Raw genomic sequence first — 144,179 nt, forward strand, 5'->3', positions numbered from 1 at the left:
CGGCAACAAAGTTTGATTCGCCGATACCGGAAATCAAAATTGCAGATTGTTTGAATGGAAGTTGCAGCATATTTGCCAAGCGCGCGGTTACAAAATTTATTTGAGAGCCCGAGTCGAGAATAGCACGACATGGAACGAAGTCACCTGAACGATTTTTGACTGAAAGTAAGCTGTAGCAAGCAACACATTACTATTGGCGCCCGATTTTGGGGCTTGAGCGACTGTACTTGAAGTTAACGATGAAATAAGTGTTTGCTGTGAAGGGGCTGTAGCTTCAATTGTTGGTAGGTTTGAAGACGGGGATATAGACAAGGTAAGCGGATTCATATGGAGAAGGGAATTGTGTTTGCCTGGGCAATGACGATAATGTCCAGACTTACACCGTTGTTAACTATGGTCCCTGCGTAGGCAATTTAAGCAAAGTTGCAATCGCTTAGCTTCTTTGTAGCGCAAATTCGGCGACAAATTTAAAAATTTTAAACAGCTATTTATGTAATGTTCTTTCGAATCGCAAAATATGCAAAAGCTAGAGCTACTTAAGGATGCTACCAAAGCGTTTCTAATACCTTTATTTTCATTCGAATGTTTGCCAATCTGATTGCTAAGTGTTTGCGTAGCACTTTCCAAATTTTCCATAATTCGGCACCGCTTCTCCAGAAATGAGGCCATTGAATTCAAAGTTGGCAATGTCTGCGTGGGCAAGTCCTCCTCCCACTTCCCCTGCGTCTTCTGATCGAACTTTCTAGTAACAAGATGTATAACCAAACCATCCGATATTTGTTCTGGTGTTGCCATGGTGTTAAGTGCACGAAGATGGGAACTAAAATTGTCGCACAATTCGCGCAAACTATTGGCTGAACCTTTATCAACACTCTTCAATTGGATAATCGCCCTAATGTGAGCCTGAAAAATAAGTGATTTGTTATCAAATCGATTTTTTAATAAGGCAATAACTTTGTCATAATTCTCCTCAACCGGTTCTAGTGAGCAAATTGTTTCCAAAGCGGCTCCTTGTAGACTAGCGCGTAAATGTTACACGTCCAAAAATTCTGCTCGGCCTACTTCATCTAGTTCGCGTGGAACGACTTCTTCGAGAATAGAATGCACGTGGTCAAAGTGGTCGTGAATGCTTTCGACGTACTCCATGTGGACAGAAAGTTCAGCTTCATCAAGTTCACCAAGACGATGCGATGACAATGTTTTGTTTAACGCAATTAATTGGTGCTTAATCGACGCACTTTTCCTTTTATTAAACGAAATTGAATCGGAGCTGTTGATCGTTACATCGGATGATGTGTTGTCGATACCCTTTTTCGATTTGCTGCCTTTGGGCATTTTGGCAATACAATTAAATGTGTGCAGCAAGATAGATGCGAAAAAATAGAAGTAGCTGTATTATCAGCAGATACCTCCGTTATGCGGTTATGTACTGACGAACGAATTTCATTTATTTACAGTTTCAATAACTGCACTCAAATTTTTGCTTGCACGCAAATGAGCAAAAATTTTGTTTAGTTAAAACTCGAATAGTTATAACGCGAAAAGACTTCTAACCCGATCACGCCGGGGTCACCAATGTTTCGAGGAGGAGCTGTTTTGCACCACCTATGTATGCAATTAATTTCAAATAAAAACTAAGCGCTAAATGATTTACTTTATTGTTTCATGATCGCGGTAGAAGTGAGTTTTTAAGTTGTCACAATATAAATTTATGCTACACTTATGTATGTTGGTACATACTCGTATATATGTACATATATAAGAAGGAAATACGAAGAATTTTAGTTTATTGAGAGAATTACAGTTGTAGTTATGATCACGCCATTTAGTGAAATATCGAAAATACCAATTAGTGCTGCTGCGAACACTTATAGTGGTAAATTTTTGTCTCTTTGTTAAAGTGATTGATGGCTCTGAAAAGGGCCTTTGTTTTGTAATATTATTAAAAAAAATAATAGTCAGCCCTATCATAGAATCCGTCGTAGAAAACCTACGAATACGAATGTCTACTACAAATACGAAAAAATTGTAATCGTGGGTTCCATGTGAACACGAAAAAAGTGCTGCCAAACTCAAATGCAAATTTTAATATTTCGACAACACCGTACCTCAATGTAAACAAGAAAATTTGACAAATAATCTTTAAGTTTTTCGTCAAGTTAGCTGAGTTTTCATATTAAAATATATTCGTTGACATGTGCGGTGGTGTTAATGGAGGAAGAGAGAAGTAAAAGAGTCTCAAAATTGAGCGAAAAATATTCAGAGATGCCAGCTATCCTCTCGATATGGACGAACCATTTTTGTTAAAGAACAAGTTCACTTAAATTCGGTTTAAAATAGGCTAAACAAAAAGGACCGGTTAAATAAAGCTGCATTTACATACGTTTTAAGTTTCATTGAAGACAGCGCAAGCTCAGCAAGGTCGTCGTCCATAACTCCAGTTCTCCGTTTTACAGTTTCTTGCCGTGGGAGGTTATCAGCACGGAGTTGGCAAAGATTGTGTAATGTGCCAATCGGCCAGTCGACATTTATCTATATGCGAAAGGAGGAATTGGCGTCACTACAAACACGATTGTGTCCTCAGTGGATAAATCTCGACATGAGTGACAATGAAAAGCAGCAAAGTAAAATGGAGTTCTATCAAAAATATAGATTTCCTGGCATCATTTTGTGTGTGGATGGGGCACACATAAAAATTATTTCCCCACTAAAGAAAAATCCCTCTACTACAATCGGAAGGGCTACTACAGTATCAATGCCGTGTTTGTAAGTATTGCGAATAAGTTGTACTATAAATTTCTAATTAATTTACATTCAGATCTGTGACAATAAAATGCGAATCCACTACGTGAACACCCAATATCCCGAGAGCAATTACGATTCTCATATATGGAATGTGAGCAATGCGAGATCCTTCCAATTTATCCACACCTGAAATAAAAATATAATATGTTGTGCAAACGGATAATGTACTTATATACAGCCCTTTGTTACCTTTTTCCAGCTTGATACATCTTAGGTTGGTGACCCCATACAGTTAAGCTGCTTCGCAACATTTTGCCAAAACTCAGCTTCCTTTAAGCATTTCGGGCGCCCCTGAGCAATCCCAGGCTTCTCCTTTATTAGTTCCAACAAAGTGGCATACTGCTGCCATGTTGTTATAACTTAACACCTGTGAAAATCAAATAAAAGTGCATATACTTAAAAAAATTATTTTTGATTGTAATTTCGTTAATATAGGACTTACATTTTACAGCTTTTTTATTTGTTTCCTTTTGAATTCATTTCTTATTACTCGTTCTAATTTTTGCCCGTTAGTCTTTCGTTGTAGTAGAAAAATTGTACGAAAGTGTAAGATTTGACCTCACGAGTGTATTCAGTGTACGAATTTCGAATGTACATTCGGGGCTATTCGAATTGTATGATTACAATTTCTTAGTTTCTACGAAAAACATTCTACGACGGATTTTATGATAGGGCTGAATAATTGGCGCGTACACTTCTATTAGGTGTTTGTCCGAGTTCCTCATCATATTTTTGGTGTTGTTGTTCTACAAATGGAGGCACCTACAGTGTTATGCCGACTCCAAACGGCAAATGGTTTTTTATGAGTAGCTTTTTCATCATTTTGCTGTTTCATGCAAATTAGAACCTACGCACCCCCGAATGGTAGTCACGCACCAACCCATTCAGCTACGACATCTTGCCTTAATAAAAGGTTTTCCAATAACAGGTGTTATTTTGAATAGCCCAAGATCATCGAGAGGTGACTAACGATTTTTATGGCCGGAATTGGATGGTATTGATCTGAACAACGTTTATTTTCAACAAAACAACCACAAAACGTGCCACACAAGCAACGAATCTATTGATCTTTCCGTTTCGGACTTTTTTCTTTGGGACCACGTGAAAGAGAAGGTCTACGCCAACAGCCCAGGGTCGATTCAAGACCTCAAAGATGGAATTCGTGAGGCTATGGAGGACATAGAGTAGCCACTTTGCAATTCGGTTATGGAAAATTTCATGAAAAGGATATTGACCTGTAAGCGTGGTTATGGTGGTCATTTGCCTGATGTTATTTTCCACTATTAACGGCATCTCCTTCTTCTTAATTGGTGCGATAACCGCTTTTGCGATTTTGGCCGAGTTTAACAAAGCGCGCCAGTCGTTTCTTTCTCGTGCTAACCAGCGTCAATTGGATACACCAAGTGAAGCCAAGTCCTTCTCCACCTGATCTTTCCAACGCAGAGGAGGCCTTCCACTTCCTCTACTACCACCAGCTGGTACCGCATCGAATACTTTCAAAGCCGGAGCGTTTGTATCCATTCGGACGACATGACCCAACCAACGTAGCCGCTGGATCTTTATTCGCTGCGCTATTTCTATGTCGTCGTAAAGCTCATACAGCTCATCGTTCCATCCTTTGCGATATTCGCCGTTGCCAACGTGCAAAGGTCCAAAAATCTTACGCAGAATCTTTCTCTCGAACACTCCAAGCGTCGCTTCATCGGATGTTGTCATCGTCCAAGCTTCTGCACCATATGTTAGGACGGGCATTATGAGAGTCTTGTAGGGTGGTAGTTTTGTTCTTCGAGAGAGGACTTTACTGCTCAGTTGCCTACTTAGTCCAAAGTAGCACTTGTTGGCAAGAGAGATTCTACATTGGATTTCAAGTCTGACATTGTTATTGGTGTTAATGCTGGTTCCTAAATAAACGAAGTCTTTTACAACCTCGAAATTATAACTGTCAACAGACCCATTCGGTATTTTCAATTAGTTCTGTATAAAATGTTCGTATGTTAAAGAAAATTCTTGCCAAAAAAATAACTTTTCCACGTTACTGTCGCAATGATTATTAGAAGCTCATTCTATGCGTTTTCTTAAAATTATTTGTAATGACCAAGCCATCAAATTGCAAATCCTCGAATTCCGGCCACAGTTCTGGTCGTGAATTTATAGTTTACCGCATTAAACATGTAAAAATAATCAAATATAATTATTAACACAATAGATTTAATTAATTTAAAATATATAAGTTTATATAAGAGGCGGTTGGGTTATTTTCAATATCAAATAAAGCCTAGCCAGTTCGCTTCGTAAAACGCCGAAACAATTCTCTAGCACATCTTGATTGAGACGATATGCCAATATACAGTCACTCACACCTTATTTGATGCATACATGATCTTTTTGTAAAGTATTCAATATTTCATAATATTATCGTATATCTTGCGAAAATGGAAAAGCAGAGTATGCAGATATCTTATTTATTTTGCTATATTTTATTTCTCTCATAAAATACAAAATCGTGTTCCCTCATTCCTATATTATTTAAAAAAAGACACAGAGAATTCACGCCGCAGCTTAAATGACACAGTTAAAAAGTATAAATATTAATCAAATTTTTAACATTTCAAGGTACATATGTTATATAGTGCTTTGTTGGGTACGCTTTATTAACAATTACAGCTTGACGTTCACCTAACACGGAGTAACCCAATTTTTTGGTGTATTCTTTGTTATGGATGCCATATTTTTTTATATACTACATATATGTCTTCAAAATCAACCACAAATTTTCGACAACGTCCAAATCTGGTGATTGTGCAGGAGTTTTAATAATGTGGGGACATTGATACTAGGTATAATATTAACCTTGTTTGTATTATTTGTGAATTGTGCTTAGGTTATCTTGACAAAAGTGAAAGTCATCTTCAATTTGTAATTTTCTAGCGCTTTGAACCCAATTTTCTTGAGAACCTTTAAATAAACATATTTGTTCATTGTTTCTTCGATAAAGGTCAAATTTCCAACCCATATGTACAATCCTAAACCATAACGTGGCCACCACCGTGTTTTATAGTACAACAGCTTGCATATTTTTGGGTTTGAGCTCCGTATTGGCTCGTGCTATAAATAAGGTCTGGTCCGAATAAGCTTATTTTTACCTCGTCTGTAAAAAGTACGGTCCTCAAAAATGCTGGGGCTCTATCTCAATCTCTTCTTACAATTCTTTGCATTTACGAAAGGTTTATTACGGGCTAATCTGCCATTTAAATTTGAACAGTTTCTGGATGGAAAGTCTTACCTAAATCCTTTTTGACCATTTCAGTTAACTTTGGAGCGCTTGTTCCTGGATTTTTCTTCACATGGCGCACTAACCACTGACACCCTTTCTCTGTGAAAGTTTTATTTGCCTCATGATTTTGATGCATACAACTTTCAATAATGTGCTGCACTTAAATATACAATATCAACTATATTACGGTACGGCATTAATTTGAAATGCTTCAAAACTAACTCACGCTTTTCTATCGAAGTACGCGCCCCTAATTAATTCTAGTTGGCAAGCCGCATTATTTGCACTTAACTCCTGCGTTAATTTTGAATTAAGTCGTTAACCCCAATTAACTCTACCATCTGTCTGGGCTATAGGAATACAATTTCGTTTGTTAAAACTTGCGCCGGGTTTTAACTGTAACATTTAAGCAGCGGCGAGAATTATCTGTATGTTTTTGGTTTTTTTGCATTGCAATAAAATGAATGGACACTTTTTTTGTATTATATTTCATGTTGAAATAACGCAAAATAAATAAGATGTATGCATACTCCGTTTTTCAACTTTCTCAATATGAAATAAATAACTATTTACAAAAAAATCGTGTCTGCATCAAATAAGGTGTGAGTGACTGTACTTTGTCCTGCCATAAGTTCTGTTCCAAGTTAAGTCCGTTCTAGGTGTGAAATTATAATACTCTTTTTAATGAAGTTAGTTTTATTTAATCACATAAATATTAAAAAAACTAATTTTAAATTTTTTATTCGAAATGGTCACCATTTGCTTTTACACAAGCTTTCAAACGATTAGGCCCTTCAGTTATTGCAGCACCCACGGTTTCTATGGATATTAACGTCGCTACACGAACCAAAGATTATTTAAGACTCTCTAAATTTCTGTGAGGTCTTCGACAGGCCATGTTCTCCAATTCTGACCACAAACTTTAGTCCATTGAATTCAGATGCATTTCCAGACAGCCAATCTTCTGCAGCTATGAACCAAAGAATATTGTTTTTTAGTCACTGCAGAATGTTTTTTGCATCATGGGCCTTAGCGGAATCTTGCTGGAAGATCCAACGCCCTCAATTGAAGAGAGTAATACTCAACTGATTCACCACGCGCTCTACGACATTCTCCTGGTACACTTTTGCCCCGGTCTTCACATCTTTTTCGCAGAATTGAAGAGATGTAGCGCCTTTACAAGACACTCCGCACCAAACCATTACAGAGGCCATCCAGGCCACGATCAACCCATGGAACAACATTTTTGTCGTCTTTAGAAGTCTTAGCATAGATTTTGTCGTTTTGCTTATTAAAAACTTCTTCAACTGTGAAAATTTTCTCATCTGTGAAAATAATATTTTCATGGTCATTGACCGCGTGCCACCGAAGAGTTGTTTGTATCTGTCGAGTCTAATTTTCTTCAAGCGCGTTGTCAATATATGACAAGTTGAGCGACGGAAGTATTTCGTGTGGAGATCATCTCTAACTAGTCTCGCTATGGATCTGGTCGATACATTGATTTCCCTGGACTGATTTTCTGCTCTCTAAGGCGATTTCTGGGAATTATTTCTCGAACGGCTTTTAACATTCTTTCCTTCCATAGGGTAGGGCATTCAGAGAGATTCATTCACAAATGGAAGATTACTTCCTTTTTCTCCGGTTGTTTACAACTGTGATAGTATGTGTTGTGAAGGATGCCTGTTTTGGCTGCTTGTTCTTCGACAGACCAAAAGCCAGTTATGACTGTCGCTAGTTTCCAGGCGTCCCTTCGTTTCTTGTTTATCAATGTCGACGATTGCTTGAGGTTGTAGGTGGGCCATAACGTTCTGCTAATTTTGCATTTCGTCTGGTCTCTTCATCTAAAATCCGCGATTCGGAGGTATTTTGGTGCAATTGTATTCTTCACTGCACCTATTGGTGTGAATATCGATTCTGTAAGAGCGTTATTCATGGCAGATCCCCTCTTGTCAGCTCATCTGCTTTTTCGTTACCTTGAATATTACGATGTCCCCAGTCCCAGATTAACGTAACATTATGGTTTTCACTTAAGGTGGAGAGGCTATTCCTACTTTGTTCCATCAGTTTAGAGGTTTTGTGGCGGAATCCAGTGCCTTGGCTATCCGAAAAAATAGCGATATTGCCCTTAAAAGAGAAATCTGCGATTAGTAGCCTACAATCTTCCCCAATTGCCAGTACTTCCGCCTGAGGGATACTGCTACTACTACTAGAAGAATATATAGCAGCTCCAATACCACAATCCATTTTACTGCCACGTGTATAGATTGTAGTGTCGAAGTTGTTTAGTGAGAATCCCTTATTCCATTCCCCCTTAGATGGAAAAGCAGAAACACTGTTGGAATGAATTTTTTTATTACAATCTGGTAGATAATTTATGGCATCTATTTTTTGAATATGATATCCAGAATTTGTTCCCCGTGGCTACCACTAAATCACGCTGTATGGCAAGTTGCGTCGCCTTGTTCGAAACGAAAATTCAGTTAGCATGGCTCGATAGCGCCCGACATTCACCGTAATGCCAGCTCGTTCCTCATTTCGAAAGAAATAATGATCGATGATTCCGCCAGCATTTTTCCATTCTCAGCTGGCACACTATAGTAATCACATCGATAGTTCTCATGCAGCTAAAAAAACAACCGATACTTAACATCAAAGCGAGCTTTAACATAATTTTTTAACGCTTTATTTTTTTCAATGATTTCTAAAGATTGTATACATATGTAAATTAATTATAAACTTTTTTCACAGGATTAGAAGTTCCTAGATAAACTGTGTTATTAGTATCAGGACACGCGGTGTTGCGCGTAAAGAGAAGACTTTGTAATTCGTGACCATCGTCGGCGTTTATTTCCAAAATTCAACAAATTTCTAAATTACATTAATTCTTATACGTAAGTTAGCCCTAAACTCTAAAGACGCTGGTCTTGCACTTTACTGCAGGGAATCATATTTTGTCGCGAGGCATAGCTCGCAACATTGTTGTGCGTCGACGTTTTCGCTGCCGCTATGTGGTTTCTGTGGGAACTGTTATTTTACGTTTCTGCTGACGTAACGCGATTTCGCAAACTGTTGGTTTTGCATCTTATCATGCGCTCACTGGATGATGCGCTTGGTTTCTTTTGCTTAGCTGGTCACTCGTGTTAACTCCTCCCTCACTTAAATGGAAGATGTCCTCGAATTTCTTGAAACTATCGATTATAATTTGAAGGTCACGCTGGCGTCTGTTTCTTTGATACCTTTGGTAGAGTTTTGTTACGGCATAGCAGAGGAATAGAAAGATAACGGCCAGTCCAGAAATTATTTGTCTTATTACAAGTCCCACATCTATTTGGGCGATATGTCATAAGTTCTTCATACTTAGCTTTTGTAAATACGGTAAGCTTGGTATCTCTTCGTGGCCCGTTATATTGAGGAGTGTGGATGCTGCGGGTTCTGGAGATTTCCTCACGTAGTTCTTGAGATTTCTGTATAAGGTATCGTTTACTTTTATCTCGTCGTCAAAAGTGATGAGAAATGTCCCGTTAATCGTGTGCTCGTTGATCGTAGCTGTCCCTATCATTAATGATAATGACGCCGTTATCGATGATCATTAAAGGCTCGAGATGGCTGGGTCGAGTTGAACAGTGCAGTGCTTCCTGAGTGTAGTTGTTATGCGCATGTTGTACAGGGCAGCTTTTTGCAGAACGTTGTTGTAAGGGCAGTACTGCAGTTTCCAATCAGCAAAACCTGATTACCACAATCCGCTATTTTTTTGTCTTCAGCGAACAGGGTGTAAGATTACTTTTTTACATACTATGTTAGGCTTAGGATAGTTTATGATAAAATGTAAGAAATTATTAATTAGTAAAACTTTGTTTTGAGCTACTTCCATTAAGTCAGTAATAGTGATATTTATAGAGTGTGCATTGATAATGTTTTTTAAATCATTTGAGTCTAATATGGCGAGATTAACAATTCCAATTTTTGAAAGTGTAACTGATAATATTAGTGCTTCTAATTCTGAAATAATTATTTGGTTTCTTGAAAGTAATGCTTCGTACAATTTTTCTATGTAAATTTGCTTTACTTCCATGTCTTTAACTAAAAAGTTTACTACGCTGGTTAGTTTATTAATTTGTTCCTACATTTTTGTATTAATGGTTAGGCATAGATAGACATCTCCTGATTCTACAAGTTCTTTCTGTGTAAATTTAAGCTTTTCAAAGTCGTTAAAGTCCGGAGTAGCAGTTACAACTTTTAAAGCGGTACCTAACAGGTTAATACTCCTAGCATGTCTGTAGTGAATGTTACTGTATGTACATATTAGAGTTTCTATGTGTCGTATGTCTAAGTCTAGTATCTGTCTCATGTGTGATTCTGGGAATTGGTTTCTTAGTTTTTCTGTATCTTTTATTATTGCAGAGTATAACGTTAAATTAGTAGAATGTTTTAAGTACTGGAAGTCCGTCCAAATAGTTACGTCCCCATCCATGATTGGTATGTAGTTTGCGTTAGTACAGTCTGCACCGATTTTATTTTCGTTGCACAGAGGTGTTAATTTGTTTCCTAAACGTTTATTCGTTTTTACAAGGACTGTGTCACCTACTCGAAACTGTCTGTCATGTCTTGTTTCGTTCACTCTGTTCAGATGAAGTTGTTATGCTTTGTGAACTCTATTTTTTATTTCGACCTCAAGTTCTGGGGGGGATGAGTTTATTATGTTAATTGGTCGTTTGTTCGTCACTGAGTGGATCGAGTTGTTGTATTCGATAGTAGCTTGAAGTATCGTTTCAACGGTATCGGCTACTAAGCATCTCGCAATGTCATTGAGGGTACTATGGAATCTTTCTACCTGTCCATGGGATGTGCTATGAAGTGGTGGAGCACTTACAATTTGGATATCATATTGGTTGTGTAGCAGCGATTTTATTGTTTCTGATTTTATGGATGGCTCGTTATCGCAATATATCGTCTTGGTATGACGGTAGAAATTGATAAGTTGCAGAATAGCTGATTGCATATCAATTATTGTTCTTGAAGCGAATGGTTGGACAATTGCAAATTTAGAAAATTTATCTATAGAAGTAAGGAAATACTTTTATCGGTTGAGTACACATCAATATATAATATAGTACAGCATTTGACCTACATAGGAGGGTATGGGTATCTCTCCAATTATTTGTCTTTGTGGGTGGCGGTTGTACTTGGCTGTTTGACAAATTTAACAATTAGTAGTCTCAGATAGTTTCTGAGGTTTTTTAGGACCCAAACTATAGCGAGTAGCTCTCTTTCGTTTGTGGCGAAGTTAAATTCTCTATCCTTCAATGTCCTTGATATCATGCTGATGGGCTTTCCGTCTTGTGATAAGACTGCTACCAAAGCGAAGCATCTTAGATCGAACGCTTTTTTATATTCAGGATAGAATATCATTACGTTTTCGGACGCAAGAACTTCTTTGAGTTTCTCAAATGCCGTACGTTGACTTTCATCAAACTGAACCAGTATTTTCTTTGACTGTCCAGCGCTTTCTTTGCCATTCTCGCCTTTTAAGATGTCGCTTATAGGTTTTGCTATAGACGCAAAATCTTTAATAAAGCATCTATAGTAGCTTGCCAATCCAAGGAATGATCTGACATTGAATAAAGTATCTAATTGGTTGTTCATAATTTCGAATTTCTTACACTTTATTGGGACATGTTTTTATACCACTGCTTGAGAGAACAAATCCTAGATACTCTACACTTTCTTTAAAAAAAGTGAGACTTTTCGTGCGAAACTCTCATCTTGGCATCATATATGTAGTTTGTCTAAGACCCATGCGATATGCATGACGTGGGTGTATTTTTTAGGCCAAAGGGGAGCCTGCAGAACTCATACTTCCCACTTCCTCACTTTCCGCAAGTAAAATCTGGTGAAATCCGGAAGTGACGTATTTTGCTATACCCAAATTTGATAGTATTGAAGCAATATTTGGAATAGGGTATTTATCGTCTATGGTTTTCAAATTTAATTTCCTGAAATCTATAACCAAACGTTTCTTTCTATTTCCCTGTTCATCGGTACCTTTTTTGTCTACTACCCAAACAGGATTGTTGTATGGTGACTGTGATGGTCGTATTATACCATCTTTTAGCAAGTCCTGGGTTTCTGTAGTTACAAATTCTGATACGATCATTGGGTAAGGATATAATTTTGAATATATGGGGTCTTCGTCCTCTGTTCGAATAGTTCCAATGATGTTAGTGTTTTATGGGAGTGCTTCGTTTGGTTCCGCAAAAACACCCGTCCGGTTTCCTAACAAAAGTTGAAGCTTTTTAGATATAGACTGAGGGACTTGTATTTCTTCAATATTTGTAAATTTGACGGCAGCACATTTAAAAATTGAATTGTTTCGGAACCGCAGTTTGTTATTAAGTTTCTTGTCTATGACGTTATAGCCATGAATTGATTTTACTCGAAAAGGTTCATTTATTGGGGTGATATGCTTTAGTTCTTTTAATGGTTTTACATAGTTTTCTATGTCTATGTCATCTACTTGGTCATCTTATTCAGGTATGTTGTCATCTGTGTCTACATGATTACCTCTTTGTTGTTTCGGTCCTATGAACCATGCACTACTATTGTTTGGTCGTTTATTTGCTTGTCGTTGATTGTTATATTGAGTGTTCTGTTGTTGAACTGGCCACTGGGTTTGTCTCTGAGTCGCGTTGTTTTGTTGGTATTGGGTAGACTGGCTAAAACGGGATGATGTGTATACCAGCATTGGTTGGACTGGTTCTTGTTTCTGTGAGAATTCCTGTTTCTTGTAATGTAAGCTTTTCCCTTGTTGTCTGTATCTCGAGTCTGGTACTATACTATTTTCCCTGCTTTGTTGTCTTTGTTCAGTTTTCTGAACTTTTTCTTCTATGCTATGAGCAAAGTTCGTAGCTAACATGTATCGGTCATGATTAGCATCAACTTCCTGGGCCAGTGCTAAGGCAGAGGGAAGATCGTTTGGTCTTGCCGAGAATAGGACATCACTTAAAGCCTTTCTAGTTCCTGAGATAAATTCTCGTAGAGCGTCTGCTCTGTACTTCTCATTGAATGAAGAAGCTACAATGTTGTTGTAATGTCTTGTTTATAAGTAGAGTCAATTTCTTTTCTACCTCTTCATAGTATTGTAACAATGTCATGTTTCCTTGACGGAGTGTTGACATCTTCTGTTCAATCACGTGTATCGGTCGTTTGTCTGCGTATGTGAAATCTAACCGATTCATGATAGCTTTAAAATTCAGAGGAGTGTCAAAGGAAGAGAGTACCACATCAGCTGAATTCTTAACTTTGTTTCTTAATATTTCTAAAGTTTGATAATGTTTTGAACTACCGTCATATTTTTCGTATACTTTGTATGCGGTATGCGCAACTTTCTTCCATGATACATAGGTTTCATTATTCCCCTCAAAGTCTGGCAAGAATTTCGTAATGTCAAGAGTCTCGTTGCATACGACGCTTATTCTTATTTCAGCATCCTTGTATGTCTCTACTTCGGGAATGGAGATTTTTACACTATATATAGTTTCTTGGACACTCCTTAGTTTTATTTCAAAACTCCGCTCCTGGGCGGCTAGTGCGCTTGTAACTGCACTATAGCTTTTAGTTGTTTACTAGTCATTGTCATTGTTAACTTTTTGTTTTTTCTTAATTTTTCCTGGTGTTCCGTTTTGTTAAGTTTCTGGAATTTAGTCACCAAATCTTGTATTTCACTATCACTCATAACATTCAAGAGAAGACATGAGCATTCTATTTGTAACTACTTATGTATCTTGGTAGCACACAACTATTGGAATTGTATTGTTAGTGTATTTGTAAAAATTTTAATTAATTATTAATATTTTATTTTTTTTATTTTAATTTTGCAATATTTTTGTATTGTTTTTATATATTTATTTTTTAATGAACACTCTACTCACATGCTCTTATAAAATGTGAGTAAACTTCAGCTGCTTGTCGTCTTCGGTTGATGTATTTGGTGTGATTGATGTCTTCGCTTCTGATAAGATTTTCTGCTGTCTTCACTTCTGGTAAGCTTTTCTGTTGTGTGATCGATGTCTTCGCTTCTGATTAGCTTTTTCGTTGTCTTCGGTTGGTGTAGTTGATGTCTTCACTTCTGATAAGCTTCTGTTTTTGCACTTTTATAAGTGGGTAACTTTTTCTTCTAACTGTTTTTAGATTTTTGTTCACTTTATGTCACTTCCTTTTGTGATAAGATTTTTGTTCACTTTATGTAACTTTTTTTTATCTGTTTTTTCCACTTTGTATTTCTTTTACGCGAGAAAAACATGTATCTCGCGGATTCTATTTGGTTGGGCGCCAATTAATTATGAGTGTTTTTCACAGGATTAGGAGTTCCTAGGTAAACAGTGTTATTAGTATTAGGACACGCGGTGTTACGCGTAATGAGAAGACTTTGTAATTCGCGAGGTGACGACCGTCGGTGTTTATTTCCAAAATTCAACTAATTTCTAAACGACTTTAATTTTTAAACGTAAGCTTGCCCTAATCTCTAAAGACGCTGGTCTTACACTTTACGGCAAGGAATCATATTTAGTCGCGAGACATAACTCGCAACATTGTTGCGCATCGACGTTTCCGCTGCCGCCATGTGGTTTCTGTGGGAACTGTTATTTTAGGTTTTTGCTAACGTTACGCGATTTCTATGAGAACTGTTTTGCATCTTATCATGCGCTCACTGGATAATCGGCTAGGTTTTCACTCGTATTAACTTGAATACTAATATAGGAATGTGTTGCGAAAACGTAAGTATTTAATATTTTTGAGGTAAAAATATTTGTATACCTTTTTGGAAAGGTAAATGCTAAATTTTCCCCCCACTTTCATGTTTGTCATTAACCCTTCATTGGACACCTTAACCCAGCCTCGGTTAGGCTCCCGGGACTGGCAATATGTGTTGGAATGCGCCACAATTATAATTCATTTCTAAGGATCGAAGGTATATGTTGTTAATTTCTTACCTTGTTCATTCTACCTACGGAAGAAAAAATAATCTCTGAAAATAGTTTGGTTTGTGAAAAAAGATTTCTTCTTTATTTTGACTAATTTCAAAGAAGGTTGAAAAAAAAGTTGATTACTTTCACTTTTTCAGAGCCGATCAACTTCGCTTTCCCAATGTTTTGTATAATGCACGGTACACATAGATAGCACTAGATTTAGTGCATTCATCTTTTTTCAGTTAATACCAACCTCACAAGGACAGCTGTTAAAATTTCATCATATTCTATTCATTAGTTCGGGAGTTATTGTGCTAAGAGTGACGGTACTTTTGTTATTTTCAGAATCATATGTCAAGAATGGGCGCAGCTTTATCGTTTCTTTGGCGAAATTTACGGTTCCACCGTTATCAAAACGAATATATCGTGTCAAAACTATGAATCGGTGTTGGGGCAGTGCTGCTCGAAACATCATAAGCCCATCCGAACGCCACAAAACTTCCGCCCAAGGAACCAAGGTGGTCGCTTCTTAACACATCAGTGTCAAACACCTCAAGCTTGATTCCTGTGAAGGCCAGGCTGACGCACAGAAAGTGGGCAGCTGTCTCATCCGTGTCTCCACATGCTGGGCAGAGTTCACTGTCTGAGATGCCTACCTTTTCCATGTGCTTCCCCCATAGAAAGTTGCTCGTCATCAATCCAGACTGTCTACAGTCTCTCCTGCTGAATGACAGTAGGATCTGCGACAGTCGGTCGGACATGACAGGTAACATCAGTTTTGTCCATCTGCAGCCTCTCTCAATCTGCCAAACTCACTTGTGGGTTGAAGTAACCCGTTTACTAACCGTGACTTTGATGGCTAGAGAAGGGAGTGGCAAAACGGGCTCTAAGCCAAAGAAGTTCTCCTCAGATCCCATACTAGCTAAAGAGTCAGAAGACTCGTTACCCGCGATAACCAGGACCCATGTTAGCATCAGGGTATTATCTCTACCGGCATAGTTCAGCCTGGATTTACAGGACTTAACTACCCTTGAAGTGAGGGCTGTCTAAGGCCATGAACGCAGCCTTGCTGTCGCTGTAGACACATACAGATCTGCCTCTCTATCTGTTTCCCAAAACAAAATTTATTGCTTCTTGAACAGCACACACCTCCGCTTGAAACACACATGCACACATTCCATGCGCAATGTGTCATGCTGGTTTTCACGTAGACAACCGTGCCTGGTAGTGGAGCTAACCCTGAAAATGCAAAAAGAGTGTTGGCCGGACTCATTTTTAGAGTTTGACCATATTTGAGCCTCTGGCAGCACCACACTCTATCTCTTTTCATGTACGACTCCTGATAGTCAAGGGGCATGAAGAAGATCGTTGGACCAAAGTCCACACCTTCTCTATTGTCCAATGCCGGACAGAGGCCGCACCAATTCCCATTGTGCTTCAGCCTGCAGATCGCCTTCAGGGCTTCTCCTAGGATGAAAACATCAGTAGTGGTAGTCTAACCACAGTGCGTTGTAGTCTCGATAAGGTCCTTCTGACTTCCACGAGAGAGAGAGTCTACTCATCCAGACTACTGATGCATGGGTGGTAATAGGTTATATCCTAGCTGGGTAGATCCATAGGATCTTGCTAGGAGAAGGACCCCACGTTTTTCCCAAAGACACCTCTGCACTGCCAGAAGGCTGTCAGCGATTAGAATGTATTTGTTTAAACGTGTGACTTCCAAAGGAGTTTACATCGAGAATTAAATGTTAACTAACAGGCAACGTCGTCCGCATATGTTTGGGCGTAGACTCCAGCATCATTTAAGGTGGTGAATAGAGGTTCAATCTCGATGCACCAGAGCAATGGAGACAGCACACCGCTCCAGATCTTTCTCTGCTCGTACCGTGACGATTCTCTGGGCTATCATCGAACGAATCGAATTCACTAGCACCCTATCTAAGCCATGCCTCCTAACTGCACTTACTGTCAAAAAAGGCAATATAAAACGCCCCCTCTATGTCCAAAAAGATACCCAAAGCGTAGTTCCTCCTGTGGATAGCTAGCTCTACCCTAGCAATAAGGTTTAGCAGTGCCGAGGATTTTCCACTTTGATAGGAATGCTGAAACGGAGAAAAAGGGTGAACGTTCAGTGCACTAGTCGTTCGAGACTTTTTAGCGTGAAAGAAGTCATATTGATGGGTCTAAAGCCCTTAAAGGGATGAAAGCGATCCTCACCAACCTCCAAGAGCGTGGTATGTATGCCAGTGCCAGGCATGCGGTGAACATTTTCTTCAAGGCTGCATTCATGGACTCTATACCTTCCTTCAGCATGACAAGATATATGTAAGAAAGAAGACAGTCCTTCTTTCTGTTTAAATGAATAATCTTAATTAGTTAAGGACAATGTGTTGTACAACGACGAGGTTTTCGAATTAGGAAACTGAAATTAGTTTTAGTAAAAATTTGCCGAAAATAAATCTCTCACACCACTGTTTAAGACCAACTTCCCTACAACTCTGGCTTATATCCTCGTTACCACCCTCCACATTCGTCATCCTGATTATCATCTGACTCAGATGATTCATCTTCATCGACTTCGTATTGAGCCCAGAGCTTCGTGTTATCTACGCTGGTTGATGTCACCTCTGGACCTCTGAATGTTGACTCTTGCCTCCTCTCTCAACTTAGAAGGATTCTCTTTCAATGCATTAATCAGTTCACATTCCAACACCTTTATAATCCGAGTGTTTGATTCGGTTCTCATTTTTCTTTTTTTGCGGAAGAACTGAAGCAACTGCCTTAAGATGATCATCATTTTGTTGCTCTCTACAAATACGCGCACGTATCTCTGACATAACCAACCTGACTGGAAAACGCCTAATTCCATCTACATGCTTCATTCCAAAGCCTGCACGGTGCTCGATGTTAAAACGGAAATCTTGCAAATATAAGCCATTGGACTTCACGTGGAACTTCTTTCTTGGATGCGGTTTGTTTGAACGGTGCACAGTCGGTAATAAAATTAAATTCTAGGACCATCAAATAGTGACGTAGTCTTTTCGTGGTTAAATACGCTGCTTTTCTTCTTCTTCTTAATTGGCGCTATAACCGCTTACGCGATTTTGGACGAGTTTAACAAAGCGCGCCAGTCGTTTCTTTGTCGTGCTAAACAGCGCCAGTTGGACACACCAAGTGAAGCCAAGTCCTTCTCCACCTGATCTTTCCAACGCAGAGGTGGCCTTCGTCTTCCTCTGCTACCACCAGCTGGTGCCGCATCGAATACTTTCAGATCCGGAGCGTTTGTATCCATTCGGACGACATGACCCAGCCCACGTAGCCGCTGGATCTTTATTCGCTACGCTATGTCTATGTCGTTGTAGAGCTCATACAGCTCATCGTTCCTTCGCCTGCGATATTTGCCGTTGCCAACGTGCAAAGGTCCAAAAATCTTACGCAAAATCTTTCTCTCAAACACTCCAAGCGTCGCTTCATCGGATGTTGTCATCGTTTAAGCTTCTACGCCATACGTTAGGACGGGAATGATGAGAGCCTTGTAGAGTGTTAGTTTTGTTCGTCGAGAAAGGACTTTACTGCTCAGTTGCCTACTTAGTCCAAAGTAACACTTGTTGGCAAGAGAGATTCTGCGTTGTTGGATTTCAAGGCTGACATTGTTATCGGTGTTAATGCTGGTTCCTAAATACACGAAGTCTTTTACAACCTCAAAATTATAACTGTCAATAGTGACGTGGGTGCCGATACGCAAGTGCGCCGACTGTTTGTTTGAAGACAGAAGGTACTTCGTTTTGTCCTCGTTCACCACCAGACCCATTCGCTAAGGCCGATGATGTCAATATCATCGGCATACACCAACAATTGTACGCTCTGTGCCTGAGCTATTAAGTTCTGCGTCTCGTGCGATGCTCTCCAACATCAGGTTAAAGAAGTCGCACGACAGCGAGTCACCCTGTCTGAAACCTCGTTTGGTATCAAACGAATCGGAGAGGTCCTTCCCAATTCTGACAGCGCTACTGGTGTTGAGCAACGTCATCTTGCATAGCCGTATTAGTTTTGCGGGGATACCAAATTCAAACATCGCCGCATACAAGAAACTCCTTTCCGTACTGTCGAATGCAGCTTTAAATCGACGAAAAGATGGTGTGTGTCGATTCTCCTTTCGTGGGTCTTTTCCAAGATTTGGCGTAATGTGAATATTTAGTCGATGGTAGACCTTTCAGGTCAAAAGCCTCACTGATAAGGTGCAATCAGTTGGTTGACGGTGGGCTTCAGCCTTTCCTACAATACGCTCGCGGTAAATGGCACAAATTGCAGGATCGCCTTTCTTATGGATTGGGCAGAGCACACTTAAATTCCAATCGAGAGGCATGCTTTCATCCGACCATATTATGCATAGGAGTTGATTGATGCATGCCCCTTGCGAGACGCTTGATCACCGACGTTGTGAGCTGCTTGAACCATATGCCGAAGAATCGTTCTGGCCACTCCCAAGTGAATGGCGATAAGTAACTTTCCCCACTTGCGTGGACTTCTACATATAGAGCCATCCTCCTACGCTGCGTTTACCTCTAAAAAATTACTGCGGAGCTTTTCCCCTTGAGGTGATGTCCTTTGACTTCAGAAAAACACTTACTATCTTGTTGTTGCATTAAAGTTGCGCCAAACCCAAACTTAGATGCGTCTACATGCAGTTGCGTTTTTTTATTTTGCTTGTTTATTTTCAAAACCGGCCTTTTGGTTAATGCTGCCTTCAACTCTGTTAATTCTTGCAGCTTTTCAACATAAATTTTAAATTTTGCATCTTTTTCTTAATAACCTTGATACTTTAGCAATTGTAGCCGTCGAACCGCAGTTGAAACAAATGTTGCCTGTGTGTGTCGTAATTGAAGTCGTTATGCTTATGAGTATTTCTCTCGTTCTGCTTCTGCTTCTGAGTAGTGCTGCTCTGCTTTATGCTCATCTGTTGTATTAAATCGTATCGCTCTCTCACTTCTTTGTATGTAGTTGCGCTGTACAAGGGGTATTTCAAATCATCGCGCATCCTTAACCCATTGACGATGTAGCGAATCACTGCTTGCTCTTGCACCTAATGCTGCCAGCTTTCGCATTTCGAGTACATATTGGTGAACATTTTCCTCCTCTCTTTTACGCCTTTTAGTAAGCTTTTGATGAACGTCAATGCTGTTGATTTTCTCGTCAAATTCTTCCACTAACACTTTGTGCAAATTTTCGTAGTTTGCAACGCTTATTGTTTTAAGGAATAATTTTGCCGTCCCTCTCATTTTATTTCTCGCGTTTACGTATTTTTGCTTCTCAGTCAATTCGGATGCGTCTGCGTTCTCGTTAAACATTTTTAGCCAGATTCTGATAAGAATTGAAATACTCTGGCACTATTTTGCCGAAATTTTCAATTGCAACAATTTTAATGGAAATTATGTATTTTAGCAATTCACGGTGTTCAAGCGATGAGAAGTTCAACGCGTCGGCACCTGCATTTATTTGATTTTTTCCTTGTGCACTTTCCGGCAATTGCATTTCACCAACTTCAATACATTGGGGTACTTGTTCTGTCCCTTTTTTTCTGATTTCGGCATTTTTACTGCTCAACCTTTGTCTTTAACTTTGCGATCGATTCTTTAAATTCCTCCTACAACTGCCTGACTTTTTCCTTTCAACTTAAAAATCTTTGCTTTTTTCAACCGTTCAACTTTTATCTAACTGTTCTACTTTCTTCCAACTGTTCGACTTGTTGTTAAAATTAGCATGTGTTCGGCAGTTGGATTTTCTTTACATCACGCACACGGTTTCGCTTTTAACATTGACCATATGTTCGGCGGCTGAGCTTCCATGTAAGAAAGAAAATAGTTCTTCTTTCTGTTTGAATTAATAAGCTTTACCAAATACGGAGAATGTGTTCTACAAAAACAAGGTTTTTGAAAAACAAAATTGAAATTAGTTTTCATAAGTCAAGACCGACTTCTCTACAACTCCGCCTAATATCCTTGTTTGCTGGGGCTGCCTTACGAGTAGGGTTACCACCCTTCACATATATGCCATTTAGTCCGGGCGACCTGTAGCCGCCAAAAGATTTTATGGCAAATCGAATGGTGGCCTCATGCACCACAGATCTGGCAACGTATTGCTTCTTGCAATAAGAACTGCTGCCGGCCAACGTTTATCTGATTATTTGGAAAGTGAGATTCCATTAGCAAGCTGAACGTCTCACATTGCCTCTTCGTGAAGGAGCCATCAGATTTCCTAAGTGACCCCAGCTTTGCGGTTGGATCCCTTTTCAGGATCCTAGCCAATTTCACCGTGTCACTCAGAGATTCAATACCGCTGAAGAATTTCCTATATGAGGCTCTTTTCGATTCCCGAAAAAGCTTCTTGTGGTTTTCTGAACATAACGATATCGCTTCCAGTCTCAGCAAGATTAGTCTTGTGGGTCTGGTTTAGAAGTTTTCTCGACTCACGCCTCACTCTCTATTCCACCAAGGAACAGGAGTCCGATCAAGAAGAGGTCGAATTGGACAGCCTGATTCAAAACATTCAGTTAAGGCAGTGTTGAGTTTTTCAGTGCCCATGCCAATGGTGCCGTCTGTTTTTCTGCCAGTCTGTTTTTCTGCGAGAGCCTCGTCCATTGTATTTGCTGCTACCCCAGAGTGTATGCTGGGCATTAGCGTCGCAAAAGAGAAGAAGGCCCAGATTGCGCCGCTGACAGAACCTCACGAGAGTGGTAGCGCTTCCAGGGCATCGTAAGGAAAATAAGCAGATGCTTCAACCATCCGCTTTTACCCTTGTAACACACCTCAGCCGCTCCCAGGCCTTGGAAACAGAATTGCGGTGATTCAATGGGAATATATAATAAGACCGATCATAGGTATACTCGAATTCCGGTCATATAATACCTTAACCCCTTCAACGCGCCAAAGCTACAGAGGCGGCCTCTAAAGACCCAGGGCTTGTGAACTGTTGCTATGTACTTGCCCTATCTGCATATTATTGTGTGTTACACCCATGTCCAAAAGAATACCAATAAATGCATCAAGCTCAGTGCTAGTCAGATCAATCTAAACTCTTTGCTTTGTATCTGGATATGCTTCATTCCATGTTTGAATGGCTTCACTTGCATATCGATTTGTTTCCGATATGATAATGAATGAAATATTGGAACGAAATTTTGATGCCTGGGCCCTGAGCGAAGTCGCATAATATTATGCTGTCGAATACGGATAGCCGCAGATGGCTCATCTTTCTACCACTTTGTCCCATCTCTACCGTGAAAAAACTGGTCGTCAGCACTTGGTTCTGACGCAGCCGTCGACTCATTCAATAAATCCTCCTTAATTTCTTCATTGCTGTCAAGTATTTCATTTGACTATGACAAATAATCACCATCTCGATCATCATTACCACCACAAAATCGTTCCACTTCATCATCGTTATCTTCACTTTTCCTTCCACAACGAATTTCAGTCTCCAGAAAACGACGCAGAATACAGCATACAGTCAGTACATAATAAAGGACAAAGAAATTACACAAAAACCGGTTATACAGGGTCTGATTGAAACGTAATGAGCTTTCCCGCGCGGACCGTCTGCCAAGCGATCAACCGAATCGGCTGGTGGGGGAAAATGATCGTTGGACCTTCAACTTTCACTAGAAACCGGTCCCAGTTCGCTGGCAACAGCGGTGCAGTCAACATCGCTCCGCGCGTGAAAGCTGTTTTAAAAGTGTATTAGGATTTTACAGTGGCGAAAATGCAGCGATCGTTGGAGCAACGTTACTCGATCAAATTTTGCGTAAAGCTAAACAGTTTGTACCTCCAGGAAGCACTGTAAACGCGGCATTTTACAAAGAAGTGCTCCTTCGGCTGAGAAACCGCGTCGCCCGGGTTCGCCCCGACCTTGTCAACAATTGGACCCTTCTTCACGACAATGCACCGGCGCACACCGCCTTCCTCTGCACCTCTGCATTGGCCAAGATGGAGGTTCCGGTGCTTCCCCACCCTCCCTACAGCCCAGACCTGTTCCCTCCGGACTTCTTCTTGTTCCCGGGCCTGAAAAGAAAGCTGAAGGGGAGGCGTTTCGACTCCATCGAGGCGATCCAAAAAACTGTGACAGCCGAATTGAACGCGATTCCGGCGGATGAGTTTAAAAAAGGTTTCCTGCAGTGGAAGGACCGCTACCAGCGGTGTATTTACGCTCAAGGGTTCTATTTTGAAGAATATTAGTTGTATAAGCCAAAAGGTTTAATAAAACTGCTTAAAAAAATAAGGCTCATCACTTTTCAATCAAACCCTGTATATGTGCAAGTAAGCTAAATGGCCGTAAAAGATCTAAATATACATAGATTTACCAAGAAGTGTAGAAAAATGCATCATATTTTCATATATTTGTATAGGCGTTCAGCCAGACCCGAGGTGCCCAACTTTTTAAATCCTTTTTTTCGTCCTGTTCGAGGATCCCTTTTAAAAGGTTATATCCATAAATCGATAGAAAATAAAATTTTTATTATTATTATTGACTGTGCAGCCATGTAGCCTACTCAAACAGATTTAGGCTGTTAATAAATCCTAAACTGCTGTAGGCTTAATTTCTGCCAGGAGGTTTGGATCTATAACCCCATTTCCCAGGTAATTTAGTCTGCGTCCTGCCACTACTGGGCAGTCGCATAGAACATCCTCTACCGTTTCTTCTGCCTCTTTGCAGAGTCTACAAGAATCGTTTTCTATCGCACTTATCTTTTTCATGTGATAATTAAGTTTACAGTGTGTCCTGTTAGTAGTTCAGTGTAAAGTTATATGACCATTCTGCTTAGGTTAAGGATTGCTTCTGCCTTTATCCGTTCGGGATCTATAAGTCTTTTCGCCTGCCGCATGCCCGATTGAGCTCTCAAGTAATCGATTAGGTCTCGTTGTTCCTGCTCACGCAGAAAGGCACTTTTGAAGCTCTTATTTGCCCCGAAGAAAGGTTCAGGACCTATGAAGGGAGTGTTTGCCTCTTTTTCGTTTAAGTGTCCGCAATTTCATTCCCTTGGTGCCCGTCATGTCCCGGAGCACACATCAAGGTAATAAAGGTTCTTGATGCTAGGATGTTGAGAATTTTAAAACATTACCAGACCCACCTTGAATAAGATGCTATCCAGTAATTTTAGAGCTGCTTGACTTTCAGAGAGAATGTTAATATTGGCACCGCGCGTGCCTCTCCGTAGAAATTCTCTGGAACACAGTTCTAAGGCGTGCACCTCAGCCTGGAGTTCGAGTAACTTCGGCTAGAACGTCATCGGGGATTTGACATTTCACACACTCGTCCCATCAGTCATTGTTCAGACGCCAACGAAGTAACATGAGTGAAGGCTGCGTTTATTTGTTTTGCATATCACAACAAACCGTTGTCATATCCCCGGGGTACGTCAGCAAATCAGTTGTTTCTTCAAAAAGCGCTCAGAGTCCGTTAACTGTTTGATGTTGGTCACACCTCTGCATCATGTGTACATAGTGGTTTTATTTAGCAATCCAGTAAGCGAACTCAGCAGAATTATATAGAAACATTGTATTTGAGAAAAACGTAAAACTATGTATGTACTTTATAAGTATATTGAATATAATGAAAATTAAAGTTTTCGCATAATTATTTGGATGAGCTTGGGTACACAAAAAAACTAAAATGAGCTGAACAACGCCCATCGTTACTTTTTGTAGAGAGTGGAAAGGGCACACATTCGGCTAGTTATAGTAGTTATACATTTTGAGAAAACAAAATGAAAATTTGATAACTCTAACGGAAAGCGGAATGAATGAGACATTATTGCGAGAAAAGAAAACACCACAAGTTATTTCCAAGTATTGGCTAACACATATTTAAGCCATCTCGTACCGCTATTCCACTCTCAGTGAATTTTACAGAATCGTTCTGTGTATGACATCACAATTGTGCAATTGTTCGGTTGTTGTTTGTGTAATGTGTTCTTCTTCTTGCATTCTTGTTCGCATTTTCACCTCTCTAACGGGCGCAATCTTGTATCTTGGTAATATTGTCGTTTTTTTAATGTACGGTTTGAAATTTATTTATGTAAGTCACGTCATTCAGTTTCAGTTTCAGCTGTATGGGCTGTATGTTCTAAATGCGCATTTAAGACAGAGCATGAAGGCAGGCATGTGCTTACAGTGTGGTAGAGGAGATGAAAATTGATGTAGTTAAGGAAATAATTTTCATAAAAGTATGTATCGATCTGCTTATAATAGTTTTAATAACCTGTAACGATAAATCCAATACCTACATATAATCACAATAATAAATTAACAAGGAAGACAGTTTTAGGTAAATGAACATTTCTACAAGGTAACATAATAAACTAAACTATTTTGCAGCTCCTTTATAAATTTAGTAATAAAACAGTATTGCATACTTTTGCATGGCTCTTTTTGTAAACAGCCATTTTTTCAGGTTCCGCTGCAGAGCAAGCGGGCAGTGACAATGATTGTAAAAAAACCACATAGTATGTAAGTAAAAGCTCCCTCTTGGAAAAAAATATAAAATATTGAAATTCAATGTTTCTTTGTTCATTTATAATAAATTTAAAAAAAAAAAGATTCAATCTATTTTTCCTGAATGGTCAAAAAAGGGTACAATATATTGTAGAGGTGTCCGCAAGGGTTGCAGTGAACATGGAGATAAAAATCCACTAACCCGAAGTAGAAATCTTGAGTGTTTTTTTTTTGTCGGGACAACGTGCAGCACTCAGATATTAATTAAGTCCATTGTACTACACATGGATTTCCTTTTAATTTTCTTTAAATCTACTCGATCTCCGAAGAAATCTGAGTAGATCTTTTGGTGCCAAGGAGCCAAGAAGGTCGCTTCTTAACACATCAGTGCCAAAGATCTCAAACCTGATTCTAGCGAAGGCGGGGCAGACGCCTCAGGAAGTGCTCCGCCGTCACACCCTCCTCTTCACAAGCTGGTAGAGTACACTGTCTGAGATGCTCAACCTTTCCATGTGCTTCGCCCACAGAAAGTGGCCTGTCATCAGCCCAACCACCCGTCTGCACTCCCCTCTGCTTAATGACAGAAGGGTTTGCAATAGGACATGACGGGTAACATCAGTTTAGTCCATCTGCACCCTCTCTCAGCCTGCTAAGCTTGCTTGTGGGTTGTAGTTACCCATTTGCTAACCGTGGCTTGGATGGCCGCATAAGGGAGTGGCAAAACGGGCTCTGGGCCAAATAAGTTGGCCTCAGAGCCCATCTTAGCTAAGCAGTCGGTTTCGTTACACGGGATATCTACGTGTCCCGGGATCCATGTTAGCATCAGGCTATTATGCCTACCGACATAGTTCAGCCTCGATTTATCTGACTCGACTACCCCTGATGTGGCTGGGGGGCTGTCTAAGGCAATAAGCGCAGTTTGGCTGTCGCTGCAGACACATAGAGATCTGCCTCTCCATCGGTTTTCCACAACAAAGTTCATCGCTTCTTGAACAGCCTACACCTCCGCTTGAAACACAGATGCATGTATTCCAAAAGCCAAGTGCAGTTTTGTCTCCCTTGGTTCCACATAGACCCCAGAGCCGGAGCCATGTTCGGTCCTGGAGCCATCCGTCAAAATGCGAAAACAGTGTTGGCCGGGCTCATTTTCTGAGTTTGACCATAACTGACTCTTTGGCAGCATTACACTGTATCTCTTTTCAAGTACGACTCTTGATGGCATGGAGTTAAGGGTCATGGAGAGAATCCTTGGATCGAAGTCCATGCCTTCTCTTTTTTCCAGTGCCGGACAGGGACCGTACCAATTCCCATTGTGTTTCAGCCTGCAGATGACCTTCAAGGCCTCTCCTTGGATGAAAGCATCGAGGGGTGGTAAACCAATCAGAGCATCTAATGCCGGGCCTGAAGAAGTGGGAAAAACTCCGACGCAACAAATGGCCACAGTGCGATGTAGTCTCGATAAGCTCCTCCTGACCACCACGAGAGAGAGTGTACTTATCCAGACACTGACGCATAGGTGATAATAGGTCTTATCATAGCCAAGTAGATCTATAGGACCTTGCTAAGAGAAAGACCCCACGTTTTCCCAAAGACACCTTTGCACTGCCGGGAAGCTGTCAGTGGTTTGGATGTCTCTGTTTCAACGTGTGATTTCCAGAGAAATTTACTATCGAGGATTACTCCAAGATATTTGAATTCTTTGGTTAGTTGTAATGTGACTCCTTTTAGCTTAAGCAGAACGAGTCCATCAAGCTTCCTCCTTCTAGTGAGGAGGACAATACCAGTCTTGGTGGGATTTGCCGATAGCCCATTCGCACAGCACCAAATGTCCAATCAGATCCAGATCTGCACTTTCCTGCAGATGTTCATAAGCGAAGGGCCTGTTACCAAACAGACAACATCGTCCGCATATGCTTGTGCGTAGACTCCCGAATCATTTAAGGTGGTGAGTAGAGGAGCGACGATTCTTTGGGCCAGCATCGAACGAATACAATTCACTAGCATCTGGTCTACGCCATGCTTGCTACACATACTGTCAAAAAAGGCAATGTCAAACGCCCCTCTATATCTAAAAAGATGCCCATAGCATAGTCGCTACTGTCGATGGCCAGCTCTACTCTAGCAACATGGTTTTACAGTGCCCACTCGCAGGATTTTCCACTTTGATAGGCATGGAAATGGAAACAGAGGGTGAGCCTTCAGCGACTTCTAAAGTATGCGCAATTCCACCAGACGTTCGATTCTTTTCAGCATGAAAGAAGTCATGCTGAGTGGTCTAAAGCTTTTGGGGCTGATGTAGTCATCTCGGCCAACCTTTGGGATGAAGGTGACCCTCACCACCTTCCAAGAGCGTGGTATGTATGCCAGTGCCAGGCATGCAGAGAAGATGTTCTTCAATGCTGCTGTCACGGACTCTGCGCCTTCCTTCAGCATGGCATGATATATTCCATCTGGTCCGGGCGACTTGTAGCCGCCAAAGGATTTTATGGCAAATCGAATGGCGGCCTCAGTCATCACAGATCTGGCAACGTAGCAATCATCCCGAGCAGGTGTAGCAGCTCTGCAACCGCCTCCGACAATAAGGGCTGTTGCAGGCTGACGCTTATCTGATTACCAGGAAAGTGAGATTCCATCAGCAAGCTGAGTGTCTCACTTTGCCGCTCCGTGAAAGAGCCATCAGATTTCCTAAGTGGCCCATGCTTTGCAGTTGGATCCCTTTTCAGGATCTTAACCAATTTTGCCTAGTCACTCAGAGATTCAATACCGCTGCAGAGTTCCCCCTATGAGGCTCTTTTCGATTCCCGAATAAGCCTCTTGTGGTTCTCCTGAACATCACGGTATCGCTCCCACTCCTCAGCAAGATTAGTCGTGAGGGCCCGGTTAAGAAGCTTTCTTGACTCACGCCTAAACATCTGGAGCTCTCGATTCCACCAAAGAACGGGAGTCCGGTTAGGGAGAGTTCGCATTGGAGAGGCTGACTCAAAACATTCAGTTAGGGCAGCGTTGAGTTTCTCAACAGCCGCCTCAATGGCCTGTTCTTTTGGAAGTCTTGGTGGCTTCTCGTCCAGGTCCCGCAACACCCGTCTAAACTTCTGCCAGTCTGTTTTTCTGCGGTTTCTAGAGGGCAATGGCATTTATGCCTCCTCGCCACACTGAAACTCAATGTACCTGTGGTCTGAGCACGAATCTTCGGCTAGGACTTACCAGTTCTTGATGACCACCCAAGTTTTGAGTTTGATAGAGGGAGATCAATCACCTTGTGGCTTCTAGCAGTTAACGATCATTTGCTGTGAGCCCTTGCTATGTACATACGTCTAGGCAAGAGGACGCGATAAATTCGAATAGTCGAGAGTCCCGTCCATTGCACTTATTGTATGCTGGGCATTAGCATCGCAAAATAGAATAAGGCCCAGATTGTGCCGCTCACAGAAGCTCACGAGACTAGTGGCCTTCCCAGGTGGTGGACCTTCTAGAGCATCGTAAGGAAAGTAAGCACATTCAATCACAAACTTCGACCATCCGCGTCTGCCTCTGTAACACACCTCAGTTGCTACCAGGTCTTGGCAACAAAATTGCTCAAGACCCATCACAATGAGATGGGGTAATACTATAGGACCAGTCCTAGGTTTACTTGAACTCCTGTTTTATAATAACGTGGACCTTTTAACGCGCTTAAGCCACAGAGGCGGCCCCTAAAGACCCAGGGCTCTTGTACTGTTGTTATGTGGGCTAATGTGTGCAGCTGGGTAAGACATCTACTGAGGAGTGCGGTAGCGGCTTTGCAATGCTGCAAGTTAATCTGGGTCACCGTCAAGGGACGGTAGCTACAGGAACCGTTCGTGCCAATCATTTGGAAAAGACGTGAAAACTGACCGTCCCAAAGAAGAGACTCAGACGGTTCCCGTACCGTAAGTCAATGACATTAACAGTGGCCTCATCCACTCGCACCACAAGAGCAGCCCCTTCCTTTTCGTCCCGGTTTTTGCACTTGGTGTGGAATTCTGGGCACGTAGACAGGATAAAACAGCCGCCGCAGACAGGTCTGGATTCGGAATCCAGCAGATGGACTTCCTGAGGGGTACGCTCTCTTCGCTGCAGACTACGAAACGAGTGGTCCCCATGGGGGCACGTTTTTGACCACGGTCCTGATCCACTCGAAGTTGGCCAGAGACGCGCATGTCACCCTTATGGTGCCGTCCTTTGTCTCATACCCCTTCGCGTTGGCTTCAGGACCGGAGGCAATAACCTGACGCATAAGCCGACTTTTGCACTATTTGATTTCTGCATTCGTCAGCTGATGGATAGGCCCCAAGTTACCAATCACAGCCACAGGTCGTGGGCCAGCAGCTTTCTCGCTCTAGGATGGCTTGGCCGCATCCTTGGATGTGCTTGGGCGAATGTCCAGATCACCATCCTCCACTGTGCTGGACTTTTTGCCGTACCTTGGGGGGTCGTGGCTCGGCTATTAGCAGCACTGCAGGGCAGGGAGAGTTACTGCTTTCAGCCACCGGCCTTCTCCGCTTACCTCGAGAGCGAGATAGCTTGGGAACGCCCGTCCCAACCGAGGATTCAGTATCTTCCGTGGATGTTATTTTCACTGACGGAGGTCTTTTGGAAGACGCAAAAGGGCCGGCAGAGTCCCATGAGGAGTCCCTTACCACGCTCTTCGATTTCCCAGTTTCTTTGGGAGGTCGTGCCGCCACCGAAGAGACTTCACAACTCAAGCCCTCCGAAAAAGGGAAACGTTTTTCATTCTCTGAAGAAGAGGAGATTGCGATAGCAACTCCCGCCTCCTCCAGGATGCGCTCATGCTCATAGAGCTGAGCGACTTGGGTAATGGTTGGGCCCACCAGAATCCATGCCCCTGCCGCCGAAGAGGGTGTATTGCCACTTTTGTGAATTCCACCTGGAGTAATATCCTCTGTGTTGTTCATTACCAAGGATAGTTTTTATTCGGAACTCCTCCCTAGCCAGTTTGGTTAGGGGAGTGCGATAATAACCTATGCATCGCTCGTGAAAAAAATTGTTTCTCGTCTTTTCACAATGTGAAAATGTGGTTTTCAATGGAAACACAATAAATGTGTTATTATTATTACTATCCCACGCCACTCTCCCCCCGCATACCGCGTGAGGCGGCGTCTACTTTCACCGAACAGTTGTGTCAGTTTCAGGCTGCAAGTGTCGGCACTATTGTTTTTTGTGTTATTTAATTGATATTTATGTCAGTGTTTTCCTAACAATGTAGCATGTTTTTAAAATTGCTGATTTTTGTATCGTGTGATGAATAATTGGTTCGATGTTGAGTTCCTTTAAGCAAATGGGATTGTTTTTACAATATTTTACTTCCATATTCGTCTTATTGCTTGCTACATTCTTTAATTTTTTCAAGATATTTTCAGTGTATATTGGTATCATTTGGGGTGCTGATTTCCATAAAATATGTAGTTTTGTTTATTTTATTTATTAAAGTAATATCCGTTCTATTGCTCATTATAGTTTTATCGGGGAATGTTCTTCACTGTCTAAGATGTTTGAAGGTGTATATTTATAATTTGGATCATTGTTTTCTGTTAAATGTTGTTTATTGACTATTTCTTGATGTATTATTTTTGCAAGTATGTTGTGTCTATGTGTAAACTCTGCGCGTGCTGTGTCTGGCTATATTTGGCATCTTCAACATTTGTAGTTAGTAATAATCGGGTTTTTTATTATTGATTTTGAACGGCGATTATAAATCCTTCCGTTTCAGGAGGAAGCTCTCCTCTATGAAGCCAGGCATAACTGTTCATTTTGTCAATATTTGGATCTTCCATAATGTGTAGGTGTTTACCATGTAGTTGTTTCTTTTCTGCAACTGTTGTTAGGGTGATTGTTATTTTGTTTTTGAGCGTAGTGCTTATCTGCAAGGACTATTGCTTTGTGTAGATCGGATGTGTGGGTGTGGAAAAGTTGTCTTAATTTTGAAATTTGGTTATTGAGAAGGTTTTGGATATCAATTAATCCTCTTTCTCCTTCTAGTCTTGGTATTGACTTGTCTACTCTTTTTGTGTTTGACTTGGGGTGAATTTTTCTATATTTGGTAAGTTGTCTTCTTGTTGTTCTTTCCAGGTTGTCAATATCAGTTTTGGTCATGTTCTTCCATGTTTTCAAGTCAGTGCATCAGTCAATTTTTCTTTCTCTATGTATAGCACATTCCATTTGTTGATGCCAAAGCTGATGAAAGTGATTTTTAAAAGTTATTTCAAGTGTGTTTGTGTGGATGCGTATTGTTTAATGTCGTCCATGTGAAGCAGTATTTTATTTTGTGTTTTGTTTAATTTTTCGACTTTTATATTGCATCCATATATGTATTGTTTTGTCGAGTGCGTTGTATTTGTGTTTTCCATTTATTCATTGGGTGTAGAAAGTTTATAATTCTGGGTGTATTTTGTATATCGAAACCCTTTTATAAGTCAGCTATGTGGCACAGAAACGAAGGCTTTTTGGTAGTCTATCTAGCTTCTATGTAGGTTTCGTTGCTTTAACGTCTTTTGTTTAGTAATTTTTGTGTTAATTATAAGTTGCTCCTTGCAGCCCTGTTTTTTTACATCCTTTTTGTTCATAAGTTATAACGTTCTGCTGTGTTAGATGCGGTTCTATTTTTGAGGAAATTGTGGAGATGATTATTTTATACAGTGTAGCTAGGCATGATATTGGTCTACAGTTCGAAGGGTTGGTAGTTTCATTATTTTTTGTTTGATGTATGTTTTGACTATTGTAAAAAATTATAGTAGGGTTTGTGGTTGATCTATTAATTTGTTAACTGCTACTGATAGAAGATGATGTATTGAAGTAAATTTTTTGGTACCAGAAATTTTGTATGCTGTCTATAAGTTTTTCTTTATAGGTGTCCATTATTTCGTCCTATGGTGTCCAATACTGTCGTTTACTCCGGTGGACGAGCGTCTCGCAATAATCCGCATCAAAGCGCGATTTTTCAACATCTCGCTAATTTGCGTCCACACCCCGACGGAAGAGAAGGGTAATGCGACCAAATAATCCTTCTATGAGCGCCTGGAACATCCCTATGAGCGCTGCTCCCGCCACGGCATAAAAGTCGTGCTTGGCGACTTCAACGCCGTGGTGGACAAGGAGGGAATTTCTTGTCCCACAGTCCGAAAATTCAGCCTCCACAACGAAACATCCGGTAACGGACAGAGGTTGATTGACTTCGCGGGTGCCCGAAACATGGTAGCCTGCCGCACCAGATTCCAACATAAGAACATACACCAAGCTATATACTTGGTTGTTTCCTGATAAAAAAAACGCGAGACCAGATCGATCATGTTGTAATTGAAGACATGTGAAGACATACTTCTTGTGTTTTAGATGCAAGTACGACGCTACCTACGAAACGAATGTTTGACATCGAAAAGATGAAATCACAACAGACAGCCAGAAGATTTGCTACTCGACTCTCACACTTGCTCTTAGAGAGTACTACCCAACAATCCGGCATGCAAGAGCAATGGAGCAACATTTCTCGTTCTCTCCCGAAGAAGAAATCGGATTCCGGCGAGCCCGAAGAAACAGTTGGTACGACGAGGAATATCATGCTATGTGGGATCGCTATCGAGAGCTAAGAGAGGAAAAGATACGTGTTATCAGAAAGAAAAAAAACAAGAGGTCGAAATACGTGAGTGCGAGGAGCTTTAGGTGCTGGCCAGCAGCGAAAACACCCGGAAATTCTAACCGAGAGTTCGGTGGCTTACAGAAGGTTTTAAGACCGGGGTGCTTTCCTGTAGGAAATCTGGTGACTGAAATCCAGAGCATACTTAAATTATAGAGGGAACACTTCTCGAACCTGTTAAATAGTAAACAAAGACGGAAATCTCGTGACTGACATCCAGAGCATACTTAAATTATGGAAAGAACACTTCTAAAACCTGCGCATGTCACAGAGAATGTCAATATCCCGATACCCCAATCGTTGACGACGGAATTGTCCTTCCGCTACCCGAACGGGAAGGGATGAGAACTGCGATAACGCGACTAAAGAAGAACAAAGCCGTGGGCGCTGACGAACTGCCGGCTGAGCTATTCAAACGTGGCGGCGAGGAGCTGGTAAGGCGCGTGCATCAGCTTTTATGCATAATATGGTCAGATGAATGCATGAATGCCTATTGGAATTTAAGTGTGTTCTGCCCAATCCATAAGAAGGGTGATACTGCAATCTGTGCCAACTATCGCGGGATAAGTCTTCTAAATATCGCCTTTATAGGTTCTACCGAGCGTATTATGTGAAAGGATGAAGCCCATCATTAACCAACTGGTTGGACCTTATCAGTGTGGCTTTAGACCTGAAAAGTCCACCATCGACCAGATATTCACAATACGCCAAGTCTTGCAAAGAAACCCGCGAAAGAATTATCGACATACACCACTTTTTCGGTGACTTCAAACTGCATTCGACAGTACGAAAAGATTTATCTGTGTGCCACAATGTCTGAATTTGGTATCCCCGCAAAACTAATACGGCTATGCAAGATGGCGTTGGCCGATATTTTGTTCCACACGTAATTGAGCCATACCAATATTATCATAATAAAGAGAAATGACAATAATTTCCTAAAAAAATTGTATTTTATTCAAAATCAACACCGGCCCTTGGAACTTAACCACCCTTTATCTGGTCTGTTGCAAATTATTGTCTTATCAATGTATATGGTTCTGTCCCAGTATAGTATATTTTCGTTCTTTGTATAGTTTCGGTTATATATTGATAATACGAAGTTGTGTTATTTGTTAAATTGAGAATTGTGGCTTTTTCTTTGTGAATAATTTTGGTTAATGTATCGTGTCTGTGCGTCTGTGCGTGTATTTTATCACCGCGAGCATTGGGCATCCTGATCTTATGTGATCTATTGTTTCTGTGTGAATGTTGTATTTACGGCATCTGTCGGGTGTGATGGTCAAATCCTTTATTATGTGTTTTCTGGTTTCCTGTTGCTATAATTTGGTCATGTATGCCAATAATGAGTCCTTCTGTTTTCGCTTGTAGATCCTCTTAGCCACGTGTATGTGTTTTGCTGGTCTATGCTGACATTGTTAACTGCAATATATGTGGGTGTTTCCGTGTATTTGTTTTAGTTGCCATGCTGCTAGGGTTTCTTCTATTGTGTATATTGGTAGGGTTACGTTTTGGTTGTGGAGATTAAGGGGCGTTAGTTTTTTGTCTGCTAGTATTATTGCTTAATGAAGTGCTGCGTTCTGCTTGTAGAAGTATGTTCTTAAATTATTTATTTGGTTGTTGTGTAGATTATGGATATCAATAAGTCCCCTTCATCCCTTTTTTCTGGGGTTTGTAATATATCAATTTATTTCAAAGAAATATATTATTGCTATGTGCTCATGGTGTTAAAAATGATTTTCGAGTGTAGGTAGCTTTTCAAGATATTTAATACGTGATACATACGCAGCGGTTAATTATTTTTTATTGTTGTATGATCTATTTTATATTTTGTTTAAAACCTAAGCATTTATAAAACTCTTCTTCTTTCATGTTTAGGAGTGTTTCGCGGTTTAGTGTTCTATTGTGCTTCTGTCAGTTCGTTGTCCGCGTTCAATATGATGGGTTTTGCTTTTATCTACAATATTCCGAAATCCATTTTTACGTCTGTAGTAAATTTTTCAAGTATATTTATTTATCTTTGTAATTATTGTAAATTTTTCGCCTACAACTTTACGTCCTCCATATATAATAAGTGATTTATTTTACGAATGCTTTCTTTTTGATTTTTCATATTAAATCCATATTCTGTTTTATTGAGTATATTTGAGAGTGGATTCAGACCTATGCAGAACCACAACGCACTTAATGCATTTCCTTGGAATATTGCGGTTTTTATTTTTAGTTGTATCTGTTCTTATAATTGTGGATGGGGATTGTAAAAGTATTTTTGTTGTCCAGTTTTTCATATTTATTTTAAGGAAATGTATGTATTTCGGGTGTATTTTATTTAACTATATCACTTTTACAGTTATGTGGTATTTTGTCGAACGCATTTTTGTAGTCAATATAACACGTATATAGGAGTATGCAGATTCCGTTGCTCTTTAATGGCTTATTGTGTGATCGTTTGGTCTATTATTACATGTTCTTTACAGCTTTGACTTTGTTTTATACATCCTTTTTGTTCATTTGTTAAAATACTGTTGCCTATGAGGTGAGTGTGTATTTTTTGTTACATTAATGATGTGATAATTTGCGCCCACGCTAATTTGCGCCCACGCCCCGACGGAAGAGAAGGACGATGCGACCAAAGATTCCTTCTATGAGCGCTTGGAGCGTTCGTATGAGCACTGCCCCCGCCACGACATAAAAATCGTGATTGGCGACTTCAACGCCAGGGTGGGCAAGGAAGGAATTTTTGGTCCCACAGCCGGAAAATTCAGCCTGCACAACGAAACATCCGGTAACGGACAGAGGCTGATCGACTTCGCCGGGGCCCGAAACATGGTAGTCTGCAGCACCAGATTCCAGCATAAAAAGATACACCAAGCTACCTGGCTGTCTCCTGATCGAAAAACGCGAAACCAGATCGATCATGTTGTGATAGATGGAAGACACGCTTCTAGTGTATTAGATGTACGTACGATCCGAGGACCCAACATTGACTCGGATCATTACCTTGTTGCAGCCAAACTGCGCACACGCCTCTGTGCAGCAAAAAACGTACATCTACCTACGCAAAGAATGTTCGACGTCGAAAAGCTGCAATCACAACAGACAGCCAGAAGATTCGCCACTCGACTCTCACTCCTGCTCTCAGAGAGCACTTACCAACAAACCGGCATGCACGAGCAATGGAGCAACATTTCTCGTTCCCTACGTACCGCCGCCGAAGAAGAAATCGGATTCCGGCGAGCCCGAAAAAACAATTGGTACGACGAGGAATGTCATGCTGCCGCAGAAAGAAAGGATGCCGCCTATAGAGCTACGCTGCGATCGGGCGCAACGCGAGCCATGTGGGATCGCTACAGAGAGCTGAAAAAGGAAGAGAGACGTATTATCCGACAGAAGAAACGAGAGGCCGAAATACGTGAGTGCGAAGAGCTTGAGATGCTGGCCAACAGGAACAACGCCCGAAAATTCTACCAGAAAGTTCGGCGGCTTACAGAAGGTTTTAAGACCGGGGCGTTTTCCTGTAAGAACAAAGACGGCGATCTGGTGACTGACGTACAGAGCAATCTTAAATTATGGAGGGAACACTTCTCGAACCTGTTAAACAGTGACAGCTGCGCATGTCATAGAGAATGTGAAGATCCCGATACCCCAATCGATGACGACGGAATTGTAGTTCCGTTACCCGACCATGACGAGGTGAGAATAGCAATATCACGGCTAAAGAACAACAAAGCCGCGGGCGCCGACGGACTGCCGGCTGAGCTATTCAAACATGGCGGCGAGGAGCTGGTAAGGTGCATGCATCAGCTCCTATGCAAAATATGGTCGGATGAAAGCATGCCTGCCGATTGGAATTTAAGTGTGCTCTGCCCAATCCATAAGAAGGGCGATCCTGCAATTTGTGCCAATTACCGCGGGATAAGTCTTCTAAATATCGCCTATAAGGTTCTAGCGAGCGTATTGTGTGAAAGGCTGAAGCCCACCGTCAACCAACTGATTGGACCTTATCAGTGTGGCTTCAGACCTGGAAAGTCTACCATCGACCAAATATTCTCAATACGCCAAATCTTGGAAAAGACCCATGAAAGGAGAATCGACACACACCACCTTTTCGTCGACTTCAAAGCTGCATTCGACAGTACGGAAAGGAGTTACCTGTATGCCGCTATGTCTGAATTTGGTATCCCCGCAAAACTAATACGGCTATGTAAGATGACGTTGCTCAACACCAGCAGCGCCGTCAGAATTGGGAAGGACCTCTCCGAGCCGTTTGATACCAAACGAGGTTTCAGACAGGGTGACTCGCTGTCGTGTGACTTCTTTAACCTGATGTTGGAGAGCATCGTACGAGCCGCAGAACTTAATCGCTCAGGCACAATTTTTTATAAGAGCGTACAATTGTTGGCGTATGCCGATGATATTGACATCATCGGCCTTAACAACCGCGCTGTTAGTTCTGCCTTCTCCAAACTGGATAAAGAGGCAAAGCGAATGGGTTTGGTGGTGAACGAGGACAAAACGAAGTACCTCCTGTCTTCAAACAAACAGTCGGCGCACTCGCGTATCGGCTCCCACGTCACTGTAGACAGTTATAATTTCGAGGTTGTAAAAGACTTCGTTTATTTAGGAACCAGCATTAACACCGATAACAATGTCAGCCTTGAAATCCAACGTAGAATCTCTCTTGCCAACAAGTGCTACTTCGGACTAAGTAGGCAACTGAGCAGTAAAGTCCTCTCTCGACGAACAAAACTAACACTCTACAAGACTCTCATCATGCCCGTCCTGACGTATGGCGCAGAAGCTTGGACGATGACAACATCCGATGAAGCGACGCTTGGAGTGTTCGAGAGAAAGATTCTGCGTAAGATTTTTGGACCTTTGCACGTTGGCAACGGCGAATATCGCAGACGATGGAACGATGAGCTGTATGAGCTTTACGACGACATAGACATAGCGCAGCGAATAAAGATCCAGCGGCTACGTTGGCTGGGTCATGTCGTCCGAATGGATACAAACGCTCCGGCTTTGAAAGTATTCGATGCGGTACCAGCTGGTGGTAGTAGAGGAAGAGGAAGGCCTCCTCTGCGTTGGAAAGATCAGGTGGAGAAGGACTTGGCTTCACTTGGTGTGTCCAATTGGCGCCGGTTAGCACGAGAAAGAAACGACTGGCGCGCTTTGTTAAACTCGGCCAAAATCGCGTAAGCGGTTATCGCGCCAATTAAGAAGAAGAATGATGTGATAATCTTGTAAAGAGTGGGTAAGCATGTGATAGGCAGGGGAAATAGTTCCAAAGTCACTGACCCTTCTACTCTTAAATTATTATATACGTCTTGCGTGCGATCGAATTTGAAATATGATACTTTCATTTGGAGACCGAGTCATACAATCCACATAAACAGATTTGAACGGATCCAAAAATTTTTTCTAAAGTATGCTCTACGGTCACTGAGCTTTTTTGAACCAATTCCTACCTATCAATCTCGCTTGTAGTAAGAAGATCGGTCCTCTGGTCTTCATTCGTTTATAACATCATCAATGGCAGTTTTAACTGCTCACTTCTTTCGCAAATAATTAATTTTAATATACCACTGAATAATCTTCGTAGCTCTTTACCTTTCTAAATATAAAACGGAGTGTTCGTGTAATGCTGCTCTTGTTCAAGCTTTAAGTGAATTTAATTCGATCTCGGGTTCGTTCGAGCTAGATTTTCCGCAAAGTGTATTTTGAATTACTGTATTTTCTATTTTTTAGGTATTTAAACTATGTGCGATAGTTATCGTTTTAAATAGTCATTAGCTTGTGTTCATAGACAAAATAAGTAAATTTATCGTCTGCATAGATTGACGTTATTAGACGAGAGCCCTATTGAGGATGATTCTCCTTATCCTGCTTCAAATATAGGTCATAATGTTTATAAATACGCTATAATAGGTTCAAATATAACTAAATTATCTTCTTATTCGAGCTTAATTCCCAATTCGTAATTAAAAAGCGAGATTACGAAATCCGAGATTATAAAATAGTCTCAGATTATAAAGATACATATTTTACAAATAAAGATACAGATATTTTTGTACAACCCTGTGTTTTCCTTGTAATCGATAATTATTATTACTAATGTAAGGTAATAACTAAATAGAATGGAAGCCGGTAAAGAAAAGAGATTTGTAGACATAATTTTAGATTTTTGTTCGATATAATTATTTATGCACTCATATCACAGAAAAACGTTTTGGCATTTTATTGCTTATTATAAAATGTAATATCGAATTTCGCATGCGTATTGCGGCCATAATTTTTTGCAACCTCAGTGGGCTTCGTGTACGAATTTTCTCCAAATTAAATTAACTAACTAAAGCTAACTTCTCTTTGCCTTTCTTCATATCGTTAATAATAATTATACAGACCAAAAACACTAACATATTCCACCAAACCAATTTTTATGAAGAAAAACCTTTCAAAACAGTCTTGACAGCTGATTGTGCAATGCAAAATTTTGCAGCTAATGTGCCATATGTGAACAGGTTTATTTATTGGGGGATTCTGCTGTTTCCGTGGCGCCGCAATCTTATGGCGGATTCTTATAGAACTCGACAAAAGAAAACGAAATGAACGAGTAAAATTTTTTGATATCTCGTTTAGTTTTCGAGATATTGAATAAAAAAGGCCTTCAAAATGCCCTTGCGAACTTCACTATAATTTGCCACATTACACTATATATTTTTTAACACTTCACTAAAATTCACGAAATATACACTCACACGCGTGTTTTTACTTATTTTTATCCTTATATTCGAATTACTTTTATTTAAATAAAATGCAAATGCATTTCTCCATACAGTCACTTTCCAATTTAAACGCGAATAAGAAGAAGATTGGAATGACAACAGTATGGTGTTGCCGGATGCCTGCAAATAGAACAAAAATATGAACAAAAATTAAGTATTTAAGTTTAGTGTTAATGTTGGGGATGGGGGTTATTGCGCCTCCTTACTACATACACGCATATGATGTTTCAATTTTGGGTTCAATGGTTTTAACACGGAAAGAAGTTCTACGCAAAAATACTGTGGATTGCGTAGCCGGAGTTGGACTGATGAGGGTTATTTTTTTGAAGCGCGGCCGAAGGCCGCCCACGCGAAAAGAAGTTCTACCCAAAAATACTGTGGATTGCGTAGCCGGAGTTGGACTGATGAGGGTTATTTTTTTGAAGCGCGGCCGAAGGCTGCCCACGCGAAAAGAAGTTCTACACAAAAATACTGTGGATTGCGTAGCCGGAGTTGGACTGATGAGGGTTATTTTTTTGAAGCGCGGCCGAAGGCTGCCCACGCGAAAAGGAGTTCTACGCAAAAATACTGTGGATTGCGTAGCCGGAGTTGGACTGATGAGGGTTATTTTTTTGAAGCGCGGCCGAAGGGTGCCCACGCGAAAAGGAGTTCTACGCAAAAATACTGTGGATTGCGTAGCCGAAGTTGGACTGATGAGGGTTATTTTTTTGAAGCGCGGCCGAAGGGTGCCCACGCGAAAAGAAGTTCTACCCAAAAATACTGTGGATTGCGTAGCCGACGTTGGACTGATGAGGGTTATTTTTTTGAAGCGCGGCCAAAGGCCGTCCACGCGATAAGGAGTTCTACGCAAAAATACTGTGTTAATTAATTTAGTTTTAATTACTTTATTATTTTTTGAGATACGCTTAACACATTGTGGTAGGGCGTTTTGTGCCAGTGCATTACGGCTGGAGCGGGTAATTTATTGAAAAATGTGCGCGAATTTTATTGTTATTAAAAATCAGTATAAATTTAAAAAGGCTCTGATTTCTTTTTTTAACTTTTATTTTCTTATCTTAGAATGTATTCTCTATCGTTATTATAATAAATAAAGCTACTTTCTGTATACTGTGAATTACGCCACTTAACTAAAACTGAAATAAGAGTTGTTTTGAAATTAATTGCTTTTAAATTTGCTCGTATGCTGTTTACTGTTAAACACAATTTACCGTTATTATTTTGATTTGTATATGTTTGTACATCGTAATACTAGGTATGAGAAAGGGTAACAACAAACATTAATAACCCGTATATCTTTATTTCCCTTATTCTACCACCCATCTATAAAAAGGTATAACTACGTGACCCGCGCTCTACCCACAGTTTGCGAAAAACGTATTTTTACGTGTCCCGCACACAATGTGTTAATATCATTGTTTTTAAGTTTGAATGAGTTGTATGTTTTTATTTTCAAAATTATTTCTCAACTTAAAATTACAGCAAAAAATATTGCAGTTTTACAATGAACCTTCTTCTGAACATCTCTGCATACGAACTTCGTTTTTATTTCAGGTGTATGGTAACACCAACTTTTCGCTAAATTAGAGAACTTTAACATTAAATTACTTAAAAACTAAGCGAGATATCAAAAAATTTTACTCCTTCATTTCGTTTTCTTTTGTCGAGTTCTATAAGAATCCGCCATTAAATTGCGGCGCCACGGAAACAGCAGTATTGCCATTTATTGCTAATCACTGCATATGTGAACGTACTTTTAGATAATCGTTCATTTTGATTGATTTTTGGTTTGGTGGCAATAAATTGCTGCGATCACTAGTTAGTCCGGGACATAATTTTAGACACATATGAAAATATAATAATGATGGTCAGCTGCGTTTATAGCGGTGGAAAGACCGTCAGCCGAAGCATTGCAAATTCCGCGCGCCGCCGAGATGTGTGAACGTAATGAATTTGTTGTCAGCAAGTTGAATATGGTGCTCATTTGTTCGACTAGAGTTTTCATTATGGATTTTAGTTTGGCTACTTCGTTTTTCTGCTCGTCCGAAGAGATATTTTTTGCAGTTGATTGTGGAGGTTGTAGAGTAGGTAAAGTACCTATATTGTTTTTAAGAACACTTGCTTAGGACAGCTGGATTACAAGGAGTACGGTTCGCGGCATATTATAGACAGCAGTACTTGTCTGTTTTTTGCTCAATGTTCTATAAAATTTCTGTTGTAGTGTTTTATATTCCATGACCCCTTTGTAGTTGGCAAGATAATTGTCTTCGCATAAAACACATTTGACATTTTTCTAAGTGTTTATAAGTAGGCAATCTCCTGCTAAACGGCTACCAGCGTATTTTACGCATCGTCGGCTGCGATTACAAAGTGCTTTGTGTGTCCACATCGTTGGCTCCTGGTACATTGTGAGATTTCACGTTTTTTCCTTTGGGCTTCAAATTTTTTGTCGGTGAATAGGAAAGTTTTGCACCTATTTCTTTATTATTGCTGACTGTTTTAAAGATTATGTGGAACATTGGCACTGCTTTTCTTCTGAATCTGTGTATTATATAGAAAACTTGACCACTTTGTGGCCTAGATCTTCAATTGCTGTGTGAACGTCATCCATGGATGTTGCTGGATCCATGCCCTTAAGCACAACACTAAGTCGTCTATGATGCTTTCATTTATAGGAATGAAACTCGGTCTTCCTTTCAATTATATTGAAGCACTTTTCGGACGTCATTTTCATTCCCAATTTTTAGTTCAAAGCTTCCTTGAACTAACTCAAAGAGTAGCGCTTTGAGTAATTGAATGTTAATCAGTCCAGACATAAAGGTTGGCAGAGGTTTTGGCTCTTTGCGAGTTTGCGGTGTTTCAATAGGAATTTCCTCTGCATCAAATAATTTAGAGTGATTGGAATTATTTGTAGACGGCCTAGCAAGCCGGTAACCAGTAGAGAAGTGATTGCTTTGTTTTGTAAATTGAAATATTTCCGGGACTATTTTTACCTCGTTTTCATGACATTGCGATTATATTTGAACTTGTTGTGTTCCCTGCATTCTACAATGTGGATGATGGACCGATTCCAAATGGTGTTATGTATTGATTGCTCCACAATAAATTGCTGAATCTGGGTATTTACTTTTTTTGGGGCAATGCTGGTTTTGCGGGGACACAAACTTCAGACGCCGCGGCGTATAGGCAACTTCTTTTGTGGGTATTTTCGAAAACTTAGCGTTTTGTGAATATCTGGTCGGTTGTGGATTTTCCGGGTCTAAAGCCACACTGATAAGGTACCATCAGTTGGTTGACGGTGGGCTTCAGCCTTTCACACAATACGCTTGCTAGAACCATATAGGCGATATCTAGAAGACTATTTCCGCGGTAATTGGCCCAGATTGCAGGATCCCCCTTATGGATTGTGCAAAGCATACTTAAATTCCAATCGGCAGACATGCTTTCATCCGACCATTTTTTGCATCAAAGCTGATGCATGCTCCTCGTTGTCGTGTTTGAATACCTTAGCCAGCTCCCGTAGTTTTGTTATTCCTTAGCTGGGTTATCGCTATTCTCACCTCGTCATAGTCGTGTTGCGGAAAAACAGTCCCGCCGTCAGCGATGTGGGTATCGGGATCTTCACCCTCCGTAATTCAAGAATGCTCTGGATGTCAGTCCCCAGACCTCTGTCTTTGTTCTTGCAGGAAAACGCCCCAATCTTGAAACCTTCTGTAAGCCGCCGAACTTTCTGGTAGAATTTTCGGGCGTTTTCGCTGCTGGCCAGCATCTTAAGTTCGTCGCCCTCATATAGTTCGGCCTCTCGGCCTTTCTCATAACACGCCGCTCTTCTTGTTTCAGCTCCCGCTAGCTGTCACACATTGCACGCGTTGCGACCGATCGCAGTGTAGCACTATAAGCAGCATCATTTCTTTGTGTGGCAGCATAACATTCACCGTCGTACAATGTTACTTCATTGCTCTTGCATGCCGGTTTGATGGGCAGTACACTCAGATAGCAGGAGTAAGAGTCGAGTGGAAATCTTCTGCTTGTCTGTTGCGATTGTAGATTTCCTATGTTGAGCATTCTTCGTGTAGTTAGATGTACGTTTTTTGCTGCACAGAAGCGTGTGCGTATTTTGGCTGTAATAAGTTAATAATCCATGTCGATATTGGACCCTCAGATAGTACGTACATCCAAAACACTAGAAGCATGTCATCCATTTATCGCAAAATGATCTGGCCTCGCGTTTTTCGATCAAAAGACAAGCAGGTAGCTTTTATGCTTTTTTATGCTAGAATATGGTGCTGCAGACTACAATGTTTTGTTGTGCAAGGTGAGCTTACCAATTGTGGGATAAAAAACTCCCTCGTTGTCCAACATGGCATCAAAGTCCCCAAGCATGTGTTTTATGTCGTGACGGGGGCAGCGCTCATAGGTACGTTCCAGGCGCTTATAGAAGGATTCGTTGCTCGCATCGTCCTTCTCTTCCGTTGGAGCGTGGGAGCAAATGAGCGAGATGTTAAAAACTATCGCTTTGATGCGGGTTATTACGAGACGCTCGTCCACCGGAATGACCGACTTCGAATTTGCGATCCTTTGCATGGCAACCTTGCGCCGTCTATCGCATCTTTTGAAAGGCAGGGATGCCAGCCTTTGCTCTTACGAGGACATCAACCAGCCGGGCAGATGCATCTTCCCCATTAAGGGACTGGACATTCCAGGTGCATTCTCTCAAATCGTAATTTTTAGTTCGTTTGCAGGGATCGTAATCAGAGAAAGCAATTCTCATCCGAAACTTTGTTATGTTTTTTTGTGTGCGAATTTTTGCGCGTCCCAAATCCATCGCTCATCCAGATATACTGTGTTTCTTCACCTTCTCACATTAGCTCGCTGCCAAATGGATATTCGGGAGCTAGCTAGAGGTTACTTGGGCGAAGCCCATAAGTTGTGAACTGTTTGGACCGTATTCAGAACAATCGTCCTTACCCCTCCCAAGTGAGTGGCATTCAGTGGCTTTCCCTACTCATTATCCCAGGTGAGTAAAACGATATCTCAATCTACAATGCCCTCTAAGATTTCTTGCAATGATTCTAAAATTATTCTTATTTAATTCCATACAATTTTTAAAGCGGTTTTGGTTAAAGTTATCTATGGTCCCAATACTATATTCTTTGTCTTTCCTCTACTAGCTGAATAAGAGCGAGAAGCTACATACGCTTTCCTTGGCCACAAGATGGTTTTTTGGCTTATAGATGGGGAGGCTGCTCCTTCCCTGCTAATTTGTAAGCTATTTCTTCCAGTAATTTCCATGTACCTTGGAACCCATAGGACTACCTTAGCAAAGCATGCCAGCATAAGTTTTGATGCTTGAGCTTTGATTGCTACTGGTTATCAGTAAGGATAGCTTTGCTTCTGTTGTTATATGTAATTGCATTTTAAATTAAAGTGAGCGCATCTTTGTATTAAAAGTCATATGAATGAAGTTAAAATATATCGTATTTAAAATGTAAACTGGAAATAAATTTTTGTAGTGAAGTATTGATTTATTTAATTTTCAATAATGTACATACATAAATTATTTTTGCACATTACAAAAACACACTTTAGTAATTATGCATTTAATTATGCTTAAATAAAATTACAAAATTCTCCAAAAGCCGTTTCACCCGATCTATTTTTAATCAAATTTACTTGTTCCCAATAACGGTCTATATTGGTACAGTTTTGGAAGATATTTAATGTAGGAAATTGTTGCCTTAGTCATCAAATCAATTTTAATTTTCATTTAGTGTAAGAGGTCTACGTAAAAACTTCATAAAGCACATTTATTCCGTTTCCGATCACTATTGGATCAATTTATTTATTTATTTATTTATTTATTTATTTATTTAATTATACAAACGCCAAACGGCAATATACTACATAGATTTAATTTATTCAAAAAAGGGAATAATTTATACTAATATAATAATATAGAGGGGGTATTTATTAGTTTGAGATAACAGTAAGACTAATATGTTAATAAATTGAACAAACAAATTATGTTAGGTGCCGTTTAACAGCTGCAACAAATGCACCAATGGATCCGCCATAGAATTCCACGTCATTATTGAGTGTATTGACTAGATTCGCAATACGATTATGTGGGCCACCAATTACGTAATTTTTGCTTGACTTGACAGTTTTTAATAGGCGACGACGCCTCAGATGTAGGTTAGCCGGCGCAAATTCAAAGCAGGCTGCTGCGTCTGGAGCATCTATCAGGCCATTGAGTACTTTGTAAAAGAAAACTAAGTCTGTCACCTGTCGACGTCTTTGCAGTTCCTCGATTCCGTAATGAATGTAGATGTCATCAGTTGAGGTGCAGCCTTGAGGCTTATACCGGTGTGCTAAAGTCCTGCAGAACTTCCTTTGGACTGACTCGATGCGTTTGATCTGGTAATCTGTATATGGAGACCATATGACAGATCCGTATTCCAGGATCGGTCGTACGAGAGTGTTGAAGAGAGATATCAGCGTGTGCGGATTGGTGAAATCTTTGCTGGTCCTTGTTATGAAACCCAGAACTTTATTGGCTTGAAGCGTGATCTTATCTATGTGTTTACTAAAAGATAGCTTGCTATCCACAATGATGCCTAGGTCCTTGATATCCTCGGTTTCATGGATGTCATCATCATTTAACGTATACTTTGCGGCTTCACGGGTGTGTGACCTTGAATACGAGACCACAGCTGCTAATATCGACATCATTTAAATAAACAACGCTTAAAATATTCGCATACAATTAGTAAGGTTAAATGGGAAGTTACCTTCCAAAACTGAATAGACATATGGAAGTCACACAATTAAAGGAGCCCCAATAGATAAAATTGGCGAAACTGTTGCATGAAGTGAAGGGGTGATAATAATCTAACCAAAGACTTTTGAAATGGACAATTTTAAAAAGAATTGGGCCAATAGACCAAACGAAAGAAAATGCACGAAATTCGTTTCAATTGGACCTAAACGATAAGCGTGTATACATGCACGCCACAGTGGAGAGAATATAGGAGTATAACATTTATGCTCAATTTATTGTGGTATGGTTTTTATGGGCCAGACCCACTCGCATCCAAGGTTGATAGAATACAAGATTGTGCCTTCCCAATTCACCGTAATATAGGCACTGCAGTTATGCAAACAAAATGAAGAGGAATTACTTCTTTGTGAAGAGGAAGAGTAAGCGAAAGCAATGGAAACTGTCAGACACAAGAAATTATACACACATTCACACTTTCTTTCAAGGCGTCGGGAAAAAAACTGTTATAAATCCTGCTTTCACAATTTAACACGCGACACTTTATTTTTTTCACTTTTTGAAGTGAAAACTTCTTTAGAATCGTTGGGACTGATTTGAGACTCGATGAAACGAAAAAGCGACACTACGAAGCGTTATATGTTGATATACGTATATGTGTGTGGCTGCGTAGTGCTGAGCCACGCTAGAATAGTGAGTATTGTAGTATATATACTACACTGCCTATTATTTGCTTTAGTGTTTAGTTTAAGCGTCATACGTATGTATGTTTGTATGTATGCTAGTACGTATGTGTGCGCGCCTGCGTATTACGGAGCCACGGTGAGCGAGAAGACATTATGTATACCTATACTACACTACCTAATACTTGCTTAGACCAAGCGTCCTACGAATGTTTGTGTGTATGTTAGTACGTCTGTGTAATATACGCGTTACGATGCTCATAATAGCAACCGCTTGTGCTGTATTGTGTCCGTATTTTTATATTCGTAAATATTTTCATTTTTAAATATTTACCGCAATTGCAGGCGGTGTTGCAATATTCCACAATCAAAATGACGGTGCTCGTATTGTAACTCCACAGATAGATCTGAATGCACAGCAACTAGAATCACTGTCTGTTCAGCTCTCTAAAGTGGGAGAAATATGTGTATGCGAAACCAGATTGAGCAATGGAAAAACAGTTTTAATTGTGGCAATTTATATTTCACCGAATCAATCAATAAATAGCATCACGGAATTCATTCACGAAAATTTAATAAAGTATACACCAGAAGTATCGCGGATACTTAGAAAAGATTACGATAAAGTTCCAATGATTTTAAGTGGCGATTTTAACGTAAATTTTGCTTTGGACACAGCGGTTCCTTTAATTGACTTTCTCAATACAACATTCTATTTAAAAATGTGTAACAATCGCACTGAATCGACAACACGATCAAAAACAACAATTGACGCGGTATTTCAAAGATATATTGACAACATCGAAACCAAAGCATTTCTATCATATTTTAGCTATCATAAGCCACTCGTATCATTTGTTGAAATTGAAAACATTGAGGATGAATAATAATAAAATGAAGAAAATAAAATATGAACTTTATAGCAATATTATAATGAACCTATAATTGTCCCGCTTCTAATGCTGTTTTCGTCTCATTCTCTCTCAGTTTGTTTTACGGAAGGTTTCACTTCTATCGCGTCTAACCGTTAGACTGGTATTTTTAATTTAAAAACCACAGGTCTTAAAATCACAATTTTATCAAGCCATTTACTGAATATTTACAAATATTTTATTTATTTTATTAAATTTATATAACAAAACTAATTTTATTACATAAATATCAAAACGCAGCACTGGCTACGAGGCCTTCAGCCGCCACTTTAATTAAAGTTACATATGAGTAAAAACTAATTGCTAAGGGTTAGTGCAAGTGTCAGTATCTTAAATATATTTTAACAAGTCATTGTTTTTCAAGAAGTTGTATATTGTCATAATATTTTCATCCGAGGGTGTTTTAAGCAGTTTTATGATATCAACGTTGTCATAGCTCACAGATGAATTGTGCAGGATCGGGCAGAGAGTAAGCAAATGTTTGATAGTGACGGTGTGGTTACAAAGAGGACATTTGGAAGGACTATCACCTGACAGTAAGTGGGCATGAGTTATGATAGTGTGTCCAATTCTTAATCTGGTAAATGCCCTCATGGCACTTGTGGGTAAAGATGATGTATAAGTAATTCGCTTTTTGTCTTCATTAATTTCTGTGTAATGGTGTTTGTATGTCTTCCAATCGCTTGCATCTTCTTGGTACCTTATATGTTTGACTAGGTTGAGAATGACGGATTTGGTTAGAATGTCGTAGACTAAAGTAGGTGTCCTTATAACATTTTTTGCAGCTGCGTCTGCATAGTAGTTTCCTTTTATTCCAGCGTGACCCGGAATCCAAGTAAGTTTAATTTTTCGAGGAGCACCGATGACCATGTCTCTAATTGATTCAATTATTGGATTGTGGTTGGACGGAGACGTTATTGCTGACATACATGATTTACTATCCGTGCATATTAGAAATTTTCCTTTAGTTTTCCTAGCGAAGTGGACTGCATTTAGAATTGCAGACGCTTCAGCGGTAAAGATAGAACACATTGTAGGAAGAAGCCAGTTACAGATTAATTCGTCAGTGTCAGTAACAACTGCAAACGAGGTAGATTCTGCAGACTTGGAGCCATCCGTGAACAGTAACTTTCAGCCATTACTTAGCTATTTGGAGTTTAGTTCAATAAAGGTTTGTTGAAAAACTTCGTTTGGTGTGTTTTGTTTAGATAACATCAACAGTTTGTTGGGAGGAAGTATGTCATTGATCTTCAAAAGTGGATGGCTTTTTAAAGTCTGTGTTTCACATTTGATGTTAGTGTTGTTATGTGTTAGAGTTATCCCAGTGCATTTGTGTTTCCTACAAATATGAAGCACATGGGTTTTTTTCTAAAGAAAGTGAGGCACCAGACTCCAGCGACCATGTATAATATCGGCAAGAATATTTGAAAATAGAGATTGAGCTAAAGGAACGTCGGAAACATTAGAGTACATTAAAACATCATCTGCATAGATCTGGTGCTCAATTCCTTTATATTTTTCTATTATTCGACTGATATCATCAAAGGCGATAATAAACAAAAGGGCGGAGAAAGGTGAGCCTTGCGGCGTACCATTATATAGTGGAAGTGTTGGTGAAAGAAAGCCGTTTACGTTAACTTTGAGTTTGCGATTTGTGAGAAAGTTTGTGACGAAACGTAGCACTTTTGGACCTATTTTCCATTTCATAAGCTGCCGTACTATAATATGAGCTCCTATTCTGTCGAAAGCTCTGTGAAAATCAAGGGATAGTACGGATATGTGATTTTTGCTCGATAGAGCGTTGCATATAAAATCATCGAGATTAATTAAAGCGTCTGATGTACTTTGTCCTTTTTTATAGGCAACTTGGTTCGATGATATGTATTTGTTTCTCTGAGCGTACCACATTAGACGATTGGCAATAATCTTTTCCAATATTTTGCCCATGCATGGAAGAAGCGAAATCGGTCTATAGTTAGCAACTCCATCGGATGATTTGTTTGGTTTAAGAAGAGGTATGACCAAAGAAGTTTTCCAAAATTGGGGGTAGACACCTGTATCGAATATTTTGTTATACAGATTAACCAATCGTAGCTTGAGACTTTTGGGCATATGTCTGATCATTGGGTAAGAAATTTTGTCTAGACCCGCTGATTTTCCTTTAAAAGTGGACGCAACAAAGTTCAGTGTAGGATATACATGATTCTATTTGTTTAGCACAAGAAGTAAGATAATGAGAAGGATGGTCGTGGTTGGACAAGATTTGGGTTTTAGCAGTTTGCAATTGGAAACTAAAGGAATCGTCTGAACTGGTTACAGACTAGTATCTTGCGAATAACTCAGCAATTTCTTTTGGATCGATAATGGAACCTGTTGCCCCCTTCATACAACGGATGGTTTAGTTTCTAGGTGTTCCAGAAAGTTTATTCAAAGCATTCCAAATTATTTTTGGACTAGAGGATGGATTGATATTGCTTGTGAAATCCTCAAAGCACTTACGTTTTGACTGTTTTGTACTTCGTCGGAAGAGAGCATTTGCTTTTTTGAAGGAGATAAGGTTGGCTAGTGACCGTGATCGTTTGTATTGATACCAGGCTACTTGTTTTCTTTCCCGAAGCTTAGCAATTTCTTTATTCCACCAGGGAACAATCTTTGTGTTTCTTACTGGCTTTGTTTTTTGTATGCTCGCTTTAGCTGAAGTTCGAATAATTTTTGTTAATCGTGCACTTTCTTGGTTTGGGTTGTCAGCGATTGCGCTACATTTATTATTTGTTTCGCATAGAGACTGAAACTTCTGCCAATCGGCATGATCGGTTATGAATTTCATATTAAATTTAACATTTTTGGAAATTGTACCTAAAGACAGTTTTAAAATAATTGGAAAATGATCACTGCCATGAAGATGGTTGAGTACATTCCATTCGCATTTTGTAGCAAGTGAATCAGTACACATTGTGAGGTCTATATGTGAAAAGGAGGAATGTGTTGAGAAGTGTGTTTCGGCACCATTATTTAAACATATTAAGTTTGAAGATAGTAAAGCATCTTCGATATTTTTTCCCCTAGCGTTGGGGAGCCCCAGAGTGGGCTCCATGCATTAAAGTCGCCGGCAAAAATTATTGGAGGATGGACTTGGTGAATAATATGCAATATATCTGAGCTAGTGAATTGTTGATCAGGTGAAATGTACGTGCAAATAATATTGATTTTTCCTACTAGGTTAATTTCAATAGAGAGAATCGGTAAGCTGGATTGAATGGAGTTTATTTTGTAAGGAATGCCTCTTCTTATGAGTATCCCGATACCTTTTTTGCTTGTATTTATGTGTGGTAGATTGTGAAAAAGAAAAGTGTATTGTTTTGGAGTCAAAACCGAAGCATTGAAAGGGAGATGAGTTTCATTGAGAAGTATTATAGTTGGTGTGTGTTCGTGTATTAATAGTTGGAGCGCACTGTAGTTATTAGAGTAACCGTTTCGATTCCATTGCAAAATTGAGATCATATGAAATAAGATTGAAAGAAAGAAAACTGGAGAGAAAATGGAGAGATAGAAAGCTAGAGAATCAACATGTGTGAGCAGTCATATAAGCAGAGTGTCACCAGTTGAGAACTATGTTAAAGGAGAATGAGAGTAAGCTATGGTTTTAGAAGAAAGTTGATTGGGCGTCAATTTCGTTAAGCTTAGTAGAATTATATGCGATATTAGAGCTTGGGGAGAAAGAAGGGAACTTGCATTCATTAGTATTTATTGCTGAGGGAAAATTTATGAGTGGGGAGGGATTTGTTGTTGGGGAGTTTGCAAAGTTAGTACGATCAGTAACAGAGGAAATGTTAGAAGAGTTATTGGAATTTTCAGTTGTTTTTGCTAAGTTATTAGATGTGTTGTATGTAGTGTCTTTGTTATTGTTATTTTGAGTTAGAGTGAAGGCAGCATTATTGCCGTTATTTGAAGCCGTTGATATTGTATTTTTATTGCTTTCATTTGAATTGAAAGCTATGGCAGCGTATGAGATATTAGGAGAATTTGTAATGGTTTGCTGTTGTTTATGAAGTTTGATGGCTTCGCGCATTGAACATTTATTTATAGTTATAATTTTTAATATTTCTTTAGCCTGTAAGAATTTAGTACATTCCTTGGAGGAAGAGGGATGTTCTTGGGAGCATTTAGCACAAAAAATTCGGCTACAATCAGATGGTGAATGGGGGGGAAGGGCGCAATTATTCCAAAGGGGAGTACGATTACAATGTTTCGTTGTGTGCCCTAAAAGTTGGCATGATTTGCAGCGCATGGGAAGTGGAATATATTGCCGGACTAACACTTTGCACCCAGCAATGTTAATTTTACTGGGCAAGTTATATAGATTGAAAGTTAGCAATAGAAGTCCGGAGGGCCGAAAATTTTCGTCTATTTTTTTGGAATTTATAGGCTGCTACAACTCCTTGAGAGCTAAGTTCACTTACAATTTCGTCCTCCGGGACGTTATTTATTATAGAAATGGAGCGAATATTGTGCCTTTCACGTGGTTGAGTGATTCGTGTAGGGTTGCTGATATGGCACATATATTCCCTAGTTGCTTTACATTTCTAAATTTTGTCGGCGAATAAACTATTCTTTACAAGCAGGAGTAATTTTCCATCTCGTACAGAGAATGTGGAGTGAACTTGGCTGCTAATTTGCTGAATAGCACGATGTATGGCAAAACATGAAAAGGAAGAAAGGGGTTTAGATGAATCTGTGAAATCAATAACCACAAATTTTAGATCATCCACTTTGGTTTCGGGAAGAAAAGGGAAATCTGTTAACGGCAGACTTATAGAAGGTTTACGTCTCTTTTTCTTTCTGGGTCCGGTATCGAGTAGTGCAAAGCGGTTAGCCTCGATGTTTACTGGCCTCGGGGTCATAGTTCACGTTTGCGAATACTAAAATTATCAAGCGAAACTCCGTATGCAAAAAAGAAACGTCTTATCGGCGCGAGAATTAGTCGATAACTGTATTTACAAATAAGTAACTTTTTTTCCTTTTTTTTTTAAAGTGAAACTTCTTAGGCGTCGATGGACGAGCGAATAGAATAGGATAGATAGTACTGTGCATGCTCGTGCCTTGTCTATGCACGTTATAGTGTTAGACGCTATATGTGCGCACGGCTATAACGCCACGCTAATACATCGGAGCGAGAGAGAGCAACGTATAGTTAGAATGCGACAGATCATATTGTGCGTGCTGTGGCAGTACGCGTTGGCGACAGAAGCCATTTATACCATAGATGACTAGATGTGAAACTCTCTTTCTCGTGAGAGCGCTGAAAAATGTGCATTTTTTATAACATTTTCCAATATTGCCACACCGGTAGAAACATGAATTGGGTATTTTTTTAAACAAAAATTGGGAATTTTTAGTTTCCACACCACCATTGAGGTTAGTATTTAGTGTGCGGTTGCCCAAAAGTATATTACTCGTAAACACCTACATATACTAAAAATAAGCACAATCCGTATGAAATATGTACATAAATAAGCAACAAATTTAAAAATTTATATGTAAATGAAATTATTTAAAACTGAAATACAAAAGTAATTTAATAATAATAAAGTAATGAACGCGAAAAACATAAGTTATAATTAAAAACATGACATATTGCGATTTTTTAATATAACACAGAAAGTGGGTAACAAAAAAAAATCTCAAACTACGAACAGAATAAGTTAAAGCAGATTACCTTTAATTTTTGTAAAATATCTCAAACTAAAATTCAATTCCCATACCTACTGTTTTCAACCATAGAATATTTACGTATATACAAATTTACATAAACCAACAGACAGTTTTCAGTAAAATTACATTATGTACATGAGACTAATTAAAAGTAGAAGCCGAAAAGGATATAACGAGCTTTGGATTCTACAAACTCACTTCAATTATTACATTTCAATTGAATTAATTTTAAGACAAATAATTATAAACATTTCAACGCGTCATTTCTCCATTAAGCAAAAAGGAACTGTTTTCGTCAGTTATTTTTGGCGCGTTTCTTCTGGCAGCCTGCCATTTCGCCTATCAGCTGCTCAAAATCCCATAATGTGTGAGTGCTGCCAAGTTTTGAAACGTCCTCATGGGCGCGCTCTCTCTCAAAATGAAAGAGTTTCACATCTAGTCATCTATGATATATACGCAGTTGATACACCACGTGCATTATTTTTGTAAATTTTGTCTATATGTATTCTTTGCAATGTTGTGAATTTATTTAGATACATATTCTTTCCCTCTCTCTCTCTCTCTCATTCTCTCTCGGGTTTCTCCCTCTTTCTTTGTCTGCCTTGAAAGTTTCACTTCTGTTATGTGTACTATCCTACATGCCCTTTTTTTATTTGCAGCGCTGGAGGACATCGGTTGTCAAATCGCGAAAAATTAAGTAGCAGATTTCGGAAGACTCTGCCTTCCATATTCTGTACACCGTGCTCTCACCGATGTCGTAATATTGTAATACATGATAGTAGAAATACATTGAGGGCGGCAAGGACATAGAAAACAGCTTGTTCATAGTGATATTTTTGGTGTAACAAAATGTCATGCTGTTGTTAAAATAATTGCTTTCATAAGAAGGTGTATAGTTTAATATTAGACAGATGATACTTCGCGCCGTCATCAATGGCTTATACTATAAAGCTCCAAGATCCAGTTTTTCAGTACTAGTTTAATGAGGTTGAATTAGCTAAGAAATCTTGCAAATTTGGGTGTTTAAACATAAATTAGCTGAAAAGCAAAGTTAGACAAAAACTGAAACACTGACCTTAAAATTATATGACAACATATTTTGTAAACGAGTTACGCTATGTACTTATTACTGTATTTTCCTGTCAGAATGTTTTTAACACACCCTAAACCATTGCTAAGCATTTCAATGGTATATTTCCTTCATTCTTATTATTCTGCTTGTACGAGTATACTGCAACCAGAGAACGTTAATGTATAGAGAAGTTTCACGAGCTACGAATAGTGTGAATTGTCACAAATGAAGTGAAACCACGAATGAAACCAAATTGCCTAAGTTGAATTGCATCTTTAATAAATATAATGTTGCACACATATGTATGCACTGAAGCTACCATGAGGTCTTATCATATTTACATACAATAATTAAATACTAAAGACCCGAATGATCGAATTCCTGCCTAACAAATGCTAAAACAATTCTCTTTTGCATATGCATGTACATATTTGTATGTGCGTATGCACACTTTGTGCCCTAGCATTTTTTTTTATGGAGTCTGAGACTTGCTTTTCGGCTCACCCACTAAAAACCCACCCCAGCTCCGTTTCCCTCCCGCGGGACAACCGTTAAGTACTACTTCAGGGAAGGGGGAGCGGCCTATTGGCTCTTCATGAAGATCTGCGCTGTTCAGCGCGACGCAGTTTGGAGATTACTATTTTTGCCATATTACATACAGCGGACTAATGTTCTTCTGACTCTAATATAATATCCACTAGGTTATCAGCCGAAATTGGCTTCCCCACCTAGGGTAATTCCTCCCTTTCGAATACAAATCGCTGACAGACAAAGAAAACATGTTCTGCGTCTTCTACAGCTGGTGCACAATGAGAACAGTACGGGTCGTCCTCGTGCTTAAACCTATATAAGTAGGATTTAAAGCACCCATGTCCCGTCAGTATTTAGGTCATATAGTAATCTAACTGTCCATGTTCACGGTTAACCCATTTGAAAATTGTGTGAATCAAACGGTACGTCCAGCGTCCGTTGGGGGACAAGCTCCATTTCTCCTGCCATGAACGCAGGCTACGCTCTCTTACCATCTTGCGTATTGTCACCCGTCTGAAGTAGCTTTCTTTTTGTATATTTCAGCATACTCTGTTGCCATCAGGTTGATTGGGAGTAGTTCTGCTATAACCATAATGGAGTCTTCCGATACCGTTCGAAACGCGCAGCACGCTCTGAGGGCACTTAATCGGTACACTGATTTCATGCACTTCACATATGAGGTGCAATTAGTGGCTTCCGCTGGAGCTGCATACAGCATAATCGATGAGACAACAGAGTTGAGTAGTTTCCTACAGTTTTGCCTAGGGCCTCTGATGTTCATCATTATTCGCGTTAGCGCAGTTACTGCTTCTGCTGCCCTGCTGCTCGCGTACGCCAGGTGCTCTTTGAAATTAAGCCTACGGTCGATTATTACTCCCAGATACTTAATAAATGTCTTCGATCCTATGCCATGATCGCCCACCATTATGTTGGCCGACTCCACAATCTTCCTGCTGCTAATTAGTACTACTTCGGTTTTATGGTCCGCAAGAGTTAGACCACTGTTGCACAACCATTCCTTTACCATGCCAACAGCTTGGGTGCATGCTTCTTCGGCTTGATGGAGTGATTTAGCCACGACCACAACAGCTATGTCGTCAGCAAATCCTACAATTTGTGACCCTAGAGGTAGATTGAGACGCAGAACTCCATCGTACATAACGTTCCATAACAAAGGGCCGAGGACTGAGCCTTGTGGAACTCCGCCAGTTATTTTGTACTCTTTTACACCAGTATCGGTTTTATAACGCAGGGTTCTGTCAGAAAGGTAACTGGCGACAATCCTACGAATGTACATTGGAATGTGGAAACTATCCAGCGCGATTAGAATTTTTCTCCAATTCGCCGTATTGAAGGCGTTCTTAACGTCCAGCGTCGCAATTAGGCAGTACTCCTTGCTACCGTATAGCCATCGAGTACCTTCAATCGCCTTCTGTGCAATGGCTTTGACTGCAGATACATCATCTGTGGTTGAACGGGCTTTCCGGAATCCGAATTGTCGGGGTGATAGACCGCCTACATCCTCTATAGCAGCCTCCAGACGATTTGCGATCAGGCTTTCCAGGATTTTCCCTGTGGTGCCGAGAATGCACAGGGAGCGGTAGCCTGAAGGATCTTCCGCAGGCTTAGATCCTTTTGGAATTAAAACCAGTTTCTGCAGCTTCCACTGGGTTGGAAATGTACCTTCCTTTAGAAATGTATTGTAGAGATCTACAAAAATGTCGGTACGACTTTGGATTGCTACTTTTAAGGCCTCGTTGGGGATTCCATCCGGGCCTGGAGCTTTATTATTTTTTATCCGTTTTATGCTCATCAGGAGTTCTTCTTTGTTTGTTAACTGCACATTTTGGTCGTCTTCACCGAGTCTTACCAATTCGTAGTCTCGTAAAGTGTCTTTCACGGGGAACAGTGTTTCTACTACATTACGTAGAGTAGCTGGGCATGTTGTTGGAAGTGGCTTAAACACTTTAAGTTTTTTCATAACAAGCTGGAGGAAACACCGGCGTTTACTGTTTTTAATTGCCTTTTTTAGCGCTTTTCTTCCCCTTGATCTTTGGTAGGCTCGTCTGGCTCTTTTACATTCCCTGCGCAATTCTGCACTGTCTGCTGTCCACCAGTAGACAGGTTTGCTGTTGTGCCTGTTGGGCCTAGTTTTGGACATGGCTGCATCGCATGCTTCCGTTAAGTGTTTCATGGTTTGCGTAGTCTTCTCAGATGCATCCCCCTTAAGAGTTACATCTGCGAGCGTGATTTCAATAACCTCAGCCTCCATTGTTTTGACTTTGTACCTCGTCTCGTAGTTATTTCACAGATTATTGCGAGGTGATCGCTCCGGGTGTAAGGCTGGCTGAGGAACCATTTCGTGTAGCGAACAAGACTAGAACTCACGAACGTAAGGTCGATTATAGATCCCGTTCCCGCTTTTTGGTACGTCTGTTGATTTCCTGTATTCATTAAGGCTATATCTAGCATGAAAAACGCTTCTAGAAGGGCTTGACCTCTAGGGTTTGTCCGTGAGCATCCCCAGCTAACAGCCCAAGCGTTGAAATCACCAGCTACGATGACAGGTCTATGCTCCTTTACATCCCTTAACCATTTGCCATTTTTCTGTGCTTGGTTGCTCATTCGTTGTAACCGGCGTATTCCTCAAGACTTCAACCCGGCTAGTTTTACTTCTCTTGGCTGAGCTTGCGGCGGCGTTAACAATTGCCTTCTTTGGCGTGCAATCCGTGGTGCGCTTGATCAGAGGTGATGTTTGGGTATCTTTGTCTTGGACAGCAGGTTTCCGCCTCATTCGTCCCTCTTGGTGCCTTGTTCATCGGGGTAAAGACAGATCTTCCTAGTTTTTTATGGAGATCCGTTATACTCGCTATCAGATCCCTCATTGGCTGATTGATGTTTCGCTTCGGAAGCTCCATCATTTCCGCTAACTTCTTTACTTTATCGCCGATTGTTTGGTTTCAGCCGTCATCGCCTTTACGAAACCGAAGTGCTGCATACACGGTGACGCCGATCTAGTCCTTCCGGTGTCTGGTGGCGAGTGGGTCAGCCTTGAACTCCTTTGGAAAGGGTTTTTAAGGAGATTCCCGCAGCCATTATTGCCATCTGCAATAGCTGTTGCGATTTTTGCTGTTACTTCAGCCTCTTCTGTAGTTTGTAGTTTTGTGTTATTTGAATTCATTTTGTATGGGCCCCAAACTTCTAAGTCGTTATCCATATTCCGATGCGTAGTCACCATTGACGATTCCATGGTTATCTTTGCATGCAGGGAGGCCATGCTAGCGTTGACAAAGGCTCCTTATGGGAGCTTAACTTCAGAGCCGAATCAGTGTTAACTAGGAATATTACATCTAGACCTACGCCGACACTTAATGGCGAAGGAATATGGAGCGTTCCTAGAGATTTGCCATCATTTTATCGGGGCGATGGCAACTGCACCATTAGCCTGAATGCCGTTTCTGCTGGATACCACTCCGCATACTAAGGAAACAGAATAGTGCAGTCGTCAGCTCAAGATTTTACATATATCCAATCATTTTCCAGTATGCCATAATTAAGACCTTACTGGGTTCAGTCTTAATGTCATTGTTGATGGTTTGACAGCCGCACCTAACATGGTGAACAGACGCTGACCAGGAAGCCGTCCATTATGGAGCCGTCGCGCCTGGTTTTTTGTATTACTCATCATGCCTACACATGATGAGGTGTACACCTATATCTACCGCCTTCTCGCCACTGTCACAAGAACTTCATCACATTTATGCTGGCTTTTATACCGCATCTTCCGCTCCTGATCGCTCAATCGTCGGGGGTTGCTTATTCGTTTAAACTTATTTCGCAACTGGCCTGCTACTACAGGCTTTCCGGCTATCCGCAACCTGCCGACCCCCACGGTAGCTTAGAGCCCAGCTTAGCAGTCCGATCCCTAGGGAGCGTGGACCTACGTGCCCTAGCATATGTACGCATTTATTTGTATTTTGAACTCATAGCAAAACCATGCTTATTAATACCTATACATATGTGCATTTACATATAACCCTACACACAGGCACTCACTTTAATCCTCTAAATGCGTATGGCGTCCAAAGCTAAATTTCTATGCCTAGCGACTATAAGAACAATATGCATTCATAGGTGCAGCCGTACCGGCCACCATTCTAGTTGACATGGCTCTGAACAGCTTCAAATATTGTACAGCACAACAAAAACCAATTAATTAATAAGTCAAGCTTATATTTCTATAAGCTAAGTACTTTCATTCATAAAACGAGCCACCATATGCCAAATTTTCTCAACGATGACAAAAATTTACTTCTGAGATTGAACATATCAAATCAAAATAGTCAATACTGGAATATTTCTTTCAGAAACATTTGACAATACTTGTCGAATCATGAATTTTTGGACTGTCGAATGGTCGCGGCCCCGTATATATGTTTGCAATCACATAGTTACGTAAATATGTCTTCTAAATGCTCGACAATCGGAGCTGCAGTGCGTCAGGTGCGTGCATGAGCGTACCGTAAGATGTAGAAGGCAGCAAACAGTAGCTTATAAAAAATTTGTGTCTCGGACATTTCGATACTAGCAGAAAATTTCGAAACAAGTATTTAATGTTCTCTGATAGTGGGTAAATAGTTAATTAGTATGTTACTTTACGTATGTAGTTCTCTCTAATTGATAATAAGTGCACAAAAACATATGTATGTATTATATATATCTGCAAAGTTAGAAACTTACTTTGAAATCAAAATGCGGCTTATTTGGAGGTTACTGTACATACATATATTCAGCTTTCGGATGAAGCCCAACGTGCCAAATATATTGGAGCTTCTGTAAGCTGTGCAGGACTCCGTAGGACCAAAGCCGCAAAGTGTTGAACTAAGTTTTTCAGTCAAAATGCATTTTTTATTTCTTAAATTTTATACATACAGGTACTTTTCCTCTTGAACATTAAAATTCACATATCGAATAATAATGTACTAGTCATAGTAAAGACCTAAAAAATGGTTTAAATACCTTAAAAGTTGTAAATTATGAAAAAATTTTGTTGACGCTTCTTAATTCATAATTTTTGGCCCAATGCTGTGCCTATTAATGTGCGCTGGCTTTCTTGAGAAGTTTTATCGTAATATTTTTTACTGTGGCAAGTGCACGCAGTATATACGAGGTGTGTTCAAAAAGTATCGCGAATTTTTTGTTTTTTTTCAAAAATTATTTATTTATTCATTAATATCTATTTTGTCCCCTTCAAAGTAGTCCCCATGAGATATTATGCACTAGTACCAACGTTTCGAAGCACTTTTTTGTCTTGTTCACCTCCTCTTTAGATGCCGTCTTTATCTCGCCAATCGTAGTGTAGCGTCGTCCTTTCATGGCCTCTTCAGTTTTGGGAGCAAGAAGAAGTCACAGGGGACCAGATCTGGGGAATACGGTGGCTGTGGCATCATTAGTGTGTTGTTTTCGGCCAAAAAGTCGATGTGTGAGCAGGGGCGTTATCGTGATGCAAGACCCAATTTTTCTTCTTCCACAAATCCGGGCGTTTCTGGTGGATTGCCGGTCTTGGTTCATGCGGCAGCTTCCATTGAGATGATCGAGCTTTGGTTTACACGTCAAAACCATAAACCCACGATTCGTCACCAGTTATGACCCTCTGGAGCAAATTTAGGTCGTCGTGGACAGAGTGCAACATCTCATTAGCAATGTTCATGCGATGCTGCTTTCGATCGAAATTGAGCAGTTTTGGTACGAATTTTGCGGCGACCCGTCTCATACCCAAATCATTGAAAAAAAATCGAATGGCACGAGCCAATCGATATGTCTCAGCAACTTCTCAAACGGTAATTCGACGAATGGCTAATACCATTTTCTTCACTTCATCAATTTTTTCGTCTGTTGTTGAAGTACTCGGGCGTCCGGCACGCTTTTCGTCGTTCACATCTTCTCGGCCTTCTGAGAACATTTTGTACCACCGATAAACGTTGCTTTGGTCCAAAATAGCTTCTCCGTATGACACAGTCAACATTCGTAATGCATCCGCGCACATAATTTCTTTTTTCACACAAAATTTGATACAGGTTCTTTGATCCATCTATTGAATAGGTAAAAATCGAAGACGAGCCGAAACACGTGCAAGCAAAGCAGCTGTCAACAATAAACTGAACATTCAAAATGGCCCAACTCGTCGGCATGAGTGAGAGACATGATTACCAACATATCGCCACAAAAAATCGATATTCGAATATACGTAACCTGCGAAAATTCAAAATACGCGATACTTTTTGAACACACCCCATACACATACATACATAACATACACACAGCATATATATGTATATGCGGATATGTATTTATACCATATAAATTCACATATTTAAATTTGCTTATGCCATTGTTGTTGTTTGTTGTTTTAACAGCATAGTTAGCCCTGTCAGTGTAAGTATATCATCGTCTTCGTCTAGCTCATCTAAGGGTAGCCCCAGAAAACATGCTGTTTCGACAGGTTGGGTCCAGAGGGAGAGGGGGGTTAGATGAGTCGGTTTGAGGGGGCATGTGAAGAGGTGGTTAGTGTCGTGCGGGGTACCTTCACATGAAGGTGCCACATGAATTGTGCCAATGTTACACGAGTTTCACGGGGAAGCTGGAGCTCTGCATCTGCGATAGGTGGTGGTTGGACTCCGATTACGGCATTCACAGGACGGGACTTCATGAATGTGGTAACGGTCTCCCGGTGAATGTCGTTTATTGACTGTCTAAATTCTGTCCGGTCCAGTAGGTTTCGGTCAGTTTTGTCCTGGAGTTCGTCAGCGTAATCTAGGAGGTGTCTCCTGACGTGCCTGGGAGGCGGCTCAGGCTCAAGCAGGTGTCTGCAGGGGTGAAACCTGCGGTAACACCCCAGCAGGAACTGCTTGTTGAGCAGTTTGTTATGCTCCGCTACTGGGAGCATTTGTGCCTCGTTGTGAAGATGTTGGATGGGTGACATCAGGAGGCAACCGGTCGCTGTCCGAATGGCGGTATTTTGGCATGTTTGTAGCTTTCTCCACTGCGTGGCACTAGTGCCAGGCGACCAGACAGGCGCAGCATAGTTTAGAATGGGCCGGCCAATTGCCTTAAATGTCGAAAGCAACAGTTCTTTGTCTTTGCCCCAAGTGCTGCCGGCAAGCGATTTGAGGACCTCGTTGCGATTTTGGACTTTTGTGGCAATTGCGGTTGTATGCGCAGAGAAGGAGAGCAAGCTGTCAAAGGTTACACCCAAAATTTTCCGGTTATTTACAGTCGGAATTAGTGTGTCGTCGACTTTTACCTTAAGGGACAGGTGAGGTAGTTGTTCACTTTGGAACACAAGCCATCGATGTCATTGCCCGACGCCATCATCGTGCAATCGTCAGCGTATGAGATCAGGGAAACTCCCGCTGGTGGTTGGGGGAGCTTTGAGATGTAGAAGTTAAAAAGCAAGGGTGAAAGGACACCACCCTGCGGTACGCCTTGCTTGACCTTCCTCTGCTTTGATATTTGATCTCGAAAAATAACTGACGAGTGACGACCGCTCAGGTAGTTCGCGGACCACCTCTTCAGCCCTGGCGGGAGTGTCGACTGATAAATATCATCTAGTAGCGTAGAATGGCTGACTGTATCGAAAGCCTTCTTTAGGTTCAACGCTACTAGGACAGTCCTCTCACAGGGGCGGTTTTGGTTAAGCCCGCGATTTATCTGGGCGTTTATGGCGGTGAGTGCAGTGGTGGTGCTGTGCACTCGTCGAAATCCGTGCTGATGTGGAGCTGGGGCCAGGTGTGTCATGTAGAGTGGGAGTAGGAGGGCTTCAAGTGTCTTCACTACTGGGGAAAGGAGAGTTATCGGCAGATAAGACTCCCCTTGGTTGGCGGGTTTCCCAGGTTTCAGTAGTGGGACCACTCTCCCTGCTTTCGACTTGTCAGGGATGATGAGAGTGGCCAAAAACAGATTGGAGACCCTTGTGAGAAATCCTACTCCCAATGGTCCCAGGTGCTTCTGCATCAGAGCGTTTAGTCCGTCAGGGCCAATGGCTTTTGATGTTTTTGATTTGTTGATGGCCCCCTGAACCTCATCACCGAAGAAAGTAAGTGGCGCACTGTCGTTCGTCAGTTTGTGCAGCCTTCTGGTAACACGACGTTTGGTTCTGTCGCCCGGAGGATGCAGTATAAAAAGCCGGCTAAAATAGCTCGCGCATCTCTTCGGGTCCGACGAAGTGAAGTACAACCGTTGAAGGTGATAGCCACCTTGTCGTTGTGCTTCGTCGGGTTCGACAGGGACCTAACGGTGGACCAGAGGTTACTCACCCCGGAGGTGAGGTTACAGGTCTTCAGGTGCTCAACCCATTTAGTCCGCTTATGTTGATTTACCAGTTGCCGAATCTCCAAATTGAGATCCCTTATGCGGGGATCCCCGGGATCGGCCTGGCGTAGGTGGTCACGCTCATTTGCTAAACTGGCTGCTTCGGCTGGGAAATGAGGACGGATGTCCTTATAACTTCCAGCTGGAATGAAGCGAGCCGCAGCAGCTGTGAGCACCTTGCGGAATGCGCGTTCGCCCACGTGCACATCAGTGGGGATGGGAAGAGCGGCGAAGGTGTCCTCGGTGAATTCCGCGAAGCCGGCCCAATTAGCTTTTTTAAAGTTAAAATAGGACCGGTGATTCGCGGAAACGAAGTCGGCAGGTCTCTCAATCGAGACGATAATGGGCAAGTGGTCTGATGCAAACGATAGCATAGGTCGCCAGGTTATACTATTTATCAGACCCGCGACAGCTATTGTTAGGTCAGGCGAGCTGCTACAATTGCCCACTACCCTGGTGGGGGCGTCGTCGTTCACAGTGCTGAATGTCGAGTCGTCTATCTGCTCTGCCAATTGCTGTCCCCTACGATCATTTGGCAGGCTTGAATGCCAAAGATCGCGATGCGCATTAAAGCCACCTACAACCAATCGGTTTTCACCTCTGATGAGCGCACCTATATCAGGGTGATATCCTGTTGGGCAGCAGGTGACAGGGGGTATATATACGTTAAATATTTCGAGCTCGGAATCGGCTGACCGGACAGATATGCCTTGACATTCTAAGGTGCTGTCCCTGCGGTCGATTCCTTCATCGATGAGACGATACAGCACTGTGTGGTGGACTATAAACGCTAGGCCACCACCATTGTCTCGCTCGCGATCGTGTCTGTGCACGTCATAGCCATCCCTGGTGATCAGAGGTGACCTAGCGTGCAACTTTGTTTCTTGGACCGCAGCTATTTTAATACTGTGCCGGCTCATAAAGTCAACTATCTCGTCGACCTTACTCGTAAGTCCGTTACAGTTAAACTGGAGAAGCTTGAAGCTTCTCGGTGAGGTCTGTGTAATACGGGGGGTAAGGGACGCGTGGGGTTGTCTACGTTGGACCTGCTGCGCAATCCACTGTGGTTGTTGCGGCCTGATGGTGGTGGGCGGCCGCGCTTCCGGGAGCGGTAGTGGGTGCAGAGCTCTCCAGCAGGGGGCAACGTAGGCAGTTGTCCACTCACGGGTGGTGCGCAGGCCGGAACATCTCCGAAAATGGCACCAGCCGTGGCAGGAATTGCATTGGACTGATACCACATTCCGAGGTATTACGGTCTGACACACGGAACAGACTGTACGGGGGACCAGGAGCTGCTGGTTTGTCCCCGCACTGGGGGTGGAGCAGGAAGGGATGGGAGGGGTTGAAGGGGAGTTGTGTTGCTCCGATAGGCTGCTTACCGTGGAGGTGTGGGTTGTGGTGGCGGTTGGTGGTGCCGGCCTATCAGGGGGTGTAGTAGCCGTGGAGGCATCAGACGCCGGCGGGAGCAACACGTGGCCACATACCGTGTGTGCCACTCCCTGTGCGACTTAAGGCCTGAACAGGTCATAAGGTGGCTCCACCCGTTGCACTTATTGCACCTAACCGAGGTGGAGTTCGGGTGAAGCCGTTTATGGCAGACGCAGCAGTAGAATACTTTTGGCCCAGGGTTGGATTCGACTCCAGCCCTGAGGAGAAGCATTTGGAGCAGGATTGCTGCGAGAGTTTGCTCCTGTGACGTAAGGGGTGGGGTGATATACGATACACTAGACAGGGCTAGTGTACTGGGGCGGCAGCCCTTGGTCGGGAAAAACCCGAGTCATTCCGGTAACGTAGAACCGGCTGCCATGGGAATGTTGCTTATGCCATCTTCCAGTGTGCCTGGTAATGAAGCGTTTTCTATAAAGGATTCTGATTTGGTTGAAGGGAATTCAACAAAGTTTAACAGACAGACAAAATTATATATACATATACTATGTGCTATGTACGTATATAATTTTGGATGATTTGGAAAAAGTTTAGCCTACAGCGTTAACATTCTTTGTGTCTAATTACCAACATATTCTAATCGACTGCTGCTGAATTTACATAATGCAGTCTATTGCTGTTAACTTTTGGTGAAAAATGAGTCTGTGGTGATTAGTCTTCGTGGGACGAGTACCCCTCATAATTCCATACGTTCCTGTTGTTGAGACTTCTCTATACATTAACGTTTTTTCGGTACCCCACAAGACCGTGCTGAGCACTTTCGACAAAAATTCCACACATTTACAAGTATTTTCTTAGTCTCTAATACATGCCCATTATCAGATTGGCATATACAACATTATTTAATAGGGAAAACAAATATTTCATTTGATATTCTTTTCCCCTGCTCGGTGGGAATTCTATCTCTCTTTTACCAATAACAATTTCATATAAATGAAAAACATATCTACGGTACTTTAAACGCCAAGGCAACTCATTTGTATGCTTATAATGTGGCTGCTCTGAAAAACGTTCTAGTGTGAAATTTGGCTGTGCTCTTACGCCATAGCCGAATGAGTAGATGTTGGCTAAAATTTGGAAATTTGTTAGTCTAAATCTCCGTTGATGAAACACCGAATGTAAAAGTTTTCTAACGAAAACAAAAAAATATAAATTTTATATATTCCTAAATTTTTAATGGTAACGAAAATGAGGAGTTTTTGTTATCAGTCTGATTACTTTTTACGAAAATGAGAAGCTTGTGCTGATTACTTTTTCATAACAAAAATGAGTAGTTTGGCCCATCAGTGCCGATTACTTTTCGATAACAAAATTGAGTAGGATTATTAGTTCTGAAAAGTTTGTGACAACGACAATGTCAGCAGTTATTACATTGTAAGAATAAAAATTATTAGTTGCGTTGACTTTAGAGCATAGTACATAGATATATTTTTCAGTTATAAGAAACTCCTATTGGTAAAAGAGAGATACAATATCACACCGACAAGGGGAAACTATCAAAACTTTCCCATGGCTAGAAAGAAAATGTGTAGTTGGATGAGGATAGTGAATAATGATAATGTGAGTGTTTATTTGATAGTCAGTTGTTTTGTAGGGTTAGGCTATTATAAATAAATGAATAAATACATAAATGAAAATCCCAAGCTAACCAGCAGAAAAATTAACAAAATATGTATATTTTCTGCAATTTCTAACCGTATTATAAAATTGAAAGCCGACGCTACTTCTTCTTATTCTTAATTGGCGTGATGATCGCTTACGCAATTTGGGCCGAGTTTAACCAAGCGTGCCAGTCGTTTCTTTCTCGTGTTAACCGGCGTCAATTGGACACACCAAGTGAAGCCAAGTCCTTCTCCACCTGATCTTTCCAACAGGAGGCCTTCCTCTTCCTCTACTACCACCAGCTGGTACCGCATCGAATACTTTCAGAGTCGGAGCGTTTGTATTCATTCGGACGACATGACCCAGCCAGCGTAGCCGCTGGATCTTTATTCGCTGCACTATGTCTATGTCGTCGTAAAGCTCATACAGCTCATCGTTCCATCGTCTGCGATATTCGCCGCTACCAACGTGCAAAGGTCCAAAAGTCTTGTGTCTTTGTTTCCCTCAAACACTCCAAGCGTTGCCTCATCGGATGTTGCCATCGTCCAAGCTTCTGCGCCATGCATTAGGACGGACATGATGAGAGCCTTGTAGAGTATTTGTTTTGCTCGTCGAGAGAGGACTTTACTACTCAATTGCCTACTTAGTCCAAAGTAGTACTTGTTGGCAAGAAAGATTCTACGTTGGATTTCAAGGCTGACATTGTTTTTGGTGTTAATGCTGGTTCCTAAGTATACGAAGTCATTTACATCCTCGAAATCATAGCTGTCAACAGTGACGTGGGTGCTGATACGCGAGTGCGCCGCCTGTTTGTTTGATGACAGAAGGTACTTCGTTTTGTCCTCGTTCACCATAAGACCCATTCGCTTTGCCGTTTTTTTCAGTTTGGAGAAGGCAGAACTAACAGCGCGGTTGTTAAAGCTGATGATGTCGATATCATCGGCATACGCCAACAATTGTACGCTCCAATGAAAAATTGTGCCTGAGTGATTATGTCCTGCGTCTCGTACGATGCTCTCCAACATCAGGTTAAAGAAGTCACACGACAGCAAGTCACCCTGTCTGAAACCTTGTTTGGTATCAAACGGCTCGGCGAGGTCCTTCCCAATTCTGACGGCGCTGCTGGTGTTCAGACATAGCGGCATACAGGAAACTCCTTTTCGTACTGTCCAACGCTGATTTGAAGTCGACGAAAAGATGGTGTGTGTCGATTCTCCTTTCATGGGTCTTTTCCAAGATTTGGCGTATTGTGAATATTTGGTCGTTGGTAGACGTTCCAGGTTTAAAGCCACACTGATAAGGTCCAATTGGCACAGATTGCAGGATCTCCCTTCGTATGGATTGGGCAGAGCACACTTAAATTCCAATCAGCAGGCATGCTTTCATCCGATCATATTTTGCATAGAAGCTGATGCATGCACTTTACCAGCTCCTCGCCGCCATGATTAAATAGCTCAGCCGGCAGTCCGTCAGTCCGTCGGCGTCGACGGCTTTGTTGCTCTTTAGCCGCGTTATCGCAATTCTCATCTCGTCATGGTCGGGTAGCGAAACGACAATTCCGTCGGCAACAATTGGGGTATCAGGACCTACGCATTTTCTGAGACATGCGCCGCCGCTCCTTGCATTACTATAATCACAGGATTTCTAACCACGTTCACCACATTTGGACTAAAACTGGCCTAATAATTTTTCGTTTGTCCATTAGACCCTATTTTCGCAAAATGCCCCTTTTTCTAGGTTATCAAATATTTAACATATTCTATTTGAGTTTTTATTTATTTTAAATTTTAATAAGAGTTATGAAACTCGGAACCTGACATTGGTCAAGTGCAATTCATGCAATGGTTGGTGCCATTTTCGGAGATGTTCCAACCTGCGCACCACCCGTAAGTGGACAACTAATTACGTTGCCCCCTGCTGGAGAGCTCTGCACCCGCAACCACCTCTAGTGGCGCGGCTGACCACCACCATCAGGCCTCAACAACTACAGCGGAATATACAGCAGGTCCAACGTAGGCAACCCCACGCGTCCCTCACCCCCCTAGTTACTAGAACCTTACCAAGAAGCTTTAAGCTTCTTCAATATAACTGCAATGGACTCACGAGCAAGGTCGACGAGATAGTTGACTTTATGAGCCAACACATTATCTCAATAGCTGCGGTCCAAGAAACCAAGCTGCACGCTAGGTCCTCTCTGATCACCAAGGATGGCTATAACGTGCACAGACACGATCGCGAACAAGACAATGGGACAGCACCTTAGAATGTCAAGGTATAGCTGTCCGAACAGGCGATGCCGAGCTCGAAATTTATAATGTATACATATCCCCTGTCACCTGCTGCCCAACAGGATATCTCCCTGATATAGTTGCGCTCATCAGAGGTGAAAACCGATTGGTTGTAGGTGACTTCAATCCGCATCACGATCTTCGGCATTCAAGCCTGCCAAATGATCGTAGGGGACAGCTATTGGCAGAGCAGATAGGCGATTCGACATTCAGCACTGTGAACGAAGACGCCCCCACCAGGGTAGTGGGCAATTGCAGCAGCTCGCCTGACATAACAATAGTTAGCGCGGGTCTGATAAATAGCATAACGTGGCGACCTATGCTATCGTTTGCATCAGACCACTTCCCCATTATCGTCTCGATTGAGAGACCTGCCGACTTCGTTTCCGGGAATCACCGATCCTATTTTAACTTTAAAAAAGCTAATTGGGCCGGCTTCACGGAATTCACTGAAGACACCTTCGCCGCTTTTCCCATCCCCACCGATGTGCACGTGGGCGAACGCGCATTCCGCAAGGTGCTCACAGCTGCTGCGGCTCGCTTCCTCCCTGCTGGAAGGCTCAAGGACATTCGTCCCAATTTTCCAGACGAAGCAGCCAGTTTAGCAAACGAGCGTGACCACCTACGCCTGGTCGATCCCGGGGATCACCGCATAAGGGATCTGAATTTGGAGATCCGGCAATTGGTTGACCAACATAAGCGGACCAAATGGGTTAAGTACCTGACGACCTGCTGCCTCACCACTGGAGTGAGTAAGCTCTGGTCCACCGTTAGGTCCCTGTCGAACCCAACGAAGCACATCGACAAGGTGGCTATGACCTTCAACGCGCGAGCTATTTTAGCCGGCTTTTTATACTGCATCCTCCGGGCGACAGAACCAAACGTCGTGTTACCAGAAGGCTGCACAAACTGACGAACGACAGTGCGCCACTTACTTTCTCCGGTGATGAGGTTCAGGGGGCCATCAACAAATCAAAATCCTCAAAAGCCAATGGCCCTGACGGACTGAACGCGCTGATGTGGAACAACCTGGGACCATTGGGAGTAGGATTCCTCACAGAGGTTTTCAATTTGTCCTTGGCCACTCTCATCATCCCTGACAAGTGGAAATCAGGGAGAGTTTTCCTACTACTGAAACCTGGAAAACCCGCTAACCAAGGGGAATCGTATCGTCCGATAACTCTTCTTTCCCTAGTGGTGAAGACCAAGTGTCTTCCTCCTACTTTTCACGAAACACCTGGCTGCAGCCCCACATCAGCATGGTTTCCGACGAGTGCATAGCACCACTACTGCACTTACCGCCATAAACGCACAGATAAACCGCGGCTTAACCAAAACCTCCCCTGCGAGAAGACTGTCCTAGTAGCGTTGAAGAGAAATCTCCAAATCTCCAAAACAATCCCAAAATTTTGGGTGTGACCTTTGAGAGTTTGCTCTCCTTCTCAGCGCATACAACAGCAATTGCCACTAAGGTCCAAAATCGCAACAAGGTCCTCAAGTCACTTGCCAGCAGCACTTGGGGCAAAAACGAAAAACTGTTGCTATCGACATTTAAGGCAATTCGGCATTCAATAAGGCAAACTATGCTGCGCCTGTCTGGTCACCTGGCACTAGTGACACGCAGTGGAGAAAGCTACAGACATGCCAAAATACTGTCATTCGGACAGCGACCGGTTGCCTCCTGATGTCCCCTATTCAACACCTTCACAATGAGGCACAAATGCTCCCTGTAATGGAGCACAATAAACTGCTCAGCAAGCAGTTCCTGCTGGGGTGCTACCGTAGGTTTCACCCTTGCAGACACCTGCTTGAGCCAGATCCGCCTCCTAGGCACGTGAGGAGACACCTTGTAAACTATGCCAACAAGACTGGATCAGACAGTATTTAGACAGCCAATAAACGACATTCACCGGGAGACCGTCACCACCTTCTTAAGCTCCCACCCTGTGAATACCGTAATCGGAGATCAACCACCACCTATTGCAGATGAAGAGCTTCAGCTTCCTCGTGAGACACGCGTAACACTGGCACAACTACGTTCTGGATACTGTAGCAGGTTAAACTCCTACCTATCCAGAATTGATCCCGACATACCTAACTTTTGTCCGACATGTGAAGGCACCCCTCACGCCACTGACGACCTTTTCAAATGCCCTCTAAAACCTACTCATCCCCCTCAACACCCCTCTCCCTTTGAACCCAACCTGTCGAAACAGCATGTTTCCGCGCCCTACCTTTAGATGAGCCAGACGAAGACGATCGGTGATATACCCTACACTGACGTGGCTTCTATAACTGTTAAAACAACAACTAGAGGTGTACTCTTCTTAGTACTGTCCCGTGCTTTAGTTGTAGCTGGGCTTGGTTTTGGCACCTCAGAGTTAGTCTGTTCGACATGGGTGACCCTGCCAGAATGAACGCTGTCCATTCTGTCGGCATAGCCTATATCCCAATTGATGCACGCAAGCCCTTCTACCGCGGCAAGGTTTCCATACCCAAGAGTAATGAGCAATGCTTTCGTTGATATTGTTACTGCGAAGTAATTAATTCACACAGTGACCCTAACCAAATTTTTGCTTACAAAGTTCGCTATTGTGACACATCCTGCTTAGTGCCTTCAAACGCTTCATCTATACTTCGTCACGGCAAATTTGTTACCGTTATGTAAAAGCTGAAATGAAGAATCTCGTTAATTTTTTTGTTTTTGCTTTTACAACTTATGAATGCAATTCCGCTTTTCGGAATTTCAGTAATAGTTAATATTTTAAGAATTAAGATATCGACTCGTCACAAAAAATCATTTTGACTTCCGCACTCTTTATTTGTAAGTGAATAGAAAAACTAACTCTTTTGTTCAACATACATATGGTATATTGAGACACATTTTAAGTCTACAGATAATTTAAATATTGAAATATTGCATTGAAATCCAGAAATATAATGATTAATAGGAGGAAGTTTATTTAAATTGCTTTATCCGAATTTTATAGATTTACAGAATTATTTTACCCCAACGGTGGGGATACACAAAACGCGGCGTGCCTTATTATAAATATTGTATATAACACTTATATGTAGCAACAAAAGCTCTGATATTCAGGATCATTTTCTCAATGTTTGGATAATATTGCCTTGAGACGGTAGTAACTTAATCGAATGATAGTGTGAAGTGGCAATTTCGTTTTCTCGAGAACTCCAATTCAGCTAAGTTGTATTTACAATTTAGATCTGTTTGTTTACATGCGTCATTTGTGATTTTGTTTGTTTTTCGTAATAATTTAAAATTAATGGAAGGCGACTGTAGTAGCTGAATGGGTTGTGCTTGACTACTATTCAGCAGGGCGCGGGCTCGAAATCCATTGTGGGCATGGAACACCAAATGATAGAAAAGGTTTTTCCTAATAAGGGTCGTACCTCGTCAATGGTAAACCTCCGATTTTTTTTATTTCTGGCATGAAAAAGCTTCTTCTTTGGGAGGCAGCATAAAACTAGGTCCCTCCATTTGATTTAATACCATAATTGGCATGTACACACTTTTTGGGTGTTTGGCCGAACTCCTCCTCCCATTTGTGGCGTGTCTTGATGTTGTTCCAAAAATGCGTCTTGATGTTGTTCCAAAAATGAAGGGACTTACAGTTTCAAGCCGTTTCATGGTAGAAATACACTCGGAGGTTTGCCATTGCCGAGATTCGGACCTACATTCTCTCCAAATTCCAAATGGTAGTCACGCACCAACCCATTCGGCTACGGCGGCCGAATTGATGTAAGATGCATACCAAAAATTAGAGAAGGAGCTCGGCGAACCACCTAACAAGGGATGCAGGCGCCAATTGTATATATGTACAATACACACATATAATATAATGTAAACAATAAATAGGTTACAAAATGTCTAGAGCGCCAGTAACAAAAGTTTTCAAGCACGGGCTAGTCAAATAAAATCTTTGAAAAGCTTTTCAATAACATTGGACATTTTATCATTTCATTAAAATTAGTGATATCAATTAAGAAGTCTCTGGTTCGACATAGATGGAAAGAAAATTCCCCAAAATTTTCCCTTATTTGAGAAAATAACCTGATTTTTTAGCAGCTTACCGGCAACTCATCTTCCGATTAACTTTATCAGAAATTAACTAATAGATGCTCACATTATTCTGACTAAGCGCTTATCAAAAATTGAGAAAACGGTCCTAAATCTTGACGAAAATTTCGCTAACATTTTCGAGCATTTCAATTACGAATATCATTATCAGAAAATCAACATAATATTAGCAAGCAATAACCACCTAAGTCGACTCAAAAAAATATTGAGTTATATTTTTTTATATCATATAATTGTATACGCTATTATACAATACTATATTGACAAAACTTCATGTTGAAAAGAAATCCCAATAGCCCTAACGAAGATTTTTATATTGCTATTTCGCGAAAGCATAATTTCCGATTCAGGCGCTTATTGCTTGTGACTAATGATATCTGTAATAACGTATGCGTGTGCGTGCATGAGTCCATATTAGTTCTGTGAGTGTGTACTCCGCTATTTCGTATCTTACATAAATATCGAAATAATTATCAAGACAATTCCAATTTCTTCTTCTTTGTTTTCTCTACGCTTGCAAACTTAAATTGTTTTGGATAATCATGAATAAATTAATCAAATGTTGTAACCAAAAATAAAAACAAATTAAAAAACAATTTGTCAATGTAATTGCGCTAAACTGCTCATCTCCTATTTACAAATAGCCCCAGTTTAGGCGGCATGGCGAATTCAGGTGTCGGTGTTCGCGGCGTTGGCGTGGGTGTAAGCGTTGGTAGCATTGGCCTCACTACAGGCATGCTGACACCCGTAGTCGCAGGTATTGGCGGCATGATACCCAATTCATCATCCTCCTCGTCGTCATCGTCGTCAACATCATCATCAAATCATTTGCAAATGCTCAATTCAGCCGGAACGACTTGTACCAGCGGAAATAGCAATGCTGTAGCGACATCAAGTGGCACCGGTTTAGTTAGTTCGAATGGTGACAATCCGCAACACGTTGTATCTGGGGCTGGTGTTGGCGTCGGTGTTAACAATTCCATCAACGCCGCCGCTGCTCAGCTGCTTAACCAAGCTGCGGCCGCGGCGGCAGCAGCGATTGCCGGTCAAGCTAGCAACACGCCCCAGTTAAATAGTAACAATGCAAGCGGGAATAACAATATGCTTCAACCATCGTCAGTTGTTAGTAGCATCATGACACCGGCTACAGCAACGGGTTCTAACGGCGGGGGTGGTGGGCCGCAACAACCGTCACCTCAAGCGCCACCAACGTATGTCAACTTATAAGTACAACTAATTTAGACGCTGTTAAACGATATGGCAATCGTTAAATTGGGAGCTCACTGTTAAAAAGACAATTCAACTCAATAAACAACCTCTTTGTTTCGAAAAAAAAAAAAAAACATTCCTCCGAGTCATATGTCATGTTAAATAGAGCATTAATGCAACTAACAATGGGAGGTATTTTGTAAATTCCTTTCGGAATCAATTGGAGTCTGCTGAGCTTTCGAATATTTGGAGCGACTGATCGATATATACAGCGTTTAACCAAATTTCAACCAATAAAAACAAGAGTACAACAAACTTGAAATCATACCACGTAGCTAAATTAACAGCTGATTACAAAACAGAAATCAAAACAAATCATTAGTAATATTAACTGAAGCAAAGAAATTGCAAGAAATTATTAATTTTTTAAGGGAAATTGTTTATTTAATTTAGTTTGGATTACTTATTTATAATAAAAAATTAAATAAGAGAAATACAAATTCAAATGCAACACCAAGATCAAACCCCAGCTAAAACTGCAAGAGGAAATCGGGAGTAAATAGTGATCACTCTGAACTTAGAGAAACGAAATCAGCAGAAGCCTCTGTTATGGAAACTGGTTGTATATAATTCAATGCTGACAGCTGCTGCGGTGCTTCTTGTAGTGACACTTGCATGTTAATGCCCCCGAGACGTGTCGCGTACTTCGAAAACAACAAAAACGGGTATACTCGTATGCGTTGAAACCATTGTTGTCTCGCTTTCGTTGATTTGTACTGTTTTCGTTTGTGTTTTTGTTTGGTTGCTAAAAATGCTTAATGCGATTACTTATGTAACATAAAATTATCTAAATACATATTATTGGTGTAAGCAATTTGTTTGATTAACATTTTATCCGATTATTTAGTATACATATTTTTATATATACATACACGTACATTTGCGTATATTGTGTTTCTCGCTCGAGGATAATTACTATCTTTGAACATTACAAGGAAACCATTACTTATTGCTGTGTGAAAGTTACTCACATTGCAAGCAAAATCAGATCTTTAGATATGTAGAGTGGGGAGAGTAAAAATTTCGAAAAAAATAAACAAATTAGTTCTCATGTTGTTCTTGCCATCCGCCTAATGAAAATATTTTTTTGGTTTTAATTATCTAGATGATATAGGAACAACCAAAATTCGTCAAAAAATTCGATCAGGATATCAGTCAATACGTATTTTGACCCCAATCTCAATAACTCGAACTCGGATAGTGATTTGTTTAGACTTTCAAAAATTGTTTAGAAAAACACTTTTCAAATGTTGCTCTTTTCCATCACTATTTACACAAAATAAAAAAGTTTAATTGTCTTTGTTTTTTTACTTATGGTACTATATTTGAAATGTATTTTCCAACAAATTTTGTAAAATATTGGTAATAACTTAATTGTATTATTAATATTTTGTTAACTAAAATGTCTACAACGTTTGAATTTTGAATGAAAATGTATCAGATACATAAATATAATTTTCAGGATTTTTTAGATTTACTAATAAATTGCGGGTCAAATACATAGACATAGACATAATATTTATATTTGCTCGGTACATTTATATATATATTATATATGCAAATAGAATATATGTACATATATGTCTGTATATTTTCGAACTATTTATTCATGTTGGGGCAAATACGCGGCGATTGATACCCCTATTAATCACAAAGTTTCTTACCCAAATTCTTACCTTTTGTTCACTAATATATAATGAAAATAAAAATTTTGCATAATATAAAAAAATTTATCTCATTAAATTTAATCAAATCAAATTAAATTAAAGAAGAATATGTTTAAGCAGAATTTTTAGTAAAGGAACACAAAAAAAGTAAATGAACGAAAATTTTACTCAGGTTGAGTAAATAAAACTAAACGACATAAAACTGAATTTAATACATTCAACCTACAGGTGAATTGTAAGCTTTTCCAGCAAAATCTCTAAGCAATAATATATGTAAACTTATAGGCCTCAACTATTTTGTGTACATCTGCAAACAAACAAAAAAAAAAAAAAAAATACAGTGGTTCAAATGCTTATCGAAACGTTAAATTAATTTTATTTGGAAAAAACCAATCATTTGTTTATTGTATATTCAACTCGATTTAATAACATACATATATGTATAAAGTTATATTTGCATTCAACATTTTTATACTGAAAAATAAAAATCAACAAACACGATTCCATGGTTGCCAAGATGCGGCTCATCTACCACTGCTCAAACTTCTCTAAACAAGCGCTCAATCGACTGATCTGAATATAATCGAGCATATTTGGAAGGAATTGTCTAAAATTAAATTTTTTCGGAACACAAACTAAGCAAAAGAATGTTAGGAAGGAAGAAAACCATGCTATAGTAAAGGCCAAAGGATGTAGTCAGTAATTATTTATTAGAGAATTTTGTATAATATTTTACGGACATTCAATTTTGTATGACTAGGACATGACTTTAATGGTTTTTTTATTTTTATTTCTCAGTATAAAAATGTTGAATGTATATATAATTTATTTACGTGAATAAATGGAGTAGACTCCATATAAATGATATATGTGTGCCTTTTTTCGAAAATTAATTACCTTACGGTTCCGAAATTTTGTTTTAAAGTTTAGCAGTGAGTATGCATGATTAATCGTTTGATCCACTGTACTTGTATATGTTAACTGGTGCTAAAAAGTTGTATGTGCCTTGAAATTCATTTTAATATTTCTTTTTACTCAAATAAATTGACGCATGCAATTATTTCAATAACATGTTCTTCTGCACCTTGTTAATGTTTAAATATTTTCAAAATCATTGCTCTAGGCAGCATTATGAATGCATTAGCAATGATTCAAATAAATAGATTCACAGTTACTAACAAATACCGTTACTGTGGGACGAAAACTAGATACTGCAAATAATTATATATGTTTACATAACTATGAATTCAAAAATAAAAAAATAGTATTAGAAATTAATTATAGATACAGTTTCAAGCTAAGTGCCACCTCTTGCAATATAACTGCAACCAATATCCATTTTTAAATTGGCTCTAAGCAAATAAAACATTTTGACTTATGAACACTTGGAATTATAAGCCTTTATCTATCGAGTGTTTTTTATAAGTTAGGAATGCATTTTTTTATTATAATGTGGTAGATAATTTCACGATATTTATTTTTTGAATATATTTTACGGCATGTATCCGCCTCGTTTACGAGTCACAAGGTCTTAGCGATTAGTCCACTTTTGACTAATTTTTTCAATAAATCTGACCGTATGGCGTCAATTTTAGCTTAAAAATTACAATAAATCGATTGTTAAGTGCGCTGTTAATGTCGTCGATGTTTAGGTGAATAATTTTTGGAAACAGAAATTCGGCCAGCATGGGTCCATAGCTCTCGCCACGCATCGTAACGGCAGCTCCTTCTTTATTTCGAAAGATATAAGGACCGAAGATGCCGGAACTGCTCTATTAACATCGCGAACAGATTTTTTTTCAAAAACAATTTCCACAATTTGAAAGAGTGGTTCTGGCCTTAATCGATTCATGATGACTTGCCAAACCTTATTGAACAGAAATGTCAATGAATGACAGCTGTGAAATCATAGTTATAGATATCGATAGTTCTCATACAGCTAAAAAGCACCCGATGTAAATATTAAGCCTGTCTAATCAACCAAAGGCATGGGTTTTATGCGACTGCATTGTAGTTTCGGTTTTCGTAGTGAGTTCAAGCATAACTACCATTCGATGGAGCATTTGACAGATTGCAGAGAACTAAACACTGGGTACATGTACTACATATAGACGAATTCTTTACAGTGTATACAAATATGCCACATAGTACATATATGTCTATACATATACGTATATGCATATATATATATATATATATATATATATATTATATACGTATATGTATAGACATATATGTACTATGTGGCATATTTGTATACACTGTAAAGAATATATATGCATATATATATATGCATATATATTAAATTACATGAAAGACAAGCATTGTTTTAAGCATTAATTTTGTAATTTTTTAACACAATTGTTGTTTGGATGTGGATTGCTCGTTAATTGTTGATTTACATCATTCCATACTGCATCGCTTATGTATTCACCATATACAAGTGTACACATACTAGTTATTTAATGTTGTTCATATAACGCTTGTATTTCAGTTAAATTTTGATTATTTTCGCACATTTGCATGTTTGATGATAAAAACTAATTGCACTTATCCAAAACTGCAGATATACTATTGTTGATCTTAGAATAATACAAACTTTTTATAAAATAAAATATATAACAAAAATATTTACAATTGTGATCAAAATTCATGTATCCACTCGTAGTATTCATTATAATATCACCATGAGTGTTCATTTAAAAAACTAAGAGAGTTTAAGTTAATTATAATGATTCAAAATCCGATTAGAAAGACTTTATTTAAACCAGACAGCATTTGTGTAACATTTGTCATGATAAATTTGTAAACAGAAAGCACCAAGAATTTCGCTATTAGTGCGATCATGCTTGCTAGCTCAAGCTAAATAATGATTTTGCCATTGTAAAATATAAGTACATATGTACGTACGAGTACTTATAATATTAAAGTAGCATCTACACGCTGAATACTGATTAATGATTAATGATTTCACCACTTTTGATGTCATACAAATCTTATAGCTGAAAAAAGCACTGGAAATGACAGCCCGTAGAACGTGGGGAATTACAATTCTGGGACACTGATAAAAAAATTTTCAAACAATCCTAAAAATAAAGTATCTTTTATATAGAATGAATTAAATAGAGGAATTCCGGAAAAGTCGTTGACGCGAAAATATGTATAAATTTCAAATACGATCAATTTGTACGAATTTAAATTTCATATCTACTTTTACATTGGCCTTTACTGATTTTCGGTATCTTCAGCACCTTGTTGTGTATTCTAAAGCTTTTTGTCGAGTGTTGTGCTAAGTATAGTTACACATTTTTCTTATGTTATTATTATTTTTACTTAAACTTCGTCTCTACAGATTTTTAAAAATTCAGTTTTTTAATTATTTATTGCATGAGTAAGTACCGGTAAATTGTAACAAGTAACAATTTAAATAGTGAAAACTTCCTTCTAATATGGCTTACTCAAGTTCAAGCTCTCTTGCAAATTTTTGGGGTACGAAATTTTGTAACAATTGTCATGATGTTTAAAATCAGGCTCCGCTGTGGCCAAATTTAACAGTATATTGTTGCCATACTTGCAGGGCCGTGGCTGTACAATGTCTAATCTCCAAAGTCAAACTCTAATTGCGCTCTGCAAGATGTAGAAAATAGCGCGCTATGGTCCTTTGAGTTCCTTCCAATATGTTTTAGAGATTTCCTGCAAAGTTCATTTCAAACATTTTTTTTTTACTTTTAGTTTTAACGAAAAAATACACGATAGAGCATGCATTTTTGTCTGCATAAAATCAATCTTTGACCGCATTGGTTGTATGTTTGGGATCATATTACTGCATAAAGTCTGTGAGTGTCTAATACACATACATATGTCAGTTAATATATATTACTGTGTTCATTATATATTAGCATATTAGCAGTGTTCATTATTTTTCTAACAAGTTTTGAGGATCTTGCTTATATTATATTCGTTGTTTATTTCAGTCGACGTAGTAAAAGTATCGATCTTACATTTTCGGACAATGATTAATTTGTTTTAAGTTAATCTGACCAACTTTTTTTAATCTGTAGAAGGATAAATGTCCCCACCTAATTCCATTAAACAATGTACAGCAATTCAATATACATAAACGTATATATAAGAATGGGGAAAGGGCTTTCCCCCGCCTGAAAATATCATCGGGTGCACTAATCGGAAAATTTGGAAATATTGTACATCACAAGTCTTAACATTTCCTCATCTTCCTTGTAGCGTTTAATGCCTGAGCAACACATGTGCGAGCATTGTTGTGTCTTTTCTCATATTGGCGAGCTTTTCTCTCAATGCTTGACTAAAAGGCATTAGTTAGTTTCGGTAGCAAACAAGCTCCTGTGATCCAGAACTCTATAGCTCATTGTATTCCATGCTGAGCTAGTCACGCTGAGCTGCTAAATAAACAGCATTAGTCATGAATGTTTGGCTGTTAGTGCTTCTCCGAGGGGCTCTCACGATTTTTTCGAGACTTTAATTAATCACTCAATAAACATTCATCAATAGTTAAATGACTTTTGTCTGTAACTATTAACTGATTGTAAATAATAAACGCTGAGAAAAACAAAAAAATTGAAAAACAAATAAAATGGTCTTAAGTAGAAGAAATTACAGTTAATTTATGAAAAGGTTTTGGCAATGAGATCTGAAATGCCGTTATGGACATGTGTTTGTTTTATGTAATCGAAGCAACTAATTTTTACCTAAATATTTTTTTTCAAATCTAGATGTTAAAAGTAATTTAAATTATAGTAAATATAAAATAAAATTCAGTACTGCTGAAGATTTCTTGAACTTCAACTGTTTCTTTTGCATCAAATTTATCATAATTTGTTTTCTAATATGACCTTTAAAATTAAAGGTGTAAAATAATTTTCTTTAGACAAAAATAATTTTTACTCTTCTGAGTCAGTGTATAAATTGACATTATATTTATTAGAATAACATACTTATTTATGAAAGTAATACTGATTTCTACGTACTATTAGTTAAAGCAAACAGTTCTGACCATATCCCAAGCCGCGCCAAATAGTTGCATGAGAATAATCAACACTCTCCTCATGTCTGATTAGCGGTAAAAGGCTTTGGAATAGAAGCCAAACCTCTTTCCGTCTTGATGACGAACATATTGGCTAACTGAAATCCATAATCACTGATCGATAATCATACATGATCACACACTGAAAGTCAGTCAAACTTCGACTTATCGCTTTTGACTGACCAAAAATGGCTCAGAACTCCAAATTCGACGAGGAAATCATGAAAGATGTCAAAGGGCATAAAAACTTGTGTTACATTACGTGCGCAATAGCTTCGTTTCTATTCACCAAATGTTGTGAAATTTACTGCAATACTCATATTAGATACGATTAGATGATACAAACAGACAAAGCTCAATTTCAAAAACGCTGCTTACTTCCGAACTCACTTTGTATATATGTATAGAAAATATTTAAAAATAAAAATGGAATAAAATTCCTTTGCAAAGTTTTACTTTGTGGATCACTATATCCAGCGAATGAAATTCAAATCAACCAAATATTTTTCCCCCTTAGTTGACGCAATTTTGCCGAATCCACGTACCAGCTATTTTTTTTTTTTAAGTATCAAGCAAACCAAAGGCTTTCGATACTTGATTCTTCCAAAGCAGATGAGAACTTCCTCTTCCACTGCCACTAGGTTTGTGCTGAATCACGCTGCCGTATCCGTCGTCTCAAAATTTTCTACAAAATCTTTCTCTCAAACATTCCAAGGGCCGCTATCGGCTGTATTAGTTCACGATTCTGCGTCATACAAATTAACCAAATTTAAATGCAACAAATGTCCAGTGAAATCTGAATATAACAAGTCTTGATGAAACGAAAAACTCAATGGCACAAAATTTTTCTGAGTCCTTTGAAAAAATCTCAATGTTCCGAAATTTCCCATACAAAAATGCCCCTTAGGTATAACGACCTTCATGGTACCTTCGAGATATATTGACGTTTAGAGTCCCGTTAGCAGGTAGAGGTCTTACATAGTCCACAGAATTGGTCTCTAGTATTGCTAAGATTTTGCACTACTATCCATTTATGCATATTACATAGAAGCATGCATTTTTGGAGTGACTAAGGCAAAGCTTGACTAAGGCGGTCGCCGCAGCCGAATGGGTTGGTGCGTGACTACCATTCAGAATTCACAGAGAGAACCTATTTGCGAATCTCGGTGTAACACCAAAATTAAGAAAAACATTTTTCTAATAGCGGTCGCTTCTCGGCAGACAATGGCAAATCTCCGGGTGTATTTCTGCCATGAAAAAGCTCCTCATAAAAATATCTGCCTTTCGGAGTCGGCTTGAAACTGTAGGTCCCTCCATTTGTGGAATAAATTCAAGACGCACACCACAAATAGGAGGAGGAGCTCGGCCAAACACCCAAAAAGGGTGTACGCGCCAATTATTTATATATATAAGGCAAAGCTTGACTAAATTATTCTATATATTTTTTTATAACTTTTTTATAGTTGGAATGATATCGACTTTTAAAACGTTAATGATTTAACGTCAATGAGACATCGTACCGGTTGTTTTTTATTGAATCCAATTTGTTCATTTCTAATGCAGATATGTACATTGGTTGGTTCTTGCAATAAGATTTTTCCTTATTAAAAACTAATTACTGAAAAAGGCTGGTTATATATTTTTCTTATTAGCTTCACAATCCTTGGTGGGCCATAGCTTAATGAACAATCCACGGCTTCATTCTATCCACGGCTTCATCTCTCCAGTTGTGTATGTTCATTTTCTGAAGATCTGGTTCGATGTTGTCTAAATATCTCTTTAGTGGGCGCCCTCTTTTTCTTCCTCAAAGCGGTGTTAAAATAAAAGCTTTTGCTCTTTCGGCATGCGCAGTACGTATCCAATCCGTTGGGCTTTGATAAAACTTACTACATCCGAGGCTGTTGTTGGAGTGTCGGTACAAGTTTTTTTAAAACTGATATAAGGTTGTCAGTCTAAAGGCCAGTCCCCTTTCGGGGCCCTCACCTTACACCTTTGATTCCTTGGGTTTCCACCAAGATTTGTTCTTTCTTGCAAAGACACAGAAACTTGATCTCCGTACTAAGTTAACAGTGTCGCCACGTGAAGGCGATGCAAGGGGACTGGAAAAAATAGGCGAAAGGCTTAATTTTTTTTCGATCTGCCATCTCGTTGCACATTCTTTCCATTTGTGGCTGGTTATATATATGATACAAATATATAATTGGCGCTTACACTCTTTTGTTGGTTGTTGGGCAGCTCCTCCTTCAATTTGTGGTGTACATTTTGATATTTTTCCGAAAATGAAGGAAACTACAGCTTGATGCCGCCTGTGAACGCCTGATGGTTTTTTATGAGGAATTTTTTTCATGACTGAAATACACTCGGAGGTTTGTCATTGCATGTCATGGGCCGATGGGTCTATACCCACGGTTGGTTTCGAATCTTGGCACTACCGAATGGTAGTTCGCACCAACTCATTGGCTACAGCAACCGAAGGCCGATTACTACTCTCTATGCTATCAATTTGTTTTTCCTATACAGCTTATATAGTCGTTCTATTTCAGAACTGTTCATCATCCTCGTATGTCCGGCCACAATAAAATTCAGTTCAGTTCAGTCGAGGCAGTGCTGTGACAGAGGTTAAATAAAATGTTATCGCACCGCATTGACGTTACTTTTCGCCTGGGCATTCAGCCTTTGTTCAAACCTTGCTTCCTAATCCAATTTGCTATTTTATATTTTATAAAACAATTGTGTGTAGTTACGTTTTTTAATTATTCCGTTTTTGCGGAAATTTTTAATGGGCTTTGAATAATCATGCATGTTGCACGAGTAGCTGAGATGTCTTTTTACTTTGTTTTTTTTTTATCAAATTAATCTTAAGAAATTTTTATTTATTAATCATGTATCCGTAATATTTTCGTAAATGTTTAAGCAAAAAGATTTACGAGTATGTGCTTATACATTTTATCTATGTATACACCTTTTTATTTATGTAACCACAAAATTACACATGCCACTGCGAAGCGAATTTCATAATGTAATTGATTGGAAAAGTTTAAAAATCAATTTTTGTTGTAAGTGCAATCTATTACATGTATAGAATTCGCTTTATGCTTACACATCTGAGCAGCTACATGTGTATTGTATTTATCACTTATTAATAATATTTACTTTTCTCTACGTTCTTCCCGCGCCATGTACAGGCGTAAAAAGAAATGTATCCGTTACATGGAAGCGATAAGCAGCGGCAGTGCCGGTAGCAGTGGTACCAAGGACGATTGTTATCAAGAGTTAGACGACTTAGACGACCATGGCAGCGATGACAATTTAGGCAGCCCACAGAGCATTGATGACAATAATAAAACGCCAGATAATGATATAGAGTCCCTGAATCATTCGTTATCTAGTCAAGGCTGTCTAAGCGGTTTGTCTAGTCTACAGAGTCCGTCCACAAGTTTGGCAAGTCCGGTAAATCTGCTCGCTAGTCCAGCAACGCCAGTTACCGTGGGCCTGACATTCGGGATCGGTGAGCATCAACAGAATGCGCAAACCCAACAGCAATTGCCGCATCAACAATCGACCCTACAAGCGCAGCAGCTATTATTGCAGCCGAGCAGCGTTGTCGACGCGTCGGCAACACAGCAAATGCGTATGCAACAATCGGGTCAACAAATCCATTTGGGTCAGCATCAGCAGCTTTCACAGCAGCGTCATTCGCATACACATACAGCACCCCCGCTCTCGATAAGTAGTATTTTTGAAAATCCTAAAGCCACAAGGTCGTTCCTTTGTACCAGCAGTGGGAGCGGTGGCGCAAGCGTATTAATGTCACCAACTCTGTCAAATAATTGTACTAGTGGAATATGCATTGCCAACAGTCTAACCAATACCTCATCTTCAACTGCTGCAGCTGTGGCGGCGGCGGCTTTTACAGAACGCACAATGCTCACACTATTGAGTCCTAGTCCATCTACTTTGCTGATAAATGGCAATTGTTTCCCGCCGAGCAACCTGGAGTCCAGTAATGGTGCGATAGTGTCAATAGCCCAAATGCTATCCAACACTAACAATGCAACATCTAGTTTAAACGCCAACATTTCTAAATCTACTTCAGTCACTGCGATTTCTAGCGAGACTACAATCACCCCCACCACAACCGGTGGCACCGGTCGTTCAAATGAATGTAATTCCTATATCAGTAGCACCAATTGTGGTATTTTTGAGAACATTTCGGCGGTAACTGTTACTCAGTCCACATTCACCGTAACCAAACCCATTGCAGTTATCAGTGGAAAATCGACAGCATCCTCGTCTGCTTCATCTGCGGCCTCTTCGCCTGCTGCCGAAAACTTTGAAAAGTCAAATGTAACAACACATCGAAATCCAATCGGAGCGAACCCACATGACATTAACAATCCGCTAAGTATTAACCAGCTGACGAAATGCGACGAAGGTACAAGCATTAGTAACTGTCACAATAAGTCCCAAAATATCGGAGCCGAGGTCAGCACAACATCAGCGTCAACCAAAGCTAGTAATGGTGTCGCACAGCAATACAAGGATAATAGCCAACAGCTGCAAAAGGAGTTAGTCTTGCGATTACCACCGGCTGCGGCACAGCATCAGCAGTTGACAACGTCGGCTTTGTTGACACCAGCACAACAACAGTATCAGCAGCAATTCCATTTCCATGGCGCCTCAGGACCTCCGCCACTTCCATCGCATCATAATGCACACCATCACCATCCGCACGCGCATTCACCGCTATTCAACCAGCACTTCCAACAATTTAGCCACCACTTGGCGTCTGTGGCGGCAGTAGCAGCGGCAGCGGCAGGCGTACACGTGCCCAATATATTGAATGCGACAGTTGTTAGCACCAATAACAGTATACACCGAAGTCCCAGCAGTGTACTGAATAATTTCAATATGCCGAGCGCATTCAGCATTGATGAATCACCTTCCAACTTTGCTTCTCCGGCAATAACAGCAACAAGGACAGTAACATCGACAGAGGCAGTAACACCGATAGCGGCAGAAACATCTACAGCGGCTGAAGGTATCAGAGGTTGCAATACGGGAACTGTGAGCAACGATATCTCAATGCCGATTAGCCAGCACCTAGTGGCGGCAACGGCGACCGACGCTAGTGTCAACGGTTCAACTAGCGTTGTTGTCAATGCAAGCGCTGCTGGCGGTGAAAATGGTGCAATCAGCGTTACATAACAGTAACAACAACAAGTAGTCGTGCAGTCAGGTAATATAACAAGCAAAGTGTTGAACAGCGTCAAAGCAATAATCAACACCAGAAACAGCACACCTTCAATAGCAAGGACAACATTATTCATAAAAATTCTCGTTTATTTTATATAGTTAAATATTTCTTATGCATGAAGGCACTAAAACTCAAAGCAGTACATACATATGTACATAAACAAGCATTCTTATCTCGTGAGTATTTCATCTTCAAAGATGAGGGCCCACCATCAAAAGGCGCTTTCAAGCAAAACAAATATGTTGATGTGTATATACATATGTGTGTTGTTATGTTTACAAATTACGAACTAAAATTAAGTGAACAGAAATCTAAAGGCTCTGGGCGGACGAGCTCTACAAAACACTGCTGAGTACTATGAGTTTGTGAAGAGAAGAATGAACAGTTTTTTAGTTAGCAGTAATTACATTGTAAGCGTAAACATGATTAGTTGCTAAGCCTTTTTAGAGCAATGGTGTTCAGTTATACATACATATGTAATTGCTATCAAAAAAAAAATAGTTAATATATAATATCATAGCAAGCATTTTTGCAATCATTCGTAATGATAATATAAATAATTATTTAATTGATTATTTCACTTAATTGATACTGCCTTGCAGGGAGAGGTATTCCGATTGTTATATTATGCTATATGTATATGTAATATATATACATATGTATATATGTAAGTATGAAGTTGTTTTTTCCAAAATGCTTAAAAAATCTGTTCAGGTGGCAATTTATTTATTTATTTGAAGTACCTGCCTGCCTTCTTCGTAATTGATGAGTTTGTAGGATATTTTTTTTGCAGGTTTACTACAGCCCTTTTAGATATGTATATCAGTTATAACTTTGAATACTAGTTTACAACATACATGGTCCCGCTGATTGGGTTAAAAACGACTGGATGGTATTTGGGTATTTGACATATGTACATATGTATGTAGGTATCAAAATCCTTTGTAAGTGCCTGTCCGTACTTTCCAATTAATAAGACTGGTTGGCCAATGATTTACAGTTGGAAATAATACATAGATACATATTAAATGTGACGAAAAGTTGTATTAATTATGTCTGCGTTTAAAATATATATGTATGTACTTTGTAGGAAATTTTTTTACGATTTTTCAAATTTTACTGTTAGTTTATGTTGAGATCAGTAGACGTCTATGAGATGTCATATAGAGGAGTTTGCGCCTTTGTATTATTATTCAAAGGAAAAATATTGCTCTTCCAATCTTTTCGTAGTAATATTTAGGATTAGATAATTTCTTCTAATCAGGATTTGTCCTAACAAATCCATTTGTTCACATCAAAAGTTTTTGTTAATTTTGGCCGAGGGCAAGACACTTCGCCAGTTTATTTTTCAGGGCGAATTCGCGTTAATTAGCTTGCTATTTTTATATCAATCGCATCATAAGTATACTGTTTTTTTTCGTAAAGTCATTTTACAGGTTCATTTCGTATGTGTAGTTGGTCAGGTAAAAAACAGTGGTAGCTAATTTTGATTATCTTTGTAAATAACTCAATGCCCAAAATTAAAACCTTACTTGTGTTTAAATATACTTATAAAAATGTTGAAATATTTTTGAGCATAAGCGGAGGTCAAATTTCCGGACATGAAACAACAAATGATACAAAAGGTTTTTTCTAATAGCGGTCGCCCTTCAGCTGGCAATGGTAACCTCCGAGTGTATTTTTTCCATGAAAAAGCTCCGCATAAAAAATAGTATGAAGTTGTAGGTCCCTCCATTTGTTCAAAAGATCAAGACGCACACCACAAATTGGAGAAACATCTCGGCCAAATACCCAATAAAGCGTATAAGCGCCAATTATATATATATGTATACAGAATAATAAAATAAATAATTTGAAATTTGAAACTCAGTTGTTCATGCATATTTACAAATATGCATCAATGAATGCACAAGTTAATGAATTAATATTAAATAGATAATAAGCTCATAAATATTTAGAATAAAATTAAAGTCATATTTCAAACAAATATAGAAAAAAATATTTCGTAGCGCAAAATTACACAAAAAAAGAGCAAGTAACAGTTGATCGGTCGAAATAAAGTATATGCGCAATCTTCTAATATGATGGAGAAAATAACCTAATGATAGACTTAAATGAAACTCTAAACGAATTTATTAAAAACAAAAATGATACTGAAATTGTTATTAACAATATGCAAAAAAATGAAATATAAAGCAAATCTGATCATATATTTTGTCATACTATTTACATAAAACCAAAAAATATCGAAAAGTTTTTTTTAAACACAATAAGACTAAAATGTCTGCATTTTTCATACGTACAACAAACATACGCAACCAAACACAAATAAAAAACAAGCAAAAGGCGATAAACAGAATGCACACGAATACATATAATATACGGGTAGGTTCTGTAATTCACTTCCGAATTGCTAAAAAATTTCAATGAAATTTACTGCATAACCTGACCGATAGTATTGATTTTTCCAATAACCCTATTGTATTGGAAACGTTAATAACGAAATCAAATTCGCTCTTGCCTTATTTTTTGTATATTTAAAAAGGCTTTGAAATGTTTAATTGAATGATTGATTTGGTCGAGACATAATGACGTATCATCAACACTCCTTTTTTCTACTGACCATTGATAATCTCTGCCCTATGGTCGGGAAGTCGAGGTCCAAGCTTTAGTTGTTTTCGACTTTCCTTTCAATGTCATGTGCGAGGCCAATTATGCTGGGATCTACGGGCCAGTGTAACTCTGAGAACCCCCATATTCATAATACCAGGAATTGAAATTTCTCAACTATTTCCTAGTTATCATTTTTGCTCTCGCTACCGCTCTGAACTTGAAGAGATAATATCATAGTTGAGCAGGAACGCAAAACGCGTTTCGTTACTGCTAGCAGCTCAAAGCAGTAGTTTAAAAAAATGTAAGTGCTCTCTGTAGTTGGAGTAGTGGTAAAGAATTGGAAATTGCGTTTGTTTTCGCTTCTGTTATTATTATTATTAGAAGGCCATTACGCACTGCGACCAGAGCTGATCTATTGTGAAAGGCCTATTTTGCAACCCTAGAGTTTTAGGCTTTTTAAAAATTTTAGCACAATTTTGGGTTTGTTGTTCCAAAGATTGCATGGAGATACTACGATACCACCAAGGTGGTGAAGTCTCTGTCTGTCCAACGCAGGACATTCACAAAGCACATGTTCTGAGCTTTCTATGTCCATTTCGCAAAACCGGCAGACATTGATCTCGGATAGACCAATATTATTTAGATGGTACCTCAGGCTGCAGTGACTTGTAAGGTATCCTGTTGAAAGACGCAGATCTACTCTGTTTAGTGAGAGAAGTTTGTCAGATATTCCTTTGTTGGGACTTAGGAATAGTTTGGCTTGACGCTGACCGGCACAGTTTAGCCAGTGTGCGGCAAGTTTTCTGTCTTCCCATTTCCTAAGGAATTCATTAATGTGGCCTTTTGTCAGTCCACAGAAAGGTTCAGGACCAGTAAGTTGCATATTTGCTCCTTGTTTTGCAAGGTCATCAGCCATTTAATTTCCCTCATTTTCCTAACGTGTTTAGAAGGTTTAGGCAATCATTTACCAATTTAGAGGTGATAGTTGTTGATAGAAAGGCTTTTAGAGCCGCTTGGCTATCTGAAAGTATGTAGATGTGAGTACCTCTCATTTTCCTGCTAAGGCATTCTTTCACACATAGTTCAATGGCATGTATTTCTGCCTGGAATATTGTTGGGTAGGATCCCATCGGAATCGATTTTTTGAATTTGGGCCCATTGATTCCTGCCCCTGTTCTACCATTTTCCAATTTGGACCTATCAGTAAACCATAGCTGGGAGCCAGGTTTGAAAGTGATAGAGTTAGTTCTCCAGTCTGTTCGTTCATTAATTATAACTTGGAAGTTCCTGAAGAGTATTGGTTTGGGTGATAGTATATCATCCCTATGTAGAATGGGACTATGTGGGAAGTCTTCCAAGATCTTTAAATGTCCTTTCATATCCCCACTTTTAAGTTCAGATATACCTTTTAATCTTAAGGCACTCGAGCGAGCTTCCCTTTCAATTAGAATTGGAAGCGGTGGTATGTTCAGGAGCACACAAAATGCACCCTCGGGACATGTTTTCATAGCCCCTGTAATACCAACACATATCAGGCGATGCAGTTTGCTTAATTCGTTTGCTGCCTTTCTTTGCTTGACCTTGGGCCACCATGCTAAGGATGCATAAGTGACTATGGGTTTCACAACTGTGGTCTCGCTTCTGTTGCTCTGCTATTACTCCTATAACTACTATTTGAGCAGTGTTCGCTTTTTTGGGTAGATGCGTTTTGTATGTGCTTTTACGGTGCTACATTGAAAATATAACCGACAAATTAGGTATATCAGTATACTGATCATACTGCTTGTATCTGTTAAACAGCTCATGACATCAACGTCAAAATTGTTCTAATGACAGTTCAATATATTTATAAGCCATCAAAAGCATTTGCGTCTCAGTTTTGTTGAATGTTTTTTTCTGTGATGGAATTCAAACGTAATAGTGTGATTGCGTTATATTTGGCTGGAAAATCACCACCAGCAATTGCTCGTGAGCTCAATCACCTCAAAGTGAATATAATGTTTGTGTATCGCACTATAAAACGTTACAATGATACTTGTAGCATTGCAAAACGCTATGGAGGTGGACCAAAAAAAAACCGCAACAACGCCAGAAATGGTTCGGAAAGTGAATGCTCGACTTGAACGAAATCCACGACGAAGTGGAAGAAAAATGGCTAAAGAACCGAAAATATCGCAAGACAGCATTCGACGCTTATTGAAAAATGAGCTCAAAGTCAAGGCTTACAAGTTCCAAAAAGCACACGATCTTTTACCCCAGCAAAAAAAAGTTCGATGCGAAAGAGCAAGGGAGTTGTTGCGCTTGCACGAACGTGGCGAATTTCCTAACATTGTGTTTTCTGATGAAAAAATTTCCCAATTTAGCAGTTCATAAACATTCAAAACGATCGTGTTTACTTGACCGAACGCTCATACGAGAATCTAAACCCACGTAAGAAGCAATTTCCCATCGCAAGTAATGGTTTGGGCCGCAGTGACCGCTGATGGACGCTCTCCAATCGACCCTGGTGTCAAAGGGAATGCGGCCTATTATCGGGAAAATGGTTTAGAAGTTTCTTTAGAGCCGTGGACACGCAAAGATTTCGGTCGTAGACCATGGACGTTCCAACTGGACTCGGCACCGTCTCATAAAGCTCGTGTGAACCAAGAATGGTTAAAAAATCATGTTCCACACTTCATTTCGTCCACACAATGACTTTCGAATTCGCCAGGTGCAAATCCGAGGGACTATTCCATGTGTTCCATTTTGGAGAGCAAGGAGAGGACTAAAAAATATGCCAGTATGGATGCGCTGAAAAAAACGCGATTATACGAGAATGGACCGAAATACCTCAAGATCACATTCGTGCAGCATGAAACTCATTTTTTGACCGTTTGAAGGCTATAGTCACGGCAAAAGGAGGTCATATCGAGCTAAAGTGAATATATGTAGGTTAAAATTGTAATCATTTTTGAACAATTTTGTCTTTGAAATCAATAAAAACTAATTTCACACAAAAAAGATATGGTTTTTTCAATAGGTAACACTTCATATCGTTCATCCTGTTTGTTGTAAGTATGGTTAAATGCAACTTGCAATTTTTTATAGTTTCTGCATCCTTCAAAGTTTTATGTGAAAAAAATCCATACATGAGAGGACTAATCTATCTATGGATATCTTGACTATTTTTTTATCGATTTATTTATGCTGCAGCAAATAACAAACACTTAATCTAATCATTTGTAGGTACATGTATATATAAGCAACCTAACAAAGGAATGTTTATACAGAGTGGGCCATATAGCGTTTGTTTTTTGAACCACCTATTTTTTGAGAATGGTAACACAAATGTGTTCATAATTTACTTAAAGGTTTGACATTTACGAAATGGGACGCTATACGCTTGAACAAAATTGGGAAATATTGAAAACCTATTTCCAAAGTGGTGAGTCTTCTTCTTCTTTTATGATTTTCACTTCGGTGGCTACGTCAATAAGCAAAATTGTCGGATTTGTGGCTCAGAAAATGTACACGTTACTGTAGAGAAGCAAATGCATCCACAACGAGTCACTGTTTGGTGCGGTTTTTGGTCTGGCGGCATCATCGGGCCATTTTTTTTCGAAAATGAGCGAGGAGCCGCGGTTACAGTAAATGGCGAGCGTTACTGTGACCTGCTTAACGAGTTGTTTCCAAAAAATTGATGAGGATGACATGGACGACATTTGGTATACTTTCGTTAACCCTCTGGTAATGGAGGCAGCCTTTACTAACTCATAAGGTGTCTTGTTTTCTCCAGGCGCTATGTTTGTTTGGGATTTTTAATGATATGCTCTGCTTCAGTTATTGTTACATCTTTATCAAGATCCTTATCTGTACACAAATCAGGTGCTTGATGCAACATACAGTAACTGGCACACCTAATTTGTCGGTTATACTCGTATTGTCAGTGTAGCACCGCAAAAGCGGTGCATCTAAGAAAACAAAAATGAACACTGCCCAAATAGCAACTATAGCAGTAGCAGCAGTATTGTAGTACACATGAATAATTTCGCAAGTAGTGCTTCGGCCGGTTCCATGTCCTTTACTACTACTCCAACTACAGAAAGCACTTAAATTTTTTTTATTACGGCTCTGATCTACTCATCTGGTCAAGTTCAGAGCAATAACGAGAACAGATCAATGTTTTGCTTGATAATGCTACTACAAAGTAGTTATTGCAAACACTGCTATTACATACATATGTATGTATGCATAATATTACATAAACGTGTTCCGACGCATATATAATGTGCTGGTATGGAGGTGTATGCATATATTTAATATATATTTAGGGATATTACGCGATGTTAATACGTTAGCCGAAAAGGAATTTTATTTATCAATATACATACATATATCAATATACCAAATCCATAAACACACATACATACAAACACGATACTCTCATTTTTATCACCATGGGATTTATGTATGTATGTGTAATTGTATGTATATATCGTTATTGTTAAAATTAAGAACTAACATAAAAATGCGAAGATTTAAAAGAAAAAAATTTAACAAAAACATTAAGTGAGAAAAATGATTAGATGATTTCTCAGTTATATCTTTAGAGCAAAAAGAAAACCAAATAACAAACACTCAAACACTCTAATACAATAAAAAAGAAAAACACGTGTGCCACATTATTGCCATATTTTTGTCAAACTTTATCTTACGCAAAGTTATGTAGGCGTAAATACTAAAAAAAAACAAATACATTAAGCACATTACAAAAATACTCTAAAAATATGGGACAGCAACAAAAAAGGTTGAATATTACAAGTAAACTAAACTTAAACAACGACAAAGATAAAAGAAAAATATCATAGATCTTAACATTTTCAAAATCTAATAACAAATATCAACACAATAAGAGACAACACAAAATGCTAAGAAATATATATATGTATGTATGTATGTAGGTATTGTTTACTTAAAAAGTGTTATAAATACAAAAATAATAAAAGTAAAAAAGTATATGCCCAGAAGGGGAGCAAAGAGCCGGCATACAATAGCTGCATTCTATTTTAATCCGACCTGGAAAATAACTCTAAGAAATTTGCGTATTACATGAAAAGCAACAACACAAAATATACTACGCCTGCTGATATAACCGGTTTGAGTTGAAGCATTGAGTAAGTAATAACATAGAGTCATAATCTCGAACAAAAATTATTTTGTATTTTGTTGTGTACTGGCACCCCCTTTGCACGCAAATATGTTCCGCCTCCTTTTTATGAAAAGTAAGAAGTATGAAAAGAAGAGGATAGACAAATCATCGTTTCCAGTTATATTCGCATTCTTTGTCAGAAGAAAAATGTATATGTAAACATAGATACACTACAGCAAAAAAAGGAGTAGTCTTGTTTCAAAGGAAATTTCTAACTTCACGGCTATATTATGTATTTGTATGATTCGCATTCGTTATCACTGTAGCCATTCTATCGCGCACTTAGAAGACATATTTACATACATACTATGTATGTATGCATAAAAATTTAGATTCTTGCAGATTCCACCATTTTATTGAAAATACGGCTCTTAACAAGTATTTATGAGAACGTCTAAGGTAAAATCCGCCAAAAAGTCGATACTGCTGAAGGCACCACAAAACCGAGGCGCATCCACACTAGATGATATTAGTAGATAGCTGATTTGTTTTTGTTTTTACGATTCGGTGATTTCAATGACAAGTTCTTTTTTTTAATTGTTTCGCTATTTGTTTATATTCTGGATTTTTAAAATAATAATAAATGCAAATTTTGTGTTCATCCTACTGCTGTCATCTTCTTTGGATTCGCTTTGAATAAAACGAGATATAAATATGTCGGCCAGGAAGTTAAATATTATTCACCAAATTGTCAAATGTTTCCATTGCTGGGATCACCTGATTTCAAACACTGAGTTCCCAATATTAAACAAAAAGTTATCAAATGAATATGTTAAGATTAACCTTTTTGAGTTTAAAATGCATTTTAGATATTGCTAATTCAAAGGCTTCAATATTCACGAAAAAACGGAGGAGATGTCTTACTTGTAGGTACTGTTCAGTCATCATTCAAGATTTAAGACATATGTACATATGTACATACATTCTCAACTTAACCGCAAAAATAGATCGCACTTAAATGCATATAATGCTTCGTTACAACAATTTTGCAACTGAAAATTACTACATATATAGTATTCTTCATACATATTTTGTTTATTTTTATTTTCTTCGTTACTTACAGGAAAAGAATTTAACCCATTTACTTAGATTTCGTAAGGACTAAGGGCTATGCCGCAAGGAAGTTAAAGAAACATCACAATTAGTTTAGATTATGTTAGCTTGGCAGAAAATCGCTCCGTAGTCTTGTTAAGAGAGTGTGTAGAAGTCTGGGCCTTTCATACACCTCTGCTGCACTGTTTTGCAAAACTTAGGCAGTAGCGATGTGCAAAATGCTGGTCAGTGGCACAAGGGTCAGCCAGCGCCGGCGGTACCTTTGAAAAATTTCAGAAGTTCACAAGTTCTTCAACTTAATAACAGCCTTAGTAATAGTAAACGTCTTTAAAATGATTCACAATCTATAACCAAAAATATTTAATTTCTTTCGCAACTTTTAATGAACTATCATTTTTGCGTTCAATACCCATTTCGGACATGACAACACCTAAATAATAAATTATATAATGAAGTACCTCAAAATAAGGAGGTAAAAAAAACTAAATATACTTAATGCCAATTCTTCAACTAAACGCGTTTATACTAGTAAAATTTTTCCAAAGGTATAATTTTCAAGACATCAGATGTTACCGATAGAAAAAAAGCTTTAAAGTACAAAAAGAATTACATGTATTTTTCAGAAAATAAAAATATTATACTTATATAAACTTTTGGAATTGTCGCATGCAATGCTAAAAGGGTTAAATTTCCACTGCATTAGCAAAATTATTGTTTCTAACAGCTATTAATAATGTTGGCATACAACTATTGGCCCCTCCATTTGTAGGTCTTCTTCAAAGCACACACCACAATTTTTCATATTTAACTTCCTAATTAAAATTTGTATTGCCTCTTTGTCTGATATGCCTACGATCCTGCTTTTAGTTCGGCAATCAGTGAGAATCGTGTAATCAATGTTTTCGTGAATTCTGGGAAAAACGAAAAGTATTATATCTTGAAAAAAAGTATTAATAAACTCTCAGTTATCTTAATACCAATATTTTTGCCTTCTAATTTAACATGTCAAATCGATTTGATTTCATTTTCCGATTGACTAGAGGGAAGACAATTCTCCTGCCTGTGCCTTTTAATCACACAGAAAATGCCAAGGTGAGGAGGAAACTTACTTAAAGAAACCGTCAAGCTTTTCTGAACTAACAACAACCTAATTAAAAAACAAATTTTAAAGTGATTTATTTTATATAGATTTGGATTTCCTGTTCATGCAAGGGTTTATACTAAAAACACCAATAATTATAATATAATAATTTGATAATATATGTAATATGTTCTAAAAACAATGACAAAAACATGTATAACATAACCAAAGCAATTAAAGGAAACAGTGTATGTATATAAGAGTTGAAAAATGACAGCAGTAAAGCTATTTCATGGAGGATAGAGGCGTTGACCATTTTTAACATAAAATTTTTTTAACAAGCATGTAGAACTAACTTATGAAAATTTTTTTCAAGTTTCACATACGAATGCACGAGTATGGGTGGTTATTAAAGCGAATTATTAAAGTAAAGCAGTCACAAAAAGCAATTTAATTTAAACTGCAATATATAGGGTAATATATTTAGAACAAATAACCACATAAAAAAGGAACTAAAGGAATGGTAATGGAACTACAAAAGAGAAAAAAAGAAACATATGAATATTACCAATGCAGTTTATGAATGCATGCGTGTTGGTAATTGCCAATTTTCGCAAAAAGACTGTTACAATCTATTAGTTGTATACATAAATAACCAATAACAAAGTAAAATTGTAAAGGTAATAGCAATTAAGAAATAAATTAAAATTTATAATATGTAAACAGAAAAAGTTACAAAAATAAAAACATAGAAGACACATATATGTATAGTTAATAGTTATTAAATAAATGTATGCATGTATGAATGTATGTTATTATTTAGTTATAAGACAAATGTAATGATATATGTTGTGAACCAACTCGAACGTTAAATTGAGTTTTTGTTGTGTGTGAACAACCAAACAACCCAGGAGGTACCAATTAACTAACAAGAAAAGAAATAGCATACAAATCACTAATACTACACAAGCCCTTTAAATCACAATATGCGCTATGTACACACAAACGTTGATCCTAACTTCTGACTATATGCAACATAATTTAAATGTATGTTTGCAGCAGAAATGTTTCTTTTTTTTGGAAAATGGGTTTGAGGAAAGTTTCATTCTTTGATGACGTGATTTTTCTGTCACTATTTCTTTTCATACTAGGACTTTATATTGTTATTCTAAAATTTTTTTCATCTGTTTTTAATATTTAAACTTTATAGTGTCTCTCTTACTTTCATTTCTCCTGATGTTCTCAATAAATTTTGTAAACTTAGGCTTTATGGTATTTCTCTAAATTATTCATTTAATTTTTTTGCTTCTTTTAGGGGTGGTAATCTTTATGATTTCATTTACAATTTTTATTATAATATTTGTAATTTTTTGATTTTTAATTTAAACCTTTTTGCTCAAAAACATCTTGACTTTTATTTTGTTTATAGTATAGAACTAAAAAAAAGTTCCGATACAATAAATAAATAAAAATTAAGAATAAATTTAATTATTTATTTTTAGCTTAAAAAGAAAATTAGTTTTGAGTAAAAATTTCCGTCCTTTCTTAGCCAAAGTTACGAATTATTGAAACAATTAAATAATACATGTGAAATTATGTGAAATATGTGCTCTTGGAAGCCACAACTTCACTCCATTTTTCAGGTAGCACACGGATTCCTCTGACGAAAAATAAAAGTTCTTTAAGTCCGCTTGCGATGATTTTTACTGATACAATTAAAACTTTCATACTAACAATGTAACTAATTTCTGCAACAGAATAACTGTGCTATATTTCTGAAAATGTGATAATTGCAACAGTTTTATGATATCTTCGGGAAAAATAGTCTTTATGTCACGAACAAAACTTCAACAGATCTCTCATTTAAAAATAACTTGAGAAAAATTGTAATCTTTTGATAAATTGTAATCATGTGGGTTTATTTGATTAAGGAACTATTTATTCCTCTTTCATAAATATACATTTTGACTCGCTTATAGAAAACTGTAAACTAGTTTTACTGTGTTATTATTGTTTTTGAGCAAAAAAACTACAAATTAACCCTAATCCCATGACGATGGTCGTTCGTATTCGGCCCGTTTTTCAATAAACTACTGCACGGTGCATGTTTCATACCATTTGTTTGTGTTGATCGATATGACCACCTTTTGCCTTGACAATGGCCTTGAAACGAGTCGCAATCTGCCCGAATGTGACTTGCAGGTATTTTGGCCCACTCGCGGCCAATGGCTTTTTTCAGCGCCTCGAGACTGGTGAATCTTTTAGTTCGGATCTTGCTCTACAAAATAGCTCAAAGAGATTCGCGTCTGGTGAATTTGAGAGCCATTGTATGGGCGTTATGGAGTTCGGAACGTTGGCTTTTAGCCATTCGTGGTTCACTCGAGCTTTGTGAGATGGTGCTTAGTCGTGTTGAAACGTCCATGGTCTGCCCTGAAATGTTTGTCTGCCTATGGCTTCAAAGCTACCTCCAGAATATTTTCCCGATAATATTTCACAATTATCTTGATGCTCGATGAAAACGACTGGAGAGCGCCCATCTGCGGTTACAGCGGTCCAAACCATTACCTGTGGCGGGTCCTCTTGGAGATCATTCACCTCTTGGATCTTGACTTGAGATAATTTTTCGGTATGTGGCGGATGCTACGGTCAGATATTTTCAGTTCTTCCCACAGTTGATTGGTACTTCGTCGGGGATTTCGCTCAAGTCGCTTCTTCACTTTTTGAACCATTTCACGTGACGTTGCAGTCTTTTGATGACCACCTCCATGACGTTTCATGATGCTACCAGTATCATTGTAACGAGTAATGGTGCTATAAACAAACACTTTATTTACTTTAAGGTGCTCGAGCTCACGAACAATCGCTGGTTGTGATTTTCCTGTCAAATATGATATAATGCAATCACACAATTACTTTTGAAATCCATTACTGATTTTCTTTTTTCGCGTTTACCCTCTGCAAAATACTTCCGCGCGTTTGTAAAAAATACTCTGGACTGTCATTTAGCTAACTAACAGACAGCTGACGCACGGGCATCGAGAGGTCTGAAGTTGGGGTTTGTTCGAGGCACGTAATAAAAGCAGCAATACTGCTGCATTGATGACATTTGCAACACTGTTGCAATTGCTCAACTGATACTTTTCTGATGTTCGGCAAACAAAAAATTTTTGATGCCGATTTATTTGTATTCGCGCGCAACATTTGCCGAATTTGTGACACTTCGAACGTGATGCTTTTGATAATGTTGCCAGAATTTTACATCGAACGTGATACTTTCACAAATCATGCAACACTGCGGTTGTGATTGAAGCTCGAACAAGCCCTTGGTTACATTTCGAGTGCCGGACCCTGTGTTATGATACAGATTATTATTACACCATACTGGACAGGTTTCAAAAATGGAAATCATTGCTACAACCATCTTTGTATTTTGTGTAACTAACAGAGTAATGATGATTTTCCGGCCCTGGTTTTTGATGCTATAATTTTATATTTATTATTAATATATATTAGTTTGGGAAAAATAAGCCCATTTTTTCTCGGTAGATGGTTGTAGTGATCAATATCTCGTAAAGTATCGATCAAACAATTTAAAGTTTATGCTCGTTGTCAAGGTGACATTTCACACTAAAAACATAATTTGCTGTTTTTTGCTCGTTCCGTTCAGTAGTGAATTACAGGGTGTTAACAATGGAAGGCAACAAATGGGAGATTCGGTACATTTTAAAGTTTTTCTTTGATAAAGGCGAAAATGCCGCTGAAATTGTTGGTGTTGATGATGCCGATACTCTAGCAGCTAATTACGTGTAATTTTGGTTTCGTCGATTCCGTTCAGGCATTTTTGATGTTAAAGAAAATGTCAATAATGTCGATAAAGTCAAATAAATTTTCGAAGTTCACCGGCATGTTAGTAGTCTCACCGCCCAGGAGCTAAAGATCGACCATAAAACAGTTTTAAAACATTTGCGGAAAGTTTTACGCAAAAATAATGAATTTATTTTTCCCCAACTAATATATCTTTAGCAATTGATAAGTAGGGATTAGAATGATTTTATACATACCGATTATAAAAGTACGATACATGTATGTAGATACATAATTCAGCCATATATCCTCTTATTCAAAACCACTCGACTGCCGCGATTGCTACACAAATGCTTACAGTTTTTAAAACTTTAAAATAAAAAAAACGATTCTCAAATCCTTAATAAGAGAACGTTTTCTTCACTATGCTCCCTTTAAGTAGAATATCTTTGTTGCTCTCTCAGAGTAAAAATGTCCATGTTGAATTGTATTGGGAATGACCAATCTGATCCAATACTTTCGCGAAATACGATAATGCCATTTTTTAGAAGTATTTATGCATGATGTATGTTGTTAAAAAATTATGTTTTAAAACTACTTAGCTCTGATTGACTATAATTTGAATTAATTAATTCTAGTTTGCTTTATTACGCTTTGTCCTGCGATGATACTGATTAAATATGAAAAGTCGGAATAAAAAGCAAGCTTTAGTTTAAATTATTGTGTAATTGCATGTGTATGCATTTATTTTAAAGTTTTTATTATATTTCTGAGCAATTTTGGAAAATGTAAGTAAGTTTTCCGTTTTTTGTAATTTTTTGTGTGTTTGTATTGGTTTTTACCTTGCCTAGAATTACATATTAAGTATGTTTGCATACAACAAATCGCACAGTTCGACTGCAAGTAAGCGTAAACTCAGGTTACAAGAATCAATAGCTGTTTTCATATTTACCAACCACATAGCAAGTAATGAATAAAATTTAAAATTCCCTAGAATCTACCTTTGCATGTGATTGACAGCAATAAATTAGCGAACTGATATGTAATTCTATCGCCTGAAACTAAGCAAAATGGTTTGATCCCGTTGTAAGACATTCCAAAGGCAAGCATCCCGTTCCTTACTACTTACTCAAACTGTTATGTAACTCGATTTTTTTCAATGGATCCCGCTTAAATTATGCAATATAAATATAAATATAATAATAAAAAAAGACATCCCTACTTATACTTGGAAGCACTGGCCTTAGCATGTTGCTAAGTGGCTAAGAGTCGCTTGGACATCGCTGGAAGTATTCGGGCAACCGCCGTAGACAAATTGGTTTGTCTCTGGTCTTGGTAGGCAATGGTAAACCTCCGAGGGCATTTCCGTATGTGAAAATATATCAAGACGCACAGTTGGAGGAAAAGCTAGGTCAAGCAGTCAATAAGGGATTTAAGGTCAATTGTATATGTATATAAAGGGTGATTTTTGAAGAGCTATAGGAAAGTTTTTCAAAAAAAACACACGTAAATCGATAGAACAGTCCATATAATTTAATGTTTGAAGATTATTTCATGCAAATGTTGACCGCGACTGCGCTTGAAATGGTCCATCTGCTTAGTCCAATTTCGGCATACCCTTTCTAATGTTCCGGCCGGTATCTCACATATAAATGCTTTAATGACATGAGCTTTAACATAGCCCCACAAAAAATAATCTAAAGGCGTTATATCGCACGATCTGGGTGGCCAATTGACAGGTCAGGAACGTGAAATAAAATGTTCACCAAACTCGCCTCTCCATAAGTCCATTGTTACGCGTGCAATGTGGCATGTGGCACCGTCTTGCTGAAACCACATGTCATGCAAGGCAAGCTCTTGCATTTTGGGCAAAAAAAAGTTAGATATCATTTCACGGTAGCGCTCACCATTCACAGTTACGTTACGATTCGCAGCATCGCAGCATATTTGAAGAAGTACGGTCCAATGATACCTCCAGCTCATAAACCGCACCAAATTGTGACCTTTTATGGATACATTGGTAGCTCTTGCAATTCTTCTGGCCCATCTTCAGTCCAAAATCGACAATTCTGCTTATTTGCATACCCATTGCTCCAAAAATGAGCTTGGTCGCTGAACACTATTTTTCGATAAAAAAGTAGATCTTCGGCCAACTTTCCAAGAGCCCATTCACCAAAAATTCTGTTTTGCGGTGGGTCGTTCGACTACAATTCTTGCACCAGCTGTATTTTGAAAGGATTCACACCTAAATCCTTTCGCAAAATTTTCCACGTTGTTGAGTTACAGAGGCCCAATTGCTGCGAACGGCGACGAATGGATAATTGGTGGTGATTTGCAAGCGTTGTTCGTTTGTAAGACGATTCATGGTTGAATTATAGACCAAATTGAAGATGTTTGACAGTGAAACAAAACACGAAACGTGCGTCAGCTGTTTGAACCAACTGTTTAAAAAGATAATAGCTAAAAAATCACCCGTTATATATATCTTCTTCAGAGATGCCCCGAAGCTTTTGAAAACTCACGAATTTTTTGACGGTCCCCTTTACATAAAAATACAGAAAAATGAGATATTTCTGAAACTCTTAACTGCAGTAAAGTTCTTAATGGAAATAGGTTACACGGTTGGTGGAAAATACTGCTTTACTGTTTGTTAATAAGCTTCTGCAATTTTATCCAAAACTTTTTTTAATTAATACTAATTCGTTCTAATTTGTGTCATAGAAAAATGTAATAATTTAATCAAACCTTTCTCAAGTGGACTCTCAAACTAAATAATTGATTAATACTGATTTAGAATTACGAATAAAATTTAGATTTTATTTTTATGTGAAAACTTTTCCAATTTTATGGTAAAACTTATCATGCAAATACTTCCATCGCTTTAGTTTTTTATTATTATTATGTTTATATGCGTCTTAATCTAATATACAGTCTATTTCACTTGATTAGAGGCAACAATTTTTATGGAAGAAAATGGCTATTAAAGCAACCGTATTTGACCTAATAATCCAAGATTTTCTTATAATTCAAGTGAAGACCGTATTTTGCTCGAAAATAAGCATGCATGAAAAAATTATTCCGTCTAACGGTATTTCGCAGCAGTGAAACTTCAGCAGCTGTAATACTGTGCTTGATTTATTCGTTCACTGGGATAGAGGCACTAAGAAAAAATAATAAATAAATAAATAATAACAAATGTAGGAAATTTGGTTTTTCTACACATATTATTTAAATCTCAATAGTTTGTGCTGCTGGATTCGTACAAATTCTCCAGATGGCCTAATGAAATTTTTTCGTTTTAATGATTCGAATTAAAGAATTTTTGTCTACAAGGAAACCTTCCCCATAGATTTTCAATAATGATCAAATATGAGAAATAGGGTGGCCAAGCTAAAGTTTCAACTTTTTGGAACTTAATCCAAGTTTTGATCAGACTTGAATATGATTCACGCTTTCTTAAGTAATGGAAATAGTAATTGTATCCATCCGGTCCATCCAGATTAAACCTCTTTTAGTCGCTAAATACTACTTTTTTCCATTCACTGGGACCATTATTTGTAACAGAACGTCAAGCCATTTCAAGTTCTTTGCGAAATCGAGTTTGCGTTCTTTGCGAAGTTTATTCAAAGGTGGTATTTTTTTGTAATTTTTTATACTTCAAATATGGCGCTTTTAGATTAGCCCTTCGAACTGCAGATTTGCGATTTGGCTGCAACATTTACCATTTCTTTAATTTTTGCTGTTGGAAAGGCGAAATTTTATGCAATCCTAATGATTTTGCGAATTTCCTTCAGTATCAAAACCATCGTACTTCTTGGCCCTTATTATGAGCAACATTCGATCTTCGACTGTAGTCGAAAGTGCTGATCGAACGAATTTTCATTTGGTATTATGGTGCTCATTCGTTGAAGAATAGGACTATTGTGAATTTCGATCGCTCGACGCATTTGCAATAGATAATTTTTCTCAGCTGATACAGCAAATCAAAATAAAAGAATATCCGATTGTGTTGAAAGTCTTTGCTAACAACAATTTTAAAAGTTAAAAAAAGTATTTTTTGTGAAAATGAGTACAACGGAGTTGTGGTTCGACGATTCATCGCTTGATGAAAGATTAGTGGAACTAGCTAGATGTAGAAAACAGCTGAGGGGCGCATCCAACCCCCTTGAAATGGCTTCCACTGAGTAAGTTTAGTATTTTCAAAATGTGTTGACGTACTTAATATTACAGAAATTTCCTTACAGTTTTTTAAAGAACTTTGGATTATCTAAAGAGGACCTACTGTCCAGTACAGAAAACCAGTTGCAGCAGTGCACCCGAGCCAAGAGCTCTTCACTATTATCCAAAAAAAAAGAAACACAAATTATTAATATGTGTGCAGCTTTGCACAACATTTGCTTGTTTTATAATGTTCAACTTCCGGATGAAGAGTTATCCGATGAGACCCTCAACGATGATGCTGAAGATATTGAAGTGGAGTCAAATAACGGAGAAGCAGAAAACATAAGAAATGAAATTCTTGAAATATTATAGAAAAATCTAAAAAGTATTAAATAGAAACCTTTACGCCACAGTTTCTGTTTTATTTTTGTTATAAATTTTCTTTATTCAATTATTCGTCATTCGAAAAAAATATGTATTTCAGTTCCTCTACGTATTTCAGCCCATACCTGCCAAGGGAAAATAAAAATGTATTTCTATAAACATCACAAAAAAAAAACCATTATTAACCCTAATCCATTTTGCTGCCGTTCGAACTGGTGGTCCCAAGCAATTCAGCTCCGTTGTAAATTCCTCCCATTTTTTTGCTGCTTGTACTTTGGTGGAAATCCCTTTTGCGAATTGTGGATTCTCTTCCATTAATCCAACTAGCCTTTATAATTGCTGTTTGGTACTCACGACTTTCGACCTGCATAATATTAACAAAATTAATATATATTTATTATTTGGTTACTATAAAATAATAAATAATCGCAAACAACTTACATTTTAACAAGTTTTCCCACAATACGCTACACAATCGAAAGCAAAATTGCATTCGACTCTAAATTCGGTATACAACGAAAATTTCGACAGCGTTGCACCGCTCATAATACCAAATTGACATTCGATTTTCGATCTTCGACAACCAACGAATATCGAAGATCGAATGCAACTCATAATAGGGGCCCTTACTTTCTAAATGTTATCACAGGAGTCACCTTCTTTCGCGTAAAGATTCACAACGTTTGGACTTCAACCAATCTTTTTGGCGATTTGAAAGTACCTCTGAAGTTGAGATTGTTTGATTTTGCGAATTTCCTTCAGTATCAAAACCATCGTACTTCTTACTTTCTAAATGTTATCACAGGAGTCACCTTCTTTCGCGTAAAGATTCACAACGTTTGGACTTCAACCAATCTTTTTGGCGATTTGAAAGTACCTCTGAAGTTGAGATTGTTTTTGCGATCTGTTAAACTTTTCTGCTTTCCCATTTTATTAGAATTAAAAATTTTTCGACCAAACCCAATGAATGCTTAAAAACGATCCTTTTTTACAGCTTTAATGTGCAAATAATGTATGCAAACTGACTGCTTCTATTCAAGTGAACCAATAAATCAAGCACAATATGTAAATATATTCAAATATATATGCAAATATATTCAAATATATATGTAAATATATTCAAATACGGTTGCTTTAATAACAATTTTCTTCCATAAACAGTATTGCCTCTACTCAAGTGAACCGAACTCTACTTATGGTATATACCATATACTTATGCACATAGATATACATCTCTTTTAACGAAATGTTTTCATTTTCCATATTGTCTCATTTTATGATGGTTTTGTCATAGTAATATAAGGAAGATACATATGAACACAGTTCATATCATTATCATTATCAATTCCCACTTTAACGACCCGGATCATGTTAATGGGTGTGGGCAGTGATATAAAACTTCTGTTTTGGTAGTACGAAAAATAAGAAACAAAAACAATTTGTAACATTCTTCCACAAGAATTGATGTCGAAAATTCATTTTGGGTACTTAAAAAAATACTGACGATTACTGCATTTCAACGAAAATACAGACTTGGACTCAATCGTTAAAATAGTTATATGTGAAACACAACATTTACTGTTTGGAACATGACATCATGGAAGATGAAAAATTAATAGAAGATGAAGGAACTGTAAATAATACACATATTCAAAAAAACGCCATTTCTACTGAAAATCAGGGGTTTTCAAGAGCTAATCAGTTCAATTGTTATCTGTGAAGTATATCTCTAAAATACTTTTCTAATTTACTTCATAGAACTTCATGTTATGTATATGCTGCCAAACTAATGGTGAAAAACAAAACGAACAGACGCCGTTAGATTTTATTGTGGGGTACCGTATGTTATACGAAGAATTCAGTAACGATTCCTTTAAGGCAAATATCGAGCAAGCTTTTTGTGGATAGAGCTAAAAACTAGGTTAAGAGAATGTAACACATGAATGAATTCGTATTTAATAAATAATGGGAATATTGGGTATTTCGAATGAATGAATAGTATACCGAAAAAAATGATTTTTGTTCGTTTCTTAGAAATTTTAAAAGAAAACCACTATTTGGACTACACTTGACATACATCTGTATTAGCGGAATATTAAATATTGGCATAGATGAAAAACTTCTTCTTTGTCTACAACATAGCGATCTGTAATTAAAGCTGCTATATAGTGAAATTATGACAGTTCTTCGATCTTCGCCATTGGTCTTTCTCAATCAGTTTTAGTCATTAATAAACTCTCCATGCCATAGTTTGAAAAACATCATATCACATTTCGATTTTATTTACGGAACTACATCACAAAAAAAAAAAATGCTTGAAAATTGCCCAATGTCTTCTCTTTTCTTTCTTTATAAACATAAAAAAAAATTACCGACTGACCAAAACTCCAATATACTTCAAATCGTAATCAACACTGTATACATACACAAATCCTTGTAAAACTCCCAATTTATTGAACTATAGAAAAAAGGATTAAAAACAAATTCATGGGATACGTTTATACTTTGCAGCTTAGTAATTTATGTTGGGTCGTCTTTTGATCATAACTTGTTGAAATGGATTTGATTAAGGCATCGATTTGATTAAGGTTTTTATAATATTTTGATAAATTTTGTACCATTCGACATTAGCGCTATAAAAATGTCTGCCATTTTTGAGAAAGTATTGCCCATATATTTTCGATTGGCTTAAGGTCAAGGCTGCAGCAGGCTATTCTAAAGCTTCTGTTTGGAAGCATGAACGGATTCATTGTCATGCTGGAAAATCCATTCCTCATCGAAATTATCATCAAAAAAGGTAGTAAGTACTTTGTCTAGAAGTTTTTTATATTTGACACTATTAAATTTTGTGGATATGATACATAAAGGCGATTTTCCTTTGACACTAATAACCCATCCGAAATTACGACCCATTCTCTAAACCTCTTTCTCCCGTTTCTCATACCTACACATCGGGACCATCTGGTATTCGTTTTACATATTTTAGACAAGAATCCGCTTGCAAAATTTGTTGCACACAACGGGTAGTATCTTTGAAATTAAGAGTGTATTTAATTTCAGCAGATCCATTTTATTTATTTATAGATAAACGTTTGCTTTCCCGAACATCTCTAGCGCTAAGTTTTGGTTCTTTACCATTTCTCTTGGTACATCCGTACTTTTCTTTCAAATGGATGTTATGCAAAACCGAAGCTCTGCTTCTTTTTAGTTTTGAAGCAATCTCTCACATTGTAAGGCTTCTTTCCCTACATGCTAAAATTTGTCTCTGCTCAAATTCAGACAAAGCTTTTCCGCGCGACATAGGTTTTGTTTGTAAACCAAAACAACCACATAAATATGCGAGCGTGATAAAGTGATCGAAAGCAACTCTAATAATAGTATAATAATTTCAAAGTAATAACTTACATTGTACACTTTTAAATTAAAAGAAAATTCTTTTGGTCTCATAATTATTTCAATTTACACAGAACAAAAATTTGCGTGTTGATAATTTCCGTAATGAGACATTTTTCTATTATTGCATTAAAAGATATCATAATCATCATGGTCTTATAGTTTTTTCGTACGGTGCACCTTATTTGAATTTTGAGTGTCCGTACATATGAGGTAATGCTGAGGTCGATAGAATACAGAAGAATAACATATTAATAGCAAATGAATAAAATTATGGTAAACTACAACAAATCTGTAAATGGGATAAATGAGACCTCTGATATAGGTAATTGCATTTGGGATCTCTGTATTTGGAATATCTTGGCGGAGAGTGTTATGCGTTATGAAGTAATTCAGCTGTATTTAACATATATGCACTTCTTTTTCAAACTCGTTTTATGAAATGTTCAATTATTAAGCGTTTGTTTATTTTAAGAATTCATTTAAGCCACTGCAATTATCCAAATCTTCCAAAAAAATAGATTTAATATATATTTTTTTTAATTATATGACAAGTAGAAGGTAGATATTTATTATCATATATAGTATATATTTTTTGAAGAAGTACATTTGTAAGCTTTAATTTCATTGAAATATGTACGACGTTATAAAGACAAAACATTCTGCTCACCTACATATATTTCTTACATAAATTTATTTATGCAGCACTAACTTAAGATTTTGTTCGAGTAATTCAACGCATATTAAATAAATAGAGTGAGAACTCCTTTCGTATAAGAAGTGCAGTAATACACTCAAAGCAAATATGCATATATGTAAGTTATTTCGCGAATTTTATTACATAGGTACATTAAAAATTACTTAGTTTTTGTACGTTGCACACAAAAACTAAATATAAATCTATACCCATACACAGAAAAACTTAAAAATGTAAACGAAACATTTTAATTGCATATATGTATGTATGATAAGTAGATTTATAGAATTAAGTGATTAATTATTTTGTTATGAATGACCGACTACATTTAGTTACAAGTGATTAATACTACTATTATTTTTAAACATATATATACATACATATATATGTATACATCTATAGAGATTTATATATGTGTGTGCATACAAATATATTGTATACTAAAAATAATTACTGTTAAAAGAATTTAAAAAAATATTATACGTAAGCACCCTGTAATGTGACCACAACCACAACCAATAAACAGAACAAACATCTTCTTTATTAATTTATAAGTAAATTCAAATAAAGAACATAATACATCAAATAAAAAAATGTTTTATTCTTCTTTAAATTCCTTGGCTTAGCTGGGAATAAAAACCTATGTCTGTATCTAAAGCTATTTGGCTCTACATGCTTAAACAGGGTGGGCCATATAGCGTTTGTTTTTTGAACCACCTATTTTTTTGAGAATGGTAACACAAATGACATCTCAAATGTGTTCATAGTTTTCTTAAAGGTTTGACATTTACGAAATGGGACGCTATACGCTTGAGCAAAATTGGGAAATATTGAAAACCTATTGCCAAAGTGGTGAGTCCTCTTCTTCTTCCGCGGTTACAGTAAATGGCGAGCGTTACCGTGAGATGCTCAACGGGTTTTTGTTTCCAAAAATTGAAGAGGATGACATGGACGATATTTGGTTTCAACAGGACGGTGCAACTTGTCACACTGCCAAAGTTACACTCGAGCTTTTGGCTACCGTTTTTGAATTCCGATATATATTGGCCGCCTCGTAGCTGTGATTTAAGCCCGTTGGACTATTTTTTGTGGGGAGCCGTTAAGGACAAATGCTATGCGAACCATCCAGAGACGATTGATGCTTTAAAACACGAAATCGAAGTTGCCATTCATGAAATTGAAGCCCAAACAATCGAAAATGTGCTTAAAAATTGGGTTGATCGAATGAGCTACTGTAAAGCCCGTCGTGGCAGTCATTTGAACGATATTATTTTTCATTCATAAATGACAATGTTCAATCTTCAAAATAAAAAAAAAGTTTGAAAAAATATTGATTAGTTTTTTTTTATAGCCAATTCAAAAAGCAAATTTTACATGGCCCACCCTATACTATATAATATACGCCCTACAGCTACCAACCAATCTCACTTTTAAACTGTCTTGGAAACATTTTAGAAAATATTATCGGAAATCGTCTCGCTTGGTATGCCAAAAGAAATAATCTTATGAAATCTCGTCAAGTGGCATATAAAAAAGGGCACGGTACAAAAGATGCCTTGCTAACCCTTGATCATTTCGCAACCAATGACCTATCTTGTAAAAATTACAAATTTTTTCTATCATTAGACTTCGAAAATGCTTTTGATAGCATAATAATTTATCGTATTTTTAGACAGCTATTACGGCGAAAGGCTTGTACAAAAATGTTAAAACTTTAGAAGATCGTTTTTTGCTAATAGGAAACTCTCAATCACGGCCAATGGTTCGCACTCATCTGTACACAATTTATCCATGGCACTATCCAAAATCACCCCTCTCAGCACTATTATTTATCATCGCCTTTGATGAAATAAGTCACCTTCTATCTATGTATAATAAATACCATAGATAATAAGATGCGAAACTCTTTCATTTGGCGTGAGAACGCGCCCATGAGTTAGTTTCAAAACTTGGCGGGCTGCCATAAAAAACTCGCGGAAAATAACTGGCAAAGTTTCGTTCGTTTTTGCTTAATTGTGAAATCCGTGATTGAAATATGTATTTATAATTATCTTCTATAGTATTATTTTAAAACAATGCGCTTATTCTGACTAAACTACAACAGGTACAGATATGAAATATATACCAAAAGGAAGGTTTTGATGAGCATATTTCAGGGAAATTATAAAAATTAAAATTGGTTAATTTGTTCATGAAATATTTGCGTGTAAAGTTATCAAAATTTTCATATTAAAAACAGCGATGTCTATGCAAAGCGGGCTGACACACAAATATACGCATATATGTATATGAGTACGTTTGCTTTGTTTAGCTCCCTTTCTAATGAGCACAGCATTGTATACATTTGGATTCTCAATAATTGTTTTGTTTTGTTATCCTTACTAATAAATACATATGTATTCATGAACATAGTCCCAACGGGTGCTGCGAATTTTTTTCAGAATTTTGTTGTGATGGCAATAATCTTCTTCTTCTATCTTCTTCTATAGTATCTATAGTATTATTTTAAAACATGGCGCTTATTCTGAATAAACTACAATATGTACAGATATGAAATATACATATATCAAAAGAAAGGTTTTGATGAGCTTATTTCCGGAAAATTATAAAAATTAAAATTGGTTAATTTGTTCATGAAATATTTGCGTGTAAAGTTATCAAAATTTTCACATTGATAACAGCGATGTCTATGCAAAGCGAGATGACACACAAATACTCGTATACGCATATATACATATGTATGAGTACGTTTGCTTTGTTTAGCTCTCTTTCTAATGAGCACAGCATTGTATACATTTGGATTCTCAATAATTGATTTGTTTTGTTCACTTTACTAACACATATGTGTTCATGAACATAGTCCCAACGGGTGCAGCGAATTTTTTTTTCAAAATTTTGTTGTGATGGCAATAATCTTCTTCTTCTATCTTCTTCTGTAGTATCTATAGTATTATTTTAACACATGGCGCTTATTCTGACTAAACTACACCACGTACAGATATGAAATATATATCACAAGAAAGGTTTTGATGAGCATATTTCCGGAATATTATAAAAATTAAAATTGGTTAATTTGTTCATGAAATATTTGCGTGTAAAATTATCAAAATTTTCTTAATGATAACAGCGATGTCTATGCAAAGCGGGATGACACACAAATATACGCATATATATGGGTACGTTTGCTTTGTTTAGCTCTCTTTCTAATGAGCACAGCATTGTATACATTTGGATTCTCAATAATTGTTTTGTTTTGTTCTCTTTACTAATAAATATGTATTCATGAACATAGTCCCAACGGTTGCTGCGAATTTTTTTTTAAATTTTTTTGTGATGGTATTGCCATGATGTGGTATGAATTGACAATTTACTTGAAATTTGTCAATTCACTTAAAACAACAGTAACAGTGCAAATTAGAAAGAGTTTTGGGCAGACGCAAAATAGAATTTATTTTGAGAAAAAAGTACATATGTACATATTTAATTTTAAAATATGCCTAGAGGACGACCAAGAAGAGTTCGTAGAAGAGTTCCTACTTTAAGTGGAGGAATAGAGCAGGTAAGTAAGTGATAAATTTTTGAAACGTCACGCATTGGATATGATTAGTAGAAGCATCCTCTTTTGTTTTCGTTCATATATGGTACAATTGAACTACAATATATAAACGTATGTATGTATTTAAAAATTTTGTGTGCGTTTGATCCTTTTTGCAAAACTCAAAATTTTAAATAGTTTTAAAAAACGAGCGAAACCACACTTCCTTTTACGTTGAAGCGCCGCCAATTTCCCATTATCATAGCCTTCGCCATAACAATAAATAAGGCCCAGGGGCAAACATTATCAAGGGTGGGGCTTCATTTAAAGGAGGATTGCCTTGCTCACGGCCAACTTTTTGTTGCGTTAAGCCAGGTTAGATCCTGGGAAAATGTACGAGTTCAAATGGGCAATAATGAAAACTTGACGTTGAATGTAGTTTATAATGAAGTAATTGAAGAAAAAAAATTACTGATTTAACTGAAAAAAATTTTTTAAATGTTATATGCATAAGTTCTTACATACCTATTACATATGAATAAAAATATACACTTTTCTAATCATTATAACTTTTAATATATAAAAGTGTCACATATGCTGTTTACTTTCCGTGGGAAAAAAGCCCACCCGATTTTCGGGGGTTACATACTAGTTATTTTATTATTTTAAAACATGGCGCTTATTCTGACTAAACTACAATATGTACAGATATGAAATATATATCAAAAGACAGGTTTTGATGAGCATATTTCCGGAAAATTATAAAAATTAAAATTGGTTAATTTATTCATGAAATATTTGGGTGTTAAGTTATCAAAATTTTCATATTGATAACAGCGATGTCTATGCAAAGCGGGTTGACACACAAATATACGCATATATGTATATGAGTACGTTTGGTTTGGTTAGCTCCCTTTCTAATGAGCACAGAATTGTATACATTTGGATTCTCAATAATTGTTTTGTTTTGTTATCCTTACTAATAAATACATATGTATTCATGAACATAGTCCCAACGGTTGCTGCGAATTTTTTTTTAAATTTTGTTGTGATGGTATTGCCATGATGTGGTATGAATTGACAATTTACTTGAAATTTGTCAATTCACTTAAAACAACAGTAACAGTGCAAATTAGTAAGAGTTTTGGGCAGACGCAAAATAGAATTTATTTTGAGAAAAAAGTACATACATATTTAATTTTAAAATATGCCTAGAGGACGACCAAGAAGAGTTCGTAGAAGAGTTCCTACTTTAAGTGGAGGAATAGAGCAGGTAAGTAAGTGATAAGTTTTTGAAACGTCACTCATTGGATATGATTAGTAGAAGCATCCTCTTTTGTTTTCGTTCATATATGGTACAATTGAACTACAATATATAAACGTATGTATGTATTTAAAAATTTGGTGTGCGTTTGATCGTTTTTGCAAAACTCAAAATTTTAAATAGTTTTAAAAAATGAGGAGAGAGAGACAAATTAGTTATTTATTTGATACTATTTCAAAGGTAAACTGTATTTGGGCTATTCTCAGACAAATTTTATAGTAATAGACGATGCCCAATGCCATTTAAAAGAACACTATTACCCATCAAATCAACGAACTTTTTGACACAGATATACATTTTTAAGTGTTTTTTTTTTCTTTGTATTGTATTCTATGTGTGTACATGTATATTTTTATGTATGCAGCCATTATCAAATCATATATGAATATGAACTTTGAACATTTTTTTTACCATTCTTAAAATTTTTTAAAACGTAAAGATCTGTGAAAACAAAATTTTTACTCTTGCAAATCCAAGAAATTTTACGAATGGCAAAAAAAATGTATAATTGTGTTGGTGAATGGCACACGACTTATCATAAAACAAATGCATCCCAATTGTTTGCACGCGGAAGTATTATGCGGAGAGGCTCAGGGAAGGCGGTTTCTATTGCCTCGTATAAATTTGCAGCCGAGCGAAACCACACTTCCTTTTACGTTGAAGCGCCGCCAATTTCCCATTATAATAGCCTTCGCCATAACAATAAATAAGGCCCAGGGGCAAACATTATCAAGGGTGGGGCTTCATTTAAAGGAGGATTGCCTTGCTCACGGCCAACTTTATGTTGCGTTAAGCCGGGTTAGATCCTGGGAAAATATACGAGTTCAAATGGGCAATAACGAAAACTTGACGTTGAATGTAGTTTATAATGAAGTAATTTAAAAAAAAAATTACTGATTTAACTGAAAAAAATTTTAAAAATGTTATATGCATAAGTTCTTACATATTACATATGAATAAAAATATACACTTTTCTAATCATCATAACTTTTAATATATAAAAGTGTCACATATGCTGTTTACTTTCCGTGGGAAAAAAGCTCACCCGATTTTCGGGGGTTTCATACTAGTCTATAGTATTATTTTAAAACATGGCGCTTATTCTGACTAAACTACAACACGTACAGATATGAAATATATATCAAAAGAAAGGTTTTGATGAGCATATTTCCGGAAAATTATAAAAATTAAAATTGGTTAATTTGTTCATGAAATATTTGCGTGTAAAATTATAAAAATTTTCTTATTGATAACAGCGATGTCTATGCAAAGCGGGTTGACACACAAATATACGCATATATGTAAGTTATATTCGTTCAACTTCCCTCTGGAGCAGTATTGATGCCTTGGTCCAGCGGCGGGTGTTGCTGACACGTCTCAAGTTATATGTATTCAACTTCCTTCTGGAGCAGTATTGATTCCTTGGTCCAGCGGCGGATGTTGCTGATACGTCTCAGCCACTTCTTAATTCAATTAACTTTAGGATGGTTATGTTGGGGGATTTGACTTCGTCCCCTTGTTGGACTATTGGCCTTGTGGCTCAACAGTGTAAATTAATAGATTAAATATTAACGGCGGCGTGCCGGAGTAATGCCAATCGTTCTTTATTGAATAACTGTCTGGACAAAACTGATTATAAGAATGGGGAGTATAAAAGACTAAAGCTAAGTACATAAATGGAAAACATGAATCTAAACCTAAATACATAACAAATATATAAAGATTATGCCATGGGTTTGTGTGTGGTCAGTAAAACCGACTCAGCATATTTCGGTCAGAACTCCAACGCTTGCGACATAACGGAAACGACTGGTCGTTGCTTCGACCCACATTACTTTGTTTATGTTGCATATGTGGTCGGGTTCAACGACATTGTTTGCGCGCGGGTTGCTCGGTGAATTCATTGCGAGGGAAGTTCGATGACTTGGCTGTTAACTAGCCCCCCTTTAAGATTGTTGCCGTCCTCGGTGACACTTAACTCCTTTACCAGTTCTTGCAATTTGATGGAAGATCTTCTCCGGTACCAACATTGATAGATGATGCCAATACAGCCAAAGGCAAGGCTGAGTGTTACGCCAACCATGAACCAGACTCTGGGAGTCCCTCCGGAAAACATATCGTCTCTTAACTTTTGAATTATATGCAGATTGTGCTCATTCATCCTTTGTAACATTGGTAGGCTGAGCACTTGGTCGTGTCCTGTAATATTCAGCAATGGTGACGCCACGATGCCTGGACTCTTGTTTACAACACCATTGTAGTTAATGTATGTGGTCTCGTTTATAGTCGCAATACGTTCAAATGTGATGAGATGCGCGCCTTCAATTGTCATCACTGGGCCGTCATCTACTCTTACTCTTGCTGATACTTCGTTGACAACGATTATTCCTTCGTCTAATAGGGTAATCGGTTCCAAGTGGCTTGGCTGTGTGTGGCATAACGCTGAGCCTCCGGAATGTAATCCGCTGGCGCATGTGTCGTAAGCAGATTTCTTGCAGAACGTCGCAAAGTTGGTTGTAGCGCATTCTGTCACAGCTAGGACTCCATCGTCGCATTCAGCTACTATGTTATCATGTACTTGCAGAATGGTGTTATTGTGGGCAACAGGATATATCATAACTTTCTTACAAATAGTCTTAACATTAGGATATTCAATTATTATGTGGATTACTCTATTTGATTGAAATATTTTTATATTTGATACTGCCATTAAACTAACTATTGGGACCTCTGCGAGCTGTTCGGTAAAAATTGATTTTAAATCTTCGTGGTCGAGAATTGCGGGGTTTATGATGTTAGATTTGGCGAGCGTTATAGTGAGCATAAGGTTTTGGATTTCAGTGGTTAACATTCTATTTCGTGCAAGTAAAGTTTCATACAAATGAGGAGAGTCTACGAACTCGCCTTTTTTTTCTTTAATTAATTTATTTACTGCATTAGTTAAAAGGTTAATTTGTTTCTGTGCTTCAGTGATTACTATTACTTGTCTGTTGTTTGATTCTATGAGCTCGGCTTCGGTAAGTTTAATCTTTTCTAAGTCTGATGCATCAGGCGTACCTGCAACGATTTTTAAAGCTGTTCCTAGAAAGTCTAAACTTCTGGCCATTCTATGGTGTACCGTTAAGCTAGATAAAATATTCTGAATATGGTCGATATCTACATCTAGCAATTTTCGCATGTGTGACTGAGGGAAAAGTTTTGATAATTTAATTGTATCATCTATAATGCTCACGAAATTAGATAAATTTGTAGAATGTCTCACGTAACTATGTTGTTCCCATACAAAAACGTTTCCGTCCAATATCGGAATGTAGCTTGCGTGCGAGAAATCAGTGATGCGTGCGTGAGTTGTGGATAAGAGTATGAGGGTCACTCCGATGATGAACCTCACATTGTCCTTATGGACCACCCTCCCCTTAACAAGTATAGACGTTCCCAGGTCTGCTTGTACGGCGCCCTCTGTGCACAAGGGAGATAGTTTGTTACCTAATCTTTTGTTATTTTTGAGGTAAACTTTTTCTCCTACATCAAACATCCTGTTCTGTCTGTTCGGGTTGCATCTAGCTAATTGATCTTGCTGAGCTTTTATTAGTCGATCTTTGTCAATGACCAGCCGTTTATTCTTATTTCCGTTGGAATCTATTCCTTTCTTATCAACAACCCAGACTGGGCTATTATACGCAGATCTTGATGGCCTTATGATGGCATCTTTCAACAGCTGTGCGACTTCGTTGTTTACAAAATCTGACACGCCTACTGGGTATGGATAGGGCTTTGAATATACCTCCTTATTGTCTACAGTCCGGATCCTGGCGACAACTGAAGTATTGTAAGGCAGTGCCTCGTTAGAGGTCGCGAATGCACTAATTCTCTTCAGTATCATTTTCTTGAATTCGCCTTTTACGGAATTTGGGACTAAGATATCATCGAAACGTGTAAAGTTCACGTTATCGCACGGATGGTGATTGAGTATTTCCGAAGTATTACCGTAGTTTATGCTGTTTTCCATCAGGTCAATAGTTACCCCCGCCTGCGTGAGCAGATCGAAGCCTATTATAGCATCAAAGGTGTCAAGGGTATCTAATATGAAAAACATGGCAACTTTCCCAAAAATTACTATTGAACATTTTTTTTGAATTTTACTGGACCCGTGAATGGAGTTCACAGTAAAAGGGGTGTCGACTGGTGTTACGTTTTTTAACTCCTTTACGGGTTTAATGTAACTTTTTGCCGCCCCGGTGTCGATAAGAATCTTTAATGTTTTGCCAGCCAATTGACGCTCGACGAACGGCAATCGGGAACGACCTCTTAAAAAATTCAATAAATCGTTGTCCTCGGGTTCGCCATTTTCGTCATCTATTTCAGCACGCGCAGTTTCGGCCATTTCTTCGTATTCTTTCTCGTCTTGGGTAGGCGCTCGTTGCGTAGTATTGTTAATCTTTTGGCGCCTATAGCCTGACGTGCGTTCTGAAGTGTTATGCCTTTTGCGAGCCCCGTCTTGTGTAGAATAGCCCTGTGGCTTTCCCCAATTGGTCTGTTGTCTTAACTTGGACATCGAAGGATCAACGTCCATGGGTTGAGCCTGATATTTTGATTGTGGCTCTTTGTCATTCGCTAGCGTTTTAGGGTCAGCTTGCTGTGCCCTGCTTTGGCCTTGATTTCCCACAAAATGTGGATTTCTTTCCTGGCCCCTGCCTTGTCTAGCTTGGTTACGATTGCCAAATCTAGTATTATCGCCGCTATGGTTTCTTTCTTCAGTTACTTTAGCATAAGATGCAGCAAATGCGCTTCTTTCGATGCTATTTTCAGCCTCACGGGCCACTGCTAATGCAGATGGCAAATCCTTGGGCTTCGCTGGGATTACTAAAGATTTTAGGGGCCTCCTAAGTCCTGCCATGAAAGCGTGTAGTGCATCGTCTCTAATTTCTGCACAAAGAATGGACGCAGCTTGCTCGTCATGAGTCATTACTATTTTATTTGTGACCAGAGTGAGCTTCTTTTCTACCTCATCGTAATATTTCATTAAGTTTAGGTCACCCTGCCTAACCAGTTCTAGTTGCTGCCTAAGTACGCGCAAGGATGTTTTGTCTGCGTACGAGCAGTCGAGCCTAGCGATAATGGCGTCAAAATTAAGCACTGTATTGTGCGACGTAAGGATGGCACGAGCTGGACCAGTTACTTTGTTTTTTAAAATGGCCACAACCTCGTAATGCGCCTCGCTGCCTACGTATCTTTTGAAAATCTCGTATGCGTCTATAGCCGCCTGTCGCCACGACACGTATTCCTCATGATTTCCATTGAAGTTAGGAACTGATTTTACAATGTCTAACTTCACCTCACATCCCACACTAGGGTCAATTGTTACTCTCTGGTATGTTTCAACTTGTGGGGTCTCTATTCTTAACGCATTAGCCTGACCTCTAACTGTTTCAAGTTCCGCTCGGAACTCGTCTTTTAGTCTCCTCTCTTGTTCGAGGAGCGCACTGTTTACCGCAGCTTCTATTAACGCTTTTAGTAATGCCGGCTCCATTCTTAATTGACTGTTTCTTCCTCACTGTCGTACTCTATCTTTATATTTCTATAAGCCCAAGTTATGAGCAGCCAATGAAGCGAAAGTATCAACTTGTTTCTCTTAACAAAAAAAAAAAAACTGCACTTGCACGTCAATAATTTCGCAACTATACCGTAATGATCACTTTCGCATTGCCAATTTATTCACAATTTTTTTTATTTAAAATAGTTTTTCGTAAATATTTTTTCTAATTTTTACCGAACAGTCACTTACATGTTCTTGTTTAGGGCCATGGTGTTCCTAGCTTAATAGATATCGTAAGATTATCTAGTTCCAGTTAACTCTGTTGGGCGCCAGTTATATTAGTTCAACTTCCCTCTGGAGCAGTATTGATGCCTTGGTCCAGCGGCGGGTGTTGCTGACACGTCTCAAGTTATATGTATTCAACTTCCTTCTGGAGCAGTATTGATTTCTTGGTCCAGCGGCGGATGTTGCTGATACGTCTCAGCCACTTCTTAATTCAATTAACTTTAGGATGGTTATGTTGGGGGATTTGACTTCGTCCCCTTGTTGGACTATTGGCCTTGTAGCTCAACAGTGTAAATTAATAGATTAAATATTAACGGCGGCGTGCCGGAGTAATGCCAATCGTTCTTTATTGAATAACTGTCTGGACAAAACTGATTATAAGAATGGGGAGTATAAAAGACTAAAGCTAAGTACATAAATGGAAAACATGAATCTAAACCTAAATACATAATAAATATATAAAGATTATGCCATGGGTTTGTGTGTGGTCAGTAAAACCGACTCAGCATATTTCGGTCAGAACTCCAACGCTTGCGACATAACGGAAACGACTGGTCGTTGCTTCGACCCACATTACCTTGTTTATGTTGCATATGTGGTCGGGTTCAACGACATTGTTTGCGCGCGGGTTGCTCGGTGAATTCATTGCGAGGGAAGTTCGATGACTTGGCTGTTAACTTGTACATATATGAGTACGTTTGCTTTGTTTAGCTCTCTTTGTAATGAGCACAGCATTGTATACATTTGGATTCTCAATAATTGTTTTGTTTTGTTATCCTTACTAATAAATACATATGTATTCATGAACATTGTCCCAACGGGTGCTGCGAATTTTTTTCAGAATTTTGTTGTGATGGCAATAATCTTCTTCTTCTATCTTCTTCTATATTATCTATAATATTATTTTATCTATAGTATTATTTTAAAACATGGCGCTTATTCTGAATAAACTACAATATGTACAGATATGAAATATACATATATCAAAAGAAAGGTTTTGATGAGCATATTTCCGCAAAATTATAAAAATTAAAATTGGTTAATTTGTTCATGAAGTATTTGCGTGTAAAGTTATCAAAATTTTCATATTGATAACAGCGATGTCTATGCAAAGCGGGATGACACACAAATATACGCATATATATGGGTACGTTTGCTTTGTTTAGCTCTCTTTCTAATGAGGACAGCATTGTATACATTTGGATTCTCAATAATTGTTTTGTTTTGTTCTCTTTACTAATAAATATGTATTCATGAACATAGTCCCAACGGTTGCTGCGAATTTTTTGTTAAATTTTTTTGTGATGGTATTGCCATGATGTGGTATGAATTGACAATTTACTTGAAATTTGTCAATTCACTTAAAACAACAGTAACAGTGCAAATTAGAAAGAGTTTTGGGCAGACGCAAAATAGAATTTATTTTGAGAAAAAAGTACATATGTACATATTTAATTTTAAAATATGCCTAGAGGACGACCAAGAAGAGTTCGTAGAAGAGTTCCTACTTTAAGTGGAGGAATAGAGCAGGTAAGTAAGTGATAAATTTTTGAAACGTCACGCATTGGATATGATTAGTAGAAGCATCCTCTTTTGTTTTCGTTCATATATGGTACAATTGAACTACAATATATAAACGTATGTATGTATTTAAAAATTTTGTGTGCGTTTGATCCTTTTTGCAAAACTCAAAATTTTAAATAGTTTTAAAAAACGAGCGAAACCACACTTCCTTTTACGTTGAAGCGCCGCCAATTTCCCATTATCATAGCCTTCGCCATAACAATAAATAAGGCCCAGGGGCAAACATTATCAAGGGTGGGGCTTCATTTAAAGGAGGATTGCCTTGCTCACGGCCAACTTTTTGTTGCGTTAAGCCAGGTTAGATCCTGGGAAAATGTACGAGTTCAAATGGGCAATAATGAAAACTTGACGTTGAATGTAGTTTATAATGAAGTAATTGAAGAAAAAAAATTACTGATTTAACTGAAAAAAATTTTTTAAATGTTATATGCATAAGTTCTTACATACCTATTACATATGAATAAAAATATACACTTTTCTAATCATTATAACTTTTAATATATAAAAGTGTCACATATGCTGTTTACTTTCCGTGGGAAAAAAGCCCACCCGATTTTCGGGGGTTACATACTAGTTATTTTATTATTTTAAAACATGGCGCTTATTCTGACTAAACTACAATATGTACAGATATGAAATATATATCAAAAGAAAGGTTTTGATGAGCATATTTCCGGAAAATTATAAAAATTAAAATTGGTTAATTTGTTCATGAAATATTTGGGTGTTAAGTTATCAAAATTTTCATATTGATAACAGCGATGTCTATGCAAAGCGGGTTGACACACAAATATACGCATATATGTATATGAGTACGTTTGGTTTGGTTAGCTCCCTTTCTAATGAGCACAGAATTGTATACATTTGGATTCTCAATAATTGTTTTGTTTTGTTATCCTTACTAATAAATACATATGTATTCATGAACATAGTCCCAACGGTTGCTGCGAATTTTTTTTTAAATTTTGTTGTGATGGTATTGCCATGATGTGGTATGAATTGACAATTTACTTGAAATTTGTCAATTCACTTAAAACAACAGTAACAGTGCAAATTAGTAAGAGTTTTGGGCAGACGCAAAATAGAATTTATTTTGAGAAAAAAGTACATACATATTTAATTTTAAAATATGCCTAGAGGACGACCAAGAAGAGTTCGTAGAAGAGTTCCTACTTTAAGTGGAGGAATAGAGCAGGTAAGTAAGTGACAAATGTTTGAAACGTCACGTATTGGATATGATTGGTAGAAGCATCCACTTTTGTTTTCGTTCATATATGGTACAATTGAACTACAATATATAAACGTATGTATGTATTTAAAAATTTTGTGTGCGTTTGATCGTTTTTGCAAAACTCAAAATTTTAAATAGTTTTAAAAAATGAAGAGAGAGAGACAAATTAGTTTTTTATTTGATACTATTTCAAAGGTAAACTGTATTTGGGCTATTCTCAGACAAATTTTATAGTAATAGACGATACCCAACGCCATTTAAAAGAACACTATTACCCATCAAATCAACGAACTTTTTGACACAGATATACATTTTTAAGTGGTTTATTTTCTTTGTATTGTATTCTATGTGTGTACATGTATATATCATATATGAATATGAACTTTGAAAATTTTTTTTACCATTCTTCTTAAAATTTCTTAAAACGTAAAGATCTGTGAAAAAAAATGTTTACTTTTGCAAATCCAAGAAATCTTACGAATGGCAAAAAAAAAATTGTATACACGCTTTTGGCATGGATCCATCTACATGCTGTAAACGCCCTTTTGGCATTTGGCACGCGATGTGTCGTACTAGAAAAGAGTACATGTCTATCCTTCAAATAAGATAGAGTTTTAACAAAGTGGTTGTGCGCTTAAATCGGTTTATGTTGAAAACTTACATCTCTTTGCTTCCGCTTCATATATGTTTTAAACGATTTCATGTTTTTTAGGTCCGTATTCATGCAAGCACAAGTACATACAAAAAAGCTCTAGATCCAGCATTTAATTCAGAATATAGCACGCTTGGTGGTTTAACCAGTATATGTTTGCAATGCAATGCTAAACATTTTAAATGTGAAAAGGTAACTTCCCATTATTGAAAAACTTTGGTGAACTTGACATAGAAAAATTTTTTATAGGGAAGAAATCAATTCCTTACATGCTGTCACGGTGGGAAAGTGCATATACCGATACCTCGCGTACCTGATTTTTTGGAAAGGGTTTTTGAAAATAATTTGAACTCTTTCCGATCCCATTACTTAGAGAATATAAGACAAATAAATAGCTCATTCGCTTTTGCATCTTTTGAAGCTAAAATTGTAGAGCCACCAGGACGTGGCCCTTATTGTTTTCGGATACATGGATCAATTTACCATCGCGCTAATAATGATTCAAACTCATTATACGTACAGCTTTATTTACTTGATACTGACCAAGCCACTGACATTCGACTACAAAGGAATGCAAATTGCGATAGTTCCTTGATGAAATGCCTACACGAGATGATATCAACCGTGAATCCCTTAGCCCGCCAGTATAAATTTATGGCACAAGTTGAACGCGAGGAGGAACAGAGGGCACGACAGGAAAATCGAGTTCCGCACAAAGTGAGCATGATTTTTTTCAGTAGTCATGCGAATCGGCGTTATAATTTGCCTAACTGCTCAGAAATTGCAGCCGTTTTCACAACTGAGGATGGTGAGCCACCGGCAAGCCGTGATATAAGAGTATTTTCTCACAGCTCAGAAACACAATATTGCACCACGATTTCAACTTTACATAGATTATGCGATCCCTTGGTTTACCCTCTTTTATTTCCCTATGGTGAGCCAGGAGACGACGAAGCACTACTACATGAGCAAGAATACAGAACAAGTCGCAGGTTCAGGGTCACACAGTTGCAATTCGTTGCATATCGAATGGCGATTCGAGAAGGTTTCAGCTTACTTCATGCTTCAGGTAAACTTTGGCAACAATATTTAGTTGATCAGTACGTTAGAATAGAGGGTGCAAGGGCGTTTTTGCGTAATCATCAACATCAGCTTCGAGTTGAAACATATACTGGCTTACACGATTATGTTATGCGTCAAGCAGAACTAGAAAATGCACGCGCTGGTCGCATTGTCGTTCTGCCTTCCAGTTTTCCAGGCTCACCTCACAATATGAATATGCATTGCCAAGATGCCATGGCTGTTGTTAGAAAACATGGAAAGCCGTCACTTTTCATAACTTTTACCTCTAATCCAAAATGGCCTGAGATAACTCAAAACATTGAACAGTATCAAGTACCCCAAATGCGTCCTGAGTTAATAGCGCGAGTTTTTAAGCAAAAACTAAAAGATCTTTTAAATGATATTTCAAAAAAGCATGTATTTGGAATGGTGAAATATTTTCTATACGTAATAGAATTTCAAAAAGAGGTCTACCGCATGCACATATTTTGGTTGCTCTTCATGATGCAGATGCCATTATTGATGCTTCTATTATAGACTTGGCTGTTTGTGCTGAAATTCCGAATAAAGAAACTGAGCCTGAACTTTATGAAATTGTTTTAAAATGTATGGTGCATGGCCCATGTGGCCCACTTAATCCTTCATCGCCTTGCATGTCTGAATCTGGAGAATTCACAAAAAAATATCCAAGACTATTTCAAGAAGTTACTTTGCAAGATGTCAATGTCCCGCGATGACGGGAGCAAAGTTTTAGTTCGAGTCAATCAAAACCAAATTGAATTAGATAATCGATGAATCGTACCATATAATAAATATTTAACAAAAAAGTACGCCGCTCACATCAATGTTGAAATATGTTCTTCAATCAAAAGTGTTAAGTACCTACATAAATATATCTATAAAGGATATGATTGTGCAAGTATTCAGATCATTGAACAACCTGTTAGTAACTGCATTAATTTTGATGAGATAACGACTTTTGTAGATGCTAGGTATGTAAGCGCACCAGAAGCGTGTTGGAGACTTTTTGAATTTCCAATGCAGGAAAAATCACACACAGTAAAACCTCTTGCGGTACACCTTCCAAATTTACAAAACATTTACTTTCGTGAAGACAGTGCTTTTATAGCAGAAGCGATTACGGAATTCCGAGACACTACACTTACTGCGTACTTTAAGCTGAATACAATATATACTTTTGCTAATACATTGACTTACCAAGAAATTCCTGAACATTACACTTGGCAACAAGGCTCAGGTTCGTGGCAGAGAAGAAAAAATTTAGCCAACGCAATAGGCAGAATTTATACGGTCGATCCAAAGGATCGAGAACGATTTGCATTACGTTTACTGTTAGTTTCCATAAAGGGTCCTAAATCATACAATGATTTATTGACAGTTGGTAATGAGCTCCTCTCTTCTTTTTGGGAATCGGCCGTCATAACTCGGAATGGGTTGCTGTTTTGACAGAAGTTTCTACCTTCAAAATGCCCTCATAGTTAAGACGTATTTTTGCCATGATTTGCGTGTTTGGAGAACCTTCTTCGCCCCTTGAACTTTGGACAACATTTAAAAAATATTTGTGAGGGAAAATAATGTAGTAGAAAGTGAAATATTGGCGTTGCGGGAATTTAATCAAATTTTACTTTCCCACAATACATCTTTAAAACATTGTGGTTTGCTGGAAGTTTCTCTTGCAGACAACCTTACAACTTTAACAACTGACATTGAAGTCGATTTGATATGCGCACAAACATTAAAAGATCAGCTTAATCGAGAACAAAAACACATTTTTGACGAAGTATGTACAATGTTAAATGATGAGGGCATATCTGTTAAAGCTCTTTTTATTGATGGACCTGGTGGCTCTGGAAAAACATTTCTATATAAAACTCTTACTCACTATATTCGTGGTATTGGAGAAACAGTGATTACCGTAGCTTGGACAGGTATAGCTTCAATTTTGTTGCCAGGCGGGCGAACTGCTCACAGGGTTTTTAAGTTTCCCATACCGTTGACTGAATCGTCAGTTTCTTTGGTAAAACCAAACACTAAAGCTGGTCAGGCATTAAAGGCAGCAAAAGCTATTATTTGGGATGAACCTAGCATGGTACCTGGCAGAGCTCTGTTGTGTTTAGATCGTCTTTTGCGCGATATTCACCAAAATGAGACGCCTTTTGGTGGGAAAATTATTATTCTGGGTGGAGACTTTAGGCAAGTTTTGCCTGTGGTACCGAGAAGTACGCGAACTGGCATAGTTGGTAATTGTTTAAAGCGTTGCTCTTTGTGGAAATTTTTTAAATCATTTAAGCTCACAATCAATATGCGTAGTCAAGAACCCGAATATTGTAATTTTCTTTTGCGCATAGGACGCGGCGAAGGGCCAGATAATGCATCAAGAGTAAAAACTCCTGATCAAATTCTTTTAAAAAACGGAAACCTCATTGACTGGGTTTTCCTACCAAATAATGGAATAATAGAAATCGATAATTTAAAAGACCGAGCCATATAATGTCCAAAAAATGATCAATGTGCCATCATAAACTCGAGTATAGTCGATATGCTACTTGGTCAAGAGCGCACAAATCCCAGCGGTGATACGATTGTTTCACAAGATTCACAAGATCAGGTAAGGTTCCCAGTGGAATTTTTACACTCCCTCAATTTTAGTGGAACTCCGCCGCATAAGCCTCAATTGAAAATTGGAACACACATAATGTTGGTTCGCAATTTAAGCCCAGCAGAAGGATTGGTGAATGGCACACGACTTATCATAAAACAAATGCATCCGAATTGTTTGCACGCGGAAGTGTTATGCGGAGAGGCTCAGGGAAGGCGGTTTCTATTGCCTCGTATAAATTTGCAGCCGAGCGAAACCACACTTCCTTTTACGTTGAAGCGCCGCCAATTTCCCATTATAATAGCCTTCGCCATAACAATAAATAAGGCCCAGGGGCAAACATTATCAAGGGTGGGGCTTCATTTAAAGGAGGACTGCCTTGCTCACGGCCAACTTTTTGTTGCGTTAAGCCGGGTTAGATCCTGAGAAAATATACGAGTTCAAATGGGCAATAACGAAAACTTGACGTTGAATGTAGTTTATAATGAAGTAATTTAAGAAAAAAAATTACTGATTTAACTGATCTAATCATCATAACTTTTAATATATAAAAGTGTCACACATGCTGTTTACTTTCCGTGGGAAAAAAGCCCACCCGATTTTCGGGGGTTACATACTAGTCTATAGTATTATTTTAAAACATAGCGCTTATTCTGACTAAACTACAATATGTACAGATATGAAATATACATATATCAAAAGAAAGGTTTTGATGAGCATATTTCCGGAAAATAATAAAAATTAAAATTGGTTAATTTGTTCATGAAATATTTGCGTGTAAAATTATCAAAATTTTCTTAATGATAACAGCGATGTCTATGCAAAGCGGGATGACACACAAATATACGCATATATATGGGTACGTTTGCTTTGTTTAGCTCTCTTTCTAATGAGCACAGCATTGTATACATTTGGATTCTCAATAATTGTTTTGTTTTGTTCTCTTTACTAATAAATATGTATTCATGAACATAGTCCCAACGGTTGCTGCGAATTTTTTTTTAAATTTTGTTGTGATGGTATTGCCATGATGTGGTATGAATTGATAATTGACTTGAAATGTGTCAATTCACTTAAAACAACGGTAACAGTGCAAATTAGAAAGAGTTTTGGACAGACGCAAAATAGAATTTATTTTAAGAAAAAAGTACATCCATATTTAATTTTAAAATATGCCTAGAGGACGACCAAGAAGAGTTCGTAGAAGAGTTCCTACTTTAAGTGGAGGAATAGAGCAGGTAAGTAAGTGATAAGTTTTTGAAACGTCACTCATTGGATATGATTAGTAGAAGCATCCTCTTTTGTTTTCGTTCATATATGGTACAATTGAACTACAATATATAAACGTATGTATGTATTTAAAAATTTGGTGTGCGTTTGATCGTTTTTGCAAAACTCAAAATTTTAAATAGTTTTAAAAAATGAGGAGAGAGAGACAAATTAGTTATTTATTTGATACTATTTCAAAGGTAAACTGTATTTGGGCTATTCTCAGACAAATTTTATAGTAATAGACGATGCCCAATGCCATTTAAAAGAACACTATTACCCATCAAATCAACGAACTTTTTGACACAGATATACATTTTTAAGTGTTTTTTTTTCTTTGTATTGTATTCTATGTGTGTACATGTATATTTTTATGTATGCAGCCATTATCAAATCATATATGAATATGAACTTTGAAAATTTTGTTTACCATTCTTAAAATTTTTTAAAACGTAAAGATCTGTGAAAACAAAATTTTTACTTTTGCAAATCCAAAAAAATTTTACGAATGGCAAAAAAAAATGTATAATTGTGTTGGTGAATGGCACACGACTTATCATAAAACAAATGCATCCCAATTGTTTGCACGCGGAAGTATTATGCGGAGAGGCTCAGGGAAGGCGGTTTCTATTGCCTCGTATAAATTTGCAGCCGAGCGAAACCACACTTCCTTTTACGTTGAAGCGCCGCCAATTTCCCATTATAATAGCCTTCGCCGTAACAATAAATAAGGCCCAGGGGCAAACATTATCAAGGGTGGGGCAGACAAGCGACTTCACATAGCCCCACAAGAAATAGTCCAGCGGTGTTATATCGCACGATCTTGGAGGCCACGTCACAGGTCCACGGCGCGAGATAATGCGCTCACCAAAAGTTTCCTTCAATAAATCGATTGTTGAGTTGGCTGTATGGCATGTAGCGCCGTCTTGTTGGAACCAAAGGTCGTCCAAATCAACATCGTCCAATTCAGGCACGAAAAAGCCATTAATCATGGCTCTATAGCGCTCTCCATTGACTTTAACATTATGGCCGGCTTCATTTTTAAAGAAATATGGACCAATGATTCCCTCTGCCCATAGAGCACACCAAACAGTGACTTTTTGAGGATGTAACGGCGTCTCAGCAATGGCTTGTGGATTATGTTCACTCCAACTGCGACAATTTTGCTTATTGACATACCCATTCAACCAAAAGTAAGCTTCATCGCTGAACAAAATTTTCTTGTGAAAATCGGGATCGGTGGCCATCTCGTTTTGGGCCCAAATTTGCACGATTTGCAAACGTTGTTCAGGTGTAAGTCTATTCATTATGAAATGGCAAACCAAACTGAGCATAAATCAAGTGACAGCTGTCAAAAAGACCATCTACGAAAAAAGTAGTGCCAACTTGAAAACCTAACCTCTAAAAAAACACCCTTTATTTGTATTTTAATGCTTACATGTGTTTATTGTATGAAGGGACAAAGACCATGTTTATATTGTTTATCATTATTGTTTGGAAACAATGATAATGTATGTTTGCAGTGCATGTATGTAGTGTAGTGTATGTGTCAACATCGTTAACTCTCGCGAAGTGAACATTTGTTTTCTGTTTGAATAGTAAGGATTTTCTTCATTTCAGTAAATTTTGGACAAGATTTGCTTGAGGCTGGGTGATCACCTGAACAATTTAGGCAAAGGGTGCGGGTGCAAGTAGTGGGATGATGTGGAGGAAGAGCGCATTTATCGCAAACGGGTGGTTTGTTACATCGTTTTTTTGTATGCCCGAGAAGTTGGCAATTTTTACACCTCATTGGATTTGGGTAGTAGGCTCTGACTTTGGTTGTATACCAAGAAATGTCGATTTTTTCTGGTAAGTGATAACGATCGAAAGTCAGAAGGACTACGCCGCTTGAAACTGCTTTACCATTTACATTTTTGGGGAGTTTGTAAACAGATACAACACCCTGTTCTTGCAAATTTTCAATTATCTCTTGTTCTGGTATTTCGTTCAAGCACGGCGCGAAAATGGTACCTATTGAGGAGTTGAGATTGTTGTGAAGGCTAATTTTGACATTGCAAACATCCAGAAGTTTTTTGGTTGCTATCAATTTGTTGGCGATATTCTCTTAATTCACTTATTTTTTGTATTTCGGAACTGTTGAAATAGAATAGAATAGAATGCTGAAAATAGCGACAGCAAAGAAGTATTGCTGTGGAAAGCGAAAGACGAAAAAGCAGCGGCTACAATTATCTTAAGCATTGGAGTAATGCAGATCAACCACATTAAATATTGTAAGTCGGCAAATGAATCTTGGAATACCCTTCGTGATGTGCACAGGTCAAAAGGGCCAATACGAAAGGTAACGCTTTTTAAACGCTTACTTGGAATGCGTATGACCGATGATGAGTATGTATGTAATTTTGGGTCAGTGGTAGAGAAGCTCTAAATGTTTCCATTTGATTGTTTTTCCTTTCATTTTGTTCTACCTGTAAACTAACCCACGTCCCTTTCCTCAAAACGCTTTGAATAGTTTACTGGCAAACATATGTCAACCTGGGCAAGTGCCAAAGCAGAAGGCAAATCTGTGGGATACGTAGAAAAGAGAATGGCTTCTAAAGGCCAGAAACAAAAACATGTAGTGCATCTAGCCTATATTTCTCATTTACTTAGCTACTGCCTTCATAAGTCATGATAGTTTTATTAGTAAGTAATATGTCTTTCGACCTCATCGTAGAATTTCAAAACTGTCAGACTTCCCTGTCTCGAGCTACTTAATTCTTGTTCAATTAATTAAATTGTTCGGTTGTCCGCTTAAGTGCAATCTAATCTTTCTTTAATGGCCTAGAAGTTCAAAACAGTGTTGAAGGAAGCCAAAACTGTATCTCCAGGTTAGAGACCACTTTATTTCTGATGATGGCCACTGCTTGATGATGCTTAGCGCTTCCATCATACTGCTCATACAATTTATGCGCGGCTGGCCTCCATGCCGATACCGCTGCTGTAACAATAGCGGTCAACTATTCAGTATTCATTTTCGGTTGATCTTTTTCCTTCAAAAATAACCACTTGAATACACTTGTTAATTCAGAGTCACTCATTAAACGAATTATATCATATATATATTTGCCGTTTTTCCCGGTAAAAATTAAAGCTATTTTATAAATCAGACTATGAATTGCATGGAAATCCAATGATGACCAAAACATTTGTAGGAATTAAAAAAATAGGTACTGAGCAAAACACTCACATAATTGATTTTCTTTAAACACGTGATTTGATCATATTCTTTATGTGCGTTTATTTTGCTAAAGGTCAGTCAAGGCCCGTTAGATGCCTAAGGTAGGTCGTCCAAAATGTTTACGGTAGTATTCAATGATTTTTACAGTAACAGGATTTCTGCATTTGCGTCGCTCCACCCAAAACCGTCCAAAGTGAAAAACGTGGTTCTTTTTATGTCTTTTACACTATTGACGTCCGCAGACAGTAATTATTGCGTTGCATTTTTCAAATTCCAAGATTTTACTATACGAATTCGTAATATTTTAAGGAATCCGTTTTCTAATAGAATTGAGGCTTTAAATTTTTAGCAAGCCCCATTTTGGGCGCCAATTATACAATAGTCGACTCATACTTGCATAGTAACTGCAAGCGATGCGTATCATCTTTGGTGTTAACTGCACTGGCTCACACTTGCATTGGAACTGCATGCAAAGATTTATGCTGCAAACAGTCACCGACGTAATCGCAGTCCCCTGTCAGCTGTTACGATCAAACTAATGAAAACCCCATGTAAATAGAGAATTACTTCCTTTCTGCATCGTAAATTTTATCGCTGGACTTTTGAAAATTCCTCTCAGGATTGCTCTCTCACCACACAGTGTTGCCAAACAGTACATTTCGAAATCATTTACAAAATAAACTTGGAAAATTTTTAATTTTTGTGAAAATAACTTAAAAACAATGTTGAATAATGTTAATTATAGATAAATTAACTATTTGCATTTGTTGGTTTTTGGCTTTGGTTCATTAAGCAATGAAAAATTGTAACTGATAACGCGGATGTGTGAAAAAGTGTGTAAGCAAAAATATCAATGGCAACATTGTGTAGATACAACCAAACGCATACGCACACAAACCGATGTATTGCGTAAATATGTAACTAAAAAAACGCAGTTGTTCTCTACGGGATAAGTTTTGCTCAATTTTGTGCTGTCTAGGGGCTGCAGTGAGGGACTACGTACGTCGGTGACTGTTTCTAGCATTAGAGTCGTATGTGTATGATGTTCGCTAGTTGGAAAGTAGGGAGCATGTTCGTTTACATAGGTGACCTGCAGTTATTTCTGCTTAACTTATATATTCGGCTGCGTGCACTTGCCATAGCAAAAATATTACTATTCGCTAAAAATTCTCAAGGAATTCAGCACATTATGCCAAAAATTATTAATCATGAAGCGTTTCATTATTTACTTAAACAACTTTTTAGGTCTTTACTATGAAGTAGTATATTATTATTCCGGCACAGAACTTTTTTATAAGCTACTTGTTTCTGTTTTCTGCATCTTATTGTAGGCTCCTGTGCGCACTTGACGCGCAGCAGCTGGGGCCGTCAAAATTTAGAAGACATATTTAGATACATATGTACATGGGTGCAAACATATATCCGAAGCCACGGCCATTCGACATTACGAAAATTCACACTTCAACAAATATTGGCAAATATTTCTACAATTATTTCGTCTCCTTTCTCCAGTATTGACTATTTCAATTTGTATTCTTCATTCTTAGATGTAAATTTTTTTCATCGGTGTCATATGGGCGGCGCGTTTTATGAATGAAACTACTTTGTTCTTAGAAATAGGAGCTCGAACTTATCAATGAATTGGTTTTTGTTGAGCCGTAGAATAATCGAAACTGTTCAGCACCGCCGCGACTAAAGGGATGATGGCCGCTTCGGCTGCGCCTATGAATGAATTTTGTTTTTTAGTCGCAAGGCTTAGAAATTTAGCTGTAGACGACATACGTATGTATAGTAATTAAGTGAGTGCCCTGTGTGCGCGGTGGTATGCAAGTATGTACATTAGAGAGGGCGGAAAAAATTTTTTTTTTGGATCGAATTCTAATAGTGCAGAAAATTTGCACTGTTAGACTAATAAAGTGTTTGCCAAATTTCAGCCCAATCGAACGATATCTTCTGTCGCCAGCAGAGGCCTCATTTATTGAAATTTCAGTTAATAATCTGAAAAATTTTATTTTTTCAGGATATTTTTTTTCTCTAAGCATACATTCCGGAGCACATTTCATACCAAAAATAAGGACTATAAACTGCGGCCGCCGTAGCCGAATGGGTTAGTGCGTGATTACCATTCGGAATTCACAGAGAGAACGTTGGTTCGAATCTCGGTGAAACACCAAAATTAAGAAAAACATTTTTAGCGGTCGCCCCTCGGCAGGCAATGGCGAACCTCCGAGTGTATTTCTGCCATGAAAAAGCTCCTCATAAAAATATCTGCCGTTCGGAGCCGGCTTGAAACTGTAGGTCCCTCCATTTATGGAACAACATCAAGACGCACACCACAAATAGGAGGAGGAGCTCGGCCAAACACCCGAAAAGGGTGTACGCGCCAATTATAAAGCGTTTTTCAGTTTCAACTTTTTTTTTGAATAAAACGCAAACGGTTTCACTTTTTTAACTATTTTTTCTTTTATTATCGAGTTTGAACATATACATTTAAGTAGGAAACTCGATTTCTTTTGCATGAGCACCGCGTGCACGGTTTACGAAGTCCAATCGTTGAACCCAATTTTCGACCACTCGTTTGCATAAATCGGCCGAAATTCCAGCAATTTCGCGTTCAATATTGGCTCTTAGCTCACAAATCGTCGCCGGCTTGTTACTGTAGACCAATGGCTTCACATAACCCCAAAGAAAACAGTCTAGAGGCGTCAAATCACACGAGCGCGGCGGCCATTCGACCGGTCCATTTCTGGAAATAATGCGCTCATCGAACTTACTCTTCAACAAATCAATTGTAGCGTGTGCTGTGTGGCTTGTGGCCCGTCCTGTTGAAACCACATATCGTCTAAGTCCATACCATTCAATTGCGGCCAAAAATAATCGTTTATCATGTCGCGGTATCGATTTCCATTCACAGTAACGTGGCGATCGTTCTCGTCAACGAAAAAATATGGGCCAATTACGCCGCCGGCATGTAAACCGCACCAAACAATGATTTTTTCGGGATGCAACGGTGCCTCATGAATCACATGTGGATTGCTTTCTGCCCAGTAACGCATATTTTGCTTGTTGACAAAGCCATGAGCCAGAAGTGAGCTTCATCACTTTTTTGGAAAAAATCTGGATCATTTTCGAGTTGATCTTCAACCCAATTTACGAATCGACGTCGCTTCAAATGGTCAAACGGCTTCAGTTCTTGTGTCAGCTTGATCTTGTACGGATGTAGGCCAAGATCTTTTCGCAAAATTCGCCACAATGACGACACAGAAAGGCCCAATTGTTGAGAACGTCGTGTGAGCGACACATTTGCGTCTTCTTGAACTGAAGCCCTGGCGGCAGCAATATTTTCAACACTTCGTGCACTTCTTGCTCTCACTGGCACCGGAACATTATGTAGCGAAAACATTGATACAAATTTTATCACTAGGCGGTCGATTGTCGAACGGGATGGCTTGTTAAATGGACCGTAAAATGGCCGTAATGCTCTTAAAGTAGCAGTAACAGAACGATTATTTTCATAAAAAATTTGCACGATTTGCAATCGTTGCTCAAGTGTGTAGCGTTCCATGATGAAATGTATACTAATGAAGTTTACAAATGACAAGCGAAAAATAAAAAATATTGCGTCGTTCGCCCTCCCTATCGGAAAAAAGTTGAAGCGCACCTATTGAAAAACGCGTTATATAATAGGACTATGAATAAGTTCCTTGCGGTTTTACAACAGATGGCGTAACTTGATTATTATTCCATCGATCCACATTTCCAAACATTCATTGGAGAGCTACTGTCGTAAGGCACAAACGTCAGTATACGTTTTTTATTTGAAGCGTAAACAACAATATTTTTACCACACTTGAAAATGTCGAATTTCGTGCCAAATAATGTGTTTTTGCGGGGAATTCTTCTTCATTATTTTAATATGAAGAAAAAAGCAGCCGAAAGTCATCGTATCTTGGTGGAAGTTTATGGTGAGCATGCTCTAGCTGAGCGAACGTGCCAGAAGTGGTTTGCACGCTTTAAAAGTGGTGATTTTGGCTTGGAAGACGAAGAACGCGAGGGTGCGCCGCCAAAGTTCATGGATACCGAATTGGAGGAATTGCTCGATCAAGATCCGGCTCAAACGCAAGAAGAGGTTGCAAAAACTTTGGGAGTTGATCAATCAACCATTTCCAAACGTTTAAAAGCCATGGGAATGATCCGAAAGGTAGGCCATTGGGTGCCGTATGAATTGAAGCCAAGAGACGTTGAACGCCGTTTTATGGCATGCGAACAACTGCTTCAACGGCACAAAAGAAAGGGTTTTTTGCATCGAATTGTGACTGGCGATGAAAAGTGGGTCCATTACGACAATCCAAAACGTCGGGCAACGTATGGATACCCTGGCCATGCTTCAACATCGACGTCGGCGCAGAATATTCATGGCCTGAAGGTTATGCTGTGTATCTGGTGGGACCAGCTGGGTGTTGTGTATTATGAGCTACTGAAACCGAATGAAACGATTACGGGGGATGTCTACCGACGACAATTGATGCGTTTGAGCCGAGCACTGCGAGAAAAACGGCCGCAATACGCCGATAGACACGACAAAGTTATTTTGCAACATGACAATGCTCGGCCACATGTTGCACAAGTGGTCAAAACATACTTAGAAACGCTCAAATGGGATGTCCTACCCCACCCGCCGTATAGTCCAGACCTTGCGCCATCCGATTACTATCTCTTCCGATCGATGCAACATGGCCTGGCTGACCAGCACTTCCGTAATTACGATGAAGTCAAAAAATGGATCGATTCGTGGATTGCGGCAAAACCGACCGAATTTTTCACAAAGGGAATCCGTGAATTGCCAGAAAGATGGGAAAAAGTAGTAGTAAGCGATGGACAATACTTTGAATATTAAATTTGTAACCATTTTACGTCAATAAAGTTTCAAATTTCGAAAAAAACCGCACGAACTTATTCATAGTCCTATTATATATAAACTAATTAGAGATAAATTTATCCAAGATTAAGCACCTGTACACTATCAAATAATAATAAAACGTTATTGATTGGCAGCTTTTTGCCTACTTTTTATTGCAAAAATACGAGTACATAAATATTTTTGTAGCCCAGAACCCACCACGTGGAGGTTGCTGCACTTTGCGTTCCTATATATTTTTTTTTTTTTCATTTTTATTTTTTTTCATTTTTTTTATTTTATTGTATTTACAAGGGAACCAACTATAAATAATTGATACACTGAGATAATAAGCACTGGCTGCTAAGGCCTTCGGCTTACGTTATACACAAAATTGGTTTACAAACTGATTTTATAAGAAATACTTTATGTCTATGGAAGAATATATAAATGTCTGTAATATTATATAGTTTAAGAAATTTGTTAACGGCACTGATGTTTTAATAGGTGGTAGCTTTAAGAAGGTTGGATGGTTGAAGATTCCCGAATAAATTTTTTCTGAATTGGTCCAAGCCAGGACATTCATCTAGGATGTAAATAACAGTTAGGGAGCTGGAGTTACACTGTGAGCAGTTCGGACTGTCGGAACCATTTAAAAGGTGGCAATTTGTTTTTAAAGTGTGGCCTATTCTAAGGCGAGTAAACGTTCTTAAATCTCTGCATAAACAATTTGGTGGGTAGTTAGGCTTCAAATCAATAAGGATATGTTCTTTGTAATGGTATTGGTAGTTTCTCCACTCTGTATTATGTTTAGTAGCGAAGTATTTTGCCACATGCTTACGAATATCTTTCGTTGTAATATACGTAAACAGTTCCAGTGGTTCTCTGGCTGCTTCTTTAGCCCGCTCGTCTGCTAGGTGATTGCCTCGGATACCACCGTGTCCGGAACCCACATAATTGCAGCGATCTAGGATATCGCGAATATTGTCTATGAGGATTAAATTATTCCTCAGGCTTAGGAAAGCCTCTATTGCCGATTTACTGTCTGTGCAAATTATACATTTTTTTTCTGATCGCGAGACGAAGGAAACCGCTTCATGCGGTGCCGCTGCCTCTGCTGTGTACATATAAAGAGCAGTACTGTGGCAAAGCGGCAACTTTTATGGTGGTATTCTGGTCGCTTGTGACATCAAACGTGGAGTGGGTATCTGATTTGGAGCCGTCGATACATATAAATTCCCACTCTGACTTGTAAGGTTCAGCGCATTCGTTAAATATTTGTATGTATTCGTTATTGTTAGGGTTTTTTTGTTTTTGTTTTGCTTTTGTCTTGCTGAGTTGATTAAGGCAAACATGTGTGTATTCTTGCTTTGGAGAATCGTTGGTATTTATAAGCAACATAGTGTTGTGTAATATTCTGTCTTGATTGCTGGGCACACCTGCTTCGGTTAACACAACTTTGAGAGGTGAAGTGGCAAGGCTCGAATGCTTCTTCTAACTTCTGTGTGATAAGGAGTTTGGATCAGTGCAAGATGTTTCTTAGCGCAGTGTCCGTAGATCGCCAGTTCAAAGTCAATCTTTGATAACATCAGTGCCTCTTTTATATTTACAAGAGTCGACATATGAATATAACTGTGTTTAGATGTAATGTACTTTACAATGTTAAGTCTGGATATTAAACCAAGTATTCTAAGCGTGTTTGTATGAGGTATTTGGGTGTTAGATATTCATAGGGTTGGAAAAGAACATTTATGTTTTCTGCAAACGTGAAAAGTTGAACTTTTTTCTGCGGAGAAATAAGTTCCGACGTTTTTGACCATACATAAATGTCGTTTAAGATATTTGTGAAGGTGGTTTTAGCTTGGCAAAGGTCTTTATCTGCAGAAAATATGACGACATTGTCAGCATAAATCAGGTGGTCTACATTCAGGTTCGAGGATATTAAAGAGCTAAGTTCATTGAATGCTATAATGAACAGTGTTGTATGTAGAAAGTGGTGAGCCTTGTGGTATGCCATTATGCATGGGATGGGTATAGGAAGTGTAATTGTTTATCGAAACTGCAAATTTGCGATTCAAAAGAAAGGCTTTCACAAAATTATAGGTTTTGTTTCCGACTTGCCATCTTTTTAGTTTCCGTAGGACGATGTGGGCACCATTTCTGTCGAAGGCTTTCTCGAAGTCTAAGCTTAATACAGACAAGTGGTTTTTTTGTGACAGTGTTTGTGTTGCACAATATTCGAAATACAGAAGTGGGCCAATAACCCCGAGACCCTTTTAAAATGCAAACTGGTGGGGGCTTATCAATTCTCTTTGCTTTGCATACCATATGATTCTGTTGGAGATGATTTTTCTAGCACTTTCGATGGGCAAGATACCAGTGATATAGGTCTAAAATTTGAAATACAAGTATTGGATTTATTATGTTTAGATAATTGTCGCTTTTTTCCAGTCTTGGGGGAAGATACCTTGGTTATATATGTTGTTGTATAAACTTACAAGCCTTTCTTTTATGGAAAATGGAAGGTTTTTTAGTAGAGGGTAAGTCATTGTGATGATTGTGGAATCAAATTCTTCTATTGTAATCAGAGACTCAAGAAGGTGCGTTTTAGGGCATGGAGTAGGATTGTGGTATTCTTCGACAATGGGTTTATTTGATAACTCAATGAAGTTTGGGTGAAACTGTGAGTTTTGAGATCTATTAGACCACTCGTATGCAAATTGTTCCGCAATGCCGACGGGGTTGTATATAGGACCTTTTGGTGAATGAACAAATGTAATATTATTATGATTGTGACCTCCAGAAAGGGCTTTGATGTCAGCCCAAATTTTTTTGGACTTGAAGTGGGTTTTATTTCTGCAGTGAGTTTATGAAACGACTCTGCTTTTGCCGATTTTAGCTCTTTTTTAAACTTGGCATTGGCTTTTTTATAGTTTATTAATTGCTTCTATTGCATTTGTATAGGGCCCAGAGAGATTGTTTCGTATTTCTTAATACTGATAATAAGTTAGTTCAGTAGGGAAGTTTAGTAACAAATTTTCTTGTGTATGTTTGAAGTATAGCTATATGAGCTGCGGATCGTATAATTCTCTTTAATGCGGCTGCTTCTGAATTTATATTGCTGACTCTTGGTTTTGATTTAGATAGGTAACTAGCTAATGAACAAAACTTTGGCTAGCCTGCCTTATCAGTAATAAATTTCGATTTTGGTTTTACAGCGTAAAAGATGGGCGTAGACAATGTGGTTACTATAGGAAAGTGGTCGCTATTGTGAAGATCGTCTAATGTGAGAGAGGAGAGTTTGGGAGCTATGGATGCAGAAGAAAGTACAATATCTACGTAGGTAAATGTACCATGCGTCGAAAAATGAGTTGGAGATCTGTCGTTAAGGACAACTAGGTTTTTGGCGAATATTACATTTTCGATTTCTTGGCCTCTGCGATTACTGCAAGGAGATCCCCAAAGTGGGCTCCACGCATTAAAATCGCCTAAGATAATTGTTGGGGTGGGTAGAGAGTTGATAATATCCACAATTTCTTTGCTAGTAAAAGTTTGATTTGGAGGAATGTAGTAAGTAGATACAGAAATTTTGAATCCTATGCCAAGTTCAATAGCTAAAACTACCGAAATAAGTCTGTGGTTTAACGTTTTCTTTATAAAAAGAGCAATGCCTTGTTTGCTGGGGTTATTTTGGCATAAGTTGTGGAAATATCCTACATATTTGAGGGGAGTATAGGCTTTTTTATTTGTTGGGAGATGAGTCTCTTGTAGTGCAATAATGTGTGGGGAATATTTATTTATTAGAAAATTAAGATCTGGGTAATTATTAAATAAGCCCTTTAAATTCCATTGAACAATTTTCATATTCTATTTAGTTATGCTTTGATCTAATGGTAAGGTGGGGAGGAATGCGATGAAGTGTTAAGATGCGAAATAAAGTTAGAGATTACTGGGAACGTGCTGGAGTAGTCAAAGCTCATTATAGGAGAGTCATCGACTGCCATTGTTATTGTATGACCGTTTATTGAGTTATTTATGTTTAGTGGCCTTGTGCCATTTTCTTTTGTTTCTTTGTTCGTATCGTTTAATGTTATGTTGAGAGTTGGGAGAGTTTTGGGAGTTGTTGTTTGTGTGGTATTGTTTTCGTTACTATTGTTTCCCTGGATATTTATATTGATATTTTGATTGTTGGTATCTTGAATTGTTTGGTTGCTTAGTATGTTTGCGAATGTGGTTGATGAATGGTCGAAAGTGGAGGGAATTTGCATTTTGTGTATTTTCAATGCCTCGCGAAGTGAACATTTGTTTTCTGTTTGAATAGTAATGATTTTCTTCATTTCAGTAAATTTTGGACAAGATTTGCTTGAGGCTGGGTGATCACCTGAACAATTTACGCAAAGGGTGCGGGTGCAAGTAGTGGGATGATGTGGAGGAAGAGCGCATTTATCGCAAACGGGTGGTTTGTTATATCGTTTTTTTGTATGCCCGAGAAGTTGGCAATTTTTACACCTCATTGGATTTGGGTAGTAGGCTCTGACTTTGGTTGTATACCAAGAAATGTCGATTTTTTCTGGTAAGTGATAACGATCGAAAGTCAGAAGGACTACGCCGCTTGAAACTGCTTTACCATTTACATTTTTGGGGAGTTTGTACACAGATACAACACCCTGTTCTTGCAAATTTTCAATTATCTCTTGTTCTGGTATTTCGTTCAAGCACGGCGCGAAAATGGTACCTATTGAGGAGTTGAGATTGTTGTGAAGGCTAATTTTGACATTGCAAACATCCAGAAGTTTTTTGGTTGCTATCAATTTGTTGGCGATATTCTCTTAATTCACTTATTTTTTGTATTTCGGAACTGTTGAAATAGAATAGAATAGAATGCTGAAAATAGCGACAGCAAAGAAGTATTGCTGTGGAAAGCGAAAGACGAAAAAGCAGCGGCTACAATTATCTTAAGCATTGGAGTAATGCAGATCAACCACATTAAATATTGTAAGTCGGCAAATGAATCTTGGAATACCCTTCGTGATGTGCACAGGTCAAAAGGGCCAATACGAAAGGTAACGCTTTTTAAACGCTTACTTGGAATGCGTATGACCAATGATGAGTGTATATAGCAATATGTATATAATTTTGGGTCAGTAGTAGAGAAGCTTGGAGAAATTGGTGTACGCTTCAAGATGAGTTCTTAGTGATAATGTTACTAGCAAGCCTGCCAAAATCGTTTGAAAGTTTGGTTGTGGCATTGGAATCGAGAGATGATCTTCCAAAACTAAGTGCTGTGAAGATTAAGCTAATCGAAGAAGGCGAGCGACGCAAGTGTACCAAGTCTGAACAAGCAGAAGGTAGCGTACAAGCTTTTATGGTGCGCGAAAATACATCGCAAAATACATATACAGCAAAAAGTGAACAAGCAGTTACACGCTTGGGTACAGCGAGCAACAACAACAGCAATCAAAGAAACAAGCGTCAAAACTTGAAATGTTTCAGTTGCGGCAAGAAAGGCGACTTTGCAGCTCAGTGCAGAGAGAAACAACAACACAATTGCCAGAAAGGAGACAACTGCAATAACAAAAATGGATTATTCGCAGCAGTAAGTGGAAAAATATTAAATAGCGGCGTTTGGTGTGTCGACAGTGGGGCCTCTTCGCATATGTGTTGCGATCGGCATATGTTTGTTGAGTTCGAACAACATGAAGAAGAACTCATTCTGGCTGGCGACAACAAGATGTTAGCTACAGGCAGAGGAGTTGTGCAATTGAAATCCAAAATGTTTGACGTAGCACTCGTGAACGTGTTGTATGTGAAAGGGTTCTAGTGCAACTTCATGTCAGTTTCGAGGGCAGTCAATAGTGGTTACAGCGTAGAATTTCGTGGAAATGCAGCGACAATAAAGGATAAGCACGGAGGCACAATATTACGCGCAAATAAGGTCAGTGATTATTTTTTCCAAGAAAATCGCTTGATTAGGCTACTAAATGGCATTCACGTTATGGTCATATAAACTTTACTAGTATAAGAGTTGAACGATAAACAAATGGTGCGAGGATTGATTGTGAGCATTCCTCAAAATACGGTTTGTACGGTGTGTATGAAAAACAAGTGTACACAGAAACCATACAGCAATGCTGGAAGTAGAGCGGCAGATGTGTTGGGTATAGTACACAGATGTGTGTAGCCCTATGTATTTGTTTATTTTTTACGAACAAAAGATTAAATTTTAGAACATTTTAAAGAGTTCAGTCTTATGGCGGAGCGCCAGACTGGTAAAAAACTAAAGATTCTGCGCAGCGATAATGGCACAGAATTTTTGAATAATGCTTTTGACAAATATAAGGTTGTCAAAAAAGCCTTGCGGTATTTTTATTGAATTTTCAATTGTTAATAAAATTGGTTACAATAATGCGATTTAAGTCAAATATGCGCCGTTTTGTTCGATGACGAGTTCCCAACGAGATGCCAACTTCATAATGCCCCTCTTATAGAAGCTCGCTTCTCTATTGTCAAAAAACTCGGAGAGCCAATTTTCACAGGACTCTCTTGTGGACAACTTCCGACTACCAAGCTCGTTCGCCATGGACAGAAATAGGTGGTAACCACTTGGTGCGAGATCCGGACTATACGGTGGATGCAAAAGAACCTCCCATCCGAGCTCCCGGACCTTCTGGCGCGTCACCAAAGATGTGTGTGGCCTGGCGTTGTCCTGATGGAAGACAATTCGGCCTCTGTTGATCAAAGATGGCCTCTTCTGCATGAGTGCTGCGTTCAAGCGGTCTAGTTGTTGGCAGTACAGGTCTGAATTGAGCGTTTGGCCATAGGGGAGCAGCTCATAGTGGATGATTCCCTGCCAAACCCACCAAACACACAGAAGAACCTTCCTGGCCATCAATCCAGGCTTGGCCACCGTCTGGGCAGCTTCACCGCTTTTCGACCACGACCGTTTGCGCTTCTCGTTGTCGTAAGTGACCCACTTTTTACCGCCAGTCACCATCCGCTTCAAAAACGGGTCGATTTTGTTGTGATTCAGAAGCGATTCGCATGCATCCATACGGGCAAAAATGTTTTTTTGCGTCAAGTCGTGTGGCACCCATACATCGAGCTTCTTTTTGAATCCAAGCTTCTTCAAATGGTTTATAACGGTTTGATGACTCATGCCCAGCTCTTGGCCGATGCTACGGCTGCTACTATGCCGGTCTCTTTCGATCAATTCAGCGATTTTATCGCAATTTTCGACGACATGCCTTCCGGACCGTGGCGTATCTTCGATCACCTCTGCACCAGAACGAAAACGTTGAAACCATGGTTGTGCGGTGGAAATGGAAACTGTATCGGGTCCATAAACTGCACAAATTTTATTGGCAGCATGAGATGCATTTTTGCCTTTATCGTAGTAGTACTGTAAAATATGCCGTATTTTCTCTTTATTTTGCTCCATGTTTGCGACGCTATAACTCACGAACGACTAAAAGCAAACAACAATTAATCAAACACGTGTTAGCACGTGAAAATAGCTTTCCAAAAAGCTCTAGCGTGAACCGATGCGACGAATACAACTAGAACTACGCGGAAATACCGCAAGACTTTTTTGACAACCTTATATTTAAAAGATAATGGTATAGTAAGATACCTTACCGTGCCTTACACACCTCAGCAGAATGGTGTTTCGGAGCGGTTTAATCGAACGCTTATCGATATGGTAAGATGTAGGTATGTTACTGAGATCAGGCGTATGTGAGTCGTTATGGACAGAGGCAGTCAGTACTGCAGCTTATTTACGAAACCGTTCACCAACTAAGGCGTTAAATTCGCAAACGCCATTTGAAGTATGGAATG

General features: G+C 38.5%; 2 protein-coding genes across 4 annotated transcripts; both read left to right on the top strand.

Moving 5' to 3' along the window:
- Positions 1 to 41,889: 41,889 nt before the first annotated feature.
- Positions 41,890 to 94,099, top strand: LOC129249918 (homeobox protein prospero-like). 3 transcript variants are annotated; one of them, XM_054889584.1, is made up of 3 exons: positions 41,890 to 42,074; positions 44,855 to 45,003; positions 84,683 to 94,099. In XM_054889584.1, exon 3 carries the CDS (start codon positions 84,708 to 84,710, stop codon positions 86,703 to 86,705), a length of 1,998 nt encoding a protein of 665 aa, XP_054745559.1. In that variant the 5' UTR covers positions 41,890 to 42,074; positions 44,855 to 45,003; positions 84,683 to 84,707; the 3' UTR covers positions 86,706 to 94,099. The 3 variants fall into 3 exon arrangements, with proteins under 3 accessions (XP_054745559.1, XP_054745558.1, XP_054745557.1); XM_054889583.1 differs by lacking the exons at positions 41,890 to 42,074; positions 44,855 to 45,003 and adding an exon at positions 75,260 to 75,436 and having other exon boundaries at positions 84,683 to 86,736; positions 86,853 to 94,099; XM_054889582.1 differs by lacking the exons at positions 41,890 to 42,074; positions 44,855 to 45,003 and adding an exon at positions 75,261 to 75,436.
- Positions 74,163 to 74,729, top strand: LOC129250458 (uncharacterized). The gene has a single exon (XM_054890080.1). It carries the CDS (start codon positions 74,163 to 74,165, stop codon positions 74,727 to 74,729), a length of 567 nt encoding a protein of 188 aa, XP_054746055.1.
- Positions 94,100 to 144,179: the final 50,080 nt, after the last annotated feature.

Source organism: Anastrepha obliqua, chromosome 6 (genome assembly GCF_027943255.1).
Source record: "Anastrepha obliqua isolate idAnaObli1 chromosome 6, idAnaObli1_1.0, whole genome shotgun sequence".
NCBI lineage: Eukaryota > Metazoa > Arthropoda > Insecta > Diptera > Tephritidae > Anastrepha > Anastrepha obliqua.

Bases quoted from the DNA above. Each gene is read 5' to 3' on its own strand.
- LOC129249918 (XM_054889583.1), top strand. From the start codon at position 75,387: ATGTTAATGCCCCCGAGACGTGTCGCGTACTTCGAAAACAACAAAAAC. The intron at 75,437-84,682 runs GTATACTCGTAT...CGCCATGTACAG, and splicing joins TTCGAAAACAACAAAAACGG to GCGTAAAAAGAAATGTATCC.
- LOC129250458 (XM_054890080.1), top strand. From the start codon at position 74,163: ATGGCGAATTCAGGTGTCGGTGTTCGCGGCGTTGGCGTGGGTGTAAGC.